The 134,198-nt window shown below is 41.8% G+C and overlaps 6 protein-coding genes across 28 annotated transcripts in view; 5 read left to right on the top strand and 1 right to left on the bottom strand.

Moving 5' to 3' along the window:
* Positions 1–14,725: 14,725 nt before the first annotated feature.
* LOC112265919 (C-type lectin domain family 4 member E-like) lies at positions 14,726–22,355 on the top strand. 5 transcript variants are annotated; one of them, XM_042295691.1, is made up of 9 exons: positions 14,726–14,872; positions 17,611–17,697; positions 19,844–19,966; positions 20,315–20,389; positions 20,504–20,578; positions 21,020–21,082; positions 21,435–21,598; positions 21,716–21,843; positions 21,943–22,355. In XM_042295691.1, the coding sequence occupies exons 1-9, from the start codon at positions 14,803–14,805 to the stop codon at positions 22,109–22,111; spliced, it is 954 nt and encodes a 317-aa protein (XP_042151625.1). In that variant the 5' UTR covers positions 14,726–14,802; the 3' UTR covers positions 22,112–22,355. The 5 variants fall into 5 exon arrangements, with proteins under 5 accessions (XP_042151625.1, XP_042151627.1, XP_042151629.1 ...); XM_042295692.1 differs by having other exon boundaries at positions 14,764–14,872; positions 17,617–17,697; XM_042295693.1 differs by lacking the exon at positions 20,504–20,578.
* A 15,953-nt stretch (positions 22,356–38,308) lies between these two features.
* On the bottom strand, positions 38,309–67,681 carry LOC112264855 (C-type lectin domain family 4 member D). Of its 6 annotated transcripts, none has more exons than XM_042295689.1 (8): positions 65,927–66,110; positions 65,144–65,218; positions 40,513–40,635; positions 40,090–40,164; positions 39,579–39,641; positions 39,063–39,226; positions 38,818–38,945; positions 38,309–38,718 (listed from the first exon to the last, which is right to left on the bottom strand). In XM_042295689.1, exons 1-8 carry the CDS (start codon positions 65,994–65,996, stop codon positions 38,550–38,552), a joined length of 867 nt encoding a protein of 288 aa, XP_042151623.1. In that variant the 5' UTR covers positions 65,997–66,110; the 3' UTR covers positions 38,309–38,549. The 6 variants fall into 6 exon arrangements, with proteins under 6 accessions (XP_042151623.1, XP_042151622.1, XP_042151621.1 ...); XM_042295688.1 differs by having other exon boundaries at positions 65,144–65,224; positions 65,927–66,109; XM_042295687.1 differs by lacking the exons at positions 65,144–65,218; positions 65,927–66,110 and adding exons at positions 43,273–43,359; positions 46,608–46,736.
* A 20-nt stretch (positions 67,682–67,701) lies between these two features.
* LOC112264854 (adenylate kinase 2, mitochondrial) lies at positions 67,702–72,807 on the top strand. Of its 2 annotated transcripts, XM_024441729.2 has the most exons (7): positions 67,703–67,870; positions 69,201–69,326; positions 69,527–69,637; positions 69,844–69,938; positions 70,226–70,298; positions 71,077–71,281; positions 72,610–72,807. In XM_024441729.2, the coding sequence occupies exons 1-7, from the start codon at positions 67,772–67,774 to the stop codon at positions 72,615–72,617; spliced, it is 717 nt and encodes a 238-aa protein (XP_024297497.1). In that variant the 5' UTR covers positions 67,703–67,771; the 3' UTR covers positions 72,618–72,807. The 2 variants fall into 2 exon arrangements, with proteins under 2 accessions (XP_024297496.1, XP_024297497.1); XM_024441728.2 differs by lacking the exon at positions 72,610–72,807 and having other exon boundaries at positions 67,702–67,870; positions 71,077–71,684.
* Positions 72,808–73,459: 652 nt separating this feature from the next.
* On the top strand, positions 73,460–104,392 carry LOC112264853 (E3 ubiquitin-protein ligase RNF19B). 2 transcript variants are annotated; one of them, XM_024441726.2, is made up of 9 exons: positions 73,460–73,740; positions 86,855–88,179; positions 95,626–95,825; positions 96,195–96,339; positions 97,967–98,129; positions 100,582–100,837; positions 102,663–102,852; positions 103,121–103,255; positions 103,609–104,392. In XM_024441726.2, the coding sequence occupies exons 2-9, from the start codon at positions 87,494–87,496 to the stop codon at positions 104,036–104,038; spliced, it is 2,205 nt and encodes a 734-aa protein (XP_024297494.2). In that variant the 5' UTR covers positions 73,460–73,740; positions 86,855–87,493; the 3' UTR covers positions 104,039–104,392. The 2 variants fall into 2 exon arrangements, with proteins under 2 accessions (XP_024297494.2, XP_024297495.2); XM_024441727.2 differs by lacking the exon at positions 73,460–73,740 and adding an exon at positions 86,456–86,578.
* Positions 104,393–107,952: 3,560 nt separating this feature from the next.
* LOC112264852 (NADH dehydrogenase [ubiquinone] iron-sulfur protein 5) lies at positions 107,953–121,455 on the top strand. 2 transcript variants are annotated; one of them, XM_024441723.2, is made up of 3 exons: positions 107,953–108,079; positions 116,885–117,104; positions 121,221–121,455. In XM_024441723.2, the coding sequence occupies exons 2-3, from the start codon at positions 116,889–116,891 to the stop codon at positions 121,326–121,328; spliced, it is 324 nt and encodes a 107-aa protein (XP_024297491.1). In that variant the 5' UTR covers positions 107,953–108,079; positions 116,885–116,888; the 3' UTR covers positions 121,329–121,455. The 2 variants fall into 2 exon arrangements, with proteins under 2 accessions (XP_024297491.1, XP_024297492.1); XM_024441724.2 differs by having other exon boundaries at positions 107,972–108,060.
* Positions 121,456–125,414: 3,959 nt separating this feature from the next.
* LOC112266035 (microtubule-actin cross-linking factor 1-like) overlaps positions 125,415–134,198 on the top strand; it is a 261,147-nt gene continuing 252,363 nt past the window's right edge. For 6 of the 11 annotated variants that reach the window (XM_042295674.1, XM_042295675.1, XM_042295676.1 and 3 more), the window contains exons 1-2: positions 125,415–125,650; positions 133,491–133,746. In XM_042295674.1, coding sequence (XP_042151608.1) covers positions 133,503–133,746 — 244 coding nt within the window. In that variant the 5' untranslated portion in view covers positions 125,415–125,650; positions 133,491–133,502. The remainder of the gene's footprint in view (positions 125,651–133,490; positions 133,747–134,198) is intronic. The other 5 variants (XM_042295681.1, XM_042295680.1, XM_042295678.1 and 2 more) reach the window with 2 other exon arrangements.

Here is a 134,198-nt window from a genome sequence, read left to right as displayed (position 1 = left end):
GGATTAAACCTGCCTCCTTAATTGCTTACGGGAATCATATAACTCTGTACAGTGAATAACGTTCTGTTCCCCCTGTTACAGCGCGGCCAATGGAGATAAAGGAGGAGGTTTTAAAGTGCACAACAGCAGAGCTGAGCTACGGTCTCTGTCGGTTTATTTGTGAAGTTAAACGACCCAACGGCGAGTCCTACAGCCAGGACAGTCTTTTCTATCTCTGCCTCGGCGTCCAGCAGGTAGGACACACACCCACACACACACATTCAAACACTCACTTCTGATAATATCATTCTGTTGATTGCCTCTCCTTCTGCAGTACTTATTTCAGAATGGGCGCATGGAGAACATATTCACTGATCTCTTCTATGGCAAGTTCACCCTGGAGATCACCAAGCTGCTGAAAGACTTCAAACCTACCATAACCGCCAGTGGTAAGAAAACACAAACACACCGTGTATAACTCAAAGGTTGTAATAAGGAGTATTGCTTACTCCACTGTTGTGAATGACCTCCCACTTGTCGCCTGTCATCCTTCACCTTAACTCACGTTCTCCCCCTCTCTTGTGTTCCTTTCATGTATTTGAGGGTGTTGGGTCTGTGATCTGTGTTTATTAGTATGCTTATTGAAAGGGCTTTAATGTTGGAACCTCTCTCTCCCAGGCTACCTGCACTCGCGGGTGGAGGAGGAGTACCTGTGGGACTGTAAACAGCTGGGGGCCTACTCTCCCATCGTGCTGCTCAACACGCTGCTCTTCTTCTGCACCAAGTTCTTCCAGTTCAAGACGGTGGCTCAGCACCGCCAGCTCTCCTTCGCCCACGTCATGCGCTGCACTAAGTCCATCCACGACAACACCAAGTCCAACTTCCTGCGCTTCTACCCGCCCATCCCCAAGAAGGACCTCGCTACTGAGACAGCAGGTGCTTTGCCTATTCTCCTTCGCTCTAATGGAGCAAGTTCAGTTGCAACAGAAACTGAATTTGAATTCAATGTTTTTTTATTTTAAACACACAAATTGAATCATTGAATTCATAAATGTACCTTGTATTTCATGATTTGAAAATGAATTAGATGAATAGTGCATAAAATGTCTATGTAATTACATTTTCAAATATACTACTTATATATTCAGTTTCAATATGGTAGGCATTGCATTCATTGTCTGTATCAAGTTCATAAACTATAATTTCAAGTTTTCGAAAGTTTAATTTTAATTTCTCAGATGCATTCAGATTCAGTTCTCTAGATTGATTCAAAATCACAGACAAAATCCTGCTACTTTTCCTGCAAGGAATGGTAGAAGAGAATAGATAGATTCAAACGATCTGTGATGACAGGTCTCTGGGTCTCTGGCAGTTTCTGAAGCCAATGTTACATTTATTGTCTTCTATGAATTTCGCTCTTGCGTTTGAATTGTTTGGGCTAAGCTAAGATTCTCTGGAATTCCCCTCTGATGCTCACAGAACGTGCAGGACGCGTTAGGACTGTTACAAAAACAGCAATTTGGTTTTGCCTACTAATCTAATTGGCATAATAATAATTTTTAAAAATAAGCGAGAGATCTCATTTTTTGCATAGGATGCGTCTCACATCTATCCATCTGTCGCACTTCTGCATCTGTGGTGACAGAGCTAGAGAGGTTTTTGTCAGACCATGAGACATCCCGAAAATCGGTCTTCTCACAAAAACTTCTGTAGCGTCCGAATGTACAACTACACCTTTATGGAAAGATGAGACTCTCACGAACGCGATGGTGTTATCCGTTTTGCTGTACGAAACTTTGGACACCTACTCATTACAGGGTTTTTCTTTATTTTTACTGTTTTCTACATTGTAGAATAATAGTGACGACATCAAAACTATGAAATAACACATATGGGAATCATGTAGTAACCAAAAAAAAGAGTTAAACAAATCTCAAAATATTTGAGATTCTTCAAAGTAGCCACCCTTTTCACACTCTTGGCTTTCACTACCAGCTTCACCTGGAATGCTTTTCCAACAGTCTAGAAGGAGTTCCCACATATGCTGAGCACTTGTGGGTTGCTTTTCCTTCACTCCCCAAACCATTTCAATTGGGTTGAGGTTGGGTGATTGTGGAGGCCAGGTCATCTGATGCAGCACTCGATCGTTCTCCTTCTTGGTCAAATGGCCCTTACACAGCCTGGAGGTGTGTTGGGTCATTGTCCTGTTGAAAAACAAATATAGTCCCACTAAGCGCAAACCAGATGGGCTGGCGTATCGCTGCAGAAGGCTGTGGTAGCCATGCTGGTTAAGTGTGCCTTGAATTCTAAATAAATCACCAACAGTGTCACCAGCAAAGCACCATCACACCACCTCCTCCATGCTTCACGGTGGGAACCACACATGCGGAGATCATCCGGAACCAATAATCTCATATTTGGACTCATCTGACCGGTCTAATGTCCATTGCTCGTGTTTCTTGACCCAAGCAAGTTTCTTCTTCTTATTGGTGTCCTTTAGTAGTGGTTTCTTTGCAGCAATTCGACCATGAAGGCCTGATTCACGCAGTGTCTGAACAGTTGATGTTGAGATGTGTCTGTTACTTCAACTCTGAAGCATTTATTTGGGCTAAAATTTGAGGCTGGTAACTAATGAACTTATCCTCTGTAGCAGAGGCAACTCTGAGTCTTCCTTTAGTGTGGCTGTCCTCATGAGAGCCAGTTTCATCATAGCGCTTGATGGTTTTTGCGACTGCACCTAGAAGAAACGTTAAGTACTTGAAATGTTCCGCATTGACTGACCTTCATGTCTTAAAGTAATGATAGACTGCCGTTTCTCTTTGCTTATTTGAGCTGTTCTTGTCATAATATGGACTTGGTATTTTATCAAATAGGGCCATCTTCTTTATACCACCCCTGCCTTGTCAAATCACAACTAATTGGTTCAAACGCATTAAGTTCCACAAATGAACTTTTAACAAGGCACACCTGTTAATTGAAATGCAATCTGGTTGAGAGAATGCCAAGAGTGTGCAAAGCTGTCATCAAGGCAAAGGGTGGCTACTTTAAATCAAAATCCGCAGCATATTATGCGCATTTGCAAGCATAGCAGCAAAGGCTGGACAAATACTATTTATCTCTTTTAGTTTTAATATGTTAAAATGCTATATACAACATCCTATGTACATGAGTGGACATTATAAAGAGACGTGTATTTTTTCTAATAAAACCATGGCCAGTTTGTCGCAGTTTGTTGTTGTTGGTCAAAACAAATAGGTTGTCTGGTCTGCAAATTTGTTGTTGTTGTTTTTCCAATATGGCCTGATTTGAGTTTGACACCTTTGGGCTATCTATGTAGCTAGCTATTTATTTAGCAAGCTAGAAACATTGAGCCTTAAGTGTGAGCTGCTGTTTTTGCTAATGGAGAAAGTACAATATAGATCACATTTGATTCCTATGTAATCATGGACCTGTGTGTGTGTGTAGCCGATGCAGACGGTGTGGCAGCGAAGAGGAAGAGGGAGGACGAGGAGAAAGAGGAGGTGCTGGAGATGATGGAGAACAGTGAGAATCCCCTCCGCTGTCCTGTCCGATTGTACGAGTTCTACCTCTCCAAGTGGTGAGTGACACACAAATACTGCATGCCTTTATTCTCCCCATTCTGCAGGACAATGTAACCAAGTACTGTAACCTAATATCTTGTTCTTGAAAGTGCTTTTCAAAAGTGCTTTCTGAAATCTTTCCTCGTTAAAAACTAGCCCCCTCTAACACAGAGCTTTCCTCCTCGCCCTCTTCTCTCCTCCAGCTCGGACTCGGTAAAGCAGCGCACCAACGTGTTCTTCCTGCTCCCGGAGCGCTCGTGCGTCCCCAACAGCCCCATGTGGTTCTCCTCCCAGGGCCTGGACGACCACACCTTGGACACCATGCTGACACGCATCCTCACCGTCAGGGAGATCCATTTGGGAGACCCCCAAAGAAACGAGCCCCAATCCAAGGACCCTGAGTGGACCCCTGACCAAGACAGTGACGAGACTGATTGACTATGAGGAATGGTGCCCACACACACACAGTTAGAAGCTCTTGTTTGCACACATACACGCACGCACACACACACACAAACTACGTGTTGATCCGTAAGGACTCCAGCCATGTGTGAAGAGTTGTGTGATGGCACATGGTGTCCAAGGTATGGACTGAGAATGTGTCGTGTACACAAAATGTATAGGGAATGTGTGTAAACGCAATTATGAACTGACGCTCAACCACACAACTGGGACTGAAGAGAGACACTGTTCATGCTGTCTGGTCTTTCAAAATCAAGTGGAGTAAACAGAAGGAATCACTTTAAGAAGAATCACATTACTGCATTTGTGAGCGTGGTTGGGGTCAATACCATTTACATTCCAGTCAATTAAGAAAGTGAACCAAACTCCCATTCAAAGTGTTACCAATTGAAAAGCATTAAAGAGAATTTGAATTTTAGTGTACTTCCTGAATTGAAATGGAATTGACCCCAACCCTGGTGAGCATAATTGTGGTCATAGAAAGAAACGAGTTTGGTTTAACAAGATCTTTTCAAGTTCTTTCACTTCACAATACGATGCAATGCTCTCCAGCCCTAATCAATATGTACTCCGATTGGGAAGACGCTTTTAAGAAGTTGCCTATCACATGGAGCACAAGTCAATCTGACCAAGTCCTTTCTAATGCAGAGTTCTTATTTCTGGGATCACTACAAATATGAGGACGCTTTGAAAATGTTGTTTTTTATTATTACAGATGTCATTCAGCCATGTCAACAACGTTGTTTTAGTGATTTTGACTATTTCTGGTGTTTGCTGTTGTTTATGGGAATGAGAACATTGACCAAACGCCGAGGGATATAACATGCTGTCAATAGTGTTGTCCAAGTCCATTGCCTACTAAAATTGGTGGGAGGCAGACCCATGCCATTTAATTGTCTATTGCGTTATATTTGGAGTCATTTGAACTTGCCAAAATGCTTTGACACATTAGTGCTCCCACATGCATACACAAGAACACATGTATAATGTTGTTTTGGGGGGGGGGCATTGTCATTCTGTGTTTCCCTATGTAGAATATCCAAACACTTGTGATTTGGTGTGATATCAGGAATAAGGAGAGAACCCTGACTCCTCAAAGTGGAATTAGAAATGAGTATGCTGTAGTTTGAGGCCATATTGACAGTTTATCTGCAAAGACGAGCAATTTTACATTAAGTGCCCCCCGTAATGGTTCTCAGCGTCTCTTCGACTTTGTTCTGAGAAACTTTTGTATCCAAATACTATTTTTAAATAAATGCCGAAAAACTAATGTTTAGTTTTTGAAGACTTATTTATCCAGTTAATTCCAGATTGTTTTAAAATAATACATTTCTTGTGGTCATATGTTTTAGGCGTGAAGATCTCTGATCAGTTCTGTTTGCCAGTTGAAGATGGCTAGATTCACACCCTAGCAGGGTATAAAACAGGAAGTGTAAAACTTCACATACACTAAGAGAACCCCTTAACTCCTCATTTATCAATGTTAGGAAGAAAATAAGTGCTTGATACTTTGGTACTTGAAATGTACTTTGGCTTTATGAGCACATTTCAAGACAGGAGTTTTATAAAGATACTGTGTCATGCGCCTGACATAGTCACATTTTGTCTGTCTGGTAAAACCCAGCAGACATCAAACCAACTCTTGGGTATTTCCAACTTACGAGGTACTTTTCTCCCATTCTAGCACAGTCTTCACCATTGGGATATTGTCTTTGGACTCCTCTCCACATATCAGGCTCATGATTACCCCACTGGAAGCTAGAGTAGAAGGCTGGGTAATAATAATCAGAGGAATGACAATTCATACGATCCATGTCCTCAAACAAACTACATTGTTTGGATAAACCTTTTGATTTCCATTTTTTTTTGGGGGGGGGGGTGTGTCATGGAAAAACTTCACAATATACTTTAATTGAAGCATTGTGTGACTGAATGATCATGCTTTATAGTTTACATCTAAAGTGAATGAATCACAACAATATTCTGTCCTTTTATTTGGAGCTTGGGATGTGTTGTCCACCAATAACCACGCTCCCTCTTGTTCATCTGTTAACACAATCCAGCACCAACTTGCTCATCTAAAAATGTCTTAAAAAAAAAACAATTTCTGAATGCTACTATGGTTTAAGTAGAAAACATGCAATGGTTCCTTGAATGATTGTAGAAAATGTACAGTATCATGATTTTCGCATAGCTCACATGTTACCTTGTACACTATAGACAGTCACAAACTCCTCTATCATAAATATAGACATGAGGTTTGAGAATATGGTGCTGAAATACAGATTCAAACCACCGGGATTCTTGAGCAGAGCTCTCATACAATGTTACGCCCCTTTGAGGCTGTAGTGAAATGGGCTATATTGGACTACTGTCCTGTATTACATGGTCTGTCAATAGTCATACTTGTCTTGACCCCTCCCCCCACATAAAGACACAGTTATCACGACGATGAGTCCAGGCCACTGTCAAAAAAGAAGAAATGGTACTTTCCCAGCCAACCGCACATTTCCGATGATGTTCACTCCCTGTGCGATTGGGAAATTAAATACCCCTAAATGTTAGTTTCATTTTCCTGAATCAATATATTGTGTAAAGGCCCATATCAAAAGGGAATATAACATGGAAATATGAAACATTCGTGCGTACTAGAATCTCACTCACCCGTGTTTGTGCAGCAAATGGGTAGAATTCTCAATTCTTCATTTGATTTCACACGGGTGGAGAATGAAGCAATAAAGTACCTTCCCCTTTTCTCTTCTGAAGGGATCATATTTCTCATTTGTTCAGTGTGAAATCACCATTTCCTCAAAACACTGAAGTGGTTAAAGCCATAACATGGTAGCACCGTTTTCTAATAAACTTTAGGGATGAAAATGCCACTGAGTTCAATTGAAATGCTCTATTGATGACAGACAATACTATTTGTTTACCATAGCAGAGCATACTCGTATAGAATGCTGATTGCTCACCAGCTGTTAGATTTTACATTAAGTCTTTTTGAGATTTTTTTAGAGCTCTGTTCTCGGCTTGCATATCTTGTGGCTCACCATTATTGATAGTTAAAGCTAGTTTCAAAAATACATACAGTCCATCAGAAATATACAGGAGCTTGGCCCATTTTCTCTACATCCAGATGCATTGTCAAAAGCACTTATTTTAGGAAATAAATTACAATATTTTGTCCCATGAAGCTCCTGTGATAAAATAGTGCTCACTCGTCAATTCTCTACATCTCACTAGCCAGCTCCTCCAGAAGGGTCAACGCTCACAGACAATTCTCAGAACAATGACGGCACGCATCAGAAGAACACCGAGAGTCGCCGGAACCACTTTCAGAGTCCCATCCACATGCTCTGACCTTTGACCCCACTTGATGTTGGGAATCAGGGTCACCAGCTGAGGAGACAGATAATTCATATGATGAATTAGACTACCACCAACCTATAGGGGATTTATTATTTGGTTTGACATACAGTGCATTCGGAAAGAAATCAGACTCCTTCCCCTTTTCCACATTTTGTTAAGTAATTGAGCTCAGGTGCATCCTGTTTCCATTGATCATTCTTGAGATGTTTCTACAACTTGATTGGAGTCCACTTATGGTCAATTCAATTGATTGGACATGATTTTGAAAGGCACACACCTTTCTATATAAGGTCTCTCAGTTGACAATGCATGTCAGCGCTAAAACCAAAACCAAGCCAAGAAGGAATTGTTGGTAGAGCTCCGAGACAGGATTGTGTCGAGGCACGGATTTGGGGAAAGGTACCAAAACATGTCTGCAACATTGAAGCTCCCCAAAAACATAATGGCCTCCATCATTTTTAAATGGAAGAAGTTTAGAACCACCAAGACTCTTTCTAGAGCTGGCCACCTGTCCAAACTGAGCAATTGGGGGAGAAGGCCCTTGGTCAGGGAGGTGAGCAAGAACACTGATGGTCACTCTGACAGACTTCCTCTGTGGAGATGGGAGAACCTTCCAGAAGCAGTGGTGTGTATTCATGGATGCCAAGGGAAGCCAGGCTTCACATAAAATAATATTTTTCTCTGTTTTATCATTTTCCTTCAATTCGCAAGAGGCTGAATGTATCTCACAGGAGAAAGCATTCGACCGTGAAACAGTGCCCCTCTGTCTCTCTATGTGCAGGCCATCTATCTGATGCTGTCTGGTCCAAACGAGTATGACATTGTTGAGGTTCGTATAATTGAAGGCAAGGGAAGGCAGCGAGCATCTGCCCTCCCTTGATTAAAATAATATTTTTTTTTTTAAATGGCCAATCAGTGTTGAGCTAAAATGAGCGTGCTCAACTGTGAATGGTCCTGGCGCACCAAAAAACAAGTGTCAACCGAAGCCAGCTTGGATTTGGCTTCACTCCTATCAAATTCCATTGAGAGCAGACATCATTGACAAAAAATTGTTGCATCTGGTTGTGTTGTTATGAGGATGGAAGTTCAATATAGCTAGATGTAGAAGGTTAATGTTAACTAGCGAAGGTTACTGATAAAATAATGTATATGTGAAAGATAATGATAAACTAATTCCACTCTGAAACCTTATAACTGTATGAAATTGATTAGAATCCTAAAATTATAATCTGTGTAGTTTTAGTCAGAATTAGGTTAAACAATGTATAGTGGAAAAACACAGAATGTCTGAGCAAGGCGTAGTTTAGGATTTGAACTTGTGTGTGCCTAGTAAAATACCGAACAACTAAAACTGTTTGGACCGCTCTGGCTAGGCCTCTGAGAGACTTGGGAGAGGACAGGGAGTACTTCTCAAGGTTTCCCTAATCTCGGGGGAATGGAACTGTCGGCTGGGTAGTGATACACAGTGGTGAGAACTATGGAGAAGGATACAACTCACCTACTGTTTGTGTGTGTGTGTATGTATGTGCTTAGGATACCTACTGTTTGTGTGGAAGTATGTGCGCAGCTATAAAATGGATTATTTTGTATTCTTGACTTTGGAACTTTCTCTGAATAAACTGTACTAGCCTTTTGCATAAACTGAGTCTTTGACTAATTATTATTATTATACCCATGGTCTTACAAACCTTGGATTAGTCAAAGCTATTGATTGTTCGTAATTATCATTGGGATTGAAAATTCTCGTGACCGTTGCCCATGAAAAGAAAGATTTGTTCCTAAGGGCCTGCGCTCAAAGTAAACATACAGACCACTAGGGGTCAATGTTTTTGGATAGGATATCCAGTAAGACTCCCTTTGTAGTCGTAGGATCTCGATGTTACCTCCTCTCCTTGTTAGAGCAACATGCTCAATGCCTGTGTATTTGAGGGAGGAAATTGGATAGTTAGCTTCAACAAAGTGAGCTGCTACTGGATTGTCAATGTTCTTACACCTGATTGAGCTGTGGTGTTCAGCTATGCGTTGTTTTAATCGTCTTTTCATTTGTCCTACGTAGGCTTTTCCACATGAACAGGTGATGAGATTGCTCCCTTGGTCTTGCATGAGATGATACCCCTAACAGAGATTTAAAAAAATATATATATATTTTTTAAATCTCGACCTGTATGTGTGTGTTCTTTTAACCATGCGTAACTGGCTATATGGTAGACCATTCTTGAGGGGAAGGGGATGCATACTATCCGCACATAGCAAGGTATTGCGATCTGTGGGCTTTGTGTGTAATCCGTCATTCTCTTTGATAATCCATCATTCTCTTTGATGATCCATAGGTCCAGGTAGTTTATTTTTCTCTCATCAGTCTGCATGGTGAATTTGAGGTATTCAGAGCTCTTGTTTAGTAGTTTGGAATTAATTTAGTTCCTGCTGACTTCCTTCCCAGAGCACAAAGACATCATCTATGTACAGTATCTCTTCCATATGAGTATTTTAGAAAGTAAGGTGTGTGTCTCTGTTTTAGAAAGGAATGCTTCTTCAAATTGTCCCACATACAGGTTTGCATAGTTGGGGGGGAGCCATTGCTACACCCTGAATTTGAAGGATAAAGTCTGACTCAAAGACAAAGTAGTTATTGGATAATACCAGTTCAGTAAGATGGATGGAGCAAGGATAGAGTCTCTCTGCTGAAGGAAGTGCTGCAGCACCTGCAAGCCTCCAGTGTGTGGGATGTTAGTGTACAAGCTCTCCACATCAAAAGTGGACAGCAGGGTGTCCTCTGGTATCCTTCCTAAGCTCTCTATCAATGAGATCATGTGACTAGTGTCTTTAACATAAAATGGGTGATTCTCAACCATCGGTTTGATGTGGTAATCCTCAAATTTGGAAATGTTGGATGTCAGTCGATTGCTGCTACTTTAATGCAGGGCCAACAGACAGGTTCCTTACTTTTCCCCCCTTCTACTTGCCTCCTCCATTTTTGTGGTAATGCTGCAATTAGTTGGTTGTGATTTTGGGTAGAGCAGACATTTCCATATGTCTGTGTTAGCTGCATGTGTGATACAACTCCACCAGTCCTATTTATGATATAATTTACAAAAATTATACATTTAAAAAAAAATGTTATTGAAAAATGTTTTTCTTTAATCAATTAGTATATCTGAGTTTAACCACTATTTGTTGTATTATTTGTTCTGTCTTTTCAGGTGGATTACTAAAAATTGAAACCAACTTTCTATGGCTTGTTTAAAAAATAACGATATATTGGAGATTATTTTGTTTTCAAACAACCATAAGTGAGCAGTTGTAATCTGAATAAAGGGAAAAGGCCATTCTGGAACATGGGGTGATACATTCCTACCAATTTACTAGAGAACCATTTCGGATTTAAGTATAACTTTTGTATGACTGATGCCTTTAGTGAGAGGTCTAATGCTTTGATATTTAAACATTTCTGCCCTCCAAATTCCTATTCATTATAAAAATAGGCCCTTTTAATTTTCTGACTTCCCATTCCAAATAAAATTGTTTTTTGTTCATATAATTGAAAAAGCAGGTCACTGGGTGTAGGCAAAACCAGAAGCAAATGGGTAAACTGTGGCATGAATAAAGAGTTAATTAGGGTGATTCCCCCCCACCCCCCACACACTATTAATAGGAAAAACATCCATACAATTAGCTTCAGTTAGTGGAGATGGAGGAGCCTGGGGAAAAAAAAACATAAAATACTTCCTCTTTCAAAATATAATTTGGTGAATCATGCATAACTTCATTTGTAACAAGTTTCTATGCATTTTGTTTGGTAGCATTTCTATGTTGAAGATTGAAATATAATTTGTTGCAATTTTTCCATATTCCATCCAGTTTGCTTTATTTTTTATAATATATTACACTGGATCGTTCTTGAATGAGTTCCTCCATTTCTTTTTGTTTTTCCATCTATTTTGAGCCTCTATGGTACTGTTTTTATTGCTATCTATCTGTACTGTTAGTCCTTCAATTTCCTTTGTTAATATGGATTGTTTTGATCTAAATTGCTTTTGCTTTATAGATGAATTACATGGCTTCTAAAGGCACATTTTAAAAGTGTCCCATACAATAAGGGGATCTGCTACGTTCTGTCAGAAAAAGTCAGTTATAAATTTTTCTGTCCTAGTTATAAACAAGTTACCGTCCAGTAGGCTTTGATTACGTTTCCAATATGCCAATTATATGATGATCCGACCGCATTCTGTCCCCTATCAACACTTTTAAAAACGTGTGGTGCCGGATAGAATGATATAAGAAAGTAATCAAGAGGACTAGCTTGATTAAGTCTCCACCATGTATATCTCACTAGGTCAGGGTATTAAAGCAGGGTATATCCACTAATTCCAATATATCCTTGACATTCATGATTTCCTTAATTGCATGTGGGTGATAGTTTGTAGTGTGATTTCCTTTACGGTCCATAGAGGTATTTAAAACCGTATTAAGATCCCCCACCATAATATTAGTCTAGTGTTGCTTGTAGAGTTGATAAATTCTTCTATATATTTACAAAGAAGCTTGGACCATCATTATTTGGACTGTATAGGTTAATAAGCCATATCTGTTGACTGTCCAATAACATATTTATTTCTATTTACCCCCCTGGTCTTTTTTCCACAACTTCATCTAAAATTGTTGAATGAGTTTCCTGTAAACAATAGATATTATATTCCTTCTCTTTTAGCCAGGTGTCACACACCCTGATCTGTTTCACCTGTCTTTGTGATTGTCTCCACCCACCTCCGGGTGTCACCGGTTTTCCCCATTAGTCCCCTGTGTTCCCTGTCTGTCTGTTGCCAGTTTGTCTTGTCAAGTCAAACAGTGGGTTTTTTCTGTGCGCCTGCTTTTTCTTATCTTTCATTTGCTAGTCCTCCTGGTTTTTACCCTTGCCTGCCTTGGCTCTGAACCTGCCTGCCTGACCATACTTCCTGCCCTGACCTCGAGCCTGCCTGCCACTCTGTACCTCCTGGACTCTGACCTTGTTTATCATCTTTTGCCTGACCATTCTCTTGCCTGCCCCTTGGATTATAAATATCAGAGACTCAAACCATCTGCCTCCCGTGCCTGCATCTGGGTCTCGCCATGTGCCCTTATACCAGGTAAATACTGATATTCTTTTGTCATCTGCTAAGCCATTACAATTATAACTGGCTATACTAATTACAACACTGACCATAATGTTAGACACAAGTTTCAATTATATTTATCAAAATATATGTTTGAACATACTGTTAAAAAGTAAAATGATGATTGAGTGTCTACATAGCTGTACCTTGATATTTGCGTTGCTACTAAGTAAACCTCCAATTGGTCCCCACTATTCCACCCGCTAAAAGCCCTCCTCATCCTGAGTTGGGTTGCCCCCCCCCCAACCGTAAAATGCATTTCCATCGCCCTCACCTCGCATTATATGGAGCCATATATTTTAAATCTTATTCATCTTTTCCATAATTAACTTAATATTTGTAGTAATGTAGGCTATTTATGCAAAGGGTTTTTACCTCTCACCATTACCAAAATTACATTATGCCAAGCAATTATTATATTAGCAAACAATTATTGTGAATCATCCTAACTTCTTTAACTCCCTCGCAACAGTTGTGGGATACACACACTCATACACATTAAACCCCTTTCACCCAAACAACCATAGACTCACATTCTCAACAGTTGCACCATCCCAGAGCACAACTCAAGAAAGGTCTTGATTTACGAATGCATATACAGTTGCAGCTGAATGAGAAGGCCTGTGAAACTGTGCAAAAACTGTGGGGAGATTTTATTAACCATGGTCAGATGTACCCCCTTCCCCTGAAACACCCACAACATGGTCCCCTGTATTGATGATATTCCCAAGCATCTCTGTGCAGTCAGACATTTGATTGTGGGCCACCATGGCCACAATAATATGCACCCTCTCCCCCCTGGGGTTACTGCAGCTTGTGTTGCCAGCACTGCCATTGCCTGGGTGGGGGCACCCCACCGGAATCCCCCACCGGCTAGGTACAAAGTCGTCAAGGTTCTCATTAGCAGCTTTGAGAATTTCCTTTTATATTATGCTCACCCTTAAGGGGGCTTTGGCTTTGCAGGACCAACCCTTGCAGGCAGGCTCAGAACCTTGAGGGGGCGTTGCTGCTCTAGTTCTCTAACCGCGTTTCGCTGCATACAGGCCGTGTACAGCAGGCCCATATCACAGATGGGGACTTCTTAGTATCTGGGTCGTTCAGGTGGGTGTCTAGTGTATAGGGTTGTGGCCTGTTCCATCAATATAGGATCATAAATGAGATGTATAATTACTTTTTTAACATTTAGTTCCTCACGATATGACAATAAATGAATTAGATGTATAATTTATTTTAAAATACTGTTCCATCATGAAATTAGTTATTTTTGAAGATACAAAAACAAAAAAAAGCTTTTATGTTACAATCCATAACCGGGCTAGAATTCTGTGTTTCCTTATTTGCCGCCTCTGAGAACGTTGTAATTTTTTAAATAGCCATGGGGTAGTCTCTCTGCACATCTGGTGATCAATATACAGTTTGTCGACGACGAGAGCTACGCGTTTCCCTTTAAATCTATTTTCCTTAAATTGGTTACAGAACTTACCGCCGTTCTTCAATTTTCTTCAGGAACTGGTCATTCGTGCCAGTCTTTTACCCAGGCTTTTAACCATGATTTTATCTTTAAAGAAAGTCTGACACAACTTGCTTAGGCAGGGAAATTAGAGGAATTTCCACGCTTTAGTGCATTAACTATTTTCCTAAATGTTGACGGATCACCAGCAGACTCCGAAATAGAAATGAGAAAGTAGCTTGAGTTAGCTTTCTTCATTGAGGAAGTACATCTACAGCATTTCACAATAGCCTGAAACACTTGGCCCAGGCCTGATTTCTCATCATAATGAGATCTGAAAGTTCTATAGGGAACAAATGATTTGTTCTATTTTGAATTCTAAGGCGTTTAAAAGGAGTGTGATTGTCTACCAGAGATATAACAATAGATGAGAAGTTCTAGAGCCAATTCAGTGTCAGACAAGAAAGCTCTATCAGCTGTGTGTGTACCACCTGCTGTTATGGCAGGTTTACAACAATAACGCCTTTCGGCAGCTTGGTGAGTTCCAGTGTGGAATACAAGGTCGCTACGTGTTGGGGTAAGGTCTTTACAACATCAATATGCCTACCACTTATTAATTAGTACTTGTAGTAATAATGGAATTTAGTTGGTTAGTTAAATTTAATGCCGCAAAGACAGAAAAGAGAAGTCCTGTCATTGAGCAACTGTTTTTTTTTCTCAACACATAGTCCCTCCCTCAGTCCCCATCATATAAAATAAGTGTCTATTTGGGTTGACGTAATAAGTGTCTGGTATGAGTGTTTAGATCAGTATGTCTGAAGGAATAGTTCACGCTGATGTGAAGTTCAAAAAGCACCAAAAGACTGAAGGAAAAGATGGTGGTAAGTTCTAAACTAAAATCTGTCACTAAAATCAATTTTTATAATCATGCTGTATGCTCAGGGTGTGCAGAATGTTCAACAAAAAGCTTCCTCTATCTGCCAATATATATATATCTAATCTTTTAAGGGGCAATCTAGGATCTGTTTTTGAAATGAATGCTATATACAGTGCCTTGCGAAAATTCGGCCCCCTTGAACTTTGCGACCTTTTGCCACATTTCAGGCTTCAAACATAAAGATATAAAACTGTATTTTTTTGTGAAGAATCAACAACAAGTGGGACACAATCATGAAGTGGAACGACATTTATTGGATATTTCAAACTTTTTTAACAAATCAAAAACGGAAAAATTGGGCGTGCAAAATTATTCAGCCCCCTTAAGTTAATACTTTGTAGCGCCACCTTTTGCTGCGATTACAACTTTAAGTCGCTTGGGGTATGTCTCTATCAGTTTTGCACATCGAGAGACTGAAATTTTTCCCATTTTTCCCAGAGATTTTAGAGACTACAATTCAAAGGGTTTGCAGGAAACATATTTGTTAGCTGATTTGCATTCACTCTTCATGCCTTATCAGTGATCTGTGCTGATTATTTTACATTAGTTTGTGACTTTGGTCAAATTTTCACAGGGATCTGGTGCATTTTCACAACTCTTAGTACAATACTGTCAACTGGTCACACTTGTAACTCAGCCAGTCGTTCACTCAACCTTTCATTGTGCATTCATTTGGATTATAAACATCTCTCACCACACAACCATTGATTCAACATATGTTTATTGTGAAATGTAATGCGAACATTGGTTTAATCACATAACATAATATATTTTCTATTTAGTCATTTAACTACCAGTTAATCCAATAGAAAACAATGCAAGATGCGTGTTTCAAATCATCCTTAAAGTGCTGAAAGTAAAATGTTACAGTACTGTAGATTACACGGTTTTCATATTAGGCAATACACTTAAATGACCCAACAAAATTGACAGAAATTCTATGGCACGCTCATAGGGATGGCGATCGTACAGCTTCCACCTCCATGCTGAAAAATATTCCTCTATAGGGTTGAGGAAAGAAGAGTATAGGGCCACGAATTGGGGATGGGCCCAAAACCATGCCTGAACCACCTCTGCAGGGGGGAACCTGACATTGTCACACTCAGTGACATAGGTTACCCCTTCACATTGACAGGCCTGCTCAATTTCATTGAGAAACACAATGAGATGTGCAACGTTGTAGGATCCAAGTAATGCCCTACATCCTGCCACACCATCCTCAGAAATGGCTGCGTACATTGAGATGTTTCCCCCACATTGTCCAGGCCCTTGGACGGTTGCCCATTGGACGATGAGTTCCCACCCACGGCTCTGAGTTTTGGCCAGGTTGAAGCCCACTTCATCAACAAACATATATTTGTGATGGTTCACAGCAGCATCAAGCACCATCACCCTCTAAAATATATTTTGGTTATTTTTACAATATAGTTACAACATGATAGTGTGATGTAGTGGTTTGTAACAGTAATACAGTATATAGTGCTGTACCTGAACATACTTTGCTTGCAGATGTTTCACCCGGTCGTTGTTTCTCAAAGGCATCAGGTAAATGTGTTTCATAGATACCTGGATGCCTCTCCAAAAGGTGGGCCATTGTTGGTAGGCTGATGGATGTCACATTGGCAACGGTGTCACCGTTCTCCTCAATGGCCTGTTTTATTTTGGACAACCGTATGTCATTTCTGGCCCTCATCATTTCCACCACTGTCCACTCCTTCTGGTCAGCACACGGCCACCACCATGGGGTCTTCTGTCCATTCTGAGGGTAGAACAGAGTAAATTTACATGCATTACAATACGTCATTTACTGTAGATGTAAAGCATAGTACATGTCCTCCAGACTTACCGGTTTTCTTGGTAAAATTTTCTCAGGATCAAATTGACAGTTGATCTTTTCAGATTGGGGTGAACTAATCTGTCAGCCTCTGCCATGGTAAGGCCTCTGTTTATCACATGTTCAACAACGATGGCCCTGATTTCATTAGACACAACAGTTCCCTCCCTCCCTCTCTCTGATGCCCAACTCTTTGACCTCTTTAATGGGTCCCAGGCCCACCTCTCTTAACAGGCCCCTTGTCCACGAGCTCTTTGATTTCCACCTTTACCTTGCGGTCTTTCCTGCTCCATGTTGAAATCGATTAGCAACAACTAGTAGTCATTATGTATGGTTATCATGCATCATACATGTCATTTAGATGTTTATACTTTACAAACACACTTTATTTTTGTACTTCTCAAGATACTTATATTGTGGACAAACCAGTTTAAAATTCATAGGTTTACCAAACGGTTAAGGGGTTAACCATTAAGCTCAGTTGGATTAAATGATGGTCGAATGTATTTGAACAAATTAAGAGAGAATCATATGAAAAGTATTGTGAGCATTGCATTGTGAAAGGCAATGACTTTAGATGAAACAGTGATCAGGTTTGGTGAAAAGGTTACTGTGTGGTTTTGTGTGTTTTACGTAATCAATTGAAAATGTGCTTACATTTTTGAAACAACAGCCTTTGTCATGATCTGTTTTGAGTTTGTAAAAAATTTTACCGCATTCTTGTGAAAACAGGACCAAAGTGCTAAAATAAAAAATAAATAAACTGAGTGTTAAAAATGCTGGTTCAGGAACAGCCAATGTGATGAGAAGAGTTGTCTTGTGCTCACACTTTCATGGTTACATTTCAGCAACAGCATCCACAGGGAATGATGCCACGTACTCTGAAATCTCAATTCCCAAAGCCGGACGCAACCAGACATCTACCGACACTGATGGTATGTGTGGGTGTGGGTCAGATGAAGTCAGTGCAAGCTCGGCAAAACAATGAGGAAGTATCCTACATATGGGTGGAAAAAAGGTTTAATAGATGCAGAACAGATTCTATTTAAGCATTTTCGTCAAACCATGTTCCTTGTTCCTACGAGTCATACACAGTGTACAAAACATTAAGAACACCTTCCTAATATTGAGCTGCACCCCCTTTTGCCTTCAGCACTGCCTCAAATTGTCGGTACATGGATTCAACAAGGTGTCAAAATGTCCACAGGGATGCTGGACCTTGTTGATTCCAAATCTAATGTCAAGTTGGCTGGATGTCATTTGGGTGGTGGGCCATTCTTGATAAATGCAAGAAACTTGAGCTTGAAAAAAACCCAGCAGTGTTTCAGTTCTTGACCCACTCAAACCGGTGCGCCTGGCACCTACCATACCCCGTTCAAAGGCACTTAAATATTTAGTCTTGCCCATTCACCCTCTGAATGGCACACATACACAATCCATGTCTCAAGGCTTAAAAATCCTTCTTTAACCTGTCACCTCCCCTTCATTTACGCTGATTGGCAGATTTAACAAGTGACATCATTAAGGGATCATAGCTTTCACCTGGTAAGTATGTCGTAGAAAGAGCAGGTTGAGCAATCCCAGGTACTTCTCTGCCGCTGCCACTACAACTATTTTCTGACTTTCGATGCATTTCTGCTTGACCTTATCTGGTAACAACTCTGCATCAAAACTCAGCATGACAGATAATGTCTTCTCCGGTTTGCCCACCGTATCTACCTCATCAAGTGGCAGGTGTCACAGACACTGGGAATCTTCCATTTCAACTGCTCCTCCTCAACACTTCATGCCACTCTCGTAATCACTCCTTTCGATGGAGCCCTGCTCCAGAGAACAAAGCACCGCACAATTCTTGTCCCTAATCTCGTAATCCGGAGCGCCCTCTCCCTCTGGGGGGAGGAAACATAATAAATCATCACGAGTCCATTCCGAGTTACTTTCACCAACTCAACAGTCCCCAACCTCTCCTCCACCCAACCTGACACCACATGTGGATCAACCAAACAACAAGGATCCATTTCCTTCGGGCTCCCGAGTGGCGTAAAGCACTGCATCACAGTGCTAGAGGTGTCACTACAGACCCTGGTTCAATTCCAGGCTGTATCATAACTGGCTGTAATCAGGAGACCTGTAGGGTGGCGCACAATTGGCCCAGTGTCATCCTGGTTAGGGTTTAGCTGGTGTAGGTTCTCATTGTAAATAAGAATTCGTTCTTAATGGACTTGCCTAGTTAAATAAAACATGTCTCACCCCAACTGGGCAAAAATCAGCCTTGGGACAATCTTCGCCGCAGGTACTTCACTCTCAAGTTCCGTCTCTGAACTACTGGAGCACGTATCCCTGTTTTTGCACTTGACGCCCATCTTCCTCACCTCACTACTTCCCTCTACACTCAACATATATGCAGCAGTCATCACTGCACCTGCCGCCACATTTAATTCATCCTCATTCTCCTCCTGTCCCATTTCCTCCTCAAACTCTTCCAAAACTTCTGTGCAATCCTCCATTCCATATTCACACAAAAAATCGTACACAACTCTCCTTTTTATCTTGTCCATCATCTTCTCCTTCACCAGATCTTTCAGAAGACCTGTGTAATCCCCCACTCCATGTTTATTCATAATATGCTGCACTTTCTTCCGTATTTCCTTTTCCGCCATCTTCCCCACCGTGGCCTTCGCCCAACACCCCGACCGCCTCTCCGCCCACTAAGGATTACTTGTCGACTCAGAATGATTTAGCCGGAGTGTATTTTCCCTCGCTTCAGCTAAAAAAATGTTGTGGTTGCATCATATTTCCTTGCATACTTTCTGACGCTTGCATCGATGGATGCTTCAAAGTATGTACAAACAGAACGCATTTGAAGTGTCCTAAATGCTCCGTTTTGCATACTTTGATTTGGAATCATTCTCTGACCCTCCCGTGTTCCAATTCGCGTGCTCTGAGTACGGTAGTATGCATTATGAGAAACATCCACAGCTGTACGTTTTCTTCATGTTTGATGATTTCATGTCTCACATACAATAAAATGAAGTAGCGGGTCTTATAGGTCCGTTTAATTCATTCTCTCTGTCTCCTCAGCTGGTGACCCTGATTCTCAGAAGGGGTTAAAGGTCAAACCAGGTGGATATGACCCTGTCAAAGTGGTCCTGGTGACTCTCTGTTTTCTTCTGATGGGGATGGTCATTGGACTTCGGTTTCTGTGTGAGTGACCTAGACAGTGGAGGTGGCTAGTCTAAAGCAGACTCTATATTGGAGACAGATTCATAGAGGCTTTTGTCCAGAGCTATGAATATAGAGAAATATCTAGGCACATTTTTAGCGCAAGAGCTGGAAAATCTCCACAGTACTGCTTCAAAATGGATAAATGTTTTCTGCCAGGTCATTGTCTAATTTCTGTGACAACATAACTGATACAATATAAAAATGTTGGTGAATAAAATGAATAGCTATTTGTAATACTTTTCACAATCAACTAATATTACATTATTATGCAGAAGAATGTTGGGGTCAGATTCCTACAATTTAAAATGTATGTCTTTTTGCAATCAGATATCAGCAACCTGCCAACCAAAAACACAGAGCTCCAAATTCTGCAAGCGGCTTACAATCGGAATCTTACATCGGGTGAGTTTAGTTCACACAAAGAAAATGTTCACATCGGTTTTCTAATATAACTGTTGTTTATATGCAGCTGAATGTAGGGAACTTGAGTCAGAGTTGTTATCTTTTGGCAACTAGCTTTAATGATCAAAAACAGAGAGCTTCAAGAACTGCAAGTCAAGAACAAAGATCTTCAGGAGAAGGAACGTGCACGTGAGTGACACAGATATGACCCTCCAATTAAATTGTGTTGTCTGCCACTAATACAGCCTTTCCATTGAAATTTTCCTCCTTATAGAATATTAGAAAAAATGTGCTGCTTTTGTTATTGTTGGTTAATTCCAAAAAGTATGGATTCCAATGTCACGCTGTGAAAACGATGCAGGTTGGCATTTATTGTCATGAATCTTGCCCTGGAGGCAGCTCTGCAGCGTGGTCATCAGCTGGCACAGCCACAGTCATAAAATCTGATTTAACCCTAATTTTAACCACACTGCTGGCCCAAACCGTAAATGAAGACCAAACAGCTCATTCTTGTTTTCATAATCATTGTGAGGCCCATCTAGCGGGAGTCGCTCAGTTCTGCCTTCAGGGCAGGATTCATGGCAATAAACTTCAACCTGCGAAAAGCATAATTATCTTTATTCACAACAGTTCGGCAACAAAATGAAGAATTGAGAAAGCAGAAAACTCCACCCTCTTGCCCTACAAACACAGGTGAGATTATACTATGAGGGAATGTGTTTACTCATAGATGTAGTAGGTTGTATTATGACCCAAGGTAAAAACCTGTTTCAGATAGCAATCCTGAGTTAAAGTCAAAACTACTTCAAATCAAGTTGTCAACTTCAGGGGCAGTCTGTTTTAGTCCCTCCTTATTCATTGATGCAACAATATAGCATTCTTGAATAGTTGTGAGATGATCATGCAGTATACAGTCTCATATACACATGGATTGTACACTATCAGTAACACAAAAACAAAAGACATTTGACTATAGGTAGGCATAGAGATGAGTAGTGCACGGGGCACTGACAATGGCATTGGGTTATATCTGTTCTCTCCACAGGGAATAATGACGGTCCTCAACCTATGAACTGTGCTGAAGGCTGGGAGTATTATGGGGGGAAGTGCTATTACTTCTCCCCTGATAAACTGACCTGGGCTCAGAGTCGGGATGAGTGTATCACCAGGGGGGGACACCTTGTCATCATAGAGAGCATAGAGGAGCAGGTATGACTCTATTATTGATTCTCTCAGTTGTTTTGATGCACATTTTTCCTTTCCTCTACTAACATACAAATGACAATAAATCTTGACATAATTCTTCATACAATGTTTCTGGTGTAGATATTCTTAGATCAGAAAACTGGTACAAAAATAAGTACGGATTCTGAAGACAAGTTCTGGATTGGGCTGACGGACAGTATAAACGAGAATGAGTGGTTATGGGTGGACAATTCATCTCTAAGCACAAGGTTTGAATGCATGTTTAAATCAATATCGTAATACAATCACCCTAGATTAAAACTTATTGTGATCATACCTCTTATGTATTATCATCCTTCAATCCTTAGCTTCTGGCTTGGTGACCAGGAGCCAGATGACTGGAAAGGAGAGAATCCCGACGGTGAAGACTGTGCTAGAATGGGGGAACCGAATGGTACTATAGACGGAAAGAGTTGGTTGGATGTCATCTGTAATACGACTCAAAGAAGAATATGTGAGACAAAATCCCCCTTGTGAAACAGTATCTTTAAGAAACTCAAAAGTTCCTTTTAAATATGTCTCTGAACAACCCCAAAGTATTTTTTGCTGGCATTGATAAAAAGGAGGAGAAACTGTATTGTGACTGGTTTACAGGAGATTACTGCTGATATTCACATATCTTTCTTTTTTTGTACATACATTTTTATGCATTTTATGCTGTGGTGTAAAACAAACCAAATCCCCAACTGAGTCTAATTAAAAACATGTCAGATAACATTCAGTTCACGCCTCTTCACTTCTCAGTAGGCTACAGGTGTTGGATCTTAATTTGCATAGGATTGTTATAGCAACAGGATTTGAACTTTAGTCCTTCAATCATATGTTGCTTGATTGGTGGTTAAGCTGTTACCTGGCCAAATTTAGGCCACATGAAAAGTGCAATATTGTTAAGTGTGTGTGTGTGTGGGTTTTCAATTAATTGATGTAAATCATGAAGCATATCTGCATTTTGCAGTGCATGAAAATTCTCAGCAACAAGAGTGATAAAAGAAAGATCCTGTACATCATCCTCAGTGTGTTTTGTACATGTATATTTCTGCTTAACAGTGCTGTCTCTAGGCTAGTCATTTGAGAAAAAAATATTGTGTCTATCCAAACCATTGAATTAATGTAGTGTCAAAAGCAAAATTAGTTTTTTTCAGCAGTATATTTATTAAGAAGACTTGTCTTACCTACAGTAGTTCAGGGGCTAGAAAAAGATGCCAGAATGCCTACTGTACACTTCTCTAGTGGTGTATCATGAATATTCAAAAGGTAGAAAATAATTGTCATTTGAGGTTTGACACAAAGCTTTAAAGTAGGTGTATTAAAGGGATTTATTAGTGTCTCCATACCCACCACATTTACATGCTGCGTTACAGTAGTCTGAGAGATCACTATTCATTATTAGATTACCAAGATGGTGAAATGGAGCCTCATACATGGTCAGTGGTGATTTTAGCATGTAAATCTTGGTGGGACAAACTCCACTTTTTTTTAATTTTTTTTTTTTAGATTCATGCCAGCAAAGCCACTACACAACAGAACACTAAACAATACACAAACGGTGACAACCTGTTAGGGCCTACATAAAGCTGTCCCAACAGCAGTCCCAACACCTTATCACTGCTACACCTGGCTATTAAGGGAGCCTTGTCTGGCAGCGAAACAGTTCATTCAGCCTCATTTACTGCCTTTAAAAAAAACATTGACTTGCTTAATTGAGATGTACAAACTATGGCATAAGGGGACGACAAGTGATTAAGAAACAATCTGTAATTTAGATTAAGACATAAAGGAGCGAACTAGGACAGACTAAGTCCATTCAGACCCATTTCCTTTTTCCACATTTTGAACCCCCAGAAAGACCCTTTGCTATGAGACTCGAAATTGAGCTTAGGTGCATCCTGTTTCCATTGATCATCCTTGATGATATGGAAAGGCACACACCTGTCTAAAAAAGGTCCCACAGTTGACAGTGTATGTCAGAGCAAAAACCAAGCCATGAGGTCGAAGTGTCCGTAGAGCTCCGAGAAAGGATTGTGTCGAGGCACAGATCTGGGGGAAGGGTTCCAAAAAACGCCTGCAGCATTGAAGGTCCCCAAGAACAGTGGCCATCATTCTTAAATGGAAGAAGTTTGGAACCATTAAGACTCTTCCCAGAGCTGGCCGCCCTGCCAAACTGAGCAATTGGGGGAGGAGGACTTTGATCAGGGAGGTGACCAAGAATCCGCTCGTCACTCTGACACAGCTCCCGAGTTCCTCTGTGACGATGGGAGAACGTTCCAGAAGGACAACCAACTATGCATCACTCCACCAATCAGGCCCTTATGGTAGAGTGGCCAGACGGAAGCCACTCCTCAGTAAATGGCACATGACGGGGCACTTGGAGTTTGCCAAAAGGCATCTAAAGGACTCCCCATGAGAAACAAGATTCTCTCGTCTGATGAAACCAAGATTGAACTCTTTTTGGCCTGAATACCAAGTGTCACGTCTGGAGGAAACCTTGCACCATCCCTACAGTGAAGCATGGTGGTGGCAGCATCATACCGTGGACCGTGGGGAAGTCAGCGGAAGGGATTGGGAGACTAGTCAGGATCGAGGAAAAGATGAACAGAGCAAAGTCCAGAGAGATCCTTGATGAAAACCTGCTCCAGAGCTGAAAATAGCTGTGCAGCAAAATTCCCCATCCTACCTGACAGAGCTTGAGCGCATTTGCAGAGAAGAATGGGAGAAACTCACCAAATACAGGTGTCAAAGCTTGTAGCGTCATACCCAAGAAGACCTGAGGCTGTAATCGCTGCCAAAGGTGCTTCAACAAAGTACTGAATAAAGGGTCTGAATACTTATGTAAATCTGATATTTCAGTGTTTTTAAAATTTTATTTGATAAATTTACAAAAAATGCCTAAATGCTTGTGTCATTATTGGGTGTTGTGTGTAGATTGCTGAGGGGGAAAAAAACTATGTTATCCATTTTAGAATAAGGCTGTAATGTAACAAAATGTGAAAAAGGCCCCCTGGGTCTGAACACTTTCCAAAACCTATGATTCTAGGGAGCAAGACCAAGGCTCTTGATACTGTCCTGTCCCATCTTAGAGGTGACAGAGAGAGACCCTTCTTGTGTTTGTGGTCCGTATAATAAGGGAACCAATATTCTCATGTGAATGTTCTCATATTCTTCTTCCCTGCCCATGTGGTAGAGATGTTTGATGTCTGCAGAAAGAACTTCGCCATTTGCACTACAAAGTACAATCACAGTATGCACAACCCCATTAATTCATGAATTTTTGTGATGGTAGTTCACATTGAGGGAGGTATAATCTTGATTTCCCCCCTCCAACTAGGCCTACCTATACAATTTGTCATCACTGTATAAATCAATACATACAACCTGTCAATAGACCAATAGCCTAACAAAAAGCAATATGACTTGAATTCAAAGAACAGTATGTTTGGAATGTCGAATTTTGCATTTTCTCCGTTTGGGCGTGTAACTTTGTCCAGGTGACATCTCCTAAAACAGGTTGAGAATGAAGGACACTCACCAATGTTATTAATTTATATTAGGTGACAGAGTACTAATACTGCTTGTGTGAACTTTATATGCACTATAAACTAAGTATTATTTAAGAATCTTGGTTACCTTTATTGTGAAGTTGTAACTATCTGTACTACAGTATAACCTGATCGAAGATCTCTGAAGAGACCGGAAAATAGCTGTGCAGCGACGCTCCCCATTCAACCTGACAGAGCTTGAGAGGATCTGCGGAGATGAATGGGAGAAACTGCTCAAATACAAGTGTGCCAAGCTTGTAGCGTCGTACCCAAGAAGACTCGAGGCTGTAATCGCTGCTAAAGGTCCTTCAACAAAGTAATGAGTAAAGGGTCTGAATTCTTCTGTAAATGTGATATTTCCATTTTTAGATTTTTTTTTTTATACATTTGCAGAAATTCCTAAAAAATTTATTTTTGCTTCGTCATTATGGGGTGTTTTGTGTAGATTGATGAGGGAATCAGGCTGTAACTTAAAAGTCAAGGGGTCTTAATACTCTCTGAATGCACAGTATGTATTGCTATATACATAGGCATTATCATCATGTTCTGAGTTTGAAACTAAGCTTAATCTGCCCCCTCAGTCATTTGTCGATTTTATTGTATTAATATAGACACTTGCAGTCTCAGACATTGTTGATTCTCTCTGCCTTTCACTAAGTCAAGATGAAGACTAGTTCTGAACACCCATTCAGAGACACTTACAGAAGCCTATACATCTCCCCAGAACAAAACACCCCAGCAGTTCCTCTATAGCAAGTCTTCTCATTCTCTGTAAATACAGTGCCTTGTCCACATTTTATTGTGTTACAGCCTGAATTGAAAAATAATTCAATTGAGATGTGTCACTGGCCTACACATACAATACCTCATGTCAAAGTGGAATTATGTTTTGAGAATATTTTATCAAATGAATAAAAAACGAAAAGCTGGTATGTCTTGAGTCAATATGTATTCAACTCCTTTGTTGTAGCAAGACTAAATGCGTTCAAGGAATGAAAATGTGCATAACAAGTGCATGGACTCAGTGTGGAATTATTTTTTTTATGTCTTCATCATCTCTGTACCCCACACATACAATTATCTGTTGAATTGTATTTAACTCGGTAAGTTGACTGAGAACACATTCTCATTTACAACAACAACCAGGGGAGAGGAATGAGCCAATTGCAAGTTGGGGATGATTACCTGGCCATAATGGTATGAAGGACAAATTGGGAATTTAGCCAGGACACCAGGGTTAACACCACTACCATAGGATCTTTAAAGACCACACCTGTTTTAACATCCCATCTGAAAGACTGCACCCTACACAGCAAAATGGTGCCTAGTCACTGTCCTGGGACATTGGGATATATTTTTAGACTGGAGGAAAGAGTGCCTTCTACTGGCTCTCCAACTTCAGTGGGATGCAGACTGGTATGCTGCTGGCATCTGTGAGGTCACTCATTCGAGCAGTGAATTTCTTTAAAAAAAATTTTTTTTTTTTTTTTTTACCCCTTTTTCTCCCCAATTTCGTGGTATCCAATTGTTGTTGTAGCTACTATCTTGTCTCATCGCTACAACTCCCGTACGGGCTCGGGAGAGACAAAGGTTGAAAGTCCTCCGATACACAACCCAACCAAGCCGCACTGCTTCTTAACACAGCGTGCATCCAACCCGGGAGCCAGCTGCACCAATGCGCCGGAGGAAACACCGTGCACCTGGCCACCTTGGTTAGCGCACACTGCGCCCAGCCCGCCACAGGAGTCGCTGGTGCGCGATGAGACAAGGACACCCCTACCGGCCAAGCCCTCCCTAACCCGACCTCCCGGTCGCGGCCGGTTACGACAGAGACTGGGCGCGAATGAGCAGTGAATTTCAAACACAGATTGAACAAAAAAAGACCAAGGAGGTTTTCCAATGCCTCGCAAAGAAGGGCACCTAATTCTACCACCAGTCACTACGAAGATATAGGCGTCCTTCCTCACTCAGTTGCCGGAGATTTCACCATGGTGGTGACTTTAAAACAGTTACAGAGTTTAATGGCTGTGATAGGAGAAAACTGAGGATGGATCAACATTGTAGTAACTCCACAATACGAACCTAAATGACAGAGTTAAAAAAACAAAGCCTATAAAGAATAACAAATATTCCAGAAACATGCATCCTGTTTGCAATAAGGCATGAAAGTAAAACTGCAAAACATGCAGCAATGAAATTAACTTTATGTCCTGAATACCAAGCGCTATGTTTGGGGCAAATCCAACACAACACATCATTAAGCACCACTCTTCATATTTTCAAGCATGGTGAGGGCAGCATCATGTTATGAGTATGCTTGTCATCAGCAAGAACTACAGTAGGTAGTTTTTTAGAATAAAAAGAATAGAGTGAAGCACAGGCAGAATCCTAGAGGAAAACCTGGTTCAGACTGCTTTCCAACAGACACTGGGAGACAAATTCACCTCTCAGCAGGACAATAATCTAAAACACAAGGCCAAATATAAATTGGAGTTGCTCACCAAGACGACAGTGAGTGTGTCTGAGTGGCCTAGTTACAGTTTGGATTTAAATCAGCTTGAAAATCTATGGTATGGCTTGAAAATGGATGTCTAGCAATGATCAACAACCAACTTGTCAGAGTTTGAATATTCTTTTAAAGAATGACATACAATATTGTACTTACCCAGGAAGACTCACAGCTGTAATCAATGTCATAGATGATTCTAACATGTATTGACTGAGGGGTGTAGATATTTTTGTATTTCATTTTCATTAAATTTAAAACATTTTTGAAAAACATTTCTTCACTTTGTCATTATTGGGTAATGTGTGTGGATTGATGAGGGGAAAAAAACAATTTAATACATTTTAGAACAAGGCTGTAACTTAACAAAATGTCATATAAGTTAAGGGGTATGAATACATTCTGAAGGTGTAGGCTCCATTTTACTAACTTGGTAATCTAACAATGAATAGTGTGACCTCTCAGGTTACTACAAAGCAGCATGTATTACACATGTGGTGGGTAAGGTGACACTAATCAGACTTAAATCCATTTGAACTTTGAAGCTGAGTCAAATCCTACAACACAATATTGAATTGCCTACCTTTTGAATATTCTTGATATATCACCATAGAAGAAGTGTACTGTAGGCATTCAGTCATCTCTAGTTTTTGTTGTCCCTATTACTGTAGCTAATCTTCAAATAATTTTAAAAGAAAATGCTGAACAACAAACCTTTTACACTTTATTAACGATGTTTTGATGTTTAGATATTGTATGCACACAACATTCTTGTGTTCAATTGACCTTGGTCTAGAAACAACACTGAAAAGCAGAAATACAAAATGTATAAAAAACACACTCAAGATGGTGTGCATAATTCTTGCATAATTCAATGCTTGGAGTTTGTCAGAATTTGTGGGGTTTTGTTTGTCCACCCGCCACTTGAGGATTGACCACAAGTTCTCAATGGGATTACGGTCTGGGGAGTTTCCTGGCCATGGATCCAAAATATCGATGTTTTGTTCCCCGAGCCACTTAGTTATCACTTTTGCCTTATGGCAAGGTGCTCCATCATGCTGGAAAAGGCATTGTTTGTCACCAAACTGTTCCTGTATGGTTGGGAGAAGTTGCTCTCAGAGGATGTGTTGGGGGGTACCATTCTTTATTCAATGGCTGTGTTCTTAGGAGTGAGCCCACTTCCTTGGCTGAGAAGCAACCCCACACATGAATGGTCTCAGGATGCTTTACAGTTGGCATGACACAGGACTGATGGTAGTGCTCACCTTGTCTTTTCCGGACAAGCCTTTTTCTGGATGCCCCAAACAATCGGAAAGGGGATTCATCAGAGAAAATGACTTTACCCCAGTCCTCAGCAGTCCAATCCCTGTACCTTTTGCAGACTATCAGTCTGTCTCTGATGTTTTTCCTGGAGAGAAGTGGCTTCTTTGCTACCCTTCTTGACACCAGGCCATCCTCCAAAAGTCTTCGCCTCACTGTACGTGCAGATGCACTCACACCTGCCTGCTGCCATTCCTGAGCAAGCTCTGTACTGGTGGTGCCCTGATCCTGCTGCTGAATCAACTTTAGGAGACGGCCCTGGTGCCTGCTGGACGTTCTTGGGCGCCCTGAAGCGTTCTTCACAACAACTGAACCGCTCTCCTTAAATTGAAGTTCTTGATGATCCGATAAATGGTTGATTTAGGTGCAATATTACTGGCAGCAATATCCTTGCCTGTGAAGCTCTTTTTGTGCAAAGCAATGATGGACGGCACGTGTTTGCTTGCAGGTAACCATGGTTGACAGAGGAAGAACAATGATTCCAAGCTTCCAGTCTGTTATTTGAACTCAATCAGCATGACAGAGCGATCTCCAGACTTGTCCTCGTCAACACTCACACCTGTGTTAATGAGAGAATCACTGACATGATGTCAGCTGGTCCTATTTGTGGCAGGGCTGAAATGCAGTGGAAATGTTTTTGGAGGATTCAGTGAATTTGCATGGCAATGAGGGACTTTGCAATGAATTGAAATGAATCTGATCACTCTTCATAATGCTCTGGAGTATATACAAAATTCCATCAAACAAACTGAGACAGCAGACTTTGTGAAAATTAATATTTGTGTCATTTTCAAAACTTTTGGCCACGACTGTAGAATCTCACCTATGTTTGTGCGACAAGTGAGTGGAATTCTCTGCTCAATCAAGTCTTGACTTCGTTTCAAAACTGTTTAGATTGTTTTTACATTTATACCTCAGACTTCAGTTTTTATCTTATTCTTGTTGAATCATATTAAAATGGGCAGTAATAGTTTATATAGGTATATACAGTTGAAGTTGGAAATGTACATACACTTATGTTGGAGTCATTACAACTCGTTTTTCAACCACTCCACAAATTTCTTGCTGACAAACTATAGTTTTGGCAAGTTGGGTAGGACATCTACTTTGTGCATGACACAAGTAAATTTTCCAACAATTGTTTACAGACAGATTATTTCACTTAGAATTCACTGTATCACAATTCCAGTGGGTCAGAAGTTTACATTCATTAAACTGACTGTGCCTTTAAACAGCTTGGAAAATTCCAGAAAATGATGTCATGGTTCCTGAAGCTTCTGATGGGCTATTTGAGTCAATTGGAGGTATACCTGTGGATATATTTCAAGGCCTACCTTCAAAATCAGTGCCTCTTTGCTTGACATCATGGGAAAATCAAAAGAAATCAGCCAAGACCTCAGAAAAAGATTTGTAGACCTCCACAAGTCTGGTTCATCCTTGGGAGCAATTTCCAAACGCCTGAAGGTACCACGTTCATCTGTACAAACAATAGTACGCAAGTATAAACACCATGGGACCACCCAGCCGCCATACCGCTCAGGAAGGAGACGCGTTCTGTCTCCTAGAGATGAACGTACTTTGGTGCGAGAAGTGCAAATCAATCCCAGAACAACAGCAAAGGACCTTGTGAAGATGCTGGAGGAAACAGTTACAAAACTATCTATATCCACAGTATATCGACATAACCTGAAAGCAAGAAAGAAGCCACTGCTCCAAAACAGCCATAAAAAAGCCAGACTACGGTTTGCAACTGCACATGGGGACAACGATTGTACTTTTTGAGAAATGTCCTCTGGCCTGATGAAACAAACATATAACTGTTTGGCCATAATGACCATTGTTATGTTTGGAGGAAAAAGGGGAAGCCTTGCAAGCCGAAGAACACCATCCCAACCGTGAAGCACAGGGGTGGCAGCATCATGGTGTAGGGGTGCTTTGCTGCAGGAGGGACTGGTGCACTTCACAAAATAGATGGCATCATGAGGAGGGAGAATTATGTGGATATATTGAAGCAACATCTCAAGACATCAGTCAGGAAGTTAAAGCTTGGTCGCAAATGAGTCTTCCAAATGGACCTATGATCCCAAGCATACTTCCAAAGTTGTGGCAAAATGGCTGAAAGACAACAAAGTTAAGGTTGTCTTTAAGAGTGTGCAAGAGTGTGCAAAGCTGTCACCAAGGCAAAGGGTGGCTACTTTGAAGAATCTAAAATTATAAATATTTTTGACACTTTTTTGGTTCCTTCATGATTATTTCATAGTTTTGGTGTCTTCACTATTATTCTACAATGTAGACAATAGTACAAATAAAGAAAAACCCTTGAATGGGTAGGTGTATCCACACTTTTCACTGGTACTGTATAAACCACACATGCAACTCATAATAAGAGTTCATGGGTGAGTTATTATTTGGTATTACATTATTCAGTATATTGGACATGTACAGCAACAACACATAGGTTTTTGATACTGCCCCATCTCAGAGGTGACATACTGTATAATTGGGGGACCAACGTTCTCTTGTGAATGTCCTCATATTCTTCTCCCCCGCACATGTGGTTAAGATGTTTGATGTCTGCAGAGAGAACTTCCTCATTTGTGCTAACCTCTGTGCTGCCTAATCTGTTGTTGTTCATGTTAGTAAAGTGTGAATATCTTCATTTCCCTGTTTTCCAACTAATGATTAAATATATGATAAATTAATTATCACCATTATGTCATCACTTTGTAAATCAATACAACAATAGCCTGAAGAAAAAAAAAACAATGTGACTTTAATCTTTGATTTTCAAAGTATGTTTGAACTGTAGATGTCTGTTTTATTCTGTGTCTCTTTTGCCTGTGTGAAGCAGGATGTGAATTCTGACAGCACAGCTGGGATGTCCCTCCTACTATTTCATTTGATCTTCCGACTGTCCATCAACTCCTGGCTGAACCCTATGTCACAGCCACTTAAAATGCATGTGCTTCGAATCCTTACATGATAGCAGGAGAGAGTGGCTTCGTCCCTGTAGCACATTCAGAGGTCGATTTATAGACAGCAATCTAAAATTATTAATTAAAAAAAACACTCTCTGTTTGTCATAGAGGGGCAAGATACATATGAGATGAAAGAGAGAGCTCTGTGAGATGTTTACAGCAATGTAGTCAAGTGTTTTGATCAAGAGAGAGACCTTAAGAGATACCTCTTCAAAATATGCACATTTTCTCTAACTAAACGTACAGATATGTATTTTACAGTTAAAAGGAAGGTGACATCTTATAGTTATTCATTTTATAATTTGTTTATACTATATTCAGAAAATGTATAAGTAATTTCAAGTCTTATTCATACAGTTTTGTTGAATAGGAAATACATCATATGAAATATTTCATATTTGTATAATGTTTGTACTGTGTCCTTGAGTTTGAGTCCTCAAAATTGACTACACCTCAGCAATTTCTAACTATTTTTACCAGAAAGGTGAGATTTGAACCTTTCTTGGGGTTTGCACCATTTCTAGTTATGGTTTATGGCTCTCTCATGATAAATAATTACTTTTGGGGATTACGTAGATTCTATTTCCGATTCCATTTAGTTAAATTTAACTGATTTTATCAATCATTGATTATTGTATTTGCTGATAGCTTAGTAAACATGCATACAATTATTATTCAAAGTGAATTAATGTTAAACGAATGCATTAAATCATTTTAATTCATGTACCCTCATTGTAAAGTGTTACCAATCATACTGGCTTAACTAATGGCTTAACTTGTTAATCATTGTGCTTAACTTGCACTTCAGGCTCTAGCTCCTACATTCTGATACAAAAAAGTTCTTACAATGATCCTGAACATTCATTATATGTGTCGCGTCTACTCCGGTTCACTAACCACCGGTCCTGGCAACCCATCTTTACGCACACCTGGCAACCACCATTATGCCTGGACTTTATCCCTACCCTGATTACTCCCTTGTTATTTAGCCCTTAGTTGTCATCTCATCAAACCTTAGGTGTTGTTGGTGTTCTATCAAGGTTCAGTACGCTTCCCATGTTTGTTATTTTGTATCTGTTCCGTATTAAACTCACCCTCTGCACCTGCTTCCTGACTATAGAATAACACCTCACAATATGGAAGCAGCAGAAGATTCAACCCTCTTCCAGACAGTTAACGAACAAGGTCATCTACTCCATCAACACCACAACCAGCTGGCGAAACTGGTATGGCCATGGAGGAGGTCCTCCTCATCCTCCACCGCCTCGACACCACCCGAGAGGCTCTCCATACCCCTATCAGAAGGCCTCCTACCACGGGTTGTCACTAGGAGCTAGTCCTCAGCCTACCCAGCTGCCCGCCCAGGTCAGCGATACCCAACTGTCCCTTCCGGAGAAATATGACGGCACTTCATCGAAATGCCATGGCTTCCTACTCCAGTGCTTCCTCTATTTCGCCTATCAGACGGGAGACCCACCACCGAGAGGTCCAAGGTTGCTACGGTCCTTTTCCTGCTGACTGTACGGCCGTTGGAGTGGGCTATGGCCATCTGGGAGAGAGGAGGAGCTGGGTTCCTATGAGAGGTTTATGGCGCTTCAGCGGTGTCCAGTGCGCCCTAACCTGGGGTCCACTAGAGCAGAGGGGCGGCCCCCTGTAAACACAACCATTGGGATCCGGCACAATTACGCACATCACCTCACCACTCACCCTCACCATGGGACACATGCACCAGGAAAACCTTCCCTTCTTCATTACCACCGCCCCCATACACAAGGTAATTCTCTGCCTCCCGTGGCTCCAACATCACAACCCCACCATCTTATGGTCGAGCAGGAAAATCACAGCCTGGGGACCAGGATGTCAGAGGACCTGCTTCCCCGTACCCTGTGGTTCCACACCAGTTGAGTGCCTACCAGCTCATCAATTGGTCCTTCTGTATCGTTGGCCCCATGTTTTCGGATGTATATGTGGACATACGCCAGCTCTGGAGAGGGAACCTGCTCCCCAAGGAGGTGAGAGATTGGGTGTTGACCTGGGTTTCACACCATCCAATCCCTCTCAGACAAGTACTGGTGGCCCAGCTTGGTGCAGGACGTCGCCCACTATGTCAACTCATGCTCCATATGTACTCAATCCAAATCTCCCCGGCACGCTCCAGCAGGGAAACTACTTCCCCTTCCCGTGCCTCAGCAGCCTTGGTCACATCTGTCCATAGATTTTGTTACTGATCTTCCCCCGTCTGATGGTTTCACCACTGTTATGGTTGTTGTGGACAGACTCTGGTCTCCCTACAGCTCTCCAGGTCACTGAAGGGCACGGTTCCAGCAGGTTTTCCGGCACTATGGCCTTCCAGAGGACATTGCGGATATGGAGAGCATAAAATTCACGTTACAGGTTTGGAGAGCCTTCTATCAGAGTATGGGGGCCACGGTCAGCCTCACGTCCGGGTTCCAGCCTCAGTCCAACTGGCAGGTGGAGAGGACCAACCAGGAGCTGGGGAGTATCCTTAGGAGTCACAGTGTTGTCTCTTGAATGTGTACACTAATGGTAAACATTGTACATTTTATTTCAAAATCACTTTACCTTAACCAAATCAAAGAGAAAGTTTCATGTGATTTAGGCATATATCATTTTGCAAACAATGTAAAAAATATATATATTATTGAGTTAATAAAGCCGCATACAAACCTTTTTGCTTTCTTGAGTAAGGCAGCTCCAAAATGCAGGTGTTTCAGCCTAGCTCAATGCTTTCTGTAGTGGTGGGGTAGCCAGCAGAAAATATGGAGCGTAGGGGATGGTAATGTTCTCTAGTTGGCTCAGTGTTCTGTCAATAATGGGGACACTACGTCAACGCAAAATCTACAGGGAGAGTTTGAAAATTCAAGCCTTTGGGTGCTGCCATAGAGTTAAATTAGACATGCCCATCCAAGAAGGCTCAAGGTCATTGGTCACAGATAAAATGACGTGAAATCACGTTATATCTACAGTAGGTTTGATTGGACTGATCATGTCAACATCATATTTTCAAAATATTAGCTAGCAAGCTAGCAGCCATCATGAATCAAGTTGTCAATCTACTGGGAAATCCTTTTCATCCTTGTCATATGAAGAGAAATAATGAAGAGAAATTATAAATATAACGTAGCGGTGCTCATCGGCCATTGGACATAAACATTGCACAAGTTGGAACTCGCAAATTCAACAATGAGTGGTTTTGAAGGAATCTGTGGCTAACAGCAATCACTAGCCTGCTATTCAGTGGCGTGTGTGTGTGTGTGGTACAGGTCTACGTGTAAGGGTCTGTTTTCCAAGCTTAAAGGGATAAACATTCAACATTGGCCACACTGTCAATCCAGCATGACTTCTGCCACACTCAAAACAACGGGAAACTAGGAACTGGAAAATCTCAGACTTCAGTGAGTTCAAGAGAACTGGGAACTCGGAAAAAAACTAGCTCCAACTGGGAAATTACATTTTTAAAATTCCTTTTTTCTCCCCAATTTCATGGTGTTCAATGGTAGTAGTTACAGTCTTGTCTCATCGCTGCAACTCCGGTATGGACTAGAAAGAGGGAAAGGTCAAGAGCCATACATCCTCCGAAACACAACCCAACCTAGCCGCACTGCTTCTTGACACCATGCACTGCACCCAGCCTGCCACAGGAGTCACTAGTGTACAATGAAACAAGGATATCCCTGCCAGCCAAACCCTCCCTAACCCGGACGACGCTAGGCCAATTGTGCATCGCCCCATGGACCTCCCGACTTTGATGACAAAATTTGCCCACGAAGGACCACCGCCCAACCTTCCTGTTCATGTGAGCATACTGTAGCACAACAAGGTGAGAACCAAAGATTTACTGTATGCTGCTGCATAAATTATGCAATATGCCAGGGAGATATGTATATTGTAGCTAAGAAAGTAATATTAACTCTATGTTGTGTAGTAAGCTGTTAGTAGCCCATGTGCCTCCCCTTAACAACTTCGTCCATAACTTAGCCTAATGTTCTGACTTGGTGGTGCACATGTAGCCTTTCGACTGTCTTAGAAAGGAGAATACTGTAATAACGGCCCATGTTCTGAATTCTGTCGCTGTACATTTAAAAACAGCTGAACAAATAGTTCCAGTGCATTCGGAAAGTATTCAGACCCCTTGACTTTTTCCACATTTTGTTACCTTACAGCCTTTTTCTAAATGGAGTAAATCGTTTTTTCCCCCTCCATCATTCTGCACATAATACCCCATAATGACAAAGCAAAAAACAGGTTTTTAGAATTTTTTCAATTTCATGAAAAATAAAACTGAAATATGACATTTACATAAGTATTCAGACCCTTTACTCAGTACTTTGTTGAAGTACCTTTGGCATCAATTACAGCCTCGAGTCTTCTTGGGTATGACGCTACAAGCTCGGCACACCTGTATTTGGGGAGTTTCTCCCATTCTTCTCTGCAGATCCTCTCAAGCTCTGTCAGGTTGGATGGGGAGCGTCGCTGCACAGCTATTTTAAGGTCTCTCCGGAGATGTTCGATTGGGTTCAAGTCCAGGCTTTGGCTGGGCCATTCAGAGTCTTTCCCCGAAGCCACTCCTGTGTTGTCTTGGCTGTGTGTTTGGGGTCATTGTCCTGAGAACCTTTGCTCCAGTCTGAGGTCCTGAGGTCTCTGGAGCAGGTTTTCATCAAGGATCTCTCTGTACTTTGCTCTCTGTACGGACAATTCCTTCGACCTCATGGCTTGGTTTTTTCTCTGACATACACTGTCAACTGTGGGACCTTATATAGACAGGTGTGTGCCTTTCCAAATCATGTCCAATCAATTGAATATACCACAGGTTGATTCCAATCAAGTTGCAGAAACATCTCAAGGATGAACAATGGAAATAGGATTCACCTGAGCTCAAATTCGAGTCTCAAACCTGTTTTCTCTTTGTAATTATGGGATATTGTGTGTAGATTGATGAGATGTTTTATTTTTTTAATGCATTTTAGAATACGACTGTAAAGAAACAAAATGTGGAAAAAGGAAATGGGTCTGAATACTTTCTGAATGGACTTCGTCTGTCCTAGTTCGCTCCTTAATGTCTTAATCTAAATTACAGATTGTTTCTTAATCGCTTGTAGATTTCAATTGTCAGTAGAAAACACATTTGTTAAGCAAGGCAGCGGCAGGTAGCCTTGCGGTTAGAGTGTTGGACTTGTATTCGAAAGGTTGCAAGATCAAATCCCTGAGCTGACAAGGTAAAAATCTGTCGTTCTGCCCCTGAACAAGGCAGGTAACCTACTGTTCCTAGGCCATCATTGAAAATAAGAATGTGTTTGTAACTGACTTGCCTAGTTAAATTTAAAAAATAGCAGCTGTTTTTTTTCAAGGCAGTAAATGAGGCTGAATGAACTGTTTCGCTGCCAGACAAGGCTTTCCTAATAGCCAGGTGTAGCAGTGATAAGGTGTTGGGACTGCTTTATGTAGGCCCTAACAGTTTGTCACTGTTATAGTGCTATTTATGTATTGTTTAGTGCTGTGTTGTGGCTTTGCTGGCATGCATCTAAAAAAAAAATGGTGTAGTTTACCACATCAAGATTTACATGCTAAAATCACCACTGACCATGTATGAGGCTCCATTTCACCATCTTGGTAATCTAATAATGAATAGTGATCTCTCAGACTACTGTAACGCAGCATGTAAATGTGGTGGGTATGGAGACACTAATAAATCCCTTTAATACACCTACTTTAAAGCTTTGTGTCAAACCTCAAATGACAATTCTTTATTTTCTACCTTTTGAATATTCATCATACACCACTAGAGAAGTGAACAGTAGGCATTCTGGCATCTTTTTCTAGCCCCTGAACTACTGTAGGTAAGACAACAAGGCTTCTTAATAAATATACTGATGAAAAAAACTAATTTTACTTTTGACACTACATTAATTCAATGGTTTGTATCGACACACACAATATTTTTTCTCTCAAATGACTAGCCTAGAGACAGCACTGTTAAGCAGAAATATACATGTACAAAACACACTGAGGATGATGTACAGGTGTAGGATCTTAATTTTATCACTCTTGTTGCTGAGAATGTTCCTGCACTGCAAAATGGAGATATGTTTCATGATTTACAAAAATTCATTGAAAACCCATACTAAAACACACACTAAACAATATTGCACTTTTCATGAAGCCTAAATTTGGCCAGGTAACAGCTTAACCACCAATCAAGCAACATTTGACATGATTGAAGGACTAAAGTTCAAATCTTATTGCAACAACAATACTCGGCAAATTAAGATCCAACACCTGTAGCCTACTGAGAAGTGAAGAGGCGTGAACTGAATGTTATCTGACATGTTTTTAATTAGACTCAGTTGGGGATTTGGTTTGTTTTACACCATAGCATAAAATGCATAAAAAATGTATGTACAAAAAAAGAAAGATATGTGAATATCAGCAGTAATCTCCTGTAAACCAGTCACAATACAGTTTCTCCTCCTTTTTATCAATGCCAGCAAAAAATACTTTGGGGTTGTTCAGAGACATATTTAAAAGGAACTTTTGAGTTTCTTAAAGATACTGTTTCACAAGGGGGATTTTGTCTCACATATTCTTCTTTGAGTCTTATTACAGTTGACATCCAACCAACTCTTGCCGTCTTTAGTACCACCACATTCCCCCATTCTAGCACAGTCTTCACCGTCGGGATTCTCTTCTCTCCAGTCATCTGGCTCCTGTTCACCAAGCCAGAAGCTAAGGATTGAAGGATGATAATACATAAGAGGTATGATCACAATAAGTTTTAATCTAGGGTGATTGTATTTCGATATTGATTTAAACATGCGTTCAAACCTTGTGATTAGAGATGAATTGTCCACCCATAACCACTCATTCTCGTTTATACTGTCCGTCAGCCCAATCCAGAACTTGTCTTCAGGCTCCTTACTTATTTTTGTACCAGTTTTCTGATCTAAGAATTTCTACACCAGAAACATTGTATGAAGAATTATGTCAAGATTTATTGTCATTTGTATGTTAGTAGAGGAAAGGAAAAATGTGCATCAAAACAACTGAGAGAATCAATAATAGAGTCATACCTGCTCCTCTAGGCTCTCTATGATGACAAGGTGTCCCCCCCTGGTGATACACTCATCCCGACTCTGAGCCCAGGTCAGTTTATCAGGGGAGAAGTAATAGCACTTCCCCCCATAATACTCCCAGCCTTCAGCACAGTTCATAGGTTGAGGACCGTCATTATTCCCTGTGGAGAGAACAGATATAACCCAATGCCATTGTCAGTGCCCCGTGCACTACTCATCTCTATGCCTACCTATAGTCAAATGTCTTTTGTTTTTGTGTTACTGATAGTGTACAATCCATGTGTATATGAGACTGTATACTGCATGATCATCTCACAACTATTCAAGAATGCTATATTGTTGCATCAATGAATAAGGAGGGACTAAAACAGACTGCCCCTGAAGTTGACAACTTGATTTGAAGTAGTTTTGACTTTAACTCAGGATTGCTATCTGAAACAGGTTTTTACCTTGGGTCATAATACAACCTACTACATCTATGAGTAAACACATTCCCTCATAGTATAATCTCACCTGTGTTTGTAGGGCAAGAGGGTGGAGTTTTCTGCTTTCTCAATTCTTCAATTTGTTGCCGAACTGTTGTGAATAAAGATAATTATGCTTTTCGCAGGTTGAAGTTTATTGCCATGAATCCTGCCCTGAAGGCAGAACTGAGCGACTCCCGCTAGATGGGCCTCACAATGATTATGAAAACAAGAATGAGCTGTTTGGTCTTCATTTACGGTTTGGGCCAGCAGTGTGGTTAAGATTAGGGTTAAATCAGATTTTATGACTGTGGCTGTGCCAGCTGATGACCACGCTGCAGAGCTGCCTCCAGGGCAAGATTCATGACAATAAATGCCAACCTGCATCGTTTTCACAGCGTGACATTGGAATCCATACTTTGGAATTAACCAACAATAACAAAAGCAGCACCTTTTTTCTAATATTCTATAAGGAGGAAAATTTCAATGGAAAGGCTGTATTAGTGGCAGACAACACAATTTAATTGGAGGGTCATTTTCTTTGTGTGAACTAAACTCACCCGATGTAAGATTCCGATTGTAAGCCGCTTGCAGAATTTGGAGCTCTGTGTTTTTGGTTGGCAGGTTGCTGATATCTGATTGCAAAAAGACATACATTTTAAATTGTAGGAATCTGACCCCAACATTCTCCTGCATAATAATGTAATATTAGTTGATTGTGAAAAGTATTACAAATAGCGATTCAATTTATTCACCAACATTTTTATATTGTATCAGTTATGTTGTCACAGAAATTAGACAATGACATGGCAGAAAACATTTATCCATTTTGAAGCAGTACTGTGGAGATTTTCCAGCTCTTGCGCTAAAAATGTGCCTAGATATTTCTCTATATTCATAGTTCTGGACAAGAGCCTCTATGAATCTGTCTCTGATATATAGTCTGCTTTAGACTAGCCACCTCTACTGTCTAGGTCACTCACACAGAAACACAAGTCCAATGACCGTCCCCATCAGAAGAACACAGAGAGTCACCAGGACCACTTTGACAGGGTCATATCCACCTGGTTTGACCTTTAACCCCTTCTGAGAATCAGGGTCACCAGCTGAGGAGACAGAGAGAGAATGAATTAAATGGACCTATAAGACCCGCTACTTCATTTTATTGTATGTGAGACATGAAATCATCAAACATGAAGAAAACGTACAGCTGTGGATGTTTCTCATAATGCATACTACCGTACTCAGAGCACGCGAATTGGAACACGGGAGGGTCAGAGTATGATTCCAAATCAAAGTATGCAAAACGGAGCAGGGAGGGCACTTCTCAAGTCCGTACTCCGTTAGTACATATTTTGAAGCATGCATTGATGCAAACTTCAACAGAAAGTATGCAACGAAATATGACGCAACCACGTAAAAAATGATGCAACATTTCTTGAAATCTATGGTGGCCATTATTTTAACTGAAGCGAGAGAAAATACACTCCGGCTAAATCCTTAGTGGGCGGAGAGGCGGTCGGGGTGTTGGGCGAAGGCCACGGTGGGGAAGATGGCGGAAAAGAAAATAAGGAAGAAAGTGCAGCATATTATGAATAAACATGGAGTGGGGGATTACACAGGTCTTCTGAAAGATCTGGTGAAGGAGAAGATGATGGACAAGATAAAAAGGAGAGTTGTGTACGATTTTTTGCGTGAATATGGAATGGAGGATTGCACAGAAGTTTTGGAAGAGCTTGAGGAGGAAATGGGACAGGAGGATTGTGAGGATTAATTAAATGTGGTGGCAGGTGCAGTGATGACTGCTGCATATATGTTGAGTGTAGAGGGAAGTAGTGAGGTGAGGAAGGTGGGCATCAATTGCAAAAACAGGGATACGTGCTCCAGTAGTTCAGAGATGGAACTTGTTGAGTGTGAGGAGATTGCTGAGTTCAGGCTTGGTCCCGAGGCTGATAAGGATGATTTTGGCCCAGTGGGGGTGAGATTTGTAGAGAGAATTGATTTATTTTATTTAACTAGGAAAGTCAGTTAAGAACTCATTCTTATTTACAATGACGGCCAACACTGGCCAAACTCTAATCAGGATGACACTGGGCCAATTGTATGCCACCCTATGGGACTCCCGATCACAGCTGGTTGTGATACAGCCCAGAATTGAACTAGCACACCTCTAGCACTGTGATGCAGTGCCTTACACCTCTACGCCACTCGGGAGCCCGAAGGAAACGGATCCTTGTTGTTTGGTTGATCCACATGTGGTGTCAGGTTGGGTGGAGGAGAGGTTGGGGACTGTTGAGTTGGTGAAAGTAACTCGGAATGGACTCGTGATGATTTATTATGTTTCCTCCCCCCAGAGGGAGAGGGCGCTCGGGATTACGAGATTAGGGACAAGAATTGTGCCGTGCTTTGTTCTCTGGAGCAGGGCTCCGTCGAAAGGAGTGGTAACGAGAGTGGCATGAAGTGTTGAGGAGGAGCAGTTGAAATGGAAGATTCCCAGTGTCTGTGACACCTGCCACTTGATGAGACGTAGATACGGTGGGCAAACCGGAGAAGACATTATCTGTCATGCTGAGTTTTGATGCAGAGTCGTGACCAGATAAGGTCAAGGTAGGAAGTGTCAGTTATCACGTGAGAGCTTATGTTACGAAAATATTACTGTGTTTTAGCTGTCATGTTTATGGGCATATTGCAGCAGTGTGTAGGAGGGAAGGACATGAGATGAAGGAATGTGTGGTATCGGTGGAGCAAGTTGTGTTAGTTGTGAGGGTGATCATCGGGATGGAGATCGGAGGTGTCCAGTGAGAGAAAGGCAGATTGAGGTTGCCAGGGTTAGAATAGAACAGAAAGTGTTGTATGCCTAAGCAGTGAAGAGAGTGACAGAGGAAGATGGGTACAGGGTGAGAGCATTCCTTTTAGTAGGTGGAGATCAAGAGTGATGGGAAGAATAGGTGCTTCAGTACGGTGGGCTTTTTAGCATTTATAGCCATGGTTGTTAATTGTACCGCAGAAATGAATTGAAAGTCACAGAAAATAGTTGTAGAGGCAGCGGCAGAGAAGTACCTGGGATTGCTCACCTGCTCTTTCTATGACATAGACTTACCAGGTGAAAGCTATGATCCCTTAATGATGTCACTTGTTAAATCCACCAATCAGTGTAGGTGAAGGGGAGGAGACAGGTTAAAGAAGGATTTTTAAGCCTTGAGACATGGATTGTGTATGTGTGCCATTCAGAGGGTGAATGGGCAAGACAAAATATTTAAGTGCCTTTGAACGGGGTATGGTAGGTGCCAGGCGCACCGGTTTGAGTGGGTCAAGAACTGCAGCACTGCTGGGTTTTTCAAGCTCAACAGTTTCTTGTGTGTATCAAGAATGGCCCACCACCCAAAGGACATCCAGCCAAAGGACATCCCTGTGGAACGCTTTCAACACCTTGTAGAATCCATGTACCGACAAATTGAGGCAGTTCTGAAGGCAAAAGGGGGTGCAGCTCAATATTAGCTAGTTGTTCTTAATGTTTTGTACACTCAGTGTATGACTCGTAGGAACAAGGAACATGGTTTTTGACGAAAAAGCTCAAATAGAATCTGTTCTGCATCTTGTAAACCTTTTTTCCACCCATATGTAGGAAACTTCCTCATTGTTTTGCCGAGCTTGCACTTACTTCATCTGACCCACACAATCCCACGCATATTCACCCACGCACACACCTATCCACACACACACACACACACACACACACATACCATTAGTGTCGGTAGATGTCTGGTTGCATCCGGCTTTGGGAATTGAGATTTCAGAGTACGTGGCATCATTCCCTGTGGATGCTGTTGCTGAAATGTAACAATGAAAGTATGAGCACAAGACAACTCCTCTCATCACATTGGCTGTTCCTGAACCAGCATTTTTAACACTCAGTTTATTTATTTTTTATTTTAGCACTTTGGTCCTGTTTTCAACAAGAATGCGATAAAATTTTGTACAAACTCAAAACAGATCATGACAAAGGCTGTTGTTTCAAAAATGTAAGCACATTTTCAATTGACTAAGTACAACACACAAAACCACACAGTAACCTTTTCACCAAACCTGATCACTGTTTCATCTAGAAATACCTTTCATATAAAGTTATTGCCTTTCACAATGCAATGCTCACAATACTTTTCATATGATTCTCTTCATTTGTTCAAATACATTCGACCATCATTTAATCCAACTGAGCTTAATGGTTAACCCCTTAACCGTTTGGTCAACCTATGAATTTTAAACTGGTTTGTCCACTATATAAGTATCTTGAGAAGTACAAAAATAAAGTGTGTTTGTAAAGTATAAACATCTAAATGTATGATGCATGATAACCATACATACATCTACAGTAAATGACGTATTGTAATGCATGTAAATTTACTCTGTTCTACCCTCAGAATGGACAGAAGACCCCATGGTGGTGGCCGTGTGCTGACCAGAAGGAGTGGACAGTGGTGGAAATGGTGAGGGCCAGAAATGACATACGGTTGTCCAAAATAAAACAGGCCATTGAGGAGAACGGTGACACCGTTGCCAATGTGACATCCATCAGCCTACCAACAATGGCCCACCTTTTGGAGAGGCATCCAGGTATCTATGAAACACATTTACCTGATGCCTTTGAGAAACAACGACCGGGTGAAACAACTGCAGGCCAATTATGTTCAGGTACAGCACTATATACTGTTACTATATACTGTATTACTGTTACTATATACTGTATTATTGTTACTATTTGATGCACATGATACATCACACTATCATGTTGTAACTATATTGTAAAAATAACCAAAATATAGTTTAGAGGGTGATGGTGCTTGATGCTGCTGTGAACCATCACAAATATATATTTGTTGATGAAGTGGGCTTCAACCTGGCCAAAACTCAGAGCCGTGGGTGGGAACTCATCGTCCAATGGGCAACCGTCCAAGGGCCTGGACAATGTGGGGGAAACATCTCAATGTACACAGCTATTTCTGAGGATGGTGTGGCAGGATGTAGGGCATTACTTGGATCCTACAACGCTGCACATCTCATTGTGTTTCTCAATGAAATTGAGCAGGCCTGTCAATGTGAAGGGGTAACCTATGTCACTGAGTGTGACAATGTCAGGTTCCCCCCTGCAGAGGTGGTTCAGGCATGGTTTTGGGCCCATCCCCAATTCGTGGCCCTATACTCTTCTTTCCTCAACCCTATTGAGGAATCTTTTTCAGCATGGAGGTGGAAGCTGTACGATCACCATCCCTATGAGTGTGCCACCCTACTACTGGCCATGAATGAGGCATTCGATGACGTCAATGCAGACCAATGTCAAGCTTGGATTAGCCATGTCAAAATGTTTTTCCTGTGGTGCATGAGTAATGAGGACATTCACTGTGATGTGGATGAGAATTTATGGCTAAATGCTCAAGACAGGCTTCATGCAAACTAATGCATGCTAAACGTTACGTTTTATTTTCATTCATTTAATTCGTTTAATTTACTTTCTTACATTTGCAATTATATCAGAAACATTTTTTTTGTTGCATGAATGATTGTAGAGGATGTCTTCATTGATCACACCTTTGATTACACATTGGATAGATATTATGGAAATTATAGAATTTCTGTCAATTTTGTTGGGTAATGTAAGTGTATTGCCTAATGTGAAAACTGTAATCTACTGTAATTTACAGTCCTGTAGCATTTTACTTTCAGTACTTAGGGCGATTTGAAACACGTATCTTGCTTTGTTTTCTATTTGATTAACTGTTAGTTAAAATGACTAAATAGAAATTAAACCAATGTTCTCATTACATTTCACAATAAACATATGTTTCGAATCAATTGTTGTGTGGTGAGAGAGGTTTTACAATCCAAATGAATGCACAATGAAAGGTTTTGAGTTAAAGACTGGTTTGGTTACAAGTGTGACCAGTTTAGAGTGTTGGAATTGGCTAAACTTTGCACATTGAGATATTAAATAAATGATATAGACGAAGCCTTGAATAGAAAGAGTCTGTAGGGAGCCAGAAGGCTTTGGAATGTGTTTGAAGGAGGAGAAGAGAATGATGTGTTGATACAGGGAAGATAGATGAATAGCTGGGGATTAGGTGAAGGAGGGGTTGAGGTCAGGAGGTGAGGTCAGTTCCCCTTAAGGGAGTAATCAGGGTTAGTATCTGGTCAGATTGGAGAGAGGGAGTGTCTTAAGTAGGATGTATATAACTGTGATATGAGAAGTTTCGCTGTCTGATTACAGCTATACAGAACCTTTGGGAAGAATTAAATTTGGTTAAAGCTTCTCTAGTGTCCGTGGGTTATTTACTCTGAAAAATAAGAACCTAACAAGAGTTTTGTACTAAGAGTTGTGAAAATGTACCAGATACTTGTGAAAATTTGACCAAAGCGACAAAGTAAAACTGTAATGTAAAATAATCAGCACAGATCACTGATGAGGCATGAAGAGTGAATGCAAATCAGCTAACAAATATGTTTCCTGCAAACCCTTTGAATTGTAGTCTCTAAAATCTCTGTGATGCAAGTCATTTTTGTCCTAGCGAACATGTTTTGAAATAGGGTATCAATACGTGTTGTCAAATAAAGACAGTGTAGTATAAATACAATTTTAAAGGGGCCTTCTGGGTATTGTTTTGGTAAACTGCTGGGGGATGGGGCTGGAGGAATGTAACCACTCTCAAGTTCATAGACGGAGCTATGGGGACGGACCATCCATGACCATGAGTTACAAACGATAGTTTTAACCATGATTTAAAGCCATACCGTGTTTGTTTACAATTACATTGTATACAAACAACACCGTAAAACAAGCTTACATTTGTTCTGATGGGGTAATACAGTTGAACTAAGCTGATGAGGCGTTTATTAGTAATATTCTTCAAGAATCAACGGCTATATAGCATTCATTTCAAAAACGGATCCTAGATTGCCCCTTAAAGATTATAGGTATATATATTGGCAGATAGAGGAAGCTTTTTGTTGAACATTCTGCACACCCTGAGCATACAGCATGATTATAAAAATAGATTTTAGTGACAGATTTTAGTTTAGAACTTACCACCATCTTTTCCTTCAGTCTTTTGGTGCTTTTTGAACTTAACATCAGCGTAGACTATTCCTTCAGACATACTGATCTAAACACTCATACCAGACACTTATTACGTCAACCCAAATAGACACTTATTTTATATGATGGGGACTGAGGGAGGGACTATGTGTTGAGAAGAAAAAAAACAGTTGCTCAATGACAGAACTTCTCTTTTCTCTCTTTGCGGCATTAAATTTAACTAACCAACTGAATTCAGTTATTACTACAAGTACTAATTAATAAGTGGTAGGCATATTGATGTTGTAAAGACCTTAACCCAACACGTAGCGACCTTGTATTCCACACTGGAACTCACCAAGCTGCTGAAAGGCGTTATTGTTGTAAACCTACCATAACAGCAGGTGGTACACACACACACACACACACACACACACAGACGCACACATACATAGCTGATAGAGCTTTCTTGTCTGACACTGAATTGGCTCTAGAACTTCTCATCTATTGTTATATCTCTGGTAGACAATCACACTCCTTTTAAACGCCTTAGAATTCAAAATAGAACAAATCCTTGGTTCCCTATAGAACTTTCAGATCTCATTATGATGAGAAATTAGGCCTTGGTCAATTTCCAAACAATACAAAAACTCTAGGAAAGGAAAGAAATAGGGCTATATTTTACTGTTAACGAATATACAATTACTGAACTTCAGAAGTATTTTGAATACATTTCCTTGGTCCAAGAGTCATGAAATGTTCAGTGTACACTTTTACACCGCTTTCAATATATGCAATAGAAATTGGCAGAAATGGAGTTGAGGTTCTCACCAGACCGTGACAATATGATTATGAAATGCATTTAGAATCGTAAACAACTTTTGTATCTTTGGTTCTTGATGATGTTGTTAAAGACCATTAAGGACTGAAAAAAAAGAGAAGAAAAAGAAAAAGAAATGAGGCCTTGGGATAAGGCTTGAAAAACTGACACGGTAACTGATTGGCAGTGTTTCAGGCTATTGTGAAATACTGTAGATGTACTTCCTTAATGAAGAAAGCTAACTCAAGCTACTTTCTAAGTTCTACCTCAGAGTTTGCTGGTGATCCGTCAAAATGTTGGGAAATAGTTAACGCACTGAAGCGTGGCCTATGCAAGTTGTGTCAGACTCTTTTAATCAGCATTTTATCTTGGCAAGCTTTTTATTTGAAAGACATTGTGGTTTATTTGACACGGGTCATTGAGTCGACTGCTCTTTACTCTCTCAGCCTTTACTTGGCTGGATGGAAGATCATTCAACTTCTAGGGAATAGTTTGTATTATTCATTCCAACAACATTTTACTTGTGATGTGCTATAGATGCCTTGCTTAAGAAAACATCTACTGGGGCTCATTTGCTGGATCCATTCTTTCTGCAGAAAAGTCATTGGCACATTTTTTATCTGACGATTATCTCGGGTGCTATCCCCAGGGTTTGGAAGGCAGCCCATGTGCTCCCTCTCCACAAAGGTGGTGACCCCCCCTGACCTAAATAATTGTTGCCTGATCTTGAAATTGTCTTGCTTAGTAAAAATGGTAGAATCATTAATCAACTGTCGTCTTAGATTCTTCCTAGCTACGAGATGTATTCTAATTGTACACCAGTCTGGTTTCAGGGCGGGTCATAGCACCATCTCTGATGCAACCTTGGTGTTAAATGATGTGGTAAAGGGTATGGATAGGAGGAAGCACTGTGCTGCCCTCTTTATTGAGTTATTGAAGTTGTTGTTGACCACACTTTATTGATTCAAAGATTGTCTGCAATCAGTATGGATCAGGTATCATGTAATTGGTTCGAAGATTACAAAAACAACTTTGCTGACATGGCCGAATGACATCTGTAATCACTGGCATTCTTTTCAATACATGTTTTTTTTCTGATGGTGTTAAGTCAGGTTTCCTCGATATTACGAAAGGTGTCCCACAGGGATTGATTTTAGGTCTTGTACTTAATCTGGTTAATTTAAACAATGTTGGTCTGTCTGCAAAGAAATGTAACATATACCAATATCCAGACGACACTGTTCTGTATGCTGTTGCCCCCACAGTTGACCAGGCTATTTTGGAGCTTCAATCTACCTTCATTGCTTTGCAGAAACCCATTGTTGAACTGAAATTGGTACTTATTGCAGGTAAAACCAAGTCTATGTTATTCTCAAAATCACGTAAAAATCTATCTGATTATTAATGCATATGTACATTTGATGATTATCTTGTTGATAGTGTCCCCGCTTATAAACATCTGGGTATCTGGATTGACGAATAGCTGTCTTTCAAAAAGCTTGTTGATGACATAAGAAATTAAGATTTCAAATGGGCTTCTTTAATAGGAATAGGTCATGGCTTTCATTAAATAGCAGTATGTCAACATTCATACCAGTTATAAAAATAAGATTGTATACACAACATATACTGAGTGCACAAAACATTAAGGACACCTGCTCTTTCCGTAACATAGACTGTTTCTGTACAGCACTTTGTGACATCGGCTGATGTAAAAAGGGCTTTATAAATACATTTGATTATAAACTATGGCAATACTGTCTATATGAATGCAGCTTCCACTGTATTTATTTATTATGGCAGATAGGTTCAGTACACATCACTGCATTCTGTATCAGAATGCAAATAGTCTGGATAGCCATTGGATTAGATGTTCAGGAGTCTTATGGCTTGGTGGTAGAAGCTGTTTAGAAGCCTCTTGGACCTAGACTTGGTGCTCCGGTACCGCTTGCCGTGCGGTAGCAGAGAGAATCGTCTACGACTAGGGTGGCTGGAGTCTTTGACAATTTTTAGGGCCTTCCTCTGACACCGCCTGGTACAGAGGTTCTGGATGGCAGGAAGCTTGGCCCCTGTGATGTACTGGGCCATACGCACTACCCTCTGTAGTGCCTTGCGGTTGGAGGCCGAGCAGTTGACATACTAGGTGGTGATGCAACCAGTCAGGATGCTCTTGATGGTGCAGCTGTAAAGCTTTTTGAGGATCTGGGGACCCAAGCCAAATCTTTTCAATTTCCTGAGGGGGAATAGGTTTTGTTGTGCCCTCTTCACGACTGTCTTGGTGTGCTTAGACCATGTTAGTTTATTGGTGATGTGGACGCCAAGGAATCTCAACCTGCTTCACTACAGCCCTGTAGATGAGAATGGGGGTGTGCTCGGGCCTCCTTTTCCTGTAGTCCACAATCATCTCCATTGTCTTGATCACGTTGAGGGAGAGGTTGTTGTCCTTGCACCACACGGTCAGGTCTCTGATCTCCTCCCTGTAGGCTGTCTCATCGTTGTCGGTTGTGTCATCGGCAAACTTAATAATGGTGTTGGAGTCGTGCCTGGCCATGCAGTCATGAGTGAACAGGTAGTACAGAAGGGGACTGAGCACGCACCCCTGAGGGGCCCCCGTGTTGAAGATCAGCATGGCGGATGTGTTGTTACTACCCTTACCATCTGGGGGCGGTCCTTCAGGAAGTCCAGGATCCAGTTGCAGAGGGAGGTGTTTAGTCCCAGGTTCCTTAGCGTAGTGATGAGCTTTGAGGGCACTAATGGTGTTAAACGCTGAGCTGTAGTCAATAAATAGCATTCTCACATAGGTGTTCCTTTTGTACAGGTGTGAAAGGGCAGTGTGGAGTGCAATAGAGATTGAATCATCTGTGGATCTGTTGGGGCAGTATGCAAATTGGGGTGGGTCTAGGGTTTCTGGGATAATGGTGTTGATGTGAGCCATGATCAGCCTTTCAAAGCATTTCATGGCTACAGACGTGAGTGCTACGGGTCGGTAGTCATTTATGCAGGTTACCTCAGTGTTTTTGGGCACAGGGACTATGGTGGTCTGCTTGAAACATGTTGGTATTACAGAATCGGTCAGGGAGAGGTTCAAAATGTCAGTGAAGACACTTGCCAGTTGGTCAGCGCATGCTCGGAGTAAATGTCCTGGTAATCCGTCTGGCCCTGCGGCCTTGTGAATGTTGACCTGTTTAAAGGTCTTACTCACATCGGCTGTGGAGAGTGTGATCACACAGTCACCCAGAACAGCTGATGCTCTCATGCATGTTTCAGTGTTACTTGCCTCGAAGCGAGCACAGAAGTTATTTAGCTCATCTGGTAGGCTCGTGTCACTGGGCAGCTCTCAGCTGTGCCTCCCTTTTTAGTCTGTAATAGTTTGCAAGCCCTGCCACATACTACGTGCGTTGGAGCCAGTGTAGTATGATTCGATCTTAGTCCTGTATTGATTCTTTGCCTGTTTGATGGTTCTTCGGGATAGCGGGATTTCTTATAAGCTTTCGGGTTAGAGTCCCGCTCCTTGAAAGTGGCAGATCTACCCTTTAGCTCAGTGCGAATGTTGCCTGAATTCCATGGCTCCTAGTTGGGGTATGTAGGTACAGTCACTTTGGGGACGACGCAGTCGATGCACTTATTGATGAAGCCAGTGACTGATGTGGTGTAATCCTCAATGCCATCAGAAGAATCCCAGAACATATTCTAGTTTGTGCTAGCAAAACAGTCCTGTAGGTTAGCATCTGCTTTGTCTGACCACTTTTTATAGACCGAGTCACTGGTGTTTCCTGCTTAAATTGTTGCTTGCAAGCAGGAATCAGGAGAATAGAAATATGGTCAGATTTGCCAAATGGAGGGCAGGGGAGAGCTTTGCACGCGTCTCTGTGTGTGGAGTAAAGGTGGTCTAGAGTTGTTTTCCCTTCTGGTTGCACATTTAACATGCTGATAGAAATGAGGTAAAACTGATTTAAGTTTCCCTGCATTAAAGTCCCTGGCCACTAGGAGCGCCACCTCTGGATAAGCATTTTCCTGTTTGCTTATGGCGGTATACAGCTGAATGAGTGTGGTTTTAGTGCCAGCATCAGTCTGTGGTGGTATGTAGACAGCTACGAAAAATACAGATGAAAAATCTCTTGGTAGAAAGTGTGGTCTACGGCTTATCATGAGATACTCTACCTCATGCGAGCAAAACCTTGAAACATCCTTAGATATTGTGCACCAGCTGTTGTTTACAAATATGCATAGGCCCCCGCTCCATGTTTTACCAGAGGCTGCTGTTCTATCCTGCTGATAGAGTGTATAACCCGCCAGCTATATGTTATTAATGTCGTCGTTCAGCCACGACTCTGTGAAACATAAGATATTTCCATTTTTAATGTCCCGTTGGTGGGATAAACATGCTTTCAGTTCGTCCCATTTATTTTCCAGTGATTGAACATTAGCTAACAGTACGGATGGCAAAGGAAGATTAGCCACTTGTCGCCTGATCCTCACAAGGCACCCCGATCTCTTTATGCGACATCTCTGTTTCTTTCTCCAGCGAATGACGGGGATGAGGGCCTGTACGGGTGTTTGGATTATATCCTTCCCGTCCGACTCATTCAAGGAAAAATCTTTGTCTTGTCTCATTCATGCATTTTTTTGTGCTTTCGAATACTGCACATGTTTCTGCATATGCATACGTTTATGTTGTCATGTGAGAGTGTTGCCCTCAAGGTTTATTCCTACCTAGGGAGTTATTCCCTTGCCACTGTTGCCAAGGCAACGGGGATTTAAGTGTGGGTTGCTGGGTTTACTAATGCATTTAGTAAACTGATATAGATCAAATTTGATTCATATGTAATCATGGATCATCCGATTGTACGAGTTCTACCTGTGGTGAGTGGTGAGTGACACGTACACAAATACTGCATACCTTTAATCTCCCCATTCTGCACTGTAAAGTCAAGGGAGCAAAGACCATGATTTTTTATACTGGGTTGATGAAAATCCTCTGGTTTATACTGTTTGCTGCGCATTAACGCAGCTCCTGTATCCCATCCTGTCAGGTTTCCTCATTAGACCCTGCACTATGTGCTATTTAAGTTTAGTCTACATTTGGTCTGCTGAGAAATCCCCTCATATTCTTAACAGAACCAAATATATCATCTTTATGTTCTAATCTTCTCCCCCTGTGGTTGTGATGTATGCTGCTGCTTGCAGAGAAGAACGTCCTCTACTCTCCTCTTCTAACACCACCAGACACACTCACACACTAACTCAACTAGCTGAAACTAGCTGTTTCAGCAAGGAGCAACAAAGTTTAATCACTTTGTTAAGAGTCTACGTTACCACAGAAACAGACTCAAACACACTCATGCCCAGCTTCCCCATTTATGTGGGTTATTTTATTTTAGTGGCTGTCTTCATCCATAACCGTCGGTCACAGGGTTATACTGTAATTGTGCCAGCCCTTAGCTGTTATGTGAGTTCTTATTCTACGAGGTACGCTCTAACTGGTATTTCTACATCATGCTTGTCTCCTCACTCAGGTGGCTAAGTGTGACGCGTACGAGTGCCAGGGCCAAAAGGTTAGGATTTATGTAATATGTTATAGCACATTGTGATGTGTCCTGTCACAGCCAATGTTTTGAAAAGAGAGGTAGACATAAAGTCATACAGACTTGGAGTTCCCCCTAAGACCTTCTACCGGTAAAAAAAGGAATTACTTGAGATTGTGTCACAGCTATTTATAGGGTTTAAATAAACCTCAAGTGCAACTTCCTGTTCTGTTCTGACTAGCTTACATCCCCTGTATACCACAGTGAAGACATGGTAAAGAAAAGACTGTATAACATTGTTCTTGAGTGGTAAAGAATGTAAGAACTACTCTCAACATTTAGCTTCCTACTCTCCCTCGTTCCCCTCTCGCCCTGACATTGGCGATCTCCATCGCTCCATCCCCCTCTACTACTACCACTGCTACGAGCATGTCTGATCAGTCTCCCATGGAGACTAATCCAGCCATCATCATTGTAGTCTCACTAGCCAGCTCCCCCACGGGCCAGTTAAATACTAGTTACTGTATACGTCATTTAGTGTAACTGTACAGTATTAAACTGTAGATTGTTATACATTAGTGTTCAACCAGAACGCTTTAAACAGGTCAAACAGGATGACTACCTCCACAGAGCAAGGCTTTGTGAAGGGTAGCTATGGAAACCATAGTTCTAGTCATCAGTAATCCTGTATTTGAATGGGGTTGAGTTACCGTGGCCAATAGCGTAATAGTGCCTGTTGACACTCAGGTCAATTGCAGCTGATTTAGATTGATTAGCTGGCTGTGTTTTTATACTGACTCGTGCTTCATGACAGACATGTCAAGTACAGTATGTTGGAAATGTACAGTTGAAGTCGGAAGTTTACATACACTTATGTTGGAGTCATTAATACTTGTTTTTCAACCACTCCACAAATTTCTTATTAACAAACTATAGTTTTGGCAAGTCAGTTAGGACATCTAAGTCATTTTTTCAACAATTGTTTACAAACAGATTATTTCACGTATAATTCACTGTCTCACAATTCCAGTGGGTCAGAAGTTTACATACACTAAGTTGACTGTGCCTTTAAACAGCTTGTAAAATTACAGAAAATGATGTCATGGCTTTAGAAGCTTCTGATAGGCTAATTGACATCATTTGAGTCAATTGGAGGTGTACCTATGGATGTATTTCAAGGCCTACCTTCAAACTCAATGCCTCTTTTCTTGACTTGAATCATAAGAAATCAGCCAAGACTTCAGAAAAAATATGTAGACCTCCACAAGTCTGGTTCATCCTTGGGAGCAATTTCCAAACGCCTGAAGGTACCACGTTCATCTGTACAAACAATAGTACACAAGTACAAACATTATGGGACCACACTGCCTTCATAACGCCTTCATTCTGTCTCCTATAGATGAACGTACTTTGGTGCGAAAAGTGCAAATCAATCCCAGAACAACAGCAAAGGACCTTGTGAAGATGCTGGAGGAAACAGGTACAAAACTATCTATATCCACAGTAAAACGAGTCCTATATCGACATAACCTGAAAGGCAGCTCAGCAAGGAAGAAGCCACTGCTCCAAAACTGCCATAAAAAAGCCAGACTACGGTTTGCAACTGCACATGGGGACAATGATCATACTTTTTGGAGAAATGTCCTCTGGTCTGATGAAACAAAAATAAAACTGTTTGGCCATAGTGACCATCGTTATGTTTGCAGGAAAAAGGGGGAGGCTTGCAAGCCGAAGAACACCATCCCAACCGTGAAGCACGGGGTGGCAGCATCATGTTGTGGGGGTGTTTTGCTGCAGGAGGGACTGGTGCACTTCACAAAATAGATGGCATCATGAGGATGGAAAATTCTGTGGATATATTGAAGCAAACTGTTTTAAACTGTTTTAAAGTCACAATTGGGCACATAGTGAAATCCCTAAGCAGTTTCATTCCTCTCCAGCAACTGAGTTAGGAAGGGCGCCTGTGTCTTTGTAGTGACTGGGTGTATTGCTACACCATCCAAAGTGTAATAATAACTTAACCATGCTCAATGGGATATTCATTGTCTGCTTCTTTTATTTATTTTTTATTTTTTACCCATCTACCAATAGGTTCCCTTCTTTCCAAGGCATTGGAAAACCACCCTGGTCTTTGTGGTTGAATCTGTGTTTGAAATTCACTGCTCGACTGATGGACCTTACAAATAATTTATTTGTGGAGATGAGGTATTCATTCAAAAATCTGGTTAAAAACCGTTATTGCACAGAGAGTCAGTCCATGCAACTTATTATGTGGCTTGTTCAGCAAATTGTTACTCCTGAACTTATTTAGACTTGGCTAACGGGTTTAATACTTGACTCAAGAAATTTCAGATTTTCATTTTTAATACGTTTTTTAAAATGTAAAATAAACATAATTCCACTTTGACATTATGGGGTATTGTGTGTAGGCCAGTGACAAAAAAATATCTCAATTTAATCCATTTTAAATTCAGGTTTTAACACAACAACATGTGGAAAAGGTGAGTGGATGTGAATACTTTCTGCATGCACTGAAAATCCTGTGTAACATCTAGCGACAACCTTGTACTTATGTAGATGTTACGTACTCTATGGTGTACTAGTGTGTTTATTTTCTCACTTGGGGCGTCGCTTTGAGAAGCTAACAATTATATTGTCAGAATGGGTAACGTACTTTGTAGGTACACAATAATTACAAGTAAGTACACCTCAAGATACATTTCATTTGAACCCCCTAGCCTGGAGTCTATTGATGCACCGGTGTGTCAACCTAAGTAACATAATATAAAAATCCACATCAGAATCCGTCAGTTTAAGCTAGAGATATCTTTTTTGTTGCATGGACTGCGTCTCAATCCACCACATCTGCCTACGGCCTTCCGCATCTGCGGTGGAAGGTGGTCGAGCTACAGCAGATACCATGGGCTACAAATTAATGTAACCCCACTGTGGAAAGGGGAGATTCTCACAAACACAATGTTAGTCTCCGGTATAAAAAATATGTATGGAAGTATGGAGGTAGTTTTGTGCCAACACAAAAAAAGGGTTTACATAAGTGTAAAGAACTAACAAAAATATTTCCTGAGCTTTCTTGTACACTACATGACCAAAATTATGTGGACATCTATATTCTTTTTATAAAAAATTGTGTAGAATGTCATTGTATGCGGTAGCGTTAAGATTTCCCTTCACTGGAACTAAGAGGCCTAGCTCGAACCATGAAAATAGCCCCAGACCTTTATTCATCCTCCACAAAACTTTACAGTTGGCACTATTCTAACCTTAAAACAATTATACATGTCAGCTTATAACCCATCAAAACTATGAAATAACACATATGGAATCAAGTAGTAACCAAAAACAAAAAGAGTATATATTTGAGATTTTTCAAAGTAACCAACCCTTTGCCTTGTGTTAGGAGTGTGTATTGGAGGCGAAGTCAGGTGCAGGAGAGCAGAGTGTCGTGAACAGGCACACTTTTATTCCGGTCAAAAGGACAGCACAAAAGAACATAAAATGTGCCCAAAACACAGAACATAGACAAAAAGTAATGAGCGTAACAATATCCACAATATCAAAATACACGTAACACAAACAATCCTACACAAATACATGATGGGGAACAGAGGAATAAATACATATGAATTGTTTGGGGAATGAAAACCAGGTGTGCAGAGAACAAGACAAAACAAATGGATACATGAAAAATGGAGCGGCGATGGCTAGAAAGCCGGTGATGTCGACCGTCGAATGCCGCCTGAACAAGGAGAGGAGCCGACTTCGGCGGAAGTCGTGACACCTTGATGACAGCTTTGCACACTCTTGACATTCTCTCAACCAGCTTCATGATGTAGTCACCTGGAATGCATTTAATTTGACAGGTGTGCCGTGTTAAAAGTTCATTTATGTAATTTCTTTCCTTCTTAATGCGTTTGAGCCAATCAGTTGAGTTGTGACAAGGTAGGGGTGGTATACAGAAGATAACCTTATTTGGTAAAAGACCAAGTCCATATTATGTCAAGAACAGCTCAAATAAACAAAGAGAAATTACAGTCTATTATTACTTTAAAACATGAAGGTCAGTCAATACAGAAAATTTCAAGAACTTTGAAAGTTTCTTCAAGTGCAGTCACAAAAACCATCAAGGGCTATGATGAACCAACTCTCATGAGGACTGCAACAGGAAAGGAAGACCCAGAGTTACCTCTGCTGCAGAGGATAAGTTCATTAGAGTTACCAGCCTCAGAAATTGCAGCCCAATTAAAAGCTTCACAGAGTTGAAGTAACAGACACATCTCAACATCAACCGTTCAGAGGAGACTCCGCGAATCAGAACTTCATGGTCAAATTGCTGCAAAGAAACCCCTACTAAAGGACACCAATTAGACTAAGAGACTTGCTTGAGCCAAGAAACACGAGTAATGGACATTAGACCGGTGGAAATCTGTCCTTTGGTCAGATGAGACCAAATTTGAGATTTTTGGTTCCAACCAGAGTGTCTTTGGTGGTGACACTGTCAGTAATTTATTTAGAAATCAAGGCACACTTAACCAGCATGGCTACCACAGCATTCTGCAGCGATACGCCATCCCATCTGGTTTGCGCTTAGTGGGACAATCATTTGTTTTTCAACAGGACAATGACCCAACATACCTCCAGGCTTTGTAAGGGCTATTTGACCAAGGAGGAGAGTGATGGAGTGCTACATCAGATGACCTTCACAATCACCCGACCTCAACCCAATTGAGATTGTTTGGGATGGGAAAGAAAAGCAGCAAACAAGTGCTAAGCATATGTGGGAACTCCTTCAAGACTGTTGGAAAAGCATACCAGGTGAAGCTGGTTGAGATAATGCCAAGAGTGTGTAAAGGTGTCATCAAGGCAAAGGGTGGCTACTTTGAAAAATCTCAAATCTATTTTGATTTGTTTAACACCTTTTTAGTTACTATATAATTCCAAATGTGTTATTTCACAGTTTTGATGTCTTCATTATAATTCTGCAAATCAAATCAAACTTTATTTGTCACATGTGCCAAAAACAACAAGTGTAGACCTTACCGAGGAATGCTTACTTCCAAGCCTTTAACCAACAGTACAGTTCAAGAAGAGTTAAGAAAATATTTACCAAATAAACTAAGCTGTTAAGGAGCCTTAAGGTCCTAGACTTGGCGCTCCGGTTCCGCTTGCCGTGCGGTAACAGAGTACACAGTCTATGACTTGGGTGACTGGAGTCTCTGACAATTTTATGGGCTTTCCTCTGATTCAATCTTAATCCTGTATTGACGCTTTGCTTGTTTGACAGTTCGTCTGAGGGCATAGCGGGATTTCTTTAATCGTACAGATTAATGTCCCGCTCCTTCAAAGCGGCAGCTGTAGCCTTTAGCTCAATGCGGATGTTGCCTGAAATCCATTGCTTCTGGATGGGATATGTGCATACGGTCACTGTGGGGACGACGTTGTTGATGCACTTATTGATGAAGCCGATGACTGAGGTAGTATACTCCTCAATGCCATTGGATGAATTCCAGAACATATTCCAGTCTGTGCTAGCAAAACAGTCCTGTAGCGTAGCATCCACGTCATCTGACCACTTCTGTATTGAGCGAGTCACTGGTACTTCCTGCTTTAGTTTTTCCTTGTAAGCAGGAATCAGGAGGATATAATTATGGTCAGATTTTTCAAATGGAGAGCGGGCGAGAGCTTTGTATGCATCTCTGTGTGTGGAGTAAAGGTGGTCTAGAGTTTTTTTCCCCTCTGGTTGCACATGTGACATGCTGGTAAAAATTTGGTAAAACTGATTTCAGTTTGCCTGCATTAAAGTCCTCGGCCACTAGGAGCGCCGCTTCAGGATAAGCATTTTCCTGTTTGCTTATGGCCTTATAGAGTTGGTTGAGTGCGGTCTTAGTGCCAGTATCGGTCTGTGGTGGTAAATAGACGGCTACAAATAATGTAAACTCAGCAAAAAAATAAAACGTCCTCTCACTGTCAACTGTGTTTATTTTCAGCAAACTTAACATGTGAATATTTGTATGAAAATAACAAGATTCAACAACTGAGACATAAACTGAACAAGTTCCACAGACATATGACAAACAGAAATGGAACAATGTGTCCCTGAACAAAGAGGGGGGGGGGGGTCAAAATTAAAAGTAACAGTCAGTGTCTGGTGTGGCCACCAGCTGCATTAAGTACTGCAGTGCATATCCTCCTCATGGACTGCACCAGATTTGCCAGTTCTTGCTGTGAGATGTTACCCCACTCTTCCACCAAGGCACCCGCAAGTTCCCGGACATTTCTGGGGGGAATGGCTCACCCTCATCCTCTGATCCAACAGGTCCCAGATGTGCTCAATGGGATTGAGATTTGGGCTCTTCGCTGGCAATAGCAGAATACTGACATTCCTGTCTTGCAGGAAATCACACACAGACCGAGCAGTATGGCTAGTGGCATTGTCATGCTGGAGGGTCATGTCAGGATGAGCTTGCAGGAAGGGTACCACATGAGGGAGGAGAATGTCTTCCCTGTAACGCACAGCGTTGAGATTGCCTGCAATGACAACAAGCTCAGTCCGATGATGCTGTGACACACCGCCCCAGACCATGACGGACCCTCCACTTCCAAATCGATCCCGCTCCAGAGTACAGGACTCAGTGTAACACTCATTCCTTCGACGATAAACGCGAATCCGACCATCACCCCTGGTGAGACAAGACCGTGACTCGTCAGTGAAGAGCACTTTTTGCCAGTCCTGTCTGGTCCAGCGACGGTGGATTTGTGCCCATAGGCGACGTTGTTGCCTGTGATGTCTGGTGAGGACCTGCCTTTCCACAGGCCTGCAAGCCCACAGTCCAGCCTCTCTCAGCCTATTGCGGACAGTCTGAGCACTGATGGAGGGATTGTGCATTCCTGGTGTAACTCGGGCACCTGTGCATGTGTTGTTGCACATGGTCTGCCACTGCGAGGAAAATCAGCTGTACTTCCTGTCTCCCTGTAGTGCTGTCTTAGGCGTCTCACAGTATGGACATTGCAATTTATTGCCCTGGCCACATCTGCAGTCCTCATGCCTCCTTGCAGCATGCCTAAAGCACATTCAGGCAGATGAGCAGGGACCCTGGGCATTTTTCTTTTGGTGTTTTTCAGAGTCAGTAGAAAGGCCTCTTTAGTGTCCTAAGTTTTCATAACTGTGACCATAATTGCCTACTGTCTGTAAGCTGTTAGTGTCTTAACTATCGTTCCACAGGTGCATGTTCATTAATTGTTTATGGTTCATTGAACACGCATGGGAAACAGTGTTTAAACCCTTTACAATGAAGATCTGTGAAGTTATTTGGATTTTTACCAATTATCGTTGAAAGACAGGGTCCTGAGTTTAGATGAGAACTCTCTTGGTAGATGGTGTTGTCTACAGCTTATCATAAGGTACTCTGCCTCAGGCGAGCAATACCTCAAGACTTCTTTAATATTAGACATCGGGCACCAGATGTTATTGACAAATAGACACACACACCCACCTCTCGTCTTACCTGACGTAGCTTCTCTGTTCTGCGGATGCATGGTCCTTCTCCCGGGAAAGCAGTGAATCCTTCTCGTCGGACTCGTTAAAGGAAAAAAGCTTCTTCCAGTTCAAGGTGAGTAAACGCTGTTCTGATGTCCAGAAGTTATTTTCGGTCATAAGTGACGGTAGCAGCAACATTATGTACAAAATAAGTTACATTTTTTTTTTTTTTTTACAAACGACGCAAAAAAAACTATCAAAATAGCACAGTTGGTTAGGAGTCCGTAAAACGTCAGCCATCCTCTTCGGTCGACCTTTTTCCGAAATGTAGAATGTCGAAAATAGTACAAATAAAGATGTTACACTTTTTGGGGAGCAAGCACTACCAACAACATTGAGTGGAGATGTTGAAGTGTGCCATTCACGGGTAGGTAATTAGAGCTTGTTGAGCTTCCAACCGTAGTAATCTCGGACACCCAGCTCATCTGTCCAAGAGATTACAACCTTTTGACAGTTTATACTAAATTGGATGTAGCTGAGAAGAAACTAAACACTAAATTGGTGAGTTTAGTAACAAACATGGTAACAAGTATTTGTTGTAAATCCTCTGTAATTACAGACTGCAATTACCATCAATTACATGTTGTTACTACAGTGCAACTGTGATTTATTACAAATGAACTACAATATTTGTTAGTGTAATTACACATTTATTATACTGTAATACGGACCCCTTAAAATGAAGTCTTAGCTAAATAAATTATAATGAACTTCACAGGGTGGGGAAAGTTCAAGGTGATACGCTTGATGCTCCTACAGAAAAAATATCGAGGGTCTTATTTTGGTGGTATGATGATCAATGCTTGGCTGTCATTTGACAAATAAAATATATCTCACTCTTTTGTCCATAATAATTGGCTATATAGTGCACACGCCAATACTAGAGTGGGCACATTCGCTAAAACACATTTTGTTTCTTCACAAAACCATCAGTAGAGGTGAAAATACTACGGAACTCCATTTAACTTGTATTTTATATTTGGGAATGGGAATTTAACCACAACAGTTATTTTATGTTCACTAGGTTATCACCCACACACAGCGTTTTATCCACAACATGTTAATTTGATGGAAACATCTCTGGTGGGAAAATGCGCATACAATTTTTAAGCCAATTTTTTTATATTCGCATGAACATCTGTCACCAATTGGACGGAAACCTAACTACTATCATCAATGGACTAATGAAATAAATACCAAAAGATAGTTTTGGAGTGGAGTTGTTCTTTAATAAAGAAAATGCTGAACTGAAAATATCTGACATGTTTTTTGTTAGGCTCAGTTGTAGATTTGGCTTGTTTTACATTATAGCATAAAACGCATAAAGCATAAACATATTGTTGATAACAAGCAGTCTGTAAACATCAGCAGTAAGCTACTGTAATACATTTACCAATACAGTTTATCCTCACTTCTTATTATAAATGTCAGCAAAAAAAACCGTAAAGATACTTTTATGTTCATAGCAAAATTCAATACTTTTTTAAAAGTTTCACACAGATACTGTATCACAGGGGCGCAACTTTGGTTTTAGAAGTGGGAGGGACATAATGTATTTTTTTATTTTATTTTATCCGGTCGGATAAACACTTCAAACAGACTACCCGACTGTTCGGACACGTCCACGGTCCTAAAGCCTGTTTTGTATCACATTCCAATGATAAAACTGGGGAGGACAAAAATGAAATTTCAGAATAACATTATCTCACATATTCTTCTGTGAGACCAACCACAGTTGACATCAAACCAACTCCTGCCATCACGAGTACCACCTTTTTCTCCCATTCTAGCACAGTCTTCACCGTCTGGATTTTTTCTTTCCTCGTCTCCTTGCCAGTTGTCAGGCTCTTTCTCGCCATTTTGGGAAGATAACCAGAAGCTACAGAGGAATTACATTATAATTAATTCAGCCATCCATGTCCTCATATTAACTGCATTGATTGGGAATCATCATTTCACCTGTATTTTTGTGTTTTGTCAATTATGAGAACACATCACAATACTCTAATGCTGTAGAAGCAATACTGAATGATCATGCTTTTGTAAATGTATTACTATTCAAAATAACTTCTGACCTGTTATTTGAATCTAGAGGTGTGTCGTCCACCCATAACCACTTTCCCTCTTCTTTTTGGTCTGTCAGTCCGATCCAGAACTTGTCTTCACCAACACTCATTATAGCACCAACTTTCTTATCTAAGATTGTCTTCACCAGGAACATTGATTGACAAATTATATAGAGTGCTACAATGGGTTAAATGGATAGTTCACCCAAATGTTGCCTTACACTGATAGATAGCAGTCTATGGACTAGTCGAGTACATCCAAGAACAGTAATCCACGCTTTTGTGGAACCTAAAGCTCAATGTCTAAAAAGTGTTTTAATTTTATTGGTTTTGGTTATGAAATGCTAAAATTAGCGGTTGGTGACAACATGGAAAGGGGGATAACTAGTCAGTTGTACACCTGAATGCATTCAACTGAAATGTGTCTTCCGCATTTAACCCAACCCCTCTGAATCAGAGAGCTGCGGTTGGCTGCCATAATCGACATCCACGTCGTCGCCGCCCGGCTAACAGTGGGTTAACTGCCTTGCTCAGGGGCAGAATGACAGATGTTTACCTTGTCAGCTCAGGGATTCGATCCAGCAACCTTTCGGTTACTGGCCCAACGCTGTAACCACTAAAAGCGAGGTATACAAAACAAAAGCGTGCTTTGCAGTCTCTCCTTGTCCATAGACTAATTTCAGTTTTAGCCTTATAAGGCAAAAAATACAAAATTATGTAATTGGTTGAATTATCTTTTTAAATACAGTCAAACATGGTGTACTCTAATTTTTGTAGATTGCATGTTTAATTGCATGTGCTTTATATATGTTTTTTTTTCTTCATTAGACTGACATGGTACTGAGATCTCATAATAAAATGTAAAGCACTTTCAAATCTTATAAACCCATTGGCTCAATCTGTAATTTGTGGATGCAAAATCTATTGCCCGACCACAGCCTTAATGAATGAAAGATAATATGGAAGGACAGACGCAATGTATAATTTAATTCCCATTCAATAGTCATGATAACTACCTGCTCATAAAGGCTGTCTATGATGACCAGCTGTCCTCCCATGGAGACACATTTATCCTGACTCTCAACCCAGGTCAGACTATCATTGGAAAAATAATAGCAGTGTTTCCTGTGACACATCCAATCCTGAGCACATATTGGACGCTCATCCTCTGTGGAGGGAGGGAACAGAAATAACCTGGTGATATATACGTCTTTGTCAATAGTCCCTTATCAAAATCAAGTATTTGTAACATACTATATGAATCATTATTTTTTTATTTTTTTTTATCTTACTGATTGTATAAGATCCATACTGACATGAAAACACATTGATTTACTATGCATACACTTAGCCTCAGCCTAAGTGGGATAAGAAAAAAGCAGAAATAGACTGAAACCGAGTCAATAAAATTAGGTTTGAAGTGACTTCCATTTTCTTTTCTTTTTTACCATGGAATTTCTTATAGTAATTCCAATTCCTTAATGGAGTTCATTCTATGATATAAAACATAGGCCTATGTAACAAAGCACTTTTTTGGAATGACTGAATCTTGTGCCACTATTTATTTGGACATTCTAGCATAGTACCTGTGATCTTACAGCAAGTTCTCTGCACAATCAATTCTTGATTATGTTTCAAAACTGTTGAGAAAAAAGAAAAAACCGAGTTACATTTTGTACTCAGACTTCCCCTTCTCTCTTCTGGTTAAAACAGATGTTACATTTTTGCATCGTGACATCAATCATTTCCTCATAACTGAGAGGGTAAAGCCCATTACGCTATACACTTTTTATAGGGATGAAAATGTCAATGGAAATGTACTGTTTAGTATTCATCTTAGCATGAGTCATATGATCCAAAATTCACCTGCTGTAAGATTATTTTCAATCAAATGTTTGAGATTTTGAAGAGCGTTGCACTGGGTTTGTGGGCTAGTTGTATCAGTGTGAAAAAGACACATTTGAAATGTACAGTAATGAGTTTGACCCAACTTTCCTGTAGCTATCCTATCCCGCCTCATATGTGAACAGCCAGTTTGGGGACTCCTGCTCCTACTCTGGACTCCACTATGGGTCTACTCTATAGTACTTACAGAGAACCCCAAGTCCAATGACAGCACCCATCAGAAGAACACAGAGAGTCACCAGAACAACTCTGACAGGGTCATATCCACTTGGTTTGACCTTTGACCCCTCCTGAGAATCAGGGTCACCAGCTGAGGGGACAGAGAGAGAATATGAATCAGACTCCCATCAACTTTCTACTTAGTTTTATTGTATGTTAGACATGAAATCATCAAAACATGAAGAAAATGTATGATTCGTGGAACAAGGAACATGGTTTTTGAGGCTATGGAGACAAGTATGATGAAAAATCTAAATTAGATTCTGTTCTGCATGCTGTCAACTCTTTTTCTCACACATATGTGGTTTCCTGAAAGAAAATGTTCTCATTGTTTTGCCTTGCTTGAAATTTGCACGGACTTCATCTGACCCACACAACCATGCACACATTCACCACACTCACGCACACACACGTAATAACACACGCAGGCACTCACCCACACACCCACACACACTTACCATTAGGGTCGATAGATGGCTGGTTGCGTCTTGTTCTGGAAATTTCAGAGTGTGTGGTATCATTCACTGTGGATGCTGTTGCTGAAATGTAACCATGAAAGTGTGAGAATAAGACAAAACTCCTCTCATCACATTGGCTGTTCAAGAACAAGCATTTTTGTCACTCAGTTTGATAATGTAAAAGAATTGGCACAGATCACCGATAAAGCATGAGGTTTGTTGACAACTAAACCAAATGTAAGTCAAAACTAGACGTTGAACTGTCATCTGTGCCCAGTAGGAAGTCATTTTTGTCTTAGCGAACATGTTTTGAAATAAGTTAACAATATGCGTTGTCAAATAAAGTCAATACGGTATTAAAATAATTCCAGAATAATCTGGAAATTGAGAATGTGGTACTCGTCTCTGAGAGGTGGGGCTGGATGACCATGAGATAAAAATGATAGCTTTAACCATGTTTTGAAGATATACAGTGTTTGTTTACAATTACATTGTGTACAAACAATGTAGTACAACAAGCTTACATTTGGGGTTCTGATGGGATAATACAGTTGAACTAAGCTCATGAGGCATTTATAAGTAATCAAGATTCAAGAACAAATGTCTATATATCATTAATATAAAAGTCTTAAAATGGATTTACCAATCGCAGATTGCCTCTTTGACATTAGATAGATATTTATGCAGGTAGAAGCTTTTTGTTGAACATTCTTCACATCCTGAGCATACAAGCATGTCTATAAACAAACATTTTTTGGTGACAGATTTTAGTTTAGAACATACCACAATTTTCTCCTTCAGTCCTTTGTTGCTTTTTGAACTTTACATCAGCGTAGACTATTCCTTCAGACATAATTAGCTATTGCAATTGTCTGTCTTTCAGTGGGTCGAGATGGTTACTGATCCTCAACACTGCTACCAGGCACGTATTTACATCAATCCAAAATAGACATTTCTTCTGTGTTGATGGGAACTGAGGGAATGAAGATGTTAAAAACAGCAGCAAAAAAGTTTCACAATGACACTTCTCTTTCTCTGTTTCAGGCATTCATTCTCAACCAACAAACTAATATGTTAGCAATCACTATTAATTCATAAATAGTAGTCCTTACTCCTATCATTGGTCATCCATTACATTCCCACCGTTCAATCTCTCATTGACATGTAGCTGAACTACATGAGACATTGGAATCTTATTAGTTTGATTAATAGTATGTTTCTCTTGTTTGCTTCTAAAAGCTCTTAGTTTAGATAACTATTGTGGTTTTATTAGAAGTCTGTTGGTTTTCTTGTTAGTTGGAAAATTATTTTTGGAGCAACCTTTAATTAGGGGTTTGCCTACAAAGACAGATGTGCCATTTATATTTTATTACAGCGTTAAAAGTATCTACATTAATGCTTGCTCATTAGAGACAAAATAAGAATATCAAGTTTGGTGCGAACATTTCCTCAAGTCAAATGTCCTGGACTGGTACCTCGATGACATGATGAAGATACACTGTGGACACTGTGTGGACATTATGACAACTCTGTCTTTCCATCTAATCCGTCATTCCATCTTTACCATCTAATCAGCCCTGTCTTAATTGGATATGAATTTGATAATGTAATGACTGATCTCCCAGTGTAGTGTGCATAAACAGTGTTTGTGCTATCAGGGATCCTTGGGACATCCCTACCCTAAACTCTAACCTTAACCCCTACCCTAACCATAACCATAACCCCTACTTAACCCTAAGCCTTAACATAACCATTTAATTTGAATTTTTGATGGGGTGACATCAGAGTTGGGACGTCCCAATGATCCCGTTTAGACTTTTAAACTGCAGTAGCCAGATGGGCATTGAACACGATTGAATAATTTCCACAGCTAATAGTTTCCTACCATTTGACTACTCATTCATTTCATTATAGAGTGAGCAAACGCCTATATTTAGACACAAATAACAATGTTAATAATTATTATTATTTATTTAACTTGTATAGCGCTTTTCATTACAGAAAATAATCTCAAGGCACATAAAAAGCAAAACAAACAACTAATTTAAATTGAAATGCATCCAATTACAATTCAGTATGTTTACACATGAATATTACAGTGGGTACTAGTCCTTCATTGCCGAACATGTAGCACCCACCTATGTGAAACCATTGCAGCTGAAAATCGCACAAAAAGCAACTACATATTGGCAGTGGTTAAGAACAGTCTCTGAGCCTCTTCTGCCATCTCTGGACACATCATGCAGTACTTGTAATACTTCCCGACAGATTAAATAATAATAATAATAATAATTATTCATTCATAATTATGAGTATAATAACAATTCACAAATAATAATAATCATAATGATAGAGGATTATGTAACTAATAACAATGTTCATTTTCATTTTGATGGTCCCTGACCAAAGAAGATTCATAATTGCATATGCAAAACCCGGATGTTATATCAAGAAACTTACTATTTCAGCAAATCGGTGTGTAGGACGCTTGACTGAGCCATCTATTGGCCAATGAGGTGGAAGTATTTTCTGATAAAGAGAGGGTCATCCAGGAAGAGGGCGGGGACACTTCCTTTCTTGGGCGAGTTGGCAGATAATAAAAGTGGTACAAGGACGACTGAAGTGAACATGGCCCCCAGCACGCAACGGAATGAAGCTGTGTCCGACGTAAAAAAAGGAATTCGGGCAATCCTGCTTGGACCCCCTGGTGCTGGGAAAGGAACACAGGTGAGTGAGTTATGCTAACTTGCTAAGGAAGTGTAGGAATGGGATACCGCTTGGCCGACACTGCCAACCAACTAACTTCATACACCCTGTCCTGAAGTTCATTCTGAATTTACTTGCATAGATGGCTATCTCTGCTAGCTTGACTAAGTCGCGTGTAATGAATTGGGTAGCTAGATCAGACGAATAAGGAAGTATCCTAAACGTTGTAGCTAGCTCGCTAACCAGTTATGAGCGTCTGTCCATTGGAATGAAACTAATTCCCTCTTGGTTCCCACTATCTGGTGCTGGCAAATTTGACTGTTTGCCAAGGTGTTGCAAGCTCACAATGTGGTACTCGTCTCTGGAATCGCATGCCAACCGTTTGTGTGAAGAGTCCTAAAGATAAGAGGGCCCTTTCAACGTCACATTAGGGACTGTATGCTAATCATACTCTCCAGCTGGCCAGCGCCAACTGCTTTCACTTGATCTAACCAGGTTCAATGAAGACGTGTTACCGCTTGACTTCCCTGTCAAAAAGCTCAATTTAGTTTAATTTCTGGGGGTATGTGGTACAGGAGAGCAACAGCTTGTCCAGGGTGTTGTTAGAGGTAATTATGTCAGGTGTGTTTAGGCTGATCTGGAACAAAAGCTGGTACACCCTGCAGGTTCCCATGACCAGAGTTGGGGACTTCTGTATTTCCTTTAAGTTCTGTATCAATATCTGTCTCATGGCTATAGTGGCTGCATAGCCTTGTAAATATACACACACTACAGTGTGTATGGAATAAATGTTATTTAAAATATATTTTTTGCACAGGCTGGTACAAGTACTGTAGGGGCCTTTCAGACACATACTTTTGGTCTAGCTTTGAAGATCCCAACTATTTAGTCAGTCTCCTGGGGTTTATTCTTTTTTCCCTGCTGTGGCACAACCTGAATCACATTGAAATGTAAAAACAAAATGGCAACATGATTATGTCCTTAACCACAGTTATGCATGTGCTATGAAGTTAGTTATTCAACACTTATTTTTGCATTTCCAAAAGTGTCCCATGCCTTCCCCACACGCATTCAGACATTAGTCTCATGTCATGTGTGGAGGTTATGTTCTGTAGCTGAAGGACTGTGCCCAAAATATAACAGCCAGCCATTTTACGATTCAACACGACTTTAATGCTTTGACGGGCTCCCACCTGTTGTAGTAGTTTGCCAGGTTGGGAAGCACCTATGTTTGGCCATACTCTTCTCCTCAGAGTTGCGATTTTGCAAGTGACTACATAAATGCTACACCTTTTGCCCTTATAACATGTGGCTTGATGCCAATGCCCACGCTCTCCCCCTCTCCTCCAAGGCTCCTCGGTTGGCAGAGCAGTACTGTGTGTGTCATCTGGCCACGGGGGACATGCTAAGGGCCATGGTGGCATCTGGCTCTGTGCTCGGCAAGAGGCTCAAGGAGACCATGGATGCTGGGAAACTGGTAAGATGTGTTTTCATGTTAGTTCTGAACATGCTTCTGTGTTCATTTTTTTTTATAGGAATGAATCTTTTGTGTCACTGGTGCTGGAACTTAGTGGTAATCAGACTTGTTGACTTGGGCGTCTGTCCTAATTATGTGCTCTTATGCATTTATTTTCACTGCTCATCACTCTGTGAATTTACTCCTGTCAATTGACTCAGGTGAGTGATGAGATGGTGGTAGAACTCATAGAAAAGAACCTGGACACGCCTCCCTGTAAGAAGGGGTTCCTATTGGATGGATTCCCCCGCACAGTGAAACAAGCAGAGATGGTGAGGATTGGTTGGTGCCTTACTCCATTTTGCTGTCAATCTCCCAGAGCAAAAGTTTGTCTTGACGTTAATCAAGCATAAGCAGTGGTAAACATCACGCAAAATGAATGTGGTGCGTGAACTACGTTTACCCTCCACTATAGCATTGAGCATATGCACCTGTTTCCTCCCTGCTCCTATGTTTTATGACTCCCTCTGTCTTCTAGCTGGATGACTTGCTGGAGAAGCGCACAGAGAAGCTGGACTCAGTGATCGAGTTCTCTGTCAACGACTCCCTACTGGTGCGCAGGATCTGTGGCAGGTAGGACCAAATATTCTGCGGTGCCCTGTGGTCTGAGCTAGTTATTATTGACCATTTGTTGGACAAATAATGTTGCAGAGCAATACCACATCCACGACAAACAATGCTCTGTGTTGAGGACACAGCTTCATAGAGGGGAAATTATGTACCTGTAGTCCATTCAAATGGTCACATCAGCATGTCAAAAAGGGGTTCTTTGTTTTGCCATGGTGGGATATAGTGTAAGTCTTTGAAGTGGGCCAAGGGCAGTGTGAGTGGAGGACTAACCTTCTCCTCTCCCCCCTCAGACTAATTCACCAGCCTAGTGGTCGCTCCTACCACGAGGAGTTCAACCCACCCAAAGAGCCAATGAAGGACGACGTAAGTATCTTGTCAACAGACGTCCCCCTCCCTGAGTCTGGAAATCCTACTTCTATTGTAGATCCCAATCTGCTAACTGGTGTTCAAATGCGTTTCTTGGTCAACTTGCACTTCAAAAGCGTGTGTTCAAGTTTGGTCAAACATGCACTTAACAAGTGTCTATGTTTGTAATCTGAGGAAAGCAGTGGCTCATTTGCACGCAGTCTTTCACAAGTGTTGTGAAACCCCTTAGCTAGGAGCTTCTGTGCTAATGGCTCTGAGCTCTTGTTTCATTTGAGTCATTTAGAGATGTGTTTATCCAGTGCCTACATCTCATACCCCAACCCCCCTCCCCCCCCTTCTCTGTACTGGTCCCACGTGGGAATTGAACCCACAACCCTATCGTTGCAATGCTCTACCAACTGAGACACATGGGACCGTTTCAGATGCTCAGCACAGATGGCTTTCAACATACACGAGTGGTTGTAATGTGTGTGTGGTGTACCCAGAGATGTAGCTCAGTGCTACTGGCTGGGGAAAACTATTTGACACAGCTCCAAACCTTCACAAGCCCTTCTGTGTTCATCATAGCTCTGATGAGACTGGATAGGAGAGAATTTAATATGGCAGATGCATTTTCCCAACTTGAGGTCTAGGGGGCGCCATCACCATATTTCTGACATTGAGCCAAGTCTTTCAGATCTGAACTCAAAGGGGTGGGGAAAAAGACTTGACCAGAGAAAGAAACCAAAATTGCCCTTTTCACCCATGAAATGTTTCCTCTCTCTGTCCCCGTCAGGTGACAGGGGAGCCGCTGATGCGCCGCAGCGACGACAATGCGCCCACGCTGCGCTCACGGCTGGAGGCCTACCACGGGCAGACTGTGCCCCTGGTCAAATACTACAGTGCCCGCGGCCTGCACAAGGCAGTCGACGCTGGCCAGTCCCCCGACGTAGTCTTCTCCTCCATCCTCGCCGCCTTCTCCTCGGCCACAGCTGCCACCTGTAAAGACCTGGTGCTCTTCATCTAAGCTCCCACTTCCTTTTCGGTCTCTCCTTCACGCTCCTATCATCTAGCTTTCCAACTTTCCTTTTTTAGTGTTTCTTTCACACTCGGGACTAGTCTGTGCTCTGTTCTCCTCCCCTTCGTCTCTCTGCTCTCCACTTTCTTCATTCTGTGGTGGGGTGTCTCCCTTGTACTTGAACACGCTTCACTACTGGGACTAGACTTCTCCTGGAAACTACGGAGACTGGACTAGCTGGTTATAATGGAGTGTATAAAATGAGTGTAATTTCCCCTTGGGCCAGGTATACATATCAGTGGTAATCCAAATACATGTTCTTTGTAAACCAGTGTAGACTAACAGTGAAATGCTTACTTACGGGCCCTTCCCAATAATGCAGAGGGAAAAGAGGAAATAATAACACAAGGAATAAATGCACAATTACTAACGATAACTTTGCTATATAACACGTCTATATAATGTAGCTTCATTGATGGTCCCTGTACTTGGATTAAATTAAGGAAGCAGTAGGGAATAGGGATGTGATTAAGAATGACTTACATTTCACCTGAATGTAATGAGTCCAGGATAGATGGCAGGGATAGCTAATGTCGTGCAATGTCAGAAGTCTACTCAGGAATTCATTATGAATCTATTGACTAATACTTTGACAGCTTGTGTGCTTTGGTTAGTGAAAGCATGCTACTTTTCTAGAGCATAGTCAAAGTACCTGTCATACAATGTACATTTAGTTCCCGTTAACCAATAACACTTTGTTAAAGGAGACTCCTTTGCCCTTTTCCTTTTTCCTGTCTAGATTTGTCCCTTCTCTGTAGACTGACTTCTCTCCTCTGACTGTGACTGCATGATGTTCTCAGGGTCGTCGGAAAACGATGGCGGTTGTATTATGTGACGCTATATTGGCCAGTAGGCTTGCTGTTTGAATTTTTCTAGCTTTGACTAGATAATGTTAAAAGTATCAAAACAATGACGCCACTGCATTGAATGCTGCTTTAGTTCACGTAGTCAAGTTTTCTAAGGGCAAAATGATTGTTAATGTACTGCTAAGTCACCATTGTAGTTTGGCTGATGTGTTTGATTGTTAAATGGTAATACACTAAGTTTTAAATGGATGTTGGAAGCCTAATTGCACTATAGATGGACTGGATTGTTAAGTTGCACAAGGACCTGTAGATGTCCAAGGGAGCAACTTGTGACTGTAGCTATAGTTCTGCCTCATGCATCTTTGAATGACCCAAAACTCAGTATTTTGTTAAAATGTTTGTGTGCATGTCTTTAATCACCTGAGACTCTTTTTTTTCCCCCCAGCTGTTTGAATCCCTGCTTCTCCAATCCTGGCAATGGAGACGGAGGAAATGTTGTACTATAGCACTTCATTTTGGAATGTTGCTGGAGGATGAGGGAGCTTAATGTACTGTATTCTACAAGGAATAAGTGGAGCCATCTTGGAATTGACTTTGATTGTTACCCCTCTAATAAAATGAAGACACTGTTCTACAATCATGACATCATTTTGTAGCCTCCCTTTGTGCTAATTACTACCATTATAATGTTACTTGATACTAATGTAACACAACTGCCATTATCTCAATGTGAAGATAGTCATGGTTTACTTTGCATACTGGGTGGGCGTCTGTCTTTATGGAACATAATGCGTTCGCCTGTATAGTGGGTAATGTTCATACTTGTCAAATGTGTAATCACCTGGTCAGGAAAATCTCAAAATTATTATAGACACTGAGAGATGTACTTTGAGACCATGAATCCAAGTACATGGCTCCAGCACTCAATCAACTGCCATGTTTGGGGGTGGCAGGTAGCCTAGTGGTTAGAGCGTTGGACTTGTAACCGAAAGGTTTGCAAGATCGATTCTCCGAGGCCCCTGAACAAGGCAGTTTACCCACTGTTGCAATGAAAAGAGGAATTTGATCTTAACTGACTTGCCTAGTTGAATAAAGGTAAAGTTGGATGAAATTCGTCATCGACTGTGGTAAGCACTATCTTTAGGATTTTACTTCTTTCTGGGACCTCTACACAAAATGTTCCAAGTGATTTCATTCCACAAACAATGACATTAGTTTCCCTTCGTGAAGACCCAGTAAATGCATTTTGAGTTTCCAAATGTGACGTCACTACGGACGGGTGGGGTTTCCGTGTTCCATGTTGGTAGCCGCACAGGGTTTTCCTCCGTCAGAGAGCAAAGAAGCAAGCTGCGAAGATTATTCTGTTGCGCTCCAAATAGGGGACGGGTCACAGCTGTATTGTATATTCAGTCTACACGCATATATATATAGTCAGGTCCCGTATTGGAGGCGGAGATGAAATAGCCTAGACAAAACGAGGACTTCAACACGCCCAAAGCAATCGATCAATGCGCATCGCCACTCACGGGAGAAGACTCACAACGGGTACCAGAAAACGGTCTCATACTACCCCGAGGTAAGAAAAGTCTGCCGTATTGGGCCTTGACACAAATTGCAACATGTTCAAGAGTTCGATTTTTACACATTTCATCATGCGTCTTGTGGTTTGGAATGTCATGTCGCTCAGTTGCCTACTAGGCTACATTAAGGTTAGTAACCTATCGCTAACGGAAGTGTTAGTTTGCTACCTGGTCAGTTTATATGAACTGCCAAAGGTACACTACATGACCAAAAGTATGTGGACACCTTTTCGTCGAACATCTCATTCCAAAATCGTGGGCATTGATATGGAGCTGATCCCACTTTTGCTGCTACAACAGCCTCCAGTCTTCTGGGAAGGCCTTCCACTAGATGTTGGAACATTGCTGCAGGGACTTGCTTCCATTCAGCAAAGAGCATTAGTGATGTTTGGCGATTAGGCCTGGCTCCTATTTGGTGTTCCAATTCATCCCAAAGGTATTTGATGGGGTTGAGGTCGGGCTCTGTGCAGGCCAGTCACGTTCTTCCACACAGATCTCGACAAACCATTTCCTGTATGGACCTCGCTTTGTGCATGGGGGCATTGTCATGCTGAAACAGGAAAGGGCCTTCCCCAAACTGTTGCTACAAAGTTGGAAGCACAGAATCGTCTAGAATGTCATTGTATGCTGTAGCGTTCAGATTTCCCTTCACTGGAACTAAGGGGACTAGCCTGAACCATCAAAAACAGCCCCAGATCATTATTCCTCCACCAAACTTTACAGTTGCCACTATGCATTGGGGCAGCTAGTGTTCTGGCAAAACCAGATTTGTCCGTCTGATTTCCAGATGGTGAAGCGTGATCCATCACTCCAGAGACCATGTTTCCACTGCTCCAATGTCCAATGGCTTTACACCACTCCAGCTGATGCTTGGCATTGCACATGGTGATCTTAGACTTCTGCACGGAAAGCAGTACCGGAGGGCCTATTCTAGGACCAAAAGGCTCCTTAACAGCTTCTAGCCATAAGACTGCTGAACAATTAATTAAATGGCCACCAGGACTGTTTACATTGACCCCCCATATTTGTTTTTCGCTACTGCTACGTGCAGTGGTCAGGTTGGGCCACTGAAAATCTCGAGGTGGCTCACCAAAACCAAAGCCATAACTGAAATTCAGGAATTCTCTTATGCTGTTGTAGTATATAGGCTAGTTGAAAACTATGTCAATATGAGAGTTAAGGAATCGCATACTGATATACTTTGGTTTCTTATTTTACAGTTAATGTTACTATTTATCTGATGTGCATTGACTAGTACCGGTACAGTTAACATTTTGAGTTCCACAACAATCCTGTTTAAATGTGTTATTTATCTGTATAAATGTGTTTAGGCGATTCATTGTTCTTCAAATAGGTGAGTTGTCCTTTTCCTTAAAAAGACAAATATACAGCTTTAATTTGAAGGAGCACATTGATTGTAAGGAACACAACATTTACTGGGAACAAGCCTACTCGAGTTTAAAAACATCACACAGAGGCCTCCAATTATATTCAATACAGCTTTATTCGGCTGTTGCTGTGTCTTTTTTTGTAAACAAAAATATTATACAGTTGAAGTCAGAAGTTTACATACACCTTAGCCAAATAGATTTAAACTCAGTTTTTTCACAATTCCTGCCATTTAATCCAAGTAAAAATGATCTGTCATAGGTCAGTTAGGATCACCACTTTATTTTATGAATGTGAAATGTCACAATGATAGTAGAGAGAATTATTTATTTCTGCCCACACATTTTCTATAGGATTGAGGTCAGGGCTTTGTGATGGCCACTCCAATACATTGACTTTGTTGTCCTTAAGTAATTTTGCCACAACTTTGGAAGTATGCTTGGGGTCATTGTCCATTTGGAAGACCCATTTGCGACCAAGCTTTAACTTCCTGACTGATATCTTGAGATGTTGCTTCAATATATCCACATACTTTTCCATCCTCATGATGCCATCTATTTTGTGAAGTGCACCAGTTCCTCCTGCAGCAAAGCACCACCACACCATGATGCTGCCACCCCTGTGCTTCACGGTTGGGCTGCTGCTGTCATCTGGCAGTGCACTGTGCAGTAGCAGGCCGGGAAGGGGTGACGGGTCGGAGTGTGACTCAGTTCCGGACGGTCAAAAGCATCTGGCTGGCTATGCATTTGTCATTTTCTTTCACATGAACTATTATGAAAAATATACATTATTGATTTAAATGAATAGTACCTAATGTAAAATATCAGATAGAAGCATATTATGCATATGTGACCCGCGAGGGGACTCAGTGGGGGGGCCAGCGATTGTACCAAGGGGTGCCTCCCCTGGCCACCCCTTGGCAGCGCCACTGGCCTACGCGCTGTCTATTTTCGATGCATAGTGACTTTTACCCATACCTACGTGTACAAATTACGTCAACTAACCTGTACCCCTGCACATTGACTCTGTACCGGTACCCCCTGTATATAGACTCGCTCTTGTTATTTTATTGTGTTACTTTTTATAATTTTTTACTTTCATTTACCTGTTGTATTCGGCGCATGTGACAAATAACATTTGATTTGATGTTTGGCCATGGAAACCCATTTCATGAAGTTCCCAACGAACTGTTCTTGTGCTGATGTTGCTTCCAGAGGAAGTTTGGAACTCTGTAGTGAGTGTTAAAACTGAGGATAGACAATTTTTATGCGCTACTCGCTTCAACCCTCGGTGGTCCCGTTCTGTGAGCTTGTGTGGCCTACCACTTCACGGCAGAGCCATTGTTGCTCCTAGACGTTTCCACTTCACAATAACAGCATTTACAGTTGACCGGGGCAGCTCTAGCAGGGCAGAAATGTGATGAACTGACTTGTTGGAAAGGTGGCATCCTATGACAGTGCAACGTTGAAAGTCACTGAGCTCTTCAGTAAGGTCATTCTACTGCCAATGCTTGTCTATGGAGATTGCTTGGCTCTGTGCTCAAATATATACACCTGTCAGCAATGGGCGTGGCTGGAAAAAGCCATTTCCACTAATTTGAAGGGGTGTCCACATACCTTTGAATATATTGTGTATATATCCCATATTATTGTGCATGTTTTGACTGCTCCTCATTCTTGAGTATAAAACAAGTGCACAGTAATCTAACAGTGAGGCAAGGCTGATGATAGAGTACCATAGTACATAACTACTGTGTGTTTCGTCTGTGTTTGTTTGTGTACATGCATGTTGCTACAGTAGCCTGTAGGAAGTGGTGAGCTACTGTTTAACACCTCTGAGCATTCTTTGACGTCTCTATTCCAAAATGCCCGTCATGTCGAATGCCCTCTCATTCTCAATTTCCTCCTCTCCCCTCTCACTCATGCGTTCCTTGTCCCACCGCTCCCCTGTTTGTTCCGAAAGCATTATTGAGGCCAGGATATTAATATCATTCCATTGAGAGAGAGAGAGAGGAAAGAGGTGACGACATGCAACCATGAAAGCCTGGTATCCATCTGCTTGCTCTAGTTACCGTCTGTCTTCAACAACTAATGTGGAAGTCAACACTCACTACCCCGCAATTATATTACCTCTATTTACTGGAAATGCTGACTTCATTTGTAGTCTCTGGTCCCACATACTAGAACTATTCTCGTAATCATAGTTTGTTAAGGCCGCTTCAGGTTACAGTCCACTGGAAGTCAGCCTAACAGTCAACCATACTAGGCCTATGTGACATACTGTATCTATCTCCACTCACATGCACTGTCCTCATTGACCATGTCTCACCTCCTTCTATTTCTCTTTCAAACGACCTGGCCCCTCCCTGTCTTTCATACCCACTGGCTGGTTGGTATGCCCTGGTCTGTGTTGGTGGATTGGGGCTCAGGGGGCTGTGGGGCTGGGACCTGGGCCTATTCTCTGCCGCTGTGACGCCTCCAGGCTTCACATTAAACATTCAACAACTCAGCAGTTTGCCTCCTGAATGCTCCTCTAATTATAGAACCTCGTAGCCTGACTCTCCCTTTTATCTCACTGAATCAGAGGGGCATTCATACGTGTGTATCTCTTATGCAACACATAAGTGTGTGTGTGTGTGCGCGTGTGTGTGTGTTTTTGTTTGACGATGTGTCAATGTGTGGATGACTGGGTGTATAAGTATGTGGGTGCGTGGCGTGTGTGTTCGAGTGCTTGTAATGGGGTTATTCCAGGGTATTCCTGTTGTTTCATTTTGTTTGAAAAGGGATGCGAGACTGGCTGACCACTCCTCCCTGACAGCTTCAGTTCTGAGGTAAATTCAGAGGAAACGCAAAGTCTGGTTTCTCTAGGTGCTTCCACAGAATGGCCAACGACTGTCTCTGGCTCTCAACCCCTTTTTAAAACTCCCACATCTTCCATTACCTTATAAAACCGATAGTGTGGGAGGGCTCCAAATGGCCTCCAAATGACCGCCAAACACTATGAATCAGTAGGCAACCAGATAATGGCGCTTTTGGCTGAACAGAAGGACATGTTTCCTTTTTAACCCAGTTTTCACATAGTCTCATCACATCATGACATGACTCAACTGGCCTGGTGTTTGGAGGAGGCAGCAGTCTTGGCCTGCCCAGCATGTTAGCGAGACACGGCGATGGCCTCGTCACAGAGAGGGCAGTTCCCTCTGTTTCCTCCGTCCTATATTAACTTCTGCCAGGAGAGATTGAAAGATGTCGATAAAGAGAACAACACACTGAGAGGCATCTCACCTGCCTCACGCTGCTGTCGCTACCTTCATTATTTTTATTTATTGTTTTTATTTAACCTTTATTTAACTTGGCAAGTCAGTTAAGAACAAATTATTATTTACAATGACGGCCTACCCCGGCCAAACCCTAACCCGGACAACGCTGGCCGCCAATTGTGCGCCACCCTATGGGACTCCCACTCACGGCCGGTTGTGATACAGCATGGAATTGAACCAGGGTCTGTAGTGACACCTCTAGCACTGAGATGCATTGCCTCAGACCGCTGCACCACTCGGGAGGCTCTTTATTAACCTGTTATTGCGCCCTTCTGCTCTAATGAATTTAGTCTATTAAACCAGTAAACCTGAGTTCACAGAGACCACCTGCTCTACCCAGAGACTCAGCCCAGAGACACAGGCTTCAGTCCTCAGTTAGAGCTCAGGGCTTACAGAGGGTTTAGGTAGTATCACTACAAACCAGCTAATTAGCTTACCAGCTCGTCTGCCTACCCCGCTGTCTGTCAGTCTTTGTAAACAACCACACAGTGACATGAATCGGATTGTTTGTGTGATGGTGAGTTTTAATTACTTAGGCCTACTGGAGCATAGTAATGTATCAGAAGCCTACTGGAGCATAGTACTGTATCAGTAGCCTACTGGAGCATAGTACTGTATCAGTAGCCTACTGGAGCATAGTACTGTATCAGTAGCCTACTGGAGCATAGTACTGTGTCAGTAGCCTACTGGAGTATAGTACTGTATCAGTAGCCTACTGTGCCCCCATTGTGTTAGTTTGTGTCAACCATATCTCTGAATATCAACTATATCCCTGAATAATATGACATTTACACACACACAAAACATATGTATTTTATAAAGCATAATCAAAGTTGCCAAAGTGAAATATAGCACAACAGTATAATAGGGACATCCCCAGTCTTCCCTTTTACTTTGGTTGGAAGTCCCTGGTCCAAAATAGATCCATGCTTTTATTGTCTTCATTTTGCATAATGTATTTGCAGAGGCTTGTAAAAGTGTAACCCCAAAACAGCTCTGCAACAGCAACAAATCAGCTCTGACTCAGCAGGTTGTGTAACAACTATCGGGTCTTTCAGTGGCACACCGGTATCATATCAAATTGACTTACAGTATCATATCAAATTGACTTGCGTGCGTGCATAGAGGCAGTATGTAGGTTCATAGGGTTCCTGGGAAGGATGGAGGATCCTAAAGTACTTAGACTGTACAGTTTCAGTGTCTTCCGGAAATAGAATTGCTGAGACGAGGCCAAACAAACTGAAAGCACAAACTGGCCCCACTTAATGTCCAAGAAGAGTAATGTCTCTGTCAAGAGGCTCTGCACACAGTTGACTCACCTTGCAGCAGCAAGCATAACAATATCTGACATGTCCGAGAGGTTTTTTAATTCAGAAGACAAGAAACTAGAGCTGCTTAGAGGCTAAATAAAATGTCATTAGTGTAATTGTACATCACAGCGAGAGATTGTGTGTGCGTGTGTGCGTGCGCGAGCAGCAGTCGAGTGGGAGGACAAGTGAGGGGGAAAAAGCGTGTGCCGATCACAGAACTTAGACCACTGAGTCTTCAGCCTGTTCATGCCCATCTGCCATGCCTCCTCACTCACTCTCATCCCTCTTTCTATTTATGTCTCTCTGCCTCTCTCTCTCTCTCAAGTCATGTAGGGGCTACATTCAATATATTTCCCGCTAAAATGATCCGAAAAGGTCTAACGTTTGGATACTAGATGCATCAAAACCCTTCCAAATATATTGTCACTTGACAAGAATACTTTCTTAATGCCAGAGATGACACATTTGGTAATGTAATGAAAGCTATATAATGCCATTTACACCGAACAGTAACTGAGTACAGCTCTAATACCCACACTGAGCAAAAATATTAACGCAGCATGAAAAGTGTTGGTCCCATGTTTCATGAGCTGAAGTAAAAGATCCCAGAAATGTTCCAAATACTCACAAAAAGCTTATTTCTCTCAGATTTTGTGGACACATTTTTTCACATCCCTGTTAATGAGCATTTCTCATTTTGCCCGGATAACCCATCCACCATGCTGACTGCAAGAATGGCCACCAGAGCTGTTGCCAGATAATTTAATGTTCATGTATCTACCATAAGCCGCCTCCGTCTTTTTAGAGAATTTGGCAATGCGTCCAACCGGCCTCACAAACGCAGACCACGTGTATGGCGTCATGTGGGCAAACGGCTTGCTGATGTCAACGTTCTGAACAGAGTGCCCCATGGTGGCAGTGTGGTTATGGTATGGGCAGGCATAAACTATGGACAACGAACAGAATTGCATTTTATTGATGGCAATGTGAATGCACAGAGATACCGTGATGGTATCCTGAGGCCCATTGTCGTGCCATTCATCCGCTGCCATCACCTCATGTTTCAGCATGATAATGCACAGCCCTATGTCGCAAGGATCTGTACACAATTCTTAGAAGCTGAAAGTGTCCCAGTTTTTCCATGGCCTGCATACTCACCAGACATGTCACCCATTGAGCATGTGTGGGATGCTCTGGATCGAGGGCAGCATGTTCCAGTTCCCGCCAATATCCAGCAACTTCGCACAGCCATTGAAGAGGACTGGGACAACGTTCCACAAGCCACAATCAACCGCCTGATCAACTCTATATGAAGCAGATGTCTCGCACTGCATGAGGCAAATGGTGGTCACACCAGATACTGACTGGTTTTCTGATCCACGCCCTACTTTTTTTTTTTAAAGGTATCTGTGACCAACAGACTCATATCTGCATTCCCAGTCATGTGAAATGCATAGATTAGGGCCTAATTTCAATTGACTGATTTTCTGATATGAACTGTAACTCAGTAAAATATTTGAAATTGTTGCATTTATATTTTTGTTCAGTATATATTGAAGGAGAGTTTTTGAACCAGATGAGGAATTTCTTTATGCTTTTTAACATTTGAATTTGTTACCAAAGGGAGAAAGGGCATTTTCATAAGAGCTATTTCTCTTGAAAGCCTTTTACAGAATCATGCATTTCCCTTTACCTCTGAAAAGGAATCTCATAGGAGACATATGAACAGAATTATTTTCTGACAGTCAGTGTAGTCCACTTTTACACAGTTTCCAGGGACAATCTATTTTGTCATCAAGTTCAGTTTGAAGTGACACGAACACACACACACACACACTTGGGTGTTTTCTGTCAACTCTTACAGAGTCATGTAGACATAAAAAGGCACTCACGCAGGGCTATAGAAAGCTATCATTCACACACACACACACACACACACACACACACACACACACAGATAGCAATAATGTTTCATCATAGGAGAGTAGAGGCTAGTGCCAACCTGAGGGTACAGTCTTAGGGAAAAAAAGGTGCTTTCTAGAACCTAAAAGGGTTCTTCAGCTGTCCCCATAGGAGAACCTTTTGAAGAACCCTTTTTGATTCCAGATAGAACCTTTTTTGGGTCCCTTGTAGAACCCTTTCCACAGAGGGTTCTAGGGTTGGGAATTGCCAGGGACCTTACGATACAATGTTATCACAATACTTAGGTGCCGATCTGATATGTATTGTGATTCTCACGATTCTATATATATTGTGATTCAGTATTGTGATTATTTTTTGTTGGGGCGCTTCATTGTTCCATACATATTCCTGCAGAGGGACAGGAGAGAGCCATGAGAAAACGAGTTTGGATGAGTCATAGAAATAAAACTGCAGAAAGCTAATTGGAAAAATATTGGAATTTTGTTGCAGGTACAGCAAACTAGCGCAAAAATAATTTTGTGATCTTGTCAAAACGGTATGATACAGTGCCTTGCGAAAGTATTCGGCCCCCTTGAACTTTGCGACCTTTTGCCACATTTCAGGCTTCAAACATAAAGATATAAAACTGTATTTTTTTGTGAAGAATCAACAACAAGTGGGACACAATCATGAAGTGGAACGACATTTATTGGATATTTCAAACTTTTTTAACAAATCAAAAACTGAAAAATTGGGCGTGCAAAATTATTCAGCCCCTTTACTTTCAGTGCAGCAAACTCTCTCCAGAAGTTCAGTGAGGATATCTGAATGATCCAATGTTGACCTAAATGACTAATGATGATAAATACAATCCACCTGTGTGTAATCAAGTCTCCGTATAAATGCACCTGCACTGTGATAGTCTCAGAGGTCCGTTAAAAGCGCAGAGAGCATCATGAAGAACAAGGAACACACCAGGCAGGTCCGAGATACTGTTGTGAAGAAGTTTAAAGCCGGATTTGGGTACAAAAAGATTTCCCAAGCTTTAAACATCCCAAGGAGCACTGTGCAAGCGATAATATTGAAATGGAAGGAGTATCAGACCACTGCAAATCTACCAAGACCTGGCCGTCCCTCTAAACTTTCAGCTCATACAAGGAGAAGACTGATCAGAGATGCAGCCAAGAGGCCCATGATCACTCTGGATGAACTGCAGAGATCTACAGCTGAGGTGGGAGACTCTGTCCATAGGACAACAATCAGTCGTATATTGCACAAATCTGGCCTTTATGGAAGAGTGGCAAGAAGAAAGCCATTTCTTAAAGATATCCATAAAAAGTGTTGTTTAAAGTTTGCCACAAGCCACCTGGGAGACACACCAAACATGTGGAAGAAGGTGCTCTGGTCAGATGAAAACAAAATTGAACTTTTTGGCAACAATGCAAAACGTTATGTTTCGTGTAAAAGCAACACAGCTCATCACCCTGAACACACCATCCCCACTGTCAAACATGGTGGTGGCAGCATCATGGTTTCGGCCTGCTTTTCTTCAGAAGGGAAAGGGAAGATGGTTAAAATTGATGGGAAGATGGATGGAGCCAAATACAGGACCATTCTGGAAGAAAACCTGATGGAGTCTGCAAAAGACCTGAGACTGGGACGGAGATTTGTCTTCCAACAAGACAATGATCCAAAACATAAAGCAAAATCTACAATGGAATGGTTCAAAAATAAACATATCCAGGTGTTAGAATGGCCAAGTCAAAGTCCAGACCTGAATCCAATCGAGAATCTGTGGAAAGAACTGAAAACTGCTGTTCACAAATGCTCTCCATCCAACCTCACTGAGCTCGAGCAGTTTTGCAAGGAGGAAAAAATTTCAGTCTCTCGATGTGCAAAACTGATAGAGACATACCCCAAGCGACTTACAGCTGTAATCGCAGCAAAAGGTGGCGCTACAAAGTATTAACTTAAGGGGGCTGAATAATTTTGCACGCCCAATTTTTCAGTTTTTGATTTGTTAAAAAAGTTTGAAATATCCAATAAATGTCGTTCCACTTCATGATTGTGTCCCACTTGTTGATTCTTCACAAAAAAATACAGTTTTATATCTTTATGTTTGAAGCCTAAAATGTTGGCAAAAGGTCGCAAAGTTCAAGGGGGCCGAATACTTTCGCAAGGCACTGTATATCGTTAAAAATAATATCCCGATATGTAACTATCTGTTTTTTTCCACCGTCACTAGAGGGTTCTACATGGAACAGAAAAGGGTACTCCCTGGAACCAAAAAGGATTCTCCTATTGGGACAGCCGAAAACCCTTTTTTTCTAAGAGTGTATGATGAGAGGGCTATTACCAATTCTGCTGACTACATGACAAAAGTATGTTGACACCTGCTCATTGACCATCTCATTTCAAAATCATGGGAATTAATATGGAGTTGGTCCCCCCTTTGCTGGTATAACAGCTTCCACTCTTATGGGAAGGCTTTCCACTAGGTGTTGGAACATTGCTGTGGGGACTTGCTTCCATTCAGCCACAACAGTGTTAGTGTGGTCGGGCACTGATGTTGGGCGATTTTGCCTGGCTCGCAGTCGGTGTTCCAATTTATACCAAAGGTGTTTGATGGGGTTGAGGTCAGGCCTCTGTGCAGGCCAGTCAAGTTCTTCCACACCGATCTCAACAAACCATTTCTCAACAAACCATATGGACCTCACTTTGTGCATGGGGGCATTGTCATGCTAAAACAGGAAAGGGCCTTCCCCAAACTATTGCCACAAAGTTGGAAGCACAGAATCGTCTAGAATGTCATTGTATGCTGTAGTGTTCAGATTTCCCTTCACTGGAACTAAGAGACCTAGCCCAAATCATGAAAAACAGCCCCAGACCATTATTCCTCCTCCACCAAACTTTACAGTTGGCACTATGCATTCGGGCAGGTAGCGCTCTCCTGACATCAGCCAAACCCAAATTCGTCCTTCGGACTGCCAGATGGTGAAGCGTGATTCATCACTCCAAAGAACGCATTTCTGTTCCTCCAGAGTACAATGGCGCCGAGCTTTACACCACATCAGCCGACGCTCTGCATTGTGCTCGGTAATCTTAAGCTTGTGTGATGCTGCTTGGCCATGGAACCCATTTCATGAAGCTCCCGACGAACAGTTCTTGTGCTGGCGTTGCTTCCAAAGGCAGTTTGGAACTCGGTAGTGAGTGTTGCAACCGAGGACAGACCATTTTTACATGCTTCAGCCTTCGGCGGTCCCGTTCTGTGAGCTTGTGTGGCCTACCACTTCGCGGCAGAGCCGTTGTTGCTCCATTTCACAATAACAGCACTTACAGTTGACCTGGGCAGTTCTAGCAGAGCAGAAATATGACGAACTGACTTGTTTGTCTATGGAGATTTCACAGCTGTGTGCTCGATTTAATACTGTGACCGAAATAGCCGAATCCACTAATTTGAAGGGGTGTTTTGTAGATATAGTGTATATAAATTGGCATTATTTTTATACTCCGTAGCTATCCATGATTCAACAGTGGCCCTTTCACTTCACCCGCCAGCCAAGCAGATCAGGGAGGGAAGAGGCACCATGGTTACTGCACTGCTGCTGGGATAACATAGAATGTTTATTTCCACCTCATCGCGTGTGTGTGTGTGTGTGTGTGTGTGTGTGTGTGTACGTACGTCTGTAACGTGGTGGAAATCTACTACAGTTTCATCAATATGGTTCAATGTTCTTCTTTCAACACAACCTGTTGTGATAGCCTGTAGCCTTTGTCTAACGCTATCACTACCGGTCAACCTGTCTTAACTGTGGCTATTGGCTGTTATTAAGGGCTGTGCAAGGCAAGAGAGCAAGCAAACAGACAACATCCAGTTCTTTCAGCCAAGGTCTCTTATCGATTGGTGCTGCTATCTGTCAGTCACTGACCCAATAGTATTTCAATCAATCATGGCTAGCTACATGCAGTATCTATGTTAGCCCAGCCCTTTCCCATATACCTGTCTGTCAACAAGGGCTGAAGTCTGATGTTTTATGACTCATACTGGTTGATCCTCTGTCTGTGTCTGTCTCTCAGCCTCCTGCATTCAAAGGCTACTACTGGAATCATAATCAGATTTGCCTTGTCATAGACCTTGTCATAGACCAGGCATACTTTAGGAGGAGGAAAACAGGCCAGAACACAGTAATGACGCTGTTATGACTCAGTGTGTGTGTGCTTAGAAGGTGGGTATATATAGGCTACCTTAAAGAGAGGGGCACAGATTCTGAATGTCAACCCTCATAACCCTCCCTCTGATTCTCTCTTGCCCTTTTCTCTTATCTTAGCATAACATTACTTTCGGCACACACACACACACACACACACACACACACACACACACACACACACACACACACACACACACACACACCTATAACACTGTGTCAATACACACATACATTAATCAGTGCTATATTTACCAGTGTCTGCATTATATATATATATATATATATATATATATATATATATATATATATATATATATATATATAATGTAATTATATAAATATATAATAATGCAATATATGAGTAAATGACAAGAGTACATGTGTTACGTGTGTGTGTGTTGTGTGTGTGTGTCAGTGCATACATAAGTGCCACAGTCACTGAGTGGGTCGCTGTTTGCTCGGCTCCTAGTGCGCATCGTCATGGCAACCGCAGTAGAAGCGCAGTGTGAAGTGGAGAGCAGCTTGCGACGTGTGTGTGTGTGTGTGTGTGTGAGAGAGAGAGAGGGTTTCATATTGACGGAGAGAGACAAAGGAGAAGAGCGGATGAGAGAGAGAAGGAATGAGAGGATAAATAATATAGGAGCTAAATGGACGGATGAATAAGTTTGCTTCCTCTTCAAGACACATTATGTCATCATCATTAGTAAGTAAAACAAAATAAAAGTATTTCGCTTTCCAAATGGCTGTATCTTATGAGTGTGAGTCAATCAGCATGTCTTTATCAGTGATTATGCCAGGTGTGTATGTGTGTGCATAGTGCAATGAATTTATTCTTCCTGACTATCTGCGCCAAGAGTTAATTGTGAAGTAATAACAGCGAGAGAGAGAATGAGGAAGGAGGGGAGAGGTGTGTCATACTGAGCATGCTCCCTGTGCTCTCTGCTCAGCTAACTTCCTGTTCTCTTCTTCCTCCTCACAGACGGTTGATTGTGAGAGTGAGAGACACACACCGAAGAGAAGAGGAGAAGAAAAGAGAGAAAAAGGACTACAGAAGAAAATTGGACTGGAGCAACCACCAAGAAGGATTTAAGACATTTTGAATAACCCCCAAGAAGTTGTTCTATACATTTTTATAACGTTCCTCTGTTTTTTCCTCCTCGTTTGAATTGAGAACCATTTACTAAGGAGTGACAGTGACGTTTCCTGTTGTATTCATTCTCCTCTTTGTGGTTTACAGTAACAGTTTACTGTAATTTTGGACCCCTATGTTGGTTTGGACGAAAGCACACCTGTGACTTTTCTCACATTCTTGATTTGGAGCAACTGAGTGTGAGAGGTGTGAAAGCCAGCGGGAGGGAAGGGGAATTTTGGCTATTTGTGTCTTTCTCTTTCTCTTTTGTCTTCTCACCTATCGTTCCATTTGTGGGTTTAAGAGGAAGAGGAAAAAGGGTTTACAACTGGGTATCAGTGACATTCCATTCTGGTTTCACCCGAGCACAAGTACTCCCGTGTGTGAGTGTGTTTGTGTTCGTGTGTGTGAGGCAAGCTTCCTGACGGTGATATAAGACTAATCAGAGCGGAAAAGGAAAGACGCTACCGTGTGTCACTTTCTGGGAAAATGGGATCGGAAAAGGACTCGGAATCCCCCCACTCCTCGGTGAGCGGCATTCCCAACCCCAAATGCCGGGCACCGAGAAAACGCCAAGGACGCATCTCCTTCCACAGCCTCTTCCACAGCAAACGGGGTTCCCGGAGCGCCAAAGCAGGGGCAGCCACCCCTTTATCCCAGCTCCACAACCAACAGCATCAACAACAGCAACTTGCCCCCCTTGTTCCCCCTGTAGTCCCTTCCACACCCGACCCAGCCCCTACCAACACCGCCACGGACCTTCCCCAGGGCCCAGCCACCGCTCAGACCTCCACCCCAGCAGAGCCCCTCTCTTCCAGCCGGACCTCCCTGGGTCCCCCCCAGTCCTCCAGCTCCACCACCTCCAGCTCCTCTCCTCCAGCAGACTTCCTGGAGTGCCCCCTGTGCCTGGTGCCCCAGCCCCCCGAACAGCTCCCCGAGCTGCTGGGCTGCAGCCACCGCTCCTGCCTGTGCTGCCTGCGCCAGTACCTGCGCATCGAGATCACGGAGAGCCGCGTCCATCTCAGCTGCCCCGAGTGCTCGGAGCGCCTGGCGCCTCATCAGGTGGCGGACATCTTGGGCGACGCAGCCCTGCTGGAGAAGTATGAGGAGTTCCTGCTGCGACGCTGCCTGGCCTCCGACCCGGACTGCCGCTGGTGTCCCGCGCCCGACTGCGGGTAAGAATCAACTCTCATTGTTTCCTGGCCTTAACCTTAATCTGAACCTGGGTGTAAACCTGAACCGTAAGCCTAGCTCTATAGCCTAGCCATGCAGGAAGGGGTGGAAGAACCTTCAAGCTCTTTCTGACCACAAATAGGATTTCAACCCCTAACCCCGAACTTAAACCTTACCTTTACCTAACCCCTACCATTAACACTAACCATAACCTTTTTTTTTTTATAGCAGATTCATGCTTTGGAAGCATTGTTCTGTCAATGATATCATAAGTTCGAGGCTGATTGTCGTAAACTGGAATGACCTACAGTATTATAACAAGCTTTATTGGCTCTGGCAAGAGGTGACAGTTGGCACTATGAGGGTGAAAGGAAAGTTTTATAGCCTAGAATTCTCTAAGTGGGTTAGAATGTCAGGCTATTATGTGGTTACAAGGGGAATGACAATGTTCAGAGGCTGATCGTTTAATGTGATATGGGGAAATTTCTGATGAGCTGGTATGAGCATGTTTTGTGTGTTTGTGTATGTGTGCCACACGCGTGTGTGTGTGTGTGTGTGTGTGTTTGTGTTTTGTGTTTGTGTGTGTGTGTTTGTGTTTGTGTTTTGTGGGAGGGAAAGCACAGAATCTCTATGATGTTTATATTCGAAGGAAACATGTCTGTTTGATAGTGTGAATCCTGTCAGACAGAGGGGAAGGACCTAGACAGTGGGCTGGACTATAGATGACCTACATTCTAAAGAAACCAGAGTGACTCAATACACTACAATTCCCTCCCTACAGTCCTACCATGGAAAGGACTAGTGTGGTTTGGGCCACCTAGAGTGGAGGTTTCCAAAGCAGTGTGTGTGTGTGTGTGTGTGTGTGTGTGTGTGTGGGTGTGTGTGTGTGTGTGGGTGTGGGTGTGGGTGTGGGTGTGGGTGTGGGTGTGTGTGTGTGAAGAGTGCAGATTCCATACACACATAATGGTACTAATTAGAGGTAGACCGATTTATGATTTTTCAATACCGATATCGATTATTGGAGGACCAAAAAAAGCCCTTACCGATTAATCGGCCATTTTTTAAACATTTTTTAAAATGTATTTGTAATAATGACAATTACAACAATACTGAATGAACACTTATTTTAACTTAATATAATACATCAATAATATCAATTTAGCCTCAAATAAATAATGAAACATGTTCAATTTGGTGTAAATAATGCAAAAACAAAGTGTTGGAGAAGAAAGTAATAGTGCAATATGTGCCATGTAAGAAAGCTAACGTTTCAGTTCCTTGCTCAGAACATGAGAACATATGAAAGCTGGTGGTTCTTTTTAACATGAGTCCTCAATATTCCCAGGTAAGAAGTTTAAGGTTGTAGTTATTATAGGAATTATAGGACTATTTCCCTCTATACGATTTGTATTTCATATACCTTTGACTATTGGATGTTCTTATAGGCACTTTAGTATTGCCAGTGTAACAGTATAGCTTCCGTACCTCTCCTGGGCTCGAACCATGAACACATCGACAACAGCCACCCTCGAAGCAGCGTTACCCATGCAGAGCAAGGGGAACAACCACTCCAAGTCTCAGAGCGAGTGACGTTTGAAACGCTATTAGCTGGCACCCCGCTAACTAGCTAGCCATTTCACATCGGTTACGCCAGCCTCGTCTCGGAAGTTGATAGGCTTGAAGTCATAAGGGGCGGCAGGGTAGCCTAGTGGTTAGAGCGTTGGACTAGTAACCGGAAGGCTGCAAGTTCAAATCCCCGAGCTGACAAGGTACAAATCTGTCATTCTGCCCCTGAACAGGCAGTTAACCCACTGTTCCTAGGCTATCATTCTTAACTGACTTGCCTAGTTAAATAAAGGTAAAAATAATAAATAAATAAATAAACAGCGCAATTCTTGAAGAATTGCGTAGAGCTGCTGGCAAATGCACAAAAGTGCTGTTTGAATGAATGCTTACGAGCCTGCTGCTGCCCACCATCTATCAAATATAAAATCATAGACTTAATTATAACATAATAACACACAGAAATACGAGCCTTTGGTCATTAATATGGTCGAATCCGGAAACTATAATTTCGAAAACAAAACTGTTATTCTTTCAGTGAAATACGGAACCGTTCCATATTTTATCTAATAGGTGGGCAGTCTAAATATTGCTGTTACATTGTACAACCTTCAATAATAATTATGTACAATTCTGGCAAATTAATCGCGGCCTTTGTTAGGAATAAATGGACTTCACACAGTTCGCAATGAGCCAGGCGGCCCAAACTGCTGCATCTACCCTGACTCCTTGCACGGAACGCAAGAGAAGTGACAATTTTCCTAGTTATAAGAAATTAATGTTAGCAGGCAATACTAACTAAATATGCAGGTTTAAAAATATATACTTGTGTATTGATTTTTAACCTCTTGATGCTACCCATCCCGGATCCGGGATCGTGACTACGGCTCAAGCTCATTAGCATAACGCAAAATGTGAAAAAATATTCTTAGACATATTTAACCTCCACACCTACACAAGTCCAATAGCTCAAATGAAAGATAAACACCTTGTTCATCTACCCAGCAAGTCAGATTTCTAAAATGTTTTACGGCGAAAACATAGCACACATTTATATTAGACCACCACCGAAACAAAATGCAAGCGGCGGCCATTTTGTCCCAGAAAATATAAAATTTAAAGGTAGGATTAAAAAATAAATAATTCACTAACCTTTTGAAAATCTTCATCAGATGACAGTAATATTACATGTTACACAGTACCTTTTTTTTTTTTTTTCAATAATATGCCATTAATATCCATAAATCTCTGTTTACAATGACGACATTTCAAAAATGCTACTCAAAATGTCCGGAGAAATTATGATAGCTCGGACAGATAACGTCAGATAACAAGCAATAAACATGACTAAATATACATGTTCTACATATAGTTACAAAGATACACTTCTTCTTAATACAACCGCTGTGTTACATTTATTTTTAACGTTACAGAATTCGTTCACTAGTCTATGCTATGAGTCGGCGCTCAGATATTAGCAGTGTCTCCTCTACGTTTGGAGTCCACAGAAACCCAAAATAACCACATAAATATTCCCTTACCTTTGATGTTCTTCGATCAGAAGACGTAGAAGGAGTCATACTTACCCAATACATCGTTTGGTTTCAAGTTGTGCATTAGCATATGCTAACAGCTTCAGCTGAAATGCACCCAAAATAACTTCTGCTCCTTCTGGTCCCGCACTCTTGCGCAATCAAACTTCAAAATTACATATTATATGTTGACTAAACTGGTCAAACTAAGTGCAGAATCGAGCAAAATTATGTTTTTATCATGTAAAACAATGATCATCGCGAACAAACGAACCGGCTTCAACTGGTGTCTATTGGAAAAGAACGTTCCCCAAATCGGCCGCGCGCAATAGAGTGCATGTATGTGAGAGTGAACCGGGCATTTTCGCCCGCCAAAGGATGAGGGAGCGCGAAATTCAAACAATGAACGTGCCAATTGAAAGCAGACATCGCGCTGAACAAATACATACTGTTCCCAGATCGGTAGCTGCCTGGGAAGGGTGGGGGCGATGAGTTGACCCAACTTTTCTCTTGACAAGAGAGAGTTTGGGAGAAAGGCTGCCCTGAGAGTTCTGCTTTACATACAGACATAATTTAAACGGTTTTAGAAACTTTAGAGTGTTTTCTATTCAATAATTATTATTATATGCATATATTAGCAATTTTGGAAAAAAATATTTTCAGTTTACTATGGGCACGCACTTCCTCCAACGGGGGCAGTATTGAGCCATAAGCTCAAGAGGTTAAAGAAAGGCATTGATGTTTATGGTTAGGTACATTGGTGCAACAACAGTGCTTTTTTCGCAAATGCGCTTGTTATATTTATTTTTATTTTTTATTAATATCACCACCCGTTTGTCGAAGTAGGCTGTGATTCGATGAGAAATGAACAGGCACCGCATCGATTATATGCAACGCAGGACACGCTAGATAAACTAGTAATATCATCAACCATGTGTAGTTAACTAGTGATTATGTTAAGATTGATTGTATTTTATAAGATAAGTTTAATGCTAGCTAGCAACTTACCTTTGATTCTTGCTGCCCTCGCGTAACAGGTAGTCAGCCTGCCACGCAGGCTCCTCATGGAGTGCAATGTAAGGCAGGTGGTTAGAGCGTTGGACTAGTAACCGGAAGGTTGCAAAAACGAATCCCCGAGCAGACAAGGTAAAAATCTGTCGTTCTGCCCCTGAACAAGGCAGTTAACCCACCGTTCCTAGGCCATCATTTAAAATAAGAATGTGTTCTTAACTGACTTGCCTAGTTAAATAAAGGTGTAAAATAAAAATATATATAAAAAATAAAATCGGCAAATCAGTACCGATTTATTATGAAAACTTGACATCGGCCCTAATTAATCGGCCATTCCGATTAATCAGTCGACCTCTAGTACTAACTACATTGTCATGTAAGGAATATGTGGCCTTGGTTATTGTAAATTGGCCTGGATTGTCTCTGGCAATAGTCTCTGGGATATATTTGTCTCAATTTCTCTCTCTCTCTCTCTCTCTCTCTCTCTCTCTTCTTTCTTTCTTTCTTTCTTTCTTTCTTTCTTTCTTTCTCTTTCTTTGTCTTTCACTTTTTTTAAAATCTGTTTTTCACAGTCACAAAAACCCCAGACTCCTTATCTCTTTCTCACTTGAATGATTACACACATATACAAAGACATACTCAGACTCAATCAATTATTTTTGTGAACGGCTCCTTTCACTCTTGAGCTTCATTGTCCTTTCGTCTCATCGGTCAGTTCCCTTTCCATTCCCCAATCAGACCTCACTCTACCTGATTGACAGTGAGAGACAACCAATCAGATCAATGAGCGGTCCACCGCTCGCTCCGCAGGCTGTCAGTTGCTATGTTGACTAGTGATGTGGCATAGAGGTAGCCAGTGTTACCAGGGGCAACAGAGATGTTGGGATTTCTATAATTGAAGTGATCATTACACACTCACTGGATGAGTGTGTGTGTGTACAGAGTCACAGACAGTGTGTGTGTGTTTCCGAGGGTTCTGTCTGTCTCACTTTTGTATCTGTATTACATTTGTAATGTTGGAAAACAAAGCAGTTTCACACCATTTACAGCAATGAAATCATAGACACTAGATGTGGCTGTCAGAGTGCCTTTGCTCCGAAAGGTGCAGCTTGTAAGCATTGTACTCCTCAGATTGCCACCGGTCAAAGCCTTGATGTCAGTTATTATCGTGCTCCACCGCAGCAGAACTGACGACTGAAATACAGCGTTAACATGGAATGTTCCCGACAGGGAAAAGCCTTGGTAACTTGTGTCTTTGCTCTGTTGCAACAAGTCATTGAGTTTAGGCTTGAAGACATGTTGCCAGTTTGAATAAACAAACAGTCATTGGGAGAGAAACCAGCTCAAACTGGATTATAGGGGAAAACCCATAGTGCTGGAAACATTTCCCCTAGTTTGAGGTTTTGAAAGAGACAGAGTAGGGATTCAACAGTTTCGGTATTTGACATCTGGTTTGCCTGTGTAATGGAATGCTGGAGGCCTTTAAGAGAGCGGTGGTCAATAAGATTGAGTGCTCAGCTTGAATACCAGTACCTACATTCAAAGCAATAGTTGTGCGAAGGGTCGTATGTCATTTTTAGCATTGTTTTCTGATGAGAAAGAGATGAACTTTCTAATTAAATTCAGTTTTGCTCAGTCTGTCTTTGAACACTGTCACTCACACGTAGTGTTGTATTAGATGAAATATCATTTCATCATCACGTAGAAAAGATAAGAACCCTGCCTCCCCTCTCATGGTGATGTGGCAGCCTACTTCCTGTGTTGAGCACAGGAGGTTGGTTGCACCTTAATTGGGGAGGACGGGCTCTTGGTAATGGCTGGAGCGGTATAAGTGGAATGGTATCAAATACATCAGACACGTGGTTTCCATGTGTTTGATGCCATTCCATTTGTTCTGTTCCAGCCATTATTATGAGCCGCCCTCCCCTTAGCAGCCTCCACTGGTAATGAGATGTTTGTGTATGGTATCATGTAGATCAGCCTGGTCTCATAGACTAGACGTAACATGGTAAACGTAAATCCGGGACACTCAAATTAGTATGATATGTTATGTTTGGTATAGTAAGACAGATGGGGCTCAATACAACAATATTGCTAATGTAAAATATACTGTGTCTGTAAAATGTATGTAGGTTCAGAAACTTTGTGAAACAGCACAGTTAAAAATATATGGCAAATAGAAATCAAAACTGGATGGTGTTCAGAGATCGATGGGAGGGGTTGAGTGTAGCTGAAGGTCGGGACTAAAAACAAACAAAAGATAACTATTGTAAAATACACTGTGTCCGTACAATTTATATAGGCTTATACTTCCAGCTTTTAAATACTAACTGTTGCTGTCTATTCGTTTAGGGGAGGGATGGTAGGGTTAGGGGAAAATAATAAAGGAAAATATATTTACAAAAAAATATATGGGGGATTGGAAATGATGCAGACAATTACATTGATGGAAGCCACAATCTATCTGCGATATTAAAACCGATCTAACCTCAAAATAATAGTTGGTTGCGGTTGTGGTGTGTGTATAACGCGAACGTCTAGTAACCAAACGTTTGTGAGTTTGAATCTCACCACAGACAACTTTAGCTAATTAGCAACTTTTCAACTACTTACTACTTTTTAGCTACTTTGCAACTACATAGCATGTTAGCTAACCCTAACCCTAACCCTGTAACCTAACCATAACCCCTAGGCTAGGTAATGTTAGCCAGCTAGCTAACATTAGCCACCTAGCTAGAATTCTAAACATATCATATGTTTAGCAAATTCGTAACTTGTGCTACGCTTTGCAAATTCATGATATATTGTACGATTTGCAAATTCGTAACATATGTAATAAGAATTGTCATTTGTAAACATATCATACGAAATGGGTGACAGACATCCAGAAAATAATACATACCGTAACATGTCATACTAAATGGAGTGTCTCGGATTTACATACAGAATAATTTGAAATGCTCTGAGATCAGGTTGTGTCGACGCAAATCTGCTAATATGCTATGACGTTTAGCTCGTTTTCCCCTCATGACGTTTATTTAGGTTACTCTAGACAGCCTGAAATCACCTTTGGCCTATTTCTCCTTCCTCTCTTTTTCCTTAACTCTTACCCAAAGTTCTAACATACTCTCTCTCCACGGCTCAGTAAATGTAACCATTTGTCCAGCTACTGTGTATTTACATTTGACCTTAGCCACTTCCTCCAAGGCTGCTGTGTTCCCTCTCGCTCTCTTTCAGTGCAGTGATATAGTTTTCCCTTTGCAATTGATTTCGCATTAGCCGAATTGTGCCTATAAAGGTTTTTCTGAAAATCAAACATCTCCCTCTTTCTCCCTCTGCCAGGTTTGCAGTGATCGCTTCGGGCTGTGCCAGCTGCCCCAGGCTGGTGTGTCGTAGAGAGGGCTGCTTGGCTGAGTTCTGTTACCACTGCAAGCAGGCGTGGCACCCCAACCAGACCTGTGACTCGGCCCGCCAGCAAAGGGCATTCTTCCTGCACCCGCATAGCAACCACTCACCCAGCTACATGCAGGAGCACGGGCCTGGTAAATACTTTGATGACTCTTCATAATGTTGTTATTATTATGTCTCTGTATTAGTCGCCCTCTTCTCATAAAGCAATTTTCAGACCTCTCAGGTTCCAAAGGACAGAACAAAAAGTCTGAATAGATTAGCCCTTACCACAACCTCTTATCTGTCTCAGCCTGTCTCTTATACTAGCTGTTGGCAGTCAATGTCTCCAAACCAATTCTCCTCTGTCTCTGGTAAAAGTAGAAGTCCCTTTTTAGGCACAGATCTAGAATGAGTTTACCCTCCCCAAATCCTAACGGGAAACCATGAAAACTGACCTAAGATCAACATGGTCCTGAATCCTCCTCCCACTAATCAACCTACCCACTCTCTCTCGTCTCTAGCTGATGACATCAAGCCCTGCCCACGATGTGGCGCCTACATAATCAAGATGAACGACGGCAGCTGTAACCACATGACCTGTGCAGTGTGTGGTTGTGAGTTCTGCTGGCTCTGCATGAAGGAGATCTCTGACCTGCACTACCTCAGGTAACTCTCAAGCCTACGGCAGTTCACGTCAACACAGGATGTAACGTAGTAGTAGACTACTTTCCATGTGCCAAAAAATACATGTAGGCCTACCCACCCTTAGTGGAGTTGCCAACAGCCGGATGCATACGGTTTTTAGGGATACAGCAAGTTCAATCGAGCTTCTTTTTCTGTTGAAAAGCGGATGTGGGAACCTTTTTTTACTAGGTTTACATGACATCCACCCAATTTTAAAGCATGACTGTTATTACTGGGGCTGGACTGGTGCTTTTTTCCCCCCATTCCTCCAGAAATGATTTAAAACCTTGAAATACCTACACATTTTATGGAATTGAGATCAAACTAAATACTGACACAAACATAACGGAGTTAAAAGTCTTATTGTTTTGATAAGGCTACACAAAATATCAATTTCAACAATTTTACTGAGTTACAGTTCATATAAGGAAATCAGTCATTTGAAATAAATAAACTGTGCCCCTGCCCAGTCATGTGAAATCTATAGATTAGGGACTAATTTATTTATTTCAATTGACTGATTTCCTTATATGAACTGTAACTCAGTAAAATTGTTGAAATTGATATTTGGTGCATTATCCCACTGTATTATCCCACTGGGGAACCAGGCCCAGCCAATCAAAATGACTTTTTCCCCCCAAAAGGGCTTTATTACAGACATAAATACTCCTCAGTTTCATTAGCTGTTCGGTTCGGGTGGATGGTCTCAGACGATCCCACAGGTGAATAAGCTGGGCTGGCGTGGTTACGCGTGGTCTGCAGTTGGACGTACTGCCAAGTTCTCTAAAATGACGTTGGAGGCGGCTTATGGTAGAGAAATTAAGATACAGTTCTCTGTCAACAGCTCTGATGGACATTCCTGTAGTCAGCATGCCATTTGCACACTCGCTGTGGCATTGTGTTGTGTGACAAAACTGCACATTTTAGAGTGGCCTTTTATTGTCTGCAGCATACGGTGCACCTGTGTAATGATCATGCTGTTTAATCAGCTTCTTGATATGCCACACCTGTCAGGTGGATGGATTATTTTAGCAAAGGAGAAATGTTCACGAACAGGGATGTAAACAAATTTGTGCACAAAATTCAAGAGAAATACATTTTTTTGTGCGTGTGAGAAAATTCCTTATTTTTTTCCCCCAGCTCATGAAACATGGGACCAACACTTTAGATGTTGCATTTCTATTTTTGTTCAGTATATATTCATACAGTAAAATGAATGAACATTTCCACAGATTTTCCTGATGAGCATGAGCATCCTGTAACGGTGGATAACAGGCAGTGATGCATGTCTCACTGCTGTGTGACGTTTAGCAGAGGGCTCTGAATTCATAATGACACAGCCTTACCTCACCTCCACTCCTCTGTTGCTGTGGTGTATCTGCTCCCCGGGCACTGACGACGTGGATGTTGATTAAGGCAGCTCTGATTCAGAGGGGTTGGGTTAAATGTGGAAGACACATTTCAGTTGAAGGCATTCAGTTGTATAACTGACTAGGTATCCCCCTTTCCCTTTCCTGAACTGGGGCCCAGAACTAATCAGTCTTCTGTCTACCCCTCTGCCTTTACTCTTCACCTATCTCTCTCTCTCTCTCTCTCTTCTTTCTCTCAGTCCATCAGGGTGTACGTTCTGGGGAAAGAAGCCGTGGACTCGTAAGAAGAAGATCCTGTGGCAGCTGGGCACACTGATCGGAGCCCCAGTGGGCATCACCCTCATCGCTGGTATCGCTGTGCCTGCCATGGTCATTGGCCTCCCCGTCTATGTGGGGCGCAAGGTGGGCAACCCCCCCCCCACCTTACATGTAGGACTACACTCAGTCATTTAGCAGATTCTGTTATTTAGAGTGGCTTACTGTGAGTGCATATACATTAAAAGGAAGATCATGAAAGTATTTACTTTTCATGAAGTTTAACAGAAAACCAATCCATTGTAGAAATTAAATGTGACAGTGCTGTTCTTAAAAATGTAGTTGGTGTCAATATGATGTTTCATTTCATGGTGTTACTTTCATTTCCTAATTTATATTCCAGTAATTGAGAAATACAATTCCTGAAATAGATGAGCTTTCAAACCATATAAACTATTTTTGTTAGTTTCAGTATGGTGCTACAACTGTTCTCCGAAAACAACATAATTGTGAAGAAATGTTGTGTCATGATAGAATTGCAGAATTACCTCATTTGAAGGATATCTCTTTAGCGCACCCTTGTGGAAATACAATATAACTGCGAGTTTGAATTTAAACTCATTTGAATGATGTACTATTGCCCTCCAACACACACTTTATTGTTCCAGGCCCCTAAGCCTTAACAGCTGTAGAAATACCTTTCAGACTATTACCTGTTGTACTCAGCCAACTCCCTACCATCCACTCTCAACAGCCTTATTCTAAAATCGATTAAATCGTTTTTTCCCCCCCTCATCAATCTACACACAATATCCCATAATGACAAAGCAAAAACAGGTTTTTAGACATTTTTGCTAATTTATAAAATAAAATAACGTACACAACACATTTACATGTTTTCAGACCCCTTACTCGGTACTTTGCTGAAACACCTTTGGCAGCGATTACAGTCTAGAGTCTTCTTGGATATGACACTACAAGCTTGGCACACCTGTATTTGAGGAGTTTCTCAAACGTTTCTCTGCAGATCCTCTCAAGCTCTGTCAGGTTGGATGGGGAGCGATGCTGCACAGCTATTGTCAGATCTCTCTAGAGCTGTTCAATCGGGTTCAAGTCCAGGCTCTGGCTGGGCCACTCCACGACATTCAGAGACTTTCCTGTGTTGTCTTGGCTGTGTGCTTAGGGTCGTTGTCCTGTTGGAAGGGATCCTTAGCCCAAGTCTGAGGTCCTAAGCATGCTAGAGCAGATTTTCATCAAGGATCTCTCTGTACTTTGCTCCGTTCATCTTTCCCTCGATCCTGACTAGTCTCCCAGTCCCTGCCACTAAAAAACATCCTCACAGCATGATGCTGCCATCACCATGCTTCACCATAGGGATGGTGCAAGGTTTCCTCCAGACATGATGCTGCCACCACCATGCTTCACCGTAGGGATGGTGCCAGGTTTCCTCCAGACATGATGCTGCCACCACCATGCTTCACCGTAGGGATGGTGCCAGGTTTCCTCCAGACGTGACGCTTGGCATTCAGGCCAGAGAATCTTGTTTCTCATGGTCTGAGAGCCTTTTGGAAAACTCCAAGCTGGCTGTCATGTGCCTTTTACTGAGGAGTGGCTTCCGTCTGGCCACTCTACCATAAAGGCCTGATTGGTGGAGTGCTGCAGAGATGGTTGTCCTTCTGGAAGGATCTCCCATCTCCACAGAGGAACTCTAGAGCTCTGTCAGAGTGACCATTGGGTTCTTGGTCACCTCCCTGAACAAGGTCCTTCTTCCCTAATTGCTCAGTTTGGCTGGGCGGCCAGCTCTAGGAAGAGTCTTGGTGATTCCAATCTTCTTTCATATAAGAATGATGGAGGCCACTGTTATTGGGGAACTTCAGTGCTGCAGAAATGTTTTGGTACCCTTCCCCAGATCTGTGCCTCGACACAATCCTCTCTTGGAGCTCTACGGACAATTCCTTCGACCTCATGGCTTGGTTTTTGCTCTGACATGCACTGTCAACTGTGAGACCTTATATAGACAGGTGTGTGCCTTTCCAAATCATGTCCAATCAATTGAATTTACCACAGGTGGGCTCCAATCAAGTTGTAGAAACATCTGAAGGATGATCAATGGAAACAGGGTGCATCTGCGCTCATTTTTGAGTCTCATAGCAAAGGGTCTGAATACTTATGTAAATAAGCTTATTTCAGTTTTTTAATTTTTTATTAGCAAAAATGTCTAAACCTGTTTTCACTTTGTCATTATGGGGTACGGTGTGTAGATTGCTGAGGATTTAAAAATATACTTTAGAATAAGTCTGTAACGTAACAAAATGTGTAAAAAGTCAAGGGGTCTGAATACTTTCCGAAGGCACTGTAAGTCTGTGAAAAAAATAAAGAAATCCCCTTCCACGACACATGACCTACTTCTCCCAAGTGCTTTATAATATAATTGTATCTGAATCACAGTACAGACATTTTATCTGCAACTCATTGTGCAAAACAGCACACACAGATCTGGGACCAGGCTACACTGTTAGACCATTGTGAAAGTCCAGGATGTGTATTTACTGTATAACTTCACCTTCACTAATATCTATCTTTTCTTTTTTTGTGATAGATTCACGCCCATTATGACGGGATGAAGACCAATCGCCACAGGAGGAACCTGGCCATCACAGGGGGAGTGGCCCTGTCAATCGTCACAGCTCCTGTGATTGCAGCCGTCAGCGTGGGTATTGGTGTGCCCATCATGTTGGCGTATGTCTATGGAGTTGTGCCCATCTCTCTGTGCCGCGGAGGAGGCTGTGGCGTCAGCCGAGGAAAGGGGCGTGGCATGCGGATCGACTTTGACGAGGACGATGGCCCTATCACAGGTGAGCAATACTTCAATAGCTATAATTTTTGCTTTAATAGACTTAATACTGTAAAATACAACAACAACTCTTACCTACATGTACAGTTGAAGTCGGAAGTTTACATACACTTAGGTTGGAGTCATTAAAATTCATTTTTCAACCACTCCACAAATATCTTGTTAACAAACTATAGTTTTGGCAAGTCGGTTAGAACATCTACTTTGTACATGACACGTCATTTTTCCAACAATTGTTTAGAGACAGATTATTTCACTTATAATTCATTGGATCACAATTCCAGTGGGTCAGAAGTCTACATACACTAAGTTGACTGTGCCTTTAAACAGCTTGGAAAATTCCAGAAAATGATGTCATGGCTTTAGAAGCTTCTGATAGGCTAATTGACATCATTTGAGTCAATTGAAGGTGTACCTGTGGATGTATTTCAAGGCCTACCTTCAAACTCAGTGCCTCTTTTCTTGACATCATAGGAAAATCAAAAGAAATCAGCCAAGACCTCAGAATAAATATTGTAGACCTCCACAAGTCTAGTTCATCCTTGGGAGCAATTTCCAAACACCTGAAAGTACCACGTTCATCTGTACAAACAAGTGTACACGAGTATAAACACCATGGGACCACGTAGCCGTCATACCGCTCAGGAAGGAGACGCGTTCTGTCTCCTAAAAATAGACGTACTTTGGTGCGAAAAGTGCAAATCAATCCCAGAACAACAGCAAAGGACCTTGTGAAGATGCTGGAGGAAACAGGTACAAAAGTATCTATATCCACAGTAAAACAAGTCCTATATTGACATAACCTGAAAGGCCCCTCAGCAAGGAAGAAGCCACTGCTCCAAAATCGCCATTAAAAAGACAGACTACGGTTTGCAATTGCACATGGGGACAAAGATCGTACTTTTTGGAGAAATGTCCCCTGGTCTGATGAAACAAAAATATAATTATTTGGCCATAATGACCATTGTTATGTTTGGAGGAAAAAGGGGGAGGCTTGCAAGCCGAAGAACACCATCCCAACCGTGAAGCACTGGGGTGGCAGCATCATGTTATGGGGGTGCTTTGCTGCAGGAGGGATTGGTACGCTTCACAATATAGATGGCATCATGAGGATGGAAAATTATGTGGATATATTGAAGCAACATCTCAAGACATCAGTCAGGAAGTTAAAGTTTGGTTGCAAATGGGTCTTCCAAATGGACCATGACCCCAAGCATACTTCCAAAGTTGTGGCAAAATGGCTTAAGGTCAAGGTATTGGAGTGGCCATCACAAAGCCCTGACCTCAATCCCATAGAACATTTGTGGGCAGACCTGAAAAAGCATGTGCGAACAAGGAGGCCTACAAACCTGACTCAGTTACACCAGCTCTGTCAGGAGGAATGGGCCAAAATTCACCCAACTTATTGTGGGAAGCTTGTGGAAGGCTACCCAAAAGTTTGACCCAAGTTAAACAATTTATAGGCAATGCTACCAAATACTAATACGTAAACTTCTGACCCACTGGGAATGTGATGAAAGAAATAATACCTGAAATAAATAATTCTCTACTATTATTCTGACATTTCACATTCTTAAAATAAAGTGGTGATCCTAACTGACCTAAATCAGGGAATTTCTACTAGGATTAAATGTCAGGAATTCTGAAAAACTGACTTGTTTTTAGCTAAGGTATATGTAAACTTCCGACTTCAACTGTATGTCTCAATTTTAGGTGACAAACGTAATTAAACTGCAAATGAATTGAGATAAGAAATATTGAATGGAATCGAATTGATAAACATCTCATCATGCATCAAATAAAAATATCAAATAATTGTCTCCCAGTGGCTGATGCTTGGCGGGCCCTCAAGTCCCCCAGCCTGGGTGAGAGCAGCCTGGAGGGGGCAGCCAGTGGCCTCAGCACCACCTCCCCCAGCGATGGTCTCTCTGTGGCCCCTGGGGTCCTGGGGGACACCCCCCACTTTAACACTTTGGCCGGGGGCGCCCTTGGAGCCAGGACTGGCAAATACAACAGGTATGGAGGGGGCCCAGCAGGGAAGAGAACCTGTTCTGTACGTCTTATGGAGGGGAATGTGTATTGTAAACAGGGAGACAGTATAAATAGGGGCCAAGTAAGACTTAAACAAACAGTTTAACAGTTTACAGTTGTTGCTGTCCCTTTGAAGGTTATGTATCTTGGTTGGATGAGGACTGCTCTTATAACCTCTGCTGTAAATGTTTTTGCTGAGTAAATGTAATGTGACATATGTTGAACACTGTAATCATGTTTTGTGTTGTTCCAGGTTGGAGCTCCAGGGAGGGGAGTTGGGGAAGGATGGTGCCCAGAGAGAGACAGGTAGTCTGGGAGCGGGTAGTGACTGTGCCAGCACTCGGGGCATGGCAGGCTCCATTATCTCCTCCTACACACTACCTGACAGGTGAGTGTCACAATCTCCCTCTCTCTTACATACACACATACGATTTTGAGAAAATCTGCTCCCCCTCCTTGATTTGCCATCTAGTCTCAATCTGTTTCTGTCGGTCTGACGTTGTTGTTGTCTCTGATGCAACTCCTCAATTTTCTTGAATCTCTCTTGAGTCTGACTTATCTTTAGTCTGTGTGGTATGCAGGCAGCACTTTGGTTCAGAAATATTTATTTTTGCCATTGATTTAATTCCCGACAGACGTTTTAAAACCAGCTTTGAGTTAACTTATAATGGTATGCAAGGTGACACTTGATACAGCAGATGATATGGTGACGAGTGAATCTAAACATCTTTGTTCTCCTAGGGACTGTAATAACCTGGAGATCCAGGTGGACATCGAGACTAAACCCAGCCACCTCTGCTTGACCAGTGAGGAAGACCTAAACACGCCCCCTGCTGCTATGGCAGCATGCCCTGGTTCAGGGGGGGAGGAGCCTCAGGACTGCAGCTCCAGAAGGGGCGGGGCTCTGTTTGGCTCAGGACTAGGCCTGTCTCCAGGGGCGTCGCTCAGGGAGGGGCTTCGCGATGTCACTTTGGCCCAGCCCGAGAGCATCCGCAGCGACCTGGAGATGTCCGATACCCAATCAGACGACATCGCCGAGCTGACGTCAGACGACTGTGATTCGCCTCATCTCAAAAGCTGCCGGCCCTCTCAACCCCAGGCCACCTGCAGACCCCTTGTCACCTCCGACAGCCTGCACTGTCCCCCGGATAACGTCATCCTCTATGTTTAAGAGTCCGACTGTCTTTGAGAGCTCTCTAAGATTGCACAAATCCAAAATGTTTTTGTTTTAGCTTTTCTCCATTGATTGATTGAGCGTTTCAGTCATTTTTTTTGCTGCTTTTTTTGTTTACAAAACATCTGACCTGCAGACAGCACCTATCTACACGTGTCTGTCTTCTATCAACATGTCGATCTCCTTGCAGAGAATTGGCAGGGTTCTACCTCTCTGAGATTTAATACAACAATTTTTGTTTACTTCTTGGTGCAAAAATGCCTTGGCTACTTAAGCAAACTTTTTTTTTTAAACAAGACGTACAAATTTGCCACAAGAAATACTGCAAAAAAAAAAGGAAACAAGGTGAAATGTCACCAAGCACACCAATGAGTGAAGGATTGTGGGGAATAGGGTTTGTACTATGGAAAGGGGATGTTTTTAGGGATGCGTGAGTGTGGCATTTGTACTGGACTTTGTAGGCTTGATTTCCAATTTTTTTTCTATTTATAATTGAATGATCTTGAAATTGAATTATTTGCTGTGTCCATGAGTCTGCATGAACTGCGTTTTGTATGGGTGTATAGGCCTACAAGCATAATACGTACCTAATACACTGGTGGAGTTTACAGTAGTTTGTACAGAGACATGACTTTTAGATGCGATCTGCACTTGAATCTCAGCTGCACAGAGAAGAAGAAATTAGGGGTTAATGAGATCCGATGCCGTGGAAGATGGACAAGTACTGAACCAGCAGACAGTTCCACTTGAATGACTGACTGCCTGCCTTACAGACACTGACGAACACTGGCTTTCTGACATGCTAGCTGTCTGACCCACTCGAATGGTGTGTGTGTGTGTGTGTGTGTGTGTGTGTGTGTGTGTGTGTGTGTGTGTGTGTGTGTGTGTGTGTGTGTGTGTGTGTGTGTGTGAGATTGAAAGTGTGTGCTACTCACTCACAAAGACCTATAAAGACACAATATACATTTTCAGTAGAAAATAATAGTAGAATGGAAAGACTTTTTGTGATTGTATTTGTTTGTTCCACTATCGAGTGAATGTATGAATGAGCACTTGTGCACTTTATTTAAATATTCAGCTTTTTTTTTGCTATTCATTGTCAAGTTTTCGTCCATTGCTTAAAATCACACTTGTACAATCATAGCCAAATGTTGATTATCAGAAACCTTTTTACAGTGTAACAACATTTTGCAGACTCATTTTAATTTCTTCAAGAATAATTACTAGAGCTTATTTTTGCTGTTTACAAACCATGTGCTTCAGTTTCAGTTCTTAAAGATATCCCCATTTACCATAGACATCATGAGAAATCTCTATATGGGAACATTGTTTCACTTCAAATAAGCTTTATTGGGTCAAATCATACGATTGGGCAGAGCTTAGTATGGTATGTTGATGTAATTCAGTTTTGGCTTATTTCTGCCTATGAGAAACCACATGAATGTACCACGGATTGAAACAGAACTTCCTAAATATGAAAGGAGGATTTACCATTAATAACACACCTAGATGTGGCGATTTTAGCATGTAAATCTTGGTGGGGCAAACTCCCATTTTTTTTTAGATGCATGCCAGCAAAGCTACTACACAACACTAAACAATACATTAATAGCACTATAATGGTGACAAACAGTGCCCACAAACTGTAAGGGCCTATATAAAGCTGTCCCAACAGCAAAGCTTTCTTTTCAGCACCATGGAGTGAATCCTTACCACTGCTACACCTGGCTATCAGCAGAGCCTTGTCTGGCAGCGAAACAATTCATTCAGCCTCTTAAAAAAACACAGCTGATATGGCTGACTTGCTTAAACAAATGTGGTTTCTTCTGATAATTGAGATGTACAAACTATGGCATAAGGGGACGACGAGCGGATAAGAGGCAATCTGTAATTTTGATTAAGACATTGATGAGCGAGCTAATACGGACGTAGTCAATTTAACTACTTGTTATGTACTTTTGAAATGTACAGCTACAGAATTCAAAACAGAGTCCGTTCTTACAGTATTCTCCCTGTACACCAAGTCAGAACTGTAGGATAAATAAAGAGGGCATATAAGCAGACAATGAAAGTTCTTACAATATTCAATGATTACATTTATCTAAAACAGGCTATAGGCTATATGTGCACCACCAAGTCAGAACAGTAGGCTAAGTTATGAGGGGGAAAGGGACCAAGGAAGGTGGCACAGCATTCCTCATCAAACTTTGTCATCAAAGTCTGGTATTCTCTGGATTTATGGTGCTTTCGAGACAACTGGGAACTCTGGAAAAAAAACAAGGTTGAATCCTGACCTCCAGTGATCTTCCAATTGGAGCTCTAGAAAGAGGCCTGGGTTCCCGACTTGGAATTTTAAGTTTGATGACCATTCAAAACATATTTTTCCAGTTGGAGCTAGTTTTTTAAAACTCACTTTTTGAGTTATTTTTGAACTCACTGAAGTCTGAGATTTCCCAGTTCTGAGTTTCCAGTTGTTTTGAATGTGGCAGAAGTCTTGCTGGATTGACAGCATGAATGTTTATCCTTTTAATCTTGGAAAAGAGACCCTTAAACCCAGACATGGACCACACACCCATTCCACTGAATAGCAGGCTAGTGATTGCTTTGCAACGCTTGCAGTTAGCCACTGATTCCTTCCAAATCACTCATTGTTTGAATTTGCGATGTCCAACTTGTGTAATATTTATGTCCAATCGCAGATGAGCACCGATACGTTTTATCTATAATTTCTCTTCATATGACAAGGATTGAAAAGGATTTGCCAGTAGATTGTCAATGTGATTCATGATGATGACTGCTTGACTAGCTTGCTAGCTAAGATTTTGAAAGTATGATGTTGACATGATCAGTCCACTCAAAGCTACGGTAGATATAACGAGATTTGACCATTTTATCTGTGGCCAATGACCTTGAGCTTTTTTTGGATGGGCACTTCTAATGTAACTCTAAGGCCGCACCCGAGGGGCTTGAATTTTTTAGCTCTACCCGTAGATTTTTCAGTGGCGTAGTGTCCCCATGAGTGACAGAACACTGAGCCAGTCAAGGCGCAACTAGAGAACATTACCAACCCCTACGCTCCGTATTTTCCGCTGGCTGCCTCACCACCACAGAAAGCACTGAGCTAGGCTGAAACACCTGCATTTTGAAGCTGCCTTACTCAAGAAAGCAAAAAAGAGACCCATGTTTGTATGCGGCTTTATTAACTCAATGATTTAATTTTAATTTTATATTGTTTGAAAGATATGTAACACGTATTAATACCAAAATAACATGCAAAACAGACAACAGGAGGGGCTCAAAACAGGTGGGGCTCTGCCCTGAATGATGGGTCGCCACTGGATGTGGATAAAATAGTTATAAATATATACTGTAAATAGTAATATAAAAGTATTATATATAAATGTGTATCTCCTGACACTGTTTTGTAAGCCCCTATATGGGGCCGAACACACAGGACTGTGAAAAACGTTGTGGACATATTTTGGGAAAATAAACACATTTTCTGTTGCACCAATATTGTCTTATTGTGGTTAGTCATGGGGAAATGGAATGAAACACAGACACACATTTGACTTATGAATCAAAGTCTTTATGCATAACATACTTGGTCATAGTCAGTGTTGGGGAGTAGTGAACTACACGTACTGTAGTCCAACTAGTAATTTAATAGGTTAAAATACATCTGACTCCAGAGTGATCTGTTATTACAATTTGTAGTGTATTACATTTTAGATTTAGATATAATTTATCACGTAGGCTGAATGTAGTTAACTACTTTTGTAAAGTAACTTTAGTGTAGCTTAACTTCTTCCAGTGTGAAGTAATTGGTAGCTTCCCCTACACTGGTCATAGTAATGTTACAGTTAAATATGATCGTGTTCAGTCCAGCTGGGGTTAAGAAATTTCCCTACGATCTTTACAGTAGTGTCGTAAATATAGGCTAGGTTGCCAAGCGACCATCTGATTTCAGGCTTAGGCCGCTCTACTGTAAAGTGAGGGGATCCACACAGAAGGTTAAAGTGAGTTCACCAAAACACGGTAAATAATGACATGGATACCATATTTACATAACGTTTGACAAGACAACCCTAACATAATATTGTACACGCTTGCTCAACAACAATGTGGGGGAAATTGTTTAGCAAGTGACCAAACAGCGCGAACGGTCTTTCTTGTCGTTAGCAAGCTAACTAGCTGTCTTTTACGTCAGTTTGTTCGTTTATCAATACAATTAGCTAGCTAAACAGTTAGCTAGACAGCAAAGTCGAGTGAAATAAGTGCATTGCTGCTTAATATTGCTAGCTAGCATAGCTGGAATTAACGACGTTAATAATACTAGCTAGCTAGGTAATGGGCTTGTATGAATGTCAAAATGCAACGTTGCTTTGGCTAGTTAGCTAGCTAACTTAACTCGTTAGGGCTGGCAAGCTGTAACGTTAGCTAGCTGGTAATCGCACGTTAAAGTGGGTCTGACAGTATTTTAGGAACATGAAATCTTATTAAAATCTGTTCATGTACACCCCCAGAAAGAATGACACTTTTTGAAACATGTTCTGACAAACGACTAACGTTACTTAGATGAGGTCATTTTCACGTTTTCATAAGTTCTTAAGTGTTTGGGAATTGCATATACTAAGGCATTTGTGAAAATTATATAGGTAATAGTGGGAAAGCAGCCGTGCGTTTAGACAATTTGTAGACATTGCATTAAATAAAACCTAATAAAAACATACAGTACCAGTCAAAAGTTTTACACACCTACTCATTCCAGGTTTTTTTATTTTTATTTTTTTTACTGTTTTCTACATTGTAGAGCAATAGTGAAGACAACTATGAAGTAACACAAATGGAATCCTCTAGTAACCAAAAAAGTGTTCAACAAATCAAAATATATTTTATATTTGAGATTATTCTAAGTAGCCACCCTTTGCCTTGACGACAGCTTCGCACACTCTAAACCAGCTTCACGACGTTGTCACCTGGAATGCATTTTAATTAACAGGTGTGCCTTGTTAAATTGTGGAATTTGTGGAATACCAAGAAAAGGATTGGTGAATTATATTAATCATGCATTGAACTGCATCCATCTATTCTGCCAAAAATGCCTTCGTGTACACCTATCTATCTATACAGTACATTGTAGCCACTAATTGCACTGATGACAGCTTTGCACACTCTTGGCATTCTCTCAACCAGCTTCACCTGGAATGATTTTCCAACTGTCTTGAAGGACTAACCACATATGCTGAGCACTTGTTGGCTGCTTTTCCTTCACCCTGCAGTCCAAATCATCCCAAACCATTTCAATTGGGTTGTGGTCGGGTGATTGTGGAGGCCAGGTCATCTGCTGCAGCACTCCATCACTCTCCTCCTTGGTAAAATAGCCTTACACAGCCTGGAGATCCTGTTGTCCTGTTGAAAAACAAATGATAGTTCCACAAAGCGTAAACCAGATGGGATGGCGTATCACTGCCGAATGTGGTGGTTACCATGCTGGTTAAGTATGCCTAGAATTCTAAATAAATCAAGACTATGTCACCAGCAAGGCACCATTACACCTCTTCCATGCTTCACAGTGGGAACCACACATGCAGAGATCATCTGTTCACCTATTCTGCATCTCACAAAGACATGGCAGTTGGAACCAGAAAATAAAACAATAATAATCATCAGACCAAAGGACAGATTTCCACCGGTCTGATGTCCATTGCTCGTGCTTCTTGGCTCATGCAAGTCTTCTTCTTATTGGTGTCCTTCTAGTAGTGGTTTCTTGGTAGCAATTCAACCATGAAGGCCTGATTCACGCAGTCTCCTCTGAACAGTTTATGTTGAGATGTGTTTGTTACTTGAACTCTGTGAAGCATTTATTTGGGCTGAAATTTTTGAGGCTGGTAACTAATGAACTTATCCTCTGTAGCAGAGGCAACTTTGAGTCTTCCGTTCCGTGTAGTGGTCCTCATGAGAGCCAGTTTCATAATAGCGCTGAATGGTTTTTGCGACTGAACTTGAAGAAACGTTAAGTTCTTTAAATGTTCTGCATTGACTGACCTTCATGTCTTAGTAATGATGGAATGTCGTACCTTTGCTTATTTGAGCTGTTCTTGCCATAATATGAACTTAGGGCTATAGGGCTTTCTTCTGTATACCACCCCTACCTTGTCACAACACAAGTAATTGGCTCAAACACATTAAGACGGAAAGAAATTACACAAATTAACTTTTAACAAGTCATCAAGGCAAAGGGTGGTTACTTTGAAGAATCTCAGATATAAAATATATTTTGGTTTAACACTTTTTTTGTTACTACATGATTCCATATGTGTTATTTGATAGTTTTGATGTCTTCACTGTTATTCTACAATGTAGAAAATTGTAAAAATAAAGAAAAACCCTGGAATGAGTAGGTGTGTCAACTTTTGATTGGTACTGTACATTTGCTTAACTAGCTATAGCCTAATGTTAGCTAGCTAACATTGAACCTGGTTGGTTAGCTACCTGCAGATTCATGCAGGGTAGTTGCGTCATGAGTTGGGATTATCGTTCATTGTTTACCTAGCTCGCTAGCTACTTGTTTTAACCAAAGACTTTACTATGCAAGCAACCATTTTGGGTGCATTTGGAAAATTCAGTCTGTCCATCTGCTCCGATTTCAGAGCACTCTCGTCTGAGTGTGCCAGAGCGCAGAATAACTGATGAATTTATGAACCTTCAACGCCAGCTGAATATGGCCGGTTTCAGTAAACGTGGGCTAAAAAGCATAATTAAATTATTGCCAGAAGCACAGTTGTACTCACCAACGCTCTGGATAAAATGAAAACAGCCTAACCAGCTCTGCTAGGTTGAGTAAAATGGTTAGAGTGGGGTGTTGTCTCATTATGTGTCTGGAAGTAGCTTGTAAGCTAGCCAATGATGTTAGTTTGGGTGCTTGACTGCCGTTGTGAGGTCAGAACGTTCGGATCAACCCTACTCATCGGCCAGAGTGTCCGGTTTGCTCTCCGAGAGTGATACATTTTGAATTTACGAATGGACAATCTGACCACACAGTTGCAGTCACCAACGCTCTATATAACATAACAGCCTATCCAGCTCTGCTAGGGTGAGTAATGTTCAGTGAGCTGCCCTGTCATTTGTGTCTGACAGTATCTAGCAAGTTAGCTAGGGGGCTTGACTGTTGCTGTTAGTACAGAACGCTTGGATCAACCCTAAAAGAGATGGGTGGGGTTAAAGCTTAAGAGGGTGTGAACGATGCTAAATGGGTGTAGACAAAGAACTCTCCAGTAGTAAACTCAGCAAAAAAAGAAAAGTCCCTTTTTCAGGACCCTGTCTTTCAAAGATAATTGGTAAAAACACAAATAACTTCACAGATCTTCATTGTAAAGGGTTTAAACACTGTTTCCCATGTGTGTTCAATGAACAATTAATGAACATGCACCTGTAGAACGGTCGCTAAGACACTAACAGCTTACAGACGGTAGGCAATTAAGGTCACAGTTATGAAAACTTAGGACACTAAAGAGGCCTTTCTATTGACTCTGAAAAACACCAAAAGAAAGATGCCCAGGGTCCCTGCTCATCTGCCTGAATGTGCCTTAGGCATGCTGCAAGGAGGCATGAGGACTGCAGATGTGGCCAGGGCAATAAATTGCAATGTCTGTACTGTGAGACGCCTAAGACGGCACTACAGGGAGACAGGATGGACAGCTGATTTTCCTTCCAGTGGCAGGCCACGTGCAACAACACATGCACAGGTGCCCGAGTTACACCAGGAATGCACAATCCCTCTATCAGTGCTCAGACTATCTGCGAGAGGCTGGACTGAGTTCTTGTAGGCCTGTTGTAAGGCAGGTCCTCACCAGACATCACTGGCAACAACTTCACCTATGGGCACAAACCCATCGTCGCTGGACCAGACAGGACTGGCAAAAAGTGCTCTTCACTGACAAGTCGCAGTTTTGTCTCACCAGGGATGATGGTCGGATTCACGTTTATCGTCGAAGGAATGAGCGTTACACCGAGGCCTTTACTCTAGAGGGGGAGGGTCCGTCATGGTCTGGGGCAATGTGTCACAGCATCATCGGACTGAGCTTGTTGCCATTGCAGGCAATCTCAACGCTGTGCGTTACAGGGAAGACTTCCTCCTCCCTCATGTGGTAGCCTTCCTGCAGGCTCATCCTGACATGACCCTCCAGCATGACAATGCCACCAGCCATACTGCTCGTTCTGTGCGTGATTTCCTGCAAGACAGGAATGTCAGTGTTCTGCCATGGCCAGCGTAGAGCCCAGATCTCAATCCCATTGAGCACGTCTGGGACCTGTTGGATCAGAGGATGAGGGCTAAGGCCATACCCCCCCAGAAATATCCGGTAACTTGCAGGTGCCTTGGTGGAAGAGTGGGTTAACATCACACAGCAAAAACTGGCAAATCTGGTGCAGTCCATGAGGAGGATATGCACTGCAGTACTTAATGCAGCTGGTGGCCACACCAGATACTGACTGTTACTTTTGATTTTGACCCCCCTCCCCTTTGTTCAGGGACACATTATTTAATTTCTGTTAGCCACATGTCTGTGGAACTTGTTCAGTTTATGTCTCAGTTGTTGAATCTTGTTATGTTCATAGAAATATTTACACATGTAAAGTTTGCTGAAAATAAATGCAGTTGACAGTGAGAGGACGTTTCTTTTTTTGCTGGGTTTAGTACCAAAACATTGAAAAGGCCAGTTTCTCAAAAGTGAGTTTACAAGTTTATTAACTTTCAAAGCAAAATTTCCTTCCCATTGTTCATAAACTGTAGGGTATGATATACCATTATTGTTCATAAACTGTAGTGTATGATATACCATTTTGGATAAAAGTAGAGGCGCCAGAGCTACAATTTCAAATTTTGCTACATCAGACCAATTTTTAGCTGGTCGGTCACATGTGGGAACTCCTTCAAGACTGTTGGAAAAGCATTCCAGGTGAAACTGGTTGAGAGAATGCCAAGGGTGTGCAAAGCTGTCATCAAGGCAAAGGGTGGCTACTTTGAAGAATCTAAAATATTTGGTTACTACATGATACCATATGTGTTATTTCATAGTTTTGATGTTTTCACTAATATTCTACAATGTAGAAAATAGTCAAAAAATAAGGAAAAACCTGTGAATGAGTAGGTGTCCAAAATGTTGACTGGTACTGTATGTGGACACCCCTTCAAAAGAGTGGATTTGGCTATTTCAGCCACACACCCATGCAATCTCCATAACCAAACATTGGCAGTAGACTAGCCTTACTGAATAGCTCAGTGATTTTCAACGTGGTGCCGTCATAGGATGCCACCTTATCAACAAGTCAGTTTGTCACATTTTGGCCTTGCAAGAGCTGCCCTGGTAAACTGTGCTATTATTGTGAAGTGGAAACGTATCGGAGAAACCAAGTGCTAAAGTCCGTAGCACGGAAAAATTGTCTGTCCTCGTTTGCAACACTCACCACCACAGAGTTCCAAACGGCCTCTGGAAGCAACGTCAGCACACTAACTGTTCATCGGGAGCTTCGTGACATGCGTTTCCATGGCCAAGCAGTTGCACATAAGTCTAAGATCACCATGCGCAATGCCAAGAGTGGTGTAAAGCTCTGCGCCATTGTACTCTGGAGCAGTGGAAACGCGTTCTTTGGACTGATGAATCATGCTTCACCATCTGGCAGTCTGACAGCCGAATCTGTGTTTTGCGGATGCCAGGAGAACGCTACCTGCCCCAATGCATAGTGCCAACTGTAAAGTTAGGTGGAGGACAAATAATGGTCTGGGGCTGTTTTTCATGGTTACGGTTAGTTCCACTTAGTTCCAGTAAAGGAAAATCTTAACGCAACAGCATACAATGACATTCTAGACAATTCTGTGCTTCCAACTTTGTAACAACAGTTTGGGGAAGGCCCTTTCCTGTTTCAGCATGACAATACCCCCGTGCACAAAGCAAGGTCCATACAGAAATGGTTTGTCGAGATTGGTGTGGAAGAACTTCATTGGTCTGCACAGAGCCCTGACCTCAACCCCATCGAACACTTTGGGATGAATTGGAACACCGACTGCGAGCCAGACCTAATCGCCCAACATCAGAGCCCGACCACACTAATGCTCTTGTGGCTGAATGGAAGCAAGTCCCTGCAGCAATGTTCCAACATCTAGTGGAAAGCCTTCCTAGAACAGTGTATGCTGTTTTAAGCAGCAAATGGGGGACATACTCCATATTAATGCATATGATATTGGAATGAGGTGTTTGACCAGCAGGTGTCCACATACTTTTGGTAATGTAGTGTACATCATGGAATGTGGAGTCCAATAGAACCTACTTCTGAAACCTCTTATAAAGTTGGTTTTGTAATATAAACTGAGATTTTTTTAAAATTTTTTTACTGATATTATTTTTTATTTATTTCATATCTGCAAAGTAGTTAAACCGCTGTCAGTTCCACTTTAACTAGCTTTCCCATTCATCAAATCAAATCAAGTTTTATTTGTCACATACACATGGTTAGCAGATGTTAATGCAAGTGTAGCGAAATGCTTGTGCTTCTAGTTCCGACAATGCAGTAATAACCAACAAGTAATCTAACTAACAATTCCAAAACTACTGTCTTATACACAGTGTAAGGGGATAAAGAATATGTACATAAAAAGATATATGAATGAGTGATGGTACAGAGCAGCATAGGCAAGATACAGTAGATGGTATCGAGTACAGTATATACATATGAGATGAGTATGTAAACAAAGTGGCATAGTTAAAGTGGCTAGTGATACATGTATTACATAAGGATGCAGTAGATGATATAGAGTACAGTATATACGTATACATATGAGATGAATAATGTAGGGTATGTAAACATTATATTAAGTAGCATTGTTTAAAGTGGCTAGTGATATATTTTACATCAATTCCCATTATTAAAGTGGCTGGAGTTGAGTCAGTGTGTTGGCAGCAGCCACTCAATGTTAGTGGTGGCTGTTTAACAGTCTGATGGCCTTGAGATAGAAGCTGTTTTTCAGTCTCTCGGTCCCAGCTTTGATGCACCTGTACTGACCTCGCCTTCTGGATGATAGCGGGGTGAACAGGCAGTGGCTCGGGTGGTTGTTGTCCTTGATGATCTTTATGGCCTTCCTGTAACATCGGGTGGTGTAGGTGTCCTGGAGGGCAGGTAGTTTGCCCCGGTGATGCGTTGTGCAGACCTCACTACCCTCTGGAGAGCCTTACGGTTGTGGGCGGAGCAGTTGCCGTACCAGGCGGTGATACAGCCCGCCAGGATGCTCTCGATTGTGCATCTGTAGAAGTTTGTGAGTGCTTTGGTGACAAGCTGAATTTCTTCAGCCTCCTGAGGTTGAAGAGGCGCTGCTGCGCCTTCTTCACGATGCTGTCTGTTTGAGTGGACCAATTCAGTTTGTCTGTGATGTGTATGCCGAGGAACTTAAAACTTACTACCCTCTCCACTACTGTTCCATCGATGTGGATAGGGAGGTGTTCCCTCTGCTGTTTCCTGAAGTCCACAATCATCTCCTTAGTTTTGTTGACGTTGAGTGTGAGGTTATTTTCCTGACACCACACTCCGAGGGCCCTCACCTCCTCCCTGTAGGCCGTCTCGTCATTGTTGGTAATCAAGCCTACCACTGTTGTGTCGTCCGCAAACTTGATGATTGAGTTGGAGGCGTGCGTGGCCACGCAGTCGTGGGTGAACAGGGAGTACAGGAGAGGGCTCAGAACGCACCCTTGTGGGGCCCCAGTGTTGAGGATCAGCGGGGTGGAGATGTTGTTGCCTACCCTCACCACCTGGGGCGGCCCGTCAGGAAGTCCAGTACCCAGTTGCACAGGGCGGGGTCGAGACCCAGGGTCTCGAGCTTGATGACGAGCTTGGAGGGTACTATGGTGTTCAAATGCTGAGCTGTAGTCGATGAACAGCATTCTCACATAGGTATTCCTCTTGTCCAGATGGGTTAGGGCAGTGTGCAGTGTGGTTGAGATTGCATCGTCTGTGGACCTATTTGGGCGGTAAGCAAATTGGAGTGGGTCTAGGGTGTCAGGTAGGGTGGAGGTGATATGGTCCTTGACTAGTCTCTCAAAGCACTTCATGATGACGGAAGTGAGTGCTACGGGGCGGTAGTCGTTTAGCTCAGTTACCTTAGCTTTCTTGGGAACAGGAACAATGGTGGCCCTCTTGAAGCATGTGGGAACAGCAGACTGGTATAGGGATTGATTGAATACGTCCGTAAACACACCGGCCAGCTGGTCTGCGCATGCTCTGAGGGCGCGGCTGGGGATGCCGTCTGGGCCTGCAGCCTTGCGAGGGTTAACACGTTTAAATGTTTTACTCACCTCGGCTGCAGTGAAGGAGAGCAGTGGAATGTACTGTAATGCTAGCGCATATGGCTGGGTATGGCCCCAGTGTTCTCCAGAGTTAGTAATGTTATCTAATTCTACTGAACGTTTGGCTATTGTTCTTGAATTTATATTGATGCTTCCAGTTTTATGAACAATAATGTACAGCTAGAGGGCTCTCTATACCAATGAGAAATGTCAGAGATTTAATGCACAGCCAACACATTGGGTGTATTCATTCGCCAATAGACCGTAACATTAGCAAACAGTTGCAAAATGTTTTGCAACTAAAATTAGTTTTCTTTGGACAAATTCAGGTGTGCGTCTCCCTGTTTTATTCAGTTTGTTTCTGCTTGGTTCCTAGTGAATACATCCCTTGTTATTATGGCCATAATAACTCTAGGGAAAAGACAAAGAAACACAGAAAGGCCCCTTTCTAATCAAAAACCTTAAGCATCACCTTTGCTCTTCTCCCCCCCCCCCCACCATCCTGCAGCATCATGCCGTTCATCGACCTCCAGGGGAAGTTGGGTATCAACATGGACAAATGGATGTTGATCCAGGGTGGAGAGCAGCCATATAAACGTGCGCCGCGCTGCCACGCCTTTGAGAAGGAGTGGATCGAGTGTGCAGATGGCATTGGTCAGACCCGTGCCAAAAAGGAGTGCAAGCTTGAGTTTGAGGACTTCTATGAGTGCATGCACAGAGAGAAGACGGTGAGTGTAAGACATCTGAGTTGAAGAGTGTGTGTGTGTTTCGTGTCCTTTTCCCATAAACACTTGTGATTTCATCAACTAAGACCTGTTGAAGAGTTGTCAGTTGATGTCCATGTCTTTGATAAAGTAACTGTTAGTCATCCTACATGGTTGTCCATTCTAGGGATGTGATAAATGGAAAAATGTTCTTAACATTTAAACATAAAATTCATACATTTCCACTAGAGGTTGACCATTTCCACTAGAGGTTGACCGATTAATCGGAATGGCCGATTTAATTTTGGGCCGATTTCAAGTTTTCACAACAATCGGAAATCGGTCATTTTGGACGCCGATTTTCTTTTTTCTTTTTCTTTTTTTATACACCTTTATTTAATCTGTATTTATCTAGACAAGTCAGTTAAGAACACATTCTTATTTTTAATGACGGCCTAGGAACGGTGGGTTAACCTCTTGCGTCGACCTGAGACGCAGACGTCCCATCTAGGCATCTGGAAATGCAAATGCGCTACGCCAAATGCTAATAGCACTCGTTAAAACTCAAACGTTCATCAAAACACACATGTAGGGCACTGAATTAAAGTTACACTCGTTGTGAATCTAGCCAACAAGTCAGATTATTAAAATGCTTTTCGGCGAAAGCATGAGAAGCATGAGAAGCTATTATCTGATAGCATGCAACACCCCGAAATACCTGAAGGCGACGTAAACAAAAGAATTAGCGTAGCCGGCACTACAGAAATAGCAGAAATAAAATATAAAACTTTCATTACCTTGGACGAGCTTCTTTGTTGGCACTCCTATATGTCCCATAAACATCGCTATTGGGTCTTTTTTTTCGATTAAATCGGTCCATATATACCCAAAATATCCATCTACGGAAACTGTGTGATTCAGAAAAAAAGACTGTTTCAAAACGCTACGTCATTTTTTTAAATTAAAAAAGTTGACGATAAACTTTCACAAAACACTTCGAAATACTTTTGTAATCCAACTTTAGGTATTAGTAAACGTTAATAATCTATCAAATTGATCACGAGGCGATGTGTATTCAATAGCTCCACGCTTTCAAATCATCTTCCAAAATCTCTCTTCCAAAACTTCCTGTCGGAGACCGGATGGAAAGTGGTCTCTCTTCCTCGTTTGACCAAGAAACAACGAGAAGGCAATTGACAAGAGTGGTGACATCGTGTGGAAGCTGTAGGACTTGCAATCTCGGCCCTATTTAATTTCGTGCCCCTTGAACAATACATGCAAGTGGCGCATGGATATTTTTTTCAGTTTTCAGTGATCAGTTTTTCTTGCGCTTTTCGATGAAACAGACACTGTTATACTCACAGTGGTGATTTAACCAGTTTTAGAAACGTGAGAGTGTTTTCTATCCACACATACTAATCATATGCATATACTATATTCCTGGCATGAGTAGCAGGACGCCGGAATGTTGCGCGATTTTTAACAGAATGTTCGAAAAAGTAGAGGGTCGACTTAAGAGGTTGTTAACTGCCTTGTTCAGGGGCAGAATGACAGATTTTTACCTTGTCAGCTCAGGGATTCAATCTTGCAACCTTAAGGTTAACTAGTCCAACGCTCTAACCACCTGCCTCACGAGGAGCCCGCCTGTTGCGCGAATGCAGTAAGAAGCCATGGTAAGTTGCTAGCTAGCATTAAACTTAATCAATCATAATCACTAGTTATAACTACACATGGTTGATGATATTACTAGTTTATCGAGCGTGTCCTGCGTTGCATATAATCGATGCAGTGCGCATTTGCGAAAAAGGACTCGTTGCTCCAATGTGTACCTAACCATAAACGCCAATGCCTGTCTTAAAATCAATACACAGAAGTATATATTTTTAAACCTGCATATTTAGCTAAAAGAAATCCAGGTTAGCAGGCAATATTAAATTGTGTCACTTCTCTTGTGTTCATGGCACGAAGAGTCAGGGTTTATGCAACATTTTGGGCCGCCTGGCTCATTGCGAACTAATTTGCCAGAATTTGACGTAATTATGACATTGAAGGTTGTGCAATGTAACAGGAATATTTAGACTGATGTATGCCACCCGTTAGATAAAATACGGAACGGTTCCGTATTTCACTGAAAGAATAAACGTCTTGTTTTCAAGATGATATTTTCCGGATTTGACCATATTAATGACCTAAGGCTCGTATTTCTGTGTGTTAAGTATGATTTAATAGAGCAGTCTGACTGAGCGATGGTAGGCACCAGCAGGCTCGTAAGCATTCATTCAAACAGCACTTTTGTGCGTTTTGCGAGCAGCTCGTCGCTGTGCTTCAAGCATTGAGCTGTTTATGACTTCAAGCCTATCAACTCCCGAGATTAGGCTGGTGTAACGATGTGATGTGAAATGGCTAGCTAGTTAGCGGGGTGCGCGCTAATAGCGTTTCAAACGTCGCTCGCTCTGAGACTTGGAGTAGTTGTTCCCCTTGCTCTGCATGGGTAACGCTGCTTCGAGGGTGGCTGTTGTCGTTGTGTTCCTGGTTCGAGCCCAGGTAGGAGCGAGGAGAGGTACGGAAGCTATACTGTTACACTGGCAATACTAAAGTGCCTATAAGAACATCCAATAGTCAAAGGTATATGAAATACAAATGGTATAGAGAGAAATAGTCCTATAATTCCTATAATAACCACAACCTAAAACTTCTTACCTGGGAATATTGAAGACTCATGTTAAAAGTAACCACCAGCTTTCATATGTTCTCATGTTCTGAGCAAGGAACTGAAATGTTAGCTTTCTTACATGGCACATATTGCACTTTTACTTTCTTCTCCAACACTTTGTTTTTGTATTATTTAAACCAAATTGAACATGTTTCATTATTTGAGGCTAAATTGATTTTATTGATGTATTATATAAAGTTAAAATAAGTGTTCATTCAGTATTGTTGTAATTGTCATTATTACAAAGACATTTTAAAAACCGGCCGATTAATCAGTATCGGCTTTTTTGTCCTCCAATAATCGGTATCGGCGTTGAAAAATCATAATCGGTCAACCTCTAATTTCCACGCAAACTCACAATGAAGCTGAACTGCTGTCAGCAACGGTCTGTGTCTCACGGTGCGTCCCTTTCAGAAGGTTAAGCTTTGCATCTGTACTACCATTACTGTACCTCAATTCCACTTTGCAAAGTTTGAATTTCCTTCTCATTTAACTTCTCAAAGTATTGCCATACAGTGCTGTCGATTGCCTTTTCTGCCCTTTTCCAACACTTAACGACAATGACGTAGTAGTGAAGAGTCAACTCAAATAATTGTTCCCTTGCACGTCGACTCCTATTTCTGAGGGTCAAGATTCGTAGCGGAATCGACTCCTAAGATTCAGTATTTTTGGAGGAGACTGATTACCTGCATGTTTCATTGGGAGCTAGCAAGAGACGGACGGAGAGATAGGGAGGGGCACAGTATAGGCAGGACTCGCACCTTCAGTAAAGCAGGGCAAAATATCAATGAATAGCCTAGGATATTGAGATAAACGAGATGCAACACTTCTCACACAGTCACATAAAGTATCTGCACGGGTTCGCGTCACGCTGTTCACATCGTGGTAGCCAGGGCACCAAAACAGCAGAGAAGTTGAGCCTTGTGCTTCAACTCTCTTATTGTTGCGGAAATTGACCCACTATGCTGTTTATTTTCTGCATCTACGTAAAATAAAATAAAATTCAGTGAGGGATTTTTCTATACATTAAGGATCCCAATTTCCTTTAAACATTTGAATGTTTAAACGTTCACACCCTTAGTCCATCCTGTCCAGCTCTACCTTTTTTTCATTGACTTCATGGATAGTTGGAGAAAGCTTTGCTGTTGATTAGCAAATGATTGTCAAGACTTATAGGAGATGCTTTTGTTGTTTGACTGATTTTGTTGTTAAAAATACATTTAGTTGATCAATGAAGAGAATTGTGGTTTTGATCAGCAATGAGCTGAAAAAACACAACAATACCTCCTAAGAAGTTTTGAGCTTTCGCCCCCCCAAAAAAAGTTTGACAGCCTCTCTCAATATTTCCTCTGAATGTGCAGTAAGTGTTTGACGTGGATATCTCTCTCACTCTCCGTGCATCTCTTTCTCTCTTTCTGTGTCTGTAGCACAAGAGGCTGTATGAGATCCGTAAGCAGCGGGACAAGATGGTGAAGGAGGGCACCTACCAGACCCCAGCTCACCACACTGGCGCTCAGGCTGACAACAGGCCTTGACCCTATTTGACCTTGTTGACCACAAGGTGTGTCCCCAACTTGTGTATACAAATTTTTATTCAGATATCACTTTATTGTTCGTGTCTACCCCTGTGCAAGTTTGCAAATAAATATTATTGATTGTGAACCTTGTGTATTGACTTTCTCTTTGTCCTTTTTTAGGTACAGTGTAGGGAGAGATGATTGGAAGAAAGGGACAGAAACGTGAAGGTGATTTATAATATGTGCACTCAGGTTTCAGTTTGATGTTCACTATTTGCGCCCTCCAAAAAAGTTTGACAGCCTCTCTCAATATTTCCTCTGAATGTGCAGTAAGTGTCTGACGTGGATATCTCTCACTCTCTGTGTATCTCGGGGCTGCAGGTAGCCTAGTGGTTGGTGTTGGACTTGTAACCGAAAGGTTGCAAGATCAAATCCCCGAGCTGACAAGGTAAAAATCTATCGTTCTGCCCCTGAACAAGGCAGTTAACTGTTCCTAGGCCGTCATTGAAAATAAGAATTTGTTCTTAACTGACGTGCCTAGTTAAATAAAGGTAAAATAAATACATATTTATGATCTTGGTTTTGAATGTGTTAATACTACCGATTTGTATTCAATTATTTGTAATACCATACTAACTACACAATACCAGACAATATTTTTTGGAGCGTAAACTTATTCATTATTTACAACCCCAGTTTGAGACTGACATAATGATTTCAAATTAGCCTACTTGTTTTGGGACGCAAATGGCTACAGGTGAAGTACTACAGGACTACCGACCTGAGAGTAGTGAGAATATTTTCTTCACATACCTGTACAGTGTTTTCAGAAAGTATTCCTATCCCTTGACTTTTTACACATTTTGTTATGTTACAGCCTGAATTCAAAATGGATTAAATATATATATTTTCTCTCGCCCATCTACGCACAATACCCCATAAAGACAAAGTGAATTAAAATATATATATATATATATTGTTGCAAATGTATTGAAAATTGAATGGATATCTCATTTACATAAGTATTCACACACCTGAGTCTACTTTGTTGAAGCATCTTTACAGCCCTGTCTTTCTGGGTACGTCTCTAAGAGCTTTCCCCACCTGGATTGTGCAACATTTACACATTCTTTTGAAAATTCTTTAAGATCTGTGATATTGGTTGTTGATCATTGCAAGACAACGATTTTCAGGTCTTGCCATAGATTTTCAAGTAGATTTAAGTAAAACCTAACTCAGCCACTCAAGAACATTAATTGGCTTCTTGGTAAGCAACTCCAATGTAGATTTAGCCTTTTGTGTTTTATGTTGTTGTCCTGCTGAAAGAGAATTCATCTCCCAGTGTCTGGTGGAAAGCAGACTGAACCAGGTTTTCCTCTAGGATTTTGCCTGTGCTTATCTCCATTGTTTATTTTTTATTTTTTATCTTGAAACAGTCCTTAACGATTACAAGTATACCCATAACATGATGCAGCCACTATGCTTTAAAATATAGAGAGTGGTACACAGTAATATGTTGTATGTTTGGGGCAAATCCAATATTACTTTGTATTCAGGACAAAAAGTGAATTGCTTTGCCACATTGTAGTATTCCTTTTGTGCCCTGTTGTAAACAGGATACATGTTTTGGAATATTTTCTTTCTTTACAGGCTTCCTTCTTTTCCCCTCAGTCAATTAGGTTAGTATTGTGGAGTAACTACAATGTTGATCCATCCTCAGTTTTCTCCTATCACAGCCATGTTTTACAGTCACCATTGGCCTCAGGGTGAAATCCCTGAGTGAATTTCCTTCTCTCCGGCAACCGAGTATCTGTGTAGTAACTGGGTGTATTGATACACCATCCAAAGTGGATTTAATAACTTTCCCATGCTCAAAGGGATATTCAATGTCTGCTTAATGTATTTTGACCCATCTATCAACAGGTGCCTTTCTTTGCGAGGCATTGGAAAACCTCCCGGGTCTTTGTGGTTGTATCTGTGTTTGAAATTCACTGCTTAACTGAGGGACCCGACAGATAATTGTGTGTGGTTACAGAGATGGGGTAGTCGTTTACAAATCATGTTAGACTTATTGCACACAGGGAGTCCATGCAATTTATTATGTGACTTGGTAAGCACATTTTTACTCCTGAACTTATTTAGGCTTTCCATAACAAAGGGTTTGAAAACAACTTATTGACTTGACATTTCAGCTTTTCATTCTTAATTAGTAAAAATGTTGATAAACATTACACTGGCATTATGGGTAGGCCAGTGATAACCAGCTAAATTCATCTTGTTGAAAAAAAATAAACATGAGACTTCAAGAAATATCTTGTTATAGCAACTCCATAAACCAGACTTGCTTGGGAAGTAAGGGATTGATGAAATCTGAAATGCACTCAACTCTAAACCATGTGACCTAATTCTGGTAAATAACAGAGTCCATGGATTAGTTGAGAAATGCTCCCAAGGGACAGCTTCTCCTGATGAAAGCTAAATATGAATGGATGCACTCTGACACCCTCATTCAATTACCAAGTGTTTCACTAGCGTTTATAAGATTATGAGATTCTCCATGTCACCACAAGGTGGTGCCAAAAGCCTAATTACTACAAAACCTACCATCTACCTAATGTCAAATTACATTTAAAGTAGATAGACTTCTGTTACAATGCTTGACAAATGTTACAGAGAAGTCCATGTGTTTAGTAGCAACAAAAATAAAGGGTTTCTTACTTGCTGATACACAGTGGAAATTTAAATATTATGGAGTGACTTTGGCCTCGGCCTTAATCACAAGGATTTTGTTTTTATTAATAACAGATACTAGAGATGGCAATACTGTCACAATATAGCCTACAAACAGTTTTGATGAAGTGCGTGATTGAGGGATGGGCGAGGGCGGGAGATGGGGAGGCGCAGCGGTCTAAGGCACTGCATCTCAGTGCAAGCGGTGTCACTACAGACCCTCGTTCGATCCCGGGCTGTATCATAACCGGACGTGATCGGGAAGTCACATAGGGTGGCGCACAATTGCCCAGCGTCCTCCGGGTTCGGGGATGGTTTAGCGGGGTAGGACCTCATTGTAAAATAACTGACTTGCCTAGTAAAATAAAACAATTCAAATCTGGATTTTTTCATACACGCCAAAAGATTGCCTCTTGTCCTGACTCACGTCAAAGTGTTATATATGTAGACCGTGTGACAAGGTGAAAAGCAACAATATGGGATAGATCTAGGCTAGTCACCACAAGGTTTTAATCACGTTTTTGGGATAGGGGATTTTGGCCTGTCTGGTTAGCACGGCATTTTCTTTTACAAAACTATATGCCTATTGTGCTACTTTATTGCCTTGCAGTTGACCTGTTTTATTGTCAATTACAGAAATGCGTTTTTCCCTTATTTTGATTAACTTAATGTAAAAGGAGACTTTATTATAGGCCTATCAGTAAATTGAAGCAGTCTAATACCTTCCACAGCCCAAAGTTATGCTACCTTCCGAAACAAGTCTCCAGTCTAGGTTGCAAAATTGCACTGCTTTTCATTTGGCCTTTGTTTGATTAAAACATCAGCAGCGAGCCTAGTTAATCCTGAACTGTCGGACAACATTCCGCCGCGTTCTCTGACGGCTCGGCGGATGCAGGGAGGATCATTCTTTAGGACTGGGAAGGTCCTGCAACTACAAACGAACCTACACAACTCAGTTACATAAATACATATTGGAGGAGGGGTCAGGAGAAATAGGAGAACAGGGATGATAGATCAATGGATTAAGGATTAATATGATCACATGCAAAACCTATTGCAAAAGCAGTAGCTAAACAGCCATTTCGTGTTTGCTATGCATCCACAAATATTCCAAATGTAAACGCCCCTTCCAAAAAAATAGCGTGCGTCGTCGTGCCAGTTGCTCGTGCGCGAATCGTGCTGCTGAGCCCCAGATGACGTTGGAACACACCGAAATTCAATTTTCTCGACAATAAAAATCTCCAATAGCTATGGGTTAAATGTTAAAGCTGTTAAATTGCCTACCCATTTATATGAGGTCAGGAGAGAGAGGGAGAGCGAAAGTTGGCGAGTGAGGGCGGCGGGGGGGTTGTTGAGACAGGAAAGAACGGGAGAAGGAAGGAGGGGAATAGACAGCCATTACCGAATCACGGTCGTGGTATTCATCTCTTCCTTGTCCCGGTTCGGTACAAACCGTACAAACCGTTGAGTCGCAGCCCTGGTCAGACAGTCTGTATCTAAACGTGCGTCCGAAAGAGGAGAGAAGGTTGTCGTGAGGAGGGAGATAAGCCACAGCATCCCTGTCTCTGTAATCCTATAGGATATTCGGACTCGGGGACCGCTATTCTTCGGTAAGGTTTCGGTGTCGCGCAACACAGCATGTGTAATCTGAATCATATTGACAGCCGTTTTAGATTGTGAAATACATATGATACAATACATGTATTATGGTTGGTTTTCTGTTGCATTTTAATTGCCGATGTGGTAAAACTATTCCCATAGCCTGATGTCCAATATCTGTTCTTATTTGCGTAGTAATAAATTGATCTTAATGTAATTCATAAAATTATTGGTCTAATTCATCTACTAGGATATAAATACTGATGTATAGGGAATTGTTATTATTTTGGTTAGATAAAAGCATGAGGTATCCCATATGCCTATCAACATCGATTTTTTTATAATCCAGGCTTGCTCCTGGTTTAGGTGCTTTGTGTTTGAAAATGAGAAATGAGAAGGGGTTGGAAGGGTTTCTACGTCCAACAGCCTGACAATGTTATTCTACTAATGAGAAAGACACAAAAGACACACGTAACAGACAGATGAACGTTATTAGCCCGTTCTGCAGGCATTGTGGACAAATAGCTCCAGTATGCTCCTTGACTTTGTTCCCCGCGACAATTCCAAATAGGACCGATGCTCAAATGCATACCTTTACCGCTACATATTAAAGCACTTGCTTCTCTTTTCCTCACAACAGACACCACCTCTTCTACAGAGCATAACATTCCCAAGGCCTATTGTAATTTCGTTAAGTCCATAGCCAAATGCAAGAGGTGGTTATTCAAGCTATTGTAATTTATGTTACAATAGCTTCGATTTCTGAATAGAAGTAGGTGTCCCTGATTACGATAATGTAATTAATTACAGGTGATAATACCATGGGGACCGTGCATCCATCGTAATACATCTCTAGAGCGGCATCAAGGAATGTTCTACATTTAAAGTCTGTTTTAACACAAGCTGTCTATGTTCAGCCGTCCTCACACCAAAGGCTGTCTGGAAAATAGCAAAAATCTGTGCTATGGGTGAAAGCAAGTTTCAGGGGTCCCCCGTTGATTCACACACCAGATGGCTTTTCCTTTTGTGAGCAGCCTTGTGTTGATCATAAATCATAAGCTAACACGGTCAGTTTGTCTGTCTAACCCACACTAGTCAAAGTAAATAAACAATCAAGTAGTCGTCATGTCCCATTTTAAACCAGAATGATATTTTTCTCCTTTTCCGTGAGACACTTCACACTCGTTGCCGAATATTATGTCTACTACTCTCACACCTTTTTTCAGCTGCAGTGCCCCCTCATTTAATTAAATATTCAAGAATCAGGGAATTACCACCATGAAACTATATGGAATAAAATGTCACAGAGGTGGCACTGTTCTGTGTTGTATTTGCTGTAAAAAATGGAAGTAATGTCCGTCTGTATCTGCCTGCCTGCCTGCCTGTCTGTCTTGTCTGTCTTGTCTGTCTGTCTGTCTGTCTGTCTTGTCTGTCTGTCTGTCTGTCTGTCTGTCTGTCTGTCTGTCTGTCTGTCCGTCCTGTGTGTCTGTCCTGTGTGTCTGTCTGTGTGTCCGTCCGTGTGTCTGTTTGTGTCTACTCGATCGCATCTGGCCATTTGCCTCTGAATTGCCTTGTTCGTCCCATGCACTATGTGTCTTGTCATGATAGGCAGGTACACCAGAGATACATCATCATTACAGTCCAACAACATCATTATACTGGTAGCTACACAACATAACAGGCGGTGTGTGCAGAATGTTAAGCCAACCAATGTTGCTGTTGTTGAAGGTTATTTGAACAACCAATAAAACAAATTTCTCGGGATACATTGTGTACTTCCCTGAGAGCAATGCAGGCTTCCATTCCCGACCTCAGCATTCTTTTAGGAGAGCATCCTCTTGGTAAAAGTGATAAGGTAGTTTGCTCTTCTGTAAATGTTGCTTGTGGTGAGATGATCGGATGATGACACCGTCTCATTTTTCACTCGTACACGCATGCACACACACACACACATGGTCTATGGCGCCGAGAAGAGATGGCTGCTGATTTACGGGATCCAACCAATTGTGCTACTGTGTGTGTTTTTTCACATTATTTGTAACTTATTTTGTACATAATGTTTCTGCCACCGTCTCTTATGACCGAAAAGAGCTTCTGGATAGCAGGACAGAGATTACTCACCTCGTTAAAGAGAAATTGTCCAGAACGACTCGGACGCAAAGGATTGACTTCAGACACCGGACAAGGCCCAAATCCCTGTCATTCGCATGAAGAAGAGACAGAGATATCGGGGACGTAGGTCGGGGTGCCTTGTAAGAATCCGACGACGAGTGGGTAATCCGCCTCTACCATCAGTCCTATTAGCCAACGTGCAATCATTGGATAACAAACTGGATGATATCCGATCCAGCCTATCCTACCAACAGGACATTAAAAACGGTAATATCTTATGTTTCACCAAGTTGTGGCTGCGCAACGACATGGAAAGCATACAGTTGGATGGGATTTCCGTCCATCAGCAAGACAGAACAGCTGCCTCCGGTAAGACAAGGGGTAGCGTTCTGTGTCTATTTGTAAACAACAGGTGATATACGAAATCTAATATTAAGGAAGTCTCAAGGTTTGGCTCACCTGAGGTAGAGTATCTCATGATAAGCTGTAGACCACATTATTTTCCAAGAGTGTTTTCATCTATATTTTTCGTAGCTGTCTATTTACCACCACAAACCGATGCTGGCACTAAGACAGCACTCAATGAGCTGTATAAGGCCATAATCAAACAAGAAAATGCTCATCCAGAGGCGGCGCTCCTAGTGGCCGGGGACTTTAATGCAGGGTAACTTAAATCCCTTTTACCTCATTTCTACCAGCGTGTTACATGTGAGCCCAGAAGGAAAAAATCTCTAGACCACCTTTACTCCACACACAGAGACACGTAAAAAGCTCTCCCTCACCCTCCATTTGGCAAATCTGACCATAATGCTATCCTCATGATTCCTGCTTACAAGCAAAAACTAAAACCAGTGACTCGCTCAATACGGAAGTGGTCAGATGACGCAGATGCTAAGCTACAGGACTGTTTTGCTAGCACAGACTGGAATATGTATTGGGATTCTTCCGATGGCATTGAGGAGTACACCACATCAGTCACTGGCTTCATCAATAAGTGCATCGATGACGTTGTCCCCAGAGTGACCGTAGGTATATACCCCAACCAGAAGCCATGGATTACAGGCTACATCCGCACTGAGCTAAAGGGTAGAGCTGCTGTTTTCAAGGAGCGGGACTCTAACCCGGAAGCTTATTAGAAATCTCGCTATGCCTTCCGACGAACCATCAAACAGGCAAAGCGTCAATACAGGACTAAGATTGAATCCTACTACACCAGTTCTGACGCTCATCAGATGTGGCAGGACTTGCAAACTATTACAGACTACAAAGGGAAGCACAGCCACGAGCTGCCCAGTGACACGAGTTTACCAGATGAGCTAAATGACTTCTATGCTCGCTTCATGACAAGAAACACTGAAGCATGCATGAGGCCATCAGCTGTCTGGACGACTGTGTGATCATGCTCTCCGATGTGAGTAAGACCATTAAACAGGTCAACATTCACAAGGCCGCAGAGCCAGACGGATTACCAGGATGTGTACTCCGAGCTAGCGCTGACCAACTGGCAAGTGTCTTCACTGACCCAAGAACACCAAGGTAATCTGCTTAAATGAAGTGCTTTGAAAGGCTGGCCATGGCTCACATCAACACCATTATCTCAGAAACCCTAGACCCAGTCTAATTTGCATACTGCCCCAACAGATCCACGGATGATGCAATCTCTATTGCGCACCACACTGCCCTTTCCCACCTGGACAAAAGGAACACCTATTTGAGAATGCTAATCATTGACTACAGCTCAACGTTCAACACCATAGTGCCCTCAAAGATCATCACTAAGCTAAGAACCCTGGGACTAAACACCTCTCTCTGCAACTGGATCCTGGACATCCTGACGGTCCGCCCCCAGGTGGTAAGGGTAGGTAACAACACATCTGCCACGCTGATCCTCAACACGTGGACCCCTCAGGGGTGCATGCTTAGTCCCCTCCTCTTCTCCCAGTTCACCCATGACTGTATGGCAAGCACGACTCCAACACCACCATTAAGTTTCACGATGGCACAATAGTGGTAGGGCTGATCACTGACAACGATGAGACAGCCTACAGGGAGGAGGTCAGAGACCTGGCAGTGTGGTGCCAGCATAACAATCTCTCCCTCAACGTGATCAAGACAAATGAGATGATCGTGGACTACAGGAAAAGGAGGGCCGAGCACTCCCACATTCTTATTGAAGGGGCTGTAGTGGAGCAGATTGAGCGCTGAGTGTCCACATCACCAAAGAACTCCCATGGTCCAAACACATTAAGACAGTCGTGAAGAGGGGACAACAACGCCTAGTCCCCCTCAGGAGACTGAAAAGATTTGGCATGGGTATTCAGATCCTCAAAAAGTTCTTCAGCTGCACTGTCGAGAGCGTCCTGACTGGTTACATCACCTCTTGATATGTCAGCTGCTCAAGGCCCTAACAATTGCCAAAGACTCCAGCCACCCTAGTCATAGACTGTTCTCTCTGCTACCGCACTGCATGCAGTACCTGAGTGCCAAGTCTAGGTCCAAAAGGCTTCTTAACAGCTTCTACCCCCAATTCATAAGACTCCTAAACAGCTCATCAAATGGCTACCCGGAATATTTGCATTGACCCCCCACCCACATTTTGCGCTGCTGCTACTCTCTGTTTATTATCTATACATAGTCTCTTTACTTACATGTACTGTACATATTACCTCAATTACCTCGACTAACCTGTGCCCCCGCACATTGACTCTGTACCGGTACCCCCTGTATATATCCCCGTTGCTGTTATTTTATTGTTGCTCTTTAATTGTTTGTTATTTTTCTATTTTCTTATTTGCTTTAATCTTTTTTTCTTCTTTAGTTTATGTGAATATACACAGTTGAAGTCGGAAGTTTTCATACACCTTAGCAAAATACATTTAAACTCAGTTTTAGTGTATGCAAACTTCTGACCCACTGGAATTGTGATACAGTGAATTCTAAGTAAAATAATCTGTCTGTAAACAATTTTTGGAAAAATTACTTGTCATGCACAAAATAGATGTTCTAACCGACTTGCCAAAACTATAGTTTGTAAATGATACATTTGTGGAGTGGTTGAAAAACAAGTTTTAATGACTCCACCTTAGTGTATGTAAACTTCCGACTTCAACTGTACTTTCTTGACACTTGTTTTTCTTAAAACTGCATTGTTGGTTAAGGGCTTGTATGTAAGCATTTCACTGTGAGGTCTACACCTGTTGTATTCGGCACAAGTGATTTGATTTGACACACATGCACATATGCGAAGTGCAGGTTGACGTTTATTGTCTTGAGTCTTGTCCTAGTGGCAGAAATGAGCGATTTCCCCTTAGATAGGACAGCTGCAAAGTCAAAATTGGCTATATTGTAAACATTTATTTAAAAAAGATTTACCTCTTTGGTCTTAATTTAAGGTTAGGGTTACGGATCAGGGTTGGCAGTGTGGTTAAGATTTGGGTTAAGGTTAGGTTTAAAATCAGATTTTCTGACTTTGTGGCTGTGCTAGCTAGTGACCACTTTGCAGCACTGCCTCCAGAACAAGAAATAAAATGCTAACCTGCATATTGAGTACACAAACGCTCTCTCTCCTTTCTCCCTCTCTCTCACTCCCTTGTTCATTTCCCTCAGACAGTCAACTCCAGCAGCACCTCAATGGCAGTGACTTTTGACAGTGGCTTTCTGTACCGGAGCATATCTGGATCGCCAGTGAGTCGGGGTTGAGAGTCTAGTCAGTGTTACTCATAGCTGGAGGCCTATATCTATGAGGATCGCTCAACTGTCTCCAAGATCATTCATACATGTACGCAAAACCATGTGGATTATATGCCTTTATGCCTTGGTAACCCTACTATCTGTTCAACTATCAATGAGGCTTCAACAGCTGTTCATCGGTAAGTCGGTCCATAGACTATGAAGGAATGCTGTTTTGGAATCACTCTGTCTCAGCTGTGGATGGGAACACCCTGTATCCATGGCCATGCAAACCCGGAAGCCTCGTTACATCTTATAAATCAACCCAGTCAACTGTTCTGCGTCCTTACATGGTGCAACTCCAACAGCTGTTGTCGGGGGGAGAGTGGGAGAGAGAGGGAAGAGAACTAAGACTGAGACAGAGAGAGGGGGAGAGGAAAGAGAACTGAGACAGAAAGGGAGGAGAATAAGGGAAGAAGACTGAAAGATCGAGAGAGAGGGAAGAGGACTGTGACAGAGAGGGAGAGAAAGGAGGGGGCTGTTTTGGAGAGGTAATTATTGAATAATTAAGATTTTTTTCAGACTTTTCAGCTTTTTCTTTCAAAAGCTGTCTTCCTTTCACGCGATGCCACACGAACGCATAATGACACAGCGTGGCTTTGAATCCCCCATTCTGTCTCTATTTATACACCACCGGCTCCGGTCGCCTCAGAACCAACACTCTGTCAGGCAGCAGCAGGGAAACTGAGTGATCCAACGGAACGCTGAGGATGCTGGGAAGGGACATGCTGGAGGAAGTGGGGCAGGCATTCTGCCCAGGGCTAGACAAGTACAAGGAAATTCGCCACAGTTACCACAGATGGAAATAGTAGTTAGCTTGTTTGCCTTACGACTCACATATCATTGAAATATTTCCACTACCTAACCACTGCTACAGTAGTAAGGGAGTTTGTATAAAATTATGGATAGAAAGCCAAAACTCTTTAAAAAAAAATACTCTTCCTTATTTAGATAAAAATGGAAAACCGTGGTGATTTTGTAGTCAACTAGGACCCTCATGAGACGTAAAACTGCAAAGGTCTGGTCTGAAAAATAGCTGAATAAAACCAGAATCAAATCGTGTCAATCATTTAGCATGACTGGGTCAGCCTTTAGACAGTAAAACCCATTCAAAGTCCCCAGACACCACTGTGCTGAGGTCAGTGGTATTGATCCCCAATATGATGGACAGAGCACGAGTCCATGCTCCCTTGGGTCCCATCCACATGCAGCTGATCACAGAAGAACTCAATGCTCCTCAGCTCCTCTCTCTGCATGACTCGAGTAGAGAATCCAGTATCGACCAGGACCCAGACTGTATTAATAGAATCTGGAGCGAGGGTATTCGATCAACCTGTCCCTTGGTCTTTCCACATCATTACTTCAGTGACTCAGCAGTTGAACCATCTTCATCATGACCCCAAGACGCACCTGTCAATCATCTATTATGAATGTAGAGTAATGGAAGTCATACTGCTCTTGTTTGTCGCCAAAGTTGCTTGAAATATGCTTAATTGTCCTGATTTAGTCCTTTTCCTGTCCTTCTCCATTGAGTATTGATTGAAGTGTGGTGTGGTTTCACAACCGCTCCAGTGACGCTGTGATGTCTAGCCATCCTCTTTGCCTTTATGTCAATCATCTTCATCTTGGAAGTTGAGTAATGGTTTTCTGCTGTCATATTACTTTGAGCTCGTCCAACTCATTGAGCATCATTGAGACCTGGCAGTTCTGTTAACCGAATTCTTCCTCCATCCTCCTCCCTATTGTCGTCACCATTAGTTTACCACATCGTGTTGTAACCAAGGTGACTTAAACTAATTACAAGAAGCCTTGCATTATTCGTGAGCTTATGCCAGATTACACTGTGGATGATGAATTACACAGCATTGCCTATCTCTCATACTTCCTTTCTTTTCTCTGTCCTCCCTTTTTTCTCCCCCCCTTTTGCCCTGCCCTTATTTCTACCACCTCCCCCACACTCTTCCCCATCGCTTCTCCTCCTCTTTTACTCCATTCCCTCTTTTCTTCCAGCCCTCCGGCGTGATGGAGTCCTCGGACGAGGAGACACTGAGCGAGCGCTCCTACGTTAGCGAGAGGAGCGAGCGGTCTTTGCGTAGCGAGCGCTCGGGGGGCTCCCTGTCCCCCTGCCCGTCCGGACTCCAAGGCCCCTCTGGGGACACCCTACCCTGGAACCGACCGTCCAGACACGAGAGAGGAGAAAGGAGAAAGAGGAAAACCCACAACTCTGTGCTGGACCCGGCCGAGAGGGCGGTGGTGCGTGTTGCAGGTAAGACATTTGGGAAGTATATACTTCTACAAAACTCATCTGTAGAGGGTATACCTGCAGAGATGTGAACTGATAATGGTCCCCCTTCATTCGGGGAAGACAGAAGGCAAATGTGTGGCAATGTTTTCCTTACAATGTCAAGCATTTTATTACACATTGGAATATTGTTAAGTCTAATGTAGAGCTATCTTTGTAATGATTGTGCTGTATGGGAGGGAGTGGTGAGGATGAGGCTACATCTCTCCACCCCTCTATACCCTTATGAATGTGGATGTGGGTTGGGAGTGCAAAAAAACATATCATAGCAACACTCCAATTGGCAGCAACGAGGCATATATATTTTTAAACAGAGTGTACTGTACTTTTACTGAAGGGTTGTGATACTGCTACAAATACATCAGAGAAAATAATCTGTCTGGTTTATGGCTTGAAGATTTCAAAAAATGTTTCAT

Source organism: Oncorhynchus tshawytscha, linkage group LG13 (assembly GCF_018296145.1).
Source record: "Oncorhynchus tshawytscha isolate Ot180627B linkage group LG13, Otsh_v2.0, whole genome shotgun sequence".
Lineage (NCBI taxonomy): Eukaryota > Metazoa > Chordata > Actinopteri > Salmoniformes > Salmonidae > Oncorhynchus > Oncorhynchus tshawytscha.
This window is presented reverse-complemented; position numbering and strand designations above follow the sequence as displayed.

Bases quoted from the DNA above. Each gene is read 5' to 3' on its own strand.
- LOC112265919 (XM_042295691.1), top strand. From the start codon at position 14,803: ATGTCTGAAGGAATAGTTCACGCTGATGTGAAGTTCAAAAAGCACCAA. The intron at 17,698-19,843 runs GTATGTGTGGGT...CTGTCTCCTCAG, and splicing joins GACATCTACCGACACTGATG to CTGGTGACCCTGATTCTCAG. The intron at 19,967-20,314 runs GTGAGTGACCTA...TTTTGCAATCAG, and splicing joins CATTGGACTTCGGTTTCTGT to ATATCAGCAACCTGCCAACC.
- LOC112264853 (XM_024441726.2), top strand. From the start codon at position 87,494: ATGGGATCGGAAAAGGACTCGGAATCCCCCCACTCCTCGGTGAGCGGC. The intron at 95,826-96,194 runs GTAAATACTTTG...TCTCGTCTCTAG, and splicing joins CATGCAGGAGCACGGGCCTG to CTGATGACATCAAGCCCTGC. The intron at 103,256-103,608 runs GTGAGTGTCACA...TTGTTCTCCTAG, and splicing joins TCCTACACACTACCTGACAG to GGACTGTAATAACCTGGAGA.
- LOC112264854 (XM_024441728.2), top strand. From the start codon at position 67,772: ATGGCCCCCAGCACGCAACGGAATGAAGCTGTGTCCGACGTAAAAAAA. The intron at 69,638-69,843 runs GTGAGGATTGGT...TCTGTCTTCTAG, and splicing joins CAGTGAAACAAGCAGAGATG to CTGGATGACTTGCTGGAGAA. The intron at 69,939-70,225 runs GTAGGACCAAAT...CTCCCCCCTCAG, and splicing joins GTGCGCAGGATCTGTGGCAG to ACTAATTCACCAGCCTAGTG.
- LOC112264855 (XM_042295687.1), bottom strand. From the start codon at position 46,677: ATGTCTGAAGGAATAGTCTACGCTGATGTTAAGTTCAAAAAGCACCAA. The intron at 43,360-46,607 runs GTAAGTTCTAAA...GTTACATTTCAG, and splicing joins GACTGAAGGAAAAGATGGTG to CAACAGCATCCACAGGGAAT. The intron at 40,165-40,512 runs GTGAGTGACCTA...TTTTGCAATCAG, and splicing joins CATTGGACTTGTGTTTCTGT to ATATCAGCAACCTGCCAACC.
- LOC112264852 (XM_024441723.2), top strand. From the start codon at position 116,889: ATGCCGTTCATCGACCTCCAGGGGAAGTTGGGTATCAACATGGACAAA. The intron at 117,105-121,220 runs GTGAGTGTAAGA...CTGTGTCTGTAG, and splicing joins GCATGCACAGAGAGAAGACG to CACAAGAGGCTGTATGAGAT.